The sequence below is a fragment of the Marmota monax genome, unplaced genomic scaffold, assembly GCF_021218885.2.
Source record: "Marmota monax isolate L192 unplaced genomic scaffold, Marmota_monax_Labrador192_F-V1.1 WCK01_AAM20220418_F8-fsc00884, whole genome shotgun sequence".
NCBI lineage: Eukaryota > Metazoa > Chordata > Mammalia > Rodentia > Sciuridae > Marmota > Marmota monax.
The window spans coordinates 1-135,115 of NW_026692961.1; the positions used below are offsets into that span (position 1 = coordinate 1).

At 36.7% G+C, this 135,115-nt stretch overlaps 1 protein-coding gene and 1 non-coding gene across 2 annotated transcripts; both read right to left on the reverse strand.

The window, feature by feature from the left end:
• Positions 1-25,124: 25,124 nt before the first annotated feature.
• Positions 25,125-87,389, reverse strand: LOC124097756 (rho GTPase-activating protein 29-like). The gene is given in 23 exon segments (XM_058581967.1): positions 25,125-25,975; positions 28,169-28,277; positions 28,408-28,723; positions 31,346-31,578; positions 34,992-35,129; positions 35,391-35,579; positions 36,140-36,279; positions 43,756-43,854; positions 46,139-46,197; positions 46,199-46,263; positions 47,442-47,577; positions 48,097-48,254; positions 60,586-60,723; positions 61,475-61,663; positions 61,849-61,929; positions 62,033-62,143; positions 62,554-62,618; positions 64,080-64,217; positions 64,499-64,547; positions 67,262-67,319; positions 67,631-67,727; positions 72,956-73,090; positions 87,206-87,389. Coding segments are annotated over 23 exon segments (3,735 nt in total). The 5' UTR covers positions 87,387-87,389.
• On the reverse strand, positions 73,623-73,749 carry LOC124097757 (small nucleolar RNA SNORA40). The gene has a single exon (XR_006853356.1). It is a non-coding gene; the product is annotated as a small nucleolar RNA SNORA40 (small nucleolar RNA).
• Positions 87,390-135,115: the final 47,726 nt, after the last annotated feature.

Consider the following 135,115-nt stretch of genomic DNA (forward strand, 5'->3'; position numbering starts at 1 on the left):
TGGCTCCAGCACAGGAGCGAGTCTGAGCCACACCAGGTTGTAGAGACGGCTGCATGGCAGCCTGGCAAAACTCAACTGTCCTGACCTCTGAAGGTAAGGAGGAGCCCACATTGCTTTTGGGACCATGCTACATACCACTTTTAAATATGTTTGTAAGGAACTGGCTTCAGTGTTATCACCAGGCACTGCTCACGGAGTTTGGTGAGAGGCCAGCACATGTTTCCAGAAGGTAAGACAGAGATACCCAATGAGATCCGACCCCTCACACAGCATCCTCCTCACCCTCTCTCCTGTACAATAAAAGGTGTGAAGGTCATTACACCTCTCAGCACTGGGCTGGGGACACATGGGTGACTCGGTACCCCGCTTCAATTCTGGCTGGTGGCGTGACTATAACAGTGCATGTCTGGAATGTTAGGGTGGCATTTATGATCATTAGAAATAATCAAGTCCAGACCAAGGAAAAAGGTCTAAGAGAATGTTTGATAATTTATAGCTAAATGACTTTGGGACCTCAAGATAGAATATCCAGGTGGTTCTTAAAGGACTCATAAATACTCAATTTAAAGGGGAAATATTAACATGGAGGTTTATGATCAGAGCATTGAAATTACATTGATCATGTCTACTCTGGCTCTAAAAATAAAAATGGAATAATAATCCAGCTACCTAAGCAAGAAGGCTGCAAGCCATGTCTTGCATGGTAAAGCAACATCTGCCATTGGCACAGATCAGGGACCATGCTCCAGGAGACCTTCCTGGAAACGCCCCCAAGGACTCTCAATCGACCCAGCTTCTAGCCCCAACTCTGCCTGTCAGGGGTGATGTGTGCATCGTTTGCTGTTAGATTTTGTTTCTTTGAGGCAGAGAGGATACATATCAGAGTGAGAGAGGTTGATGGAGGCAGCTTCTCAGGAAAAGATATGCCCATGAGCTGGAATGGGACCTTCCAAAGTTCTGGTTGTCCTGGGGCTGGCATGGAGAATGCAAAACAAGAGGTGATCTGAGGGTCTTTGGTGAGGGTTTACAGGACAGAGGGGTGGACCACGATGAGAAACGGAGAAGTGTGAGGCCTTCCTAGGGAAGCAGAGTGCCCAGGCCTCTCCTTAGATACCTGCAGCTTCTGAGAGGGTCAAGGAATACCAAGCTGGTTCAGACACCTCCTAGAATGGAATTGACAGGAAAACTCACAATTCCTGCCCTACCTACCCTAGGATCTGTTGGGAAAATGCAGTAAGATCATCCTGGAAATAGATGAATTCTAGATAGGGCAGAGGGGTGGGAGGGAAAGGGAAGGGGCAAGGGATTAGCAAGGATGGTGGAATGTGATGGACATCATTATCCAAAGTACATGTATGAAGACATGAATTGGTGTCAACATGCTTTATATACAACCAGAGATATGAAAAATTATACTGTATACGTATAATAAGAATTGTAATGCATTCCGCTGTCATTTATTTTTTTAAAAAGTCAATAAAAATAAATTTTAAAAAATGAGAACTAAAAAAAGAGATTAGTAATAATAAAATAAAATAAAAAAATAATTATAATGATTTCTCTGGGAAAAAAAAAAAAGATCATCCTGGAGACTAAAAAGTACAGTCCAAATGCAAGCCCCACAAAACACACATGAATGTTGATTAATTATTTCCTGAATGGACAAAGCCAACAAATGGGTGGTGGTGCAGAGGAGAGAAAAATCACTTCCCAGCAACTAAAAAGAATGAATCACTGCCTCTCCTAAGACATTCACTGGCCATATTGGGTGGATTTGTACATTAGTTAAGAATACAGACCTGGGGCTCTCACTTGACTTCACACTCAGCTTTCTTACTCTCTGTGCCTCAGTTTCCTCATCTACAAAATAAGGCGATTGTGATATTTCCTATTGAAGATTTTCTGTCTTGATCTGAGGATGTAAAATACTCCATAAAAGAAACACTGAAAGGAAAATCAGGGCTAGAAAAATAACCTGGGGGTGGAGTTATTGTTTTAGACGTGGTATCCAAGGTCAGGAGACTGAACAATGCCTCAGGGAAAGATCTACACAGGGAGCTCAAGAATTGAGCCCCAAGGCAAACTGACTTAGGAGGTTAGAAAAATAGCAAAGAAATTGCCTTTTACCTAAGATTGCGCAGCCATTTGGGTTGGAAAGAAGCAGGACAAGAGTGTCATTCTGAGCTCTTGAATGAGCTGAGAGATCTTAAAACTGCTAATGTTATGCCAGATTCGTGGGACTCCAATAGACCTCCAGGAGCTGAATCCAATGCAATCACACAAGAGTCTTTATTGCAAGCTCAAGCCTGGACTCACAACCATTCCCAATGCAGCGGTCCCAGGGAGTGAGTCCTGGTCCTTTGTTCAGTGAGATTTTACAGGTTTTGGGAGGATACTGTATGCATCACAATATCACACAGCAAATCATTCCATACCTCAGGAAAGTGAAACAACAACTCTTAACATTGATTAGCACATTCAATGGCAGGAACAAGTTGGGTAGGGGTAATTGGCTAGTACAAAAGGGGGATTTGTTTGAACTGATTGGTTTAGGCCATGAGGGATGTACATGTTAAAATACATGGTTTCCCAACATGTTATCAACCACCATAAACTACTTGGGGGTCATCTGGCATTCCAGGTATTTTCCCTGTCTCATGCTGATTGGAGGATGCTAGGGGGGTTGCTATGGGTCCTCATAGCTCAGAGAGACAGTCTAACTGAGTCAGGGACATCTGGCACCACAGACCTCTTCTGTTATTTACAGACAAACGACTCAGCAGGGTGGGTATGTGCTTAGGAGTGCTCTGTGGGTTTTTCCAAGGACAAGGGTTATGCCCTCTTCCTTAGGGCCTTGAAGTAGGAGCTGCTGTTATTTATTTATTTTTAAAAATGGAGTCACATTAGTTTCTCACTAAGAGGGAGTCAGGGGCTTGACCCCTCCTTTGTGGTCTTAACACTATCCAATAAATGCCATTCATGGGTTCGATCACATGAGGCCAAGAATTTCCCATGGATTTCACAGCAATGTGGAGGTCATTGTTGACTTCAGAGGGCACTTTGAAAGGGAGGTGTGTTAAGAGGTTAAGAGGAAACTTATGGAATTTTAATCGAACAGTTTTTTTGAACAAATACTATTCCTGAAGCAGGCAGTTCTCAGAACCAGGAGAAGGCTGGAGAGCTCTGCTCTTTAGATGGTGGGCATTTCCAGATCAGGCTGCGAAGCTGAGTACAGACAGGGCTCCCCTGTTGAGAGCCAGGAGTTTGCCTTCCCTGGTCATGCATGGTCTGGTGCTAGGCAGCTTGTGATTGGCTGAAGCTCAGCTATGTGTGATTGGCTGAGACTTGGCTGCTTCCTTATACTACTGAGTTTAGTTTTCAGATTGTTTTTGAACTACATTGGGTGGCTATTTGTTACACAGGAATTCAAAGCATGACCACAGTCTCTGATCTCTGATCGGGGCTCCTACTCATTTAACATGACAGATAGGGGCAAGAGCTTCACTGAGGAGCATTCCAGATAGAGCTCAGAGAGACCCTCTACAGGCAGAAGAAGAGACTTGGGGAGCTGAGCCTCTGAGCATGGTTGGAGATGGGTGGGGACGTCAAGGGGGAGCTGAGCCACCAGAGGAGGAGCAGCAGATCCCCATGAGTCTGAGGCCCTGGCAGCTTTGAATCCACAGTGTGAGCTTGTTTGGGTCCTTGTTCCCATGTCTGAGGCTGTGTAAGCAGGTCTCCTTCTTGCTCTGACACTGAAATCCTTCAGACAAGAGGCAAAAATACAAATTGACATAAGAAAAGAACCACATACACTTGGGAGTGAGCCCAGGGCTTCACAGAGTAAGAAAAGTGAAAAGACCTGAAAGAACCTGAACCTTGCAGAACTAAACAAACAAGTCTAGTGCTGCCTGAAAGCTTCTGGGGTGACCTTCAGTGTGCGTTGTGACCATGCTGGCTTCATGTTCATGTAGTCTATATACATCAAAATTAGTGGCTTGTTTCTGTCCTTTGATAGAAAGGCTTTTCTATCAAAGGACTTTAATATTTTCACTGAATGTTCACCGTGCACAAAGAACTTTATAGTCAAGAAGATGTTGGATGGCCTAACTGTGCAAATCTCACAATACCTCAGGGTACACAACAGATTTTTATATGCATCACTTTATTTACTATCAAAGCAACCCTAAGAAATAGGTCTTATCATCCCCCTTTTTTATCAAAAGAAATCAGAAACCCAGTCCAGACAATGTACTTCACAAGTGGCCACGTCAGCAATGGCTCCCAGGTTACCTTACCCCAGACCCAGGGCTGTTCCCAAATACAAGTCAGTCATCCCTTAGCAGTAGGGCATGTTCTGAGAGATGCACTGTAAGGTGATTTTATTGTTAGGTGAACATAACAAACTGTGCTTACCCAAACTAAGGTATTTACAACATCAGTAGGAAATATGATTTTGAGATCATTGTCATACACAAAGTCCATCAGATGTGGCACATGATCATTCAGCAGAAGTGGCACCCCTTTGTGATCACCACATTGCACCCCAAAGGCAAGGCCTGAACAGTGTAAGCACACAGGAGGAGGGAATCATGGAGTCACCTTGGAGCTCTGTCCAGGATTTTCTCTGAATCCCGTAGCTGTGTTCTCTTCTCCTCTCACACCAGGCTTACATCACTACAGGGATGGTTTCTGATGCCCCCAGAAGCCTTTGCAATGCCAACCTAGAGCTACTTCAGGTGTGGTTCAATCATACTGACATTTCTGGGCTCTGATTTTCTCACCTGAAAAATTAGAGTGTTGAGCTTCATCAAAGTTGTTCTTGTAGCTCTGAGGCCAGAATCAATTCTTTGAGGGTTTGTGGCTCTGCTCTAGGTAACTGGCTAGCTGAAATTTGGATTGTTGTATAAATAAGACATTACCTTATTTCCTTGTAATGAATGTGTTTATAACTAGCCCTTCTATTAGGATGTAGAAAAACAATTTCATCTTACAAGCACCACTCAACAGACTTTGCCACTACTTGAACACTTTGGTTCTGATCCATCATTGTGGGAAGAGAAGAGATGCAGTCTTTTCAGGGCAGAAATCACTTTAGTTCCCTAACTCTGCCATCTCCATGTTTTCTCAGTTAATAAATTACATCTCATGTTTATTTTTTGAAGACTCTTTTTTCAATACAAAAAAAAAAAAAAAAAGATGTTAGCCAGGCACACTGATATATGCCTGTAATCCCAGCAGCTCAGGAGGCTGAGTCAGGAGGATCAGGAGTTCAAAGCCAGCCTCAACAAAAGTGAAGTGCTAAGCAACTCTGTGAGATCCTGTATCTAAATATAATACAAAATAAGGCTGGGTTTGTGGCTCAGTGGTGGAATGCCCCTGAGTTCAAACCTTGGTACCCCAAAATACAGGTTTTTATCTATTTAGGAAATATACCTACTTTTCATATAAATGAATTCAAGTAAATATGCTTTACACCAGTCAAGTTATCTTCAAAGTAAAAAAAAAAAAGGAAAATTTTCTTTACCTGAGCAGTCTATCTACCATGATATTTCCATGTACTTTATCATAATTCTTTAAAAATATTGGGGAAATAACTGGAAAATCCAAACCATAAATCAATCACTAAACTTTTCTCTTTTTGAAGGCTTGCAAATAGAATTTACATATCACTTTCTGAGAAAAAAACCTAGGTGCATATGATTAAAAAATATAAGCTTTAACAGTATAAAATATCACTTTTCATAGAGAAATTTCAAGACAGTGTCTGATCTCTGTATTTAACAAAAAACTTTTCTTTACTATTATTCAATTTGAAGCAAAAATTCCAGAATTGTTTTATGAAAAAATTTTCTTTCAATCCAGGGCTGTACTTCTGAGAGTTACACTTCATGGCCTTTTCCATTCACATCTGATTGAAAGCAGACTGGCTGCAGCATTTTAAATAAATACAAAGATCTAATGAAGTTAGGCAGAAGAGCATGACATTGCTTCTCTTCTTTTTATATTTATTTATTTAGTTAGTTGTTGGCCTTTTTTATTTATTTGTATGTGGTGCTGAGACTCAAACTCAGTACCTCACGCATGCCAGGCAAGTGCACTACCACTGAGCCACAGCCCCAGCCCCTGCTTCTCTTCTTTTGGCATATTTCTTTCTGGGTCCCCTGAACTTGGAATTTCTCTTTAAAATGTCCCATTAATTCCTATGAGGGAGCTACTAGTAAGGAAAATTGCATGTTAGCTTCTATCAATCTGTATGAATAAGTGTTAACCATTCTCAGTTAAAAGCCGTCCCTTTAGCCCTACTTATGTGCAAACATCATGCACCTCAGCAAATCATTCAGAAAATTAATGCACTCCAGCCTACACAAGCACTTGTTGATGCATATTAGCATTATAGATTTTAATTTGAAATAATGTCAGTCTTTTCTGGCCTGCATTGTAGTGCATGGGCTGCCATCTGCTTATAATAATGAGTCTGACAATCCACGTAAATTGATTTGCTACCTCTCTTGCCAGCATAATGGCTGGGATATTGATCCTAATCATAGAGCAGTTGCAGGTATTTCATTCAATACCAACAGGACAGATTGAGAGCTATGGCTTCTGGGGACATAGTTGGAATGACAGTAGAAACAAAGGTGCATTTTTCTGTCTCCCCCCCACACTCCACCAGGTTCAACTTTCCCCCTCTCAGAGTGGCTGTGGGTTCCATTCTTTCTCAATATTTCAGTACAACTAGAAACACAGTCAACCAATTTAGTGAGCAACAAGACTCAAGTGTAAAACACCTAAGCTATCCCTACCTGTCTCTTCCTGAGAGCTGTCACTCCAGTGACCAGAAGGGCTCTGTGTACCAGCCAAACCCTTGATATCACTGCCCAATATGGTAGCCACCACACATGTTGCCAGTTATATTTAATTAAAAGTAAGTGAACTAAGAAACAAACTCCTTGCCACAAACAGATATCTGTTCAGTTATCTGCACATTCAAAAGACGAAACAATCCCACATTTTCAGTGATGGATGAATGGATAAACAAAATGTGGTTGTATACACAGTGGAATATTATTTGGACTTAATTAACTCTTGTACATTCTGCAAAGTGGATGAACCTTGAGTACAGTACACTAAGTAAAATAATCTAGTCACAAAGGACAAATATTATGTGATTCTCCTTATATGAGGTTCTCAGAATCATTGTTTAGTCCAAACAAAGTTTTACATTTACAAGATGGGAAATTCTGGGGCTGGGGTTGTAGCTCAGTGGTAGAGTGCTAGCCTAGCACATTCAAGGTGCTGGGTTTGATCCTTAGCACCACATAAAACTTGATAAATAAAATAAAGGTATTGTATCCAACAACAACTCTCTCTCTCTCTCTCTCTCTCTCTCTCTCTCTCTATATATATATATATATATATATATATATATATATATATATATATATATATTAAAGATGGAAAATTCTGGCAATGGAGGCACAACAATGTCAATGTGTTTAATGTCACAGATTTAAAATTGCTTACATAACAAATTCTACATTATGCATATTTTACTTCAATTTGAACCATAGCCCCTCATTTTCTCAGTAGCCTCATGTGGTCAGGGGTTACCACACTACAGAGCACAAGGAAGATCACTCTCCTTATCACAGGAAACTCTGCTGATGTCATTGCTTTAGCTTCAGGCTGTTGGGACTCAGGCCGGTGAAGCAAGGAGCTGAGCTATGGTGAGATTTGGTCCCAGTAAGAGGTTGATGCCCTGCACCCTGCACACACCACGAGTGCAGCATAAATGGAAACAGACCACCCTCTTGTGATTGAGACATGACCTGGTTTCTCTACCTTTGACTTAAATTGCTTCTATGTTCTCTGCAATGCATTTTCCATTTTCAGAACAACTAACCATGAACATACATGGGGCTATCACAGTCAGGCACATCGTTTCACTCATCTTTCTAAGTTCATGTATTTTTAAGTCGGAAGGGTTAAACATGGTATCAGTCTAAACTGTAAACTAGAGTATTGCTAATAGAAGCCACCTCTGAATTGCAAATTCACTAACAGAGGAATCAACCAATTGATCATAGGGTATGGATAAACAGGGATGGGCAAGGGATCACTAGACCATCTTATCTACTCCATTCTGTTCCCTTAACTTGTAGTGATGTGTGAATGCTGAGTAGCTTTTAGGGATCGAAATTCAATGTCAGTGTTTGAGAGCCCAAGTCTGACCCCAAATTTAAAGTACTGCACTACAGTCTACAGGTGTTATTTATGGTCCATGTATTTATTTTTCACTGATATCCTTAAGAGTGGAGATGTATTTTTTTTCTTTCCACTGATAGCATCTATCGTGTGGCACTTAATAGTTCTTAAAAAATGTTTTCTGAATAAATGACCAAAGGCACACACTGGGAGTTCCCCCATCCCACTCCTGGCTTTTGTGCATGTTGAGCCTTCAGACAGTGAGCAGGTGAGACGTATCTTCTTCCCTCCTCTCAAAAGCCCCTCATCGTGAAGGAAAAAGTACATCCTCACCCTACCAACTCCATGTTCACTTTCTTTTAGTTTTCAAAGATAGCTTTCTTATTTTTCATACTAAGCGCATTTTTAAATCTTATTCTAATTTAGTAGCAATAATAAAATATATAAAACTGTGTAAACAGAGTGTACCTGAACATGGTCTGTTCCATCATAAGTGGGTTCTGAGACAAGTAGCATTTCATTGCTCCGGGAGATCCACTGGCTTCCTTCTTGTTCAGCTTCTCCTCTCACCCATGGGGTGGCCTCTAGCAACCATTCCACTCACCAGGGGATGGTTTCATTAACTGTTTAGTTAACTTGGTTATGACAAGCATACCTATGAATACTGTTTGCCAATTTCTTTATTTTCAGTAAAATAGAGAGCTTTTCCACTGCACTGAGCCTTTTGAAATTTGAAATTCATCCTTCTTGTAACAAATTAGGTTGAGTCACTGACAAGCCTTGAGTACCTTCTTAATAAAATAATTGAACTGTCTATTTTGCAATTAGACTTCAGGTGTAACCACTTTGTTTTACTTTTTTATAATTTTAAATAGACAAATTATTGTAAATGTTAAATCTGCAGTGTGGTTTGATTCTAGAAAAGGACTATTTCCATTGTTTTATAATAATTTGAAGCTGAGGATATTTTTTAAAATTTATGTTCATCAGTCTAGAAAATTAGTTTTTGGAATATCTTTCCACCTAGTTTCTTGAATTTTAAATATCTGCATCATATATATATATATATATATATATATATATATATATACACATATATATAGTAGATACTATATCTATATATCTATGATATAGACATTGATATATAGACATAGACAGTTTTCTAATTACCACCTCATAATCACATTCGTGTATTCATCTTTACTAATCAGAAGACTGAAAAAAAAAATCTTTTGAAGTGCATTTGCATTTACTTCATTTGCTACTGCATTTATTGCCATTAATAAAAGTCGTGCAACCAGCTTTTATTGATCATCCTTTTGATTCCAGGCTGCTGAGTACTCAGGAAACCAGAATGCTTAGATATACCGGACAACACTCCTTTCAAGGCCGATGTTCCAGTGTTGGAGACAAACATGTCAACTGTGACTCAGTGAGCAGCAGTGCTTCTGAGGAGGAGAATGAGCCAGGAGAGTGGAGGCTTCCTGAGGGCAGGCAGTGCCCTTCCAGCTTGGCAAGATCTGGGGGTCCAGGGGGCCAGCACTGAAGCCACCAAGCATTCTATACACAGGGGCTCGTACAGACTACTGAAGCAGTCGTTAGAAATGCAGTCAGGTTAGAAGTTCACCTGACATGTGTATACTGGGGACAGGTGGGTATGGTTGTGTTCATCTGTATTCTGAGTACAGGAGGCAGAGTGCTCCAGGTGGGCAGGCTATCTGGCATTTCCGTAGTTGTGTCAGGACATCCCCATGACTTGGTCTGGTCCTTGGAGGAACAGCATGAGCAGACATAGTGACTTGCCATCACCAGAATGCTGAGAGGCTTAGGAGATGAGGCCATGGCTAATAGGGAGGACAAGGAGGACGTGGGGACCAGGGCTCAGAAGGAATCAGCAGGAGGCAGAGGGAAGGCAGGTGGAGAGCACAGAGAAGGTGGGGAGACGTTTCAGCCACTACACAGACCAGTCTGAGAAGGTGGGAAGTCAGCAGGAGGTGGGTTAGGATGCAATGGCTGACCCTGAACAAGGACACCTGGGGCCCAGGGCAGTGGGAGTGGCTGGGAGAACTGGAGCAGAAGGCACCATCTCTCTTCTCCACGTGGCAGCTGCATATCAGACCTGGTCCATCTGTGACTTCCAGATCTACTCAGTCCTCCTTCCATGTAAATGCCTTCTTTCACTCTCAAGCAAACAGATTAAATTTGCCACAAAAAAAAGTTCCTCATCTAGAACCAAACCCTCTGCCTTTCAGGCCATGAGGCCATCATGATGTCCCCGCATGTGAGGCCCTAAAGCAAGTGTCCATGCTCTGCACCCACTGAATGGAATCCCCTCCTGGGAGGAACCTGGGAGGAGGCAGAGCTGGGTTGATGCAGGGCTCCCAGCAGCCCCGCCTCCCTGGGACCTGAGGCAAGTGGACCTACATCCAAGTGGCAGCAATGGAGGCTCAGTGGCAAAGTGGCTCTCTGGGTTTGGATGCCAGATGGAGCAACATGATTTCAATTTATTTGGAAATAAACAGGTAGCCAATCTTGATTCTAGATATGACATAGTCATATCTGTGTTTTAAGAAACTGGAGAAAATGAAGTGCCCAGATGTTTACAAGGCAGAGTCCATTGGGAGAGGCTTGAGGCAGGGGATTGTTAGAAGCTAATTTCCTTAAAGGGTCCCCAGGGCTGTGCCAGAAAGGGGCAGAAGAGGTGCAGCAGCAGAGTGGTGTGGGGGACTCTGGAGGAGAAAGAGGGAGGTCACGGATGCCTACTGTTTCCAGCATTTGTAACCAGAAGCATGTCTCATATTTGAAATCGGGAACCCAGAAAAGAAGACGTGGAGGAAAGGAGACTGGAATTAGGTGAAGCTTTAAAGGACCAGCAGCTTGAGAGGCCTGGCAGGCACAGGGAAGAGAAGGTCTCCAGACTCAGATATACCCAGGTTTGGGGAGATGTGTGCAGGGGACCTCTGTGTGATCCAACTGGGGGGGGAAAGCAATTGAGAGAACTAAAAAAAAGAAAAGTCCCAACAAATGCAGGCATCCAAGGCAAGCATGAAAGGAACGTTTAGAAAACAAGCTGCCTGAGAGGATGGAGGCCCGTTGAGAGGATGACTTCCAACCCAGAGAAGCAGCTCTGCCTGGGAGAGGCCCTGGCTGGGAACAGACCCTCCCAGGACCAAGGCCCAGCACCTGCAGGGCTGAGGCCAGACAACAAGTGAAGCCAGAGGTGAGTGCTGCTGGGTCATGTGATCAGGCGGCTTCCTGCCAATCAAGGTGAGGCTGAAGCAAAGGGCTCCATGTGGCAGGACCCAGCTGACTCAGGTACCAGGACCTGGGACTTCGAGGGAGCAGGAAGGGCGTTGTAGGTGCTAAGAGAGGCACCTGGGTAAGAAGACAGAAGGTAGATTTGTGTTGCACTAAAAAGGTGAAAGAAAACCACTGGAGCTTGCAAGCAAGTTCTGAGGTGCACAACTTGGTTTTCTATGTAGATGCTCCTCCCTGTACTCTGGGGTCACTCCTGCCGCCACACCTGGGGGTGTGGGCACTGCTCACTGAGCTGGGACCAACCACAGAAGCCAGGGAGGGAGAAGACCCTTGCCAGGACACAGCATGGTCCCTGCAAGGGTGACTGGAGAGACCTTCCAGCTGTCCTGACCCAGGCCTGGGGAAGTCAGGGAAGGCTTATAAAGGGGAGATTCAAGCACACTCACACAGCTCTCCCCTCAGTCTTGGAGCTTTGCTGGGAGATAATTTGTTTTATATATATTTTTTTTTTTAATTTTTTATTGTGGGTTGTTCAAAACATTACAAATTTCTTGACATATCATATTCCACACTTTGATTCTAGTGGGTTATGAACTCCCACCTTCACCCCATACACAGATTGCAGATTCACATCAGTTACACATCCATTGATTTACAAATTGCCATACTAGTGTCTGTTGTGCTCCGCTGCCTTTCCCATCATCCACCCTCCCCCCTCCCCACCTCTCCCCTCCCCTCCCCTCCTCTCTCTCTACCCCCTCCACTGTATAACCCTGAGGGTCTCCTTCCATTACCGTGCAATTTACCTTCTCTCTCCCTTTCCCTCCCACCTCTCATCCCTGTTAAATGCTAATCTTCTTCTCCTGTTCTTCGTCCCTACTCTGTTCTTAGTTACTTTCCTTATATCAAAGAAGACATTTGGCATTTGTTTTTTAGGGATTGGCTAGCTTCACTTAGCATAATCTGCTCTAAACAGACGTATTTGGTAACATAAGAAGTTCCCAATGTTTATTGGGAATATAATCATATGTCCAAGTCAGGTCAGACTTTAATGACTTCTTTCTCCAAATTCAATGTTGACTGGGCTTTGAAAATCAGTGAAATTTTTATGTTAATTGTGCTGCCCTCTTAACTGGAAGGGAGTTGCCCTTCCCTGAGTCACTCCAACATGTGTCTGTGTTAGCTCCTGCCCAGACCCTGCACACGACCCCATCTGCAGGTGTTTCCAGGACAAAGCATCCCAGCCTCTATGTTAAAAAGGGTTTCCTTGCTGTTGAATTTAACATCAGACCAAAGATAGTGACTATGTCTTTTACCACTCAAAGAGAGCAGGGAAAATCCAAGCTCCTGCTAAATGTAGTCAAAGCCAGTGCAGCATTTTCCAAGGGGAAGAACAAAGGGAGGCCCACCATGTTGGGCTGTCAGACACAGGAGCTCATGTGCTCAGTGCAGGTGGGAAGCAACATTGGTCATCAGGCATCCCCAAAAAGGCTAAGAGAAAGGAGAGCCACAGGAGATCTTTCCTGGCAGATATTAAGCTTCTTCCATCTCATACACCTAGTATTTTAAGGGGTGGAAAGACCATCTTGCCATGATCATGCAAAAGAAATGTAGTTATGCAATAAAGTTGAGCCAACTGTTTGCCTTTTCAAGAAAAAGGAATGACTGGCCTTGGTGGCATTTGGTGTCCATTGCTGGACCAACCTAGGGATGAAAAGTCCTGGAGAACTGAGGAGAGCCGGCCCCTCCTAGTTTCTTTTGCAGTCCCAGTGTCTAACTCTGCAGAGGTTGAATGTACTCCTAGATGTGTGGATAATCATATTGCTCATAACTCAACTCTTCACACCTTAAATTGAGCCATGATTGACTTTGGAGAAAATTTCCTCTCATATTAAATAGCCTTTTGTCTTGGCATCTAGGAACCAGAACTGTGCACTGGGCACTGTGAGTAGGGGCCAGGAGCAAGCAGTCAAGGCCCTGTGCTCCCTGGGGCTGGCTGGGGTGGACAGCAGTGGTCATAGAAGATCCAGAAGTACAGCCAGTGAGCTGGGTGCTCTCAGACAGCTGAGTGTACTGCCACCAAGGGGCAGGATGGCACCCAAGGGTGATGAGGCACAGCGGCCCTTAGGGATCCCTGGTGACCAGAGGGGCCAGGCTGTGCTCTGTGCGGAAGACCCAGCATCAGGCTGCAGATACTGCTTTCCTCTCTGATGTGAAGTGACCAGCTGACAGCAGGGTACATGTCCATGAGATGCCCATGCACACTCAGGAGGCATAAGCGAAACTGTAAACCCATTGCTGGGGACCATCCTCTCTGCGCTCTGCCTAATTGCTGGAAAACTGAGGTTCAGTGGCTCCCCTTTCTGGGCCTCCATTTCTCCAAGTAGAAAATGAGTGACTGCATCTGCTAATGGCTGAGCATTCCTCAGACACCACTCTGCTCTGTCTGAATGACATGTCACTACAGCATCAGGCAACACAGGGCAGTGGTGAGTCTCAGACATGCTTCTTAAAGGGAAAATTTGTTTCTTAATTGTTTGCCTAAAGAGACTAATGTACTTCCAAAAAATAAAAATAAATAAAACCTCAATAAATGTTAAAGCAAAATATCTTTCATTTATGTAGTGAGTCTGAAAAAATTTTACTGTGCAACAGTCATTTTTTTACAAAAGCATTCTCTTTACCTCAATTTTATTGCCAAGAAATGAAAAAAAGGAGGAAATTGTAGATGCATAAGAAAAATCCACTTTTAATAATGCCAAGTCATGTTCCTATATGAAATGTAAGAATTTGTAATCAGATTGTATAATCAGAGGGCCAGATATAATTTCTATAGGCCAAATTATTTCTAATTCCTATTTCAAACACTATGAATATTCTTGGGAATTTTTTCCACCCCCTTGAAGGACTTTTAAGCCATTAGCTCGTGTAGCATTCAACTACCTGCCAAGCATTTTATTAGTCTCTCCAAGCACGCAAAGTAAACCTCAACGTTCCTGTTGAAAAAATTCCAGGTTCTGAATGATAGAAAATAGTCTTAAGTTGCTTTAAGAGAACTTTCAAGGTAAAGCTGTAGAAAGACTGAGAGAAAACAAGAAAAAAGGAAGAAACCAACCGTCACCCAGGTTCGGGGGGAGGGGGAATTTTAAAGTAAGTGAATACTCAGTGCATCCTGGAGCTAGGTAGTGACCAGTGTCCATTTGTCCTATAAGACCACAAAGGCTGGAGGGAATAAGTGAGCTGGGCAGAGCCACCCAACTGGTGAGTAAAGGACCTGGCTTCAGCCTTCCAGGTCTTGCTCCAATGCCTCCACCCACATTCTGTCTGAGACCTGACCTGTCTTCCCTGGGACCATGTCTACAGAGGCTGCTGCAGCAAAGGCCTCAGCATTTGTAGAGCGCACTGTGAGGACTGCAATTCCGCCTTCTCTCTTTGTTCAGATACTTGGCAGTGGATGTATCTGGCTGTTCCCATTATTCTGGAATATACACTCTGAAATTAAGCCCTCCTCGATGGCAATACATTGAGTATTGCTGACCAATTCAAATAAGAGAACTTAATTAATTCAGTCTTCTTGGATGTTGTGTTATCTATGAGGATGGTGAAAGAATGGAACTCTCATTGATTTCAGATTTTCCTCTTCAACCAAGTCATCAAAGCTGACAGCCCAGCCCCCAGTCTCACTTAAAAGTGGCCTCAGTTCTAGCCCAAAGGAAATGCAGCTTTGTGTGTTCCTTTTTTTATCTGAACTAATAAATCTTTGAATAAATACTCAATCTCATTATGGCCTAAATGACACAGGAGACGTCCTTGTTTATGAATCAAGTAATCATTTCTGGCATGGTCTTGTCCTTAAAGGTTTTGATCTTCATCCATGTGGTTTACCTGATGATCACCAATTCTCTCACCATCTCACCATTGAGTTGACCTTATTTGAACAGGTTACATCTAAATAAATTACATTTCATTCCAAACTCCTCTTCCATAAAGGACACAACACATAGTTGACTGTCTTAAGATAGAAGACATTTGAAGCTAAGATGAGTAGCCATTTCTTTGGGGATCTTAAGAAGCAATTCTACTTAAAGAAGTTTGTAAAGTTTCCATATTTTATCAAAATTATTTTGTTTCTTAATACACTGAGTAGAAATGAGGAGAGACAAAAACTCATTCCTCCAAAGAATGAAATTAACAAACCACTGCTTGTTCATACTATCCTTGCTCTCTGCAATTTACTCTTATGTATGGTATTAAAACCTTCAGTGCCCAAGTGCCTGGAACACAGCAAACAGTCAAGGAAAAGCTACTAAGAAGTGCTGTGGAACTAATGAGTAGATACCTGGGAAGCCTTGGAAGAGTGCTACTCCCACTTTCTCCCTATTCTGCAGATAAGAGTGAGCTCAGAGGAGTAACAAACAAAGGCCAGATGCCTACTATAAGTGTCCCACAGCAGATCTTGGCTCTAATTTTGCAATAATTTATTTCAAGAATATTTATATGGACAATATCCACACCTTGATGATATTTGAATTTTTAACCACAGTCATAGTGGGCTATGAACTCACTGGTGAGTGTTTTTGAGACCTGTTGAAATAAAACCTCAGGTGATAACATGTGTCCAGTTGTCCTGACTGCCCTGAATTAAGTCACTTCCAGCACATGACAGATCTAAAGAACTGTTCCAGTGCAGACACTAGTAGAACGCCTCTCTCCATACTCCTCCTTAGGTTCTGCAGACGCTGAGATTTCCACTGGGAGTTCTGAGTGCCTCTGCAGCACTGCTTCTTCAGCAAACAGCGCCCCAGATGCCCATGTGGAAGGCTCTGGGCCAAAGGAACAGTGCTGCTGTTGGTGGCTGGGTTTCCAGAACTGCTTCACCTTGTCCTGTGCTTCCTCTTTCCAGGCATTTGGGTTTCCAACAGCAGTAGTGGGCTTTTGACTCCAGAGCCTTAGGACTCCAGAGCACTTCCTTCTTCTCCCTTTCACAGCTTCAGTGAAACCTGCAATCCATAGGGTAAGCTTTAAATTCTCACTTAAATCACTGGCTCCTTAAGTGACTGCTTCCCTGCATTCAAAGAGGGCCAGACTAATCTCTAGCCTGGATTGGTTCCTAGTGGGTTTTTTAAAAAATCTATTTATTCTTGCATTTTGTTTTGTTTTGTTTTCTTCCCTAAAGCAGCTGTGGACAGTGGTTTAAGAGGTGTGTGTGTGTGTGTGTGTGTGTGTGTGTGTTTGCTTTAATCATAGAAACCTTTGTTGAATTACTACATACAAATAGTTCCAACAACAAAGTAGATTATCAAGAAGATGGAGGAATAAGAAGAAGTAGAGAGAAAAGACAAAGAAGAAGCAGGAGAAACAGGAGGAAGAAGAGGTAGAGGCAGAGGATAGCAGGAGGACTTCTGTGGTGGATCTGGGGACACCTGCACACTGAACCTGCCCATTTAGCTCCACCACTGAAGCCATTCCCCTGTCGTTTAGAGACCCCTGAAGGGCCAGTGCAAAAGCACAGTTGAAAACTTTTCCTTCAGGATTCCAGAATTCAAAAAGAGCCCTTCTGTGTCCCCTCTGTTGGCCTAGATCCCAAGCAACATGTCCAGTTGGTGAGTGACAAGAGAGTGAAGAGTGCCTCTTCCTGCCCTTTCCTTACAGAATCCACAGTAGCTCCAACAAGAGGGCATGGGGGGCTGGGGATGTGGCTCAAGCGGTGACGTGCTCGCCTGGCATGCGTGCGGCCCGGGTTCGATCCTCAGCACCACATACAAACAAAGATGTTGTGTCCACCGAAAACTAAAAAATAAATATTAAAATTCTCTCTCTCTCTCTCTCTCTCTCTCTCTCTCTCTCTCTCTCTTAAAAAAATTCTTTAAAAAATAAAGAGGGCATGGGCACTAGGAGCCAGATTGGTTGCCACATGCTGCAAGACATCTGCTTAAAACCTAAGGACTTGAAGAATTCCATTTTAATACACTAACAGGGAAGTGAGCGCTAATAGCTCTAATTAAACCGTGGCTCCTCTCTCTGTTCGTCCCTGGGGTAATTAACCTTTTGGTTAAAAGACTTTTTTTCCTATTATCCATAAAGTGTTTGTGTTGATGTGCATAAAAAGAGTTAAAAACAGGGCTGGGGTTATGGCTCAGTGGTGGAGCGCTTGCCTAGCACGTACAAGGCACTGAGTTTGATTCTTAGCACCACATAAAAAAAAATAAATGAGATAAAGGTATTGTGTCCATCTACAACAAAAACAACAAATTCTTTAAAAAGAAAAAAGAGTTGAAAACAACCATCATGATGGACATGTGTTGCCAGTATCCCCAGCTGGGCACGGCTGTTGGAATAATGATCTCACTTGAGCCAAGTGTGTGGTGTCACGCAAAGGACGCAAACACTCGGGGAATCACACCTTTATTTAGGTTTTTATTTTTACCTTTTTAATTTTTTTATTTGTTTTAATTAGTTATACATGACAGTAGAATGCACTTATGCCCTTTGATATATCATACCTAGATGGGATATAATTTCTCATTTTTCTGAGTGTACGTGTTGTAGAATCACATTGGTCATGCAGTCACATATATACATACAGTAATAATGTCAGTTTCATTCTACTATCTTTCCTATTCCCACATCTCCTCCCCTGAGCTCCCTTCCTTCCCTCTACCTAATCTAAGGGAACGCTATTCTTCTCTAGTCCCCCAACCCCGCTGCCTTATTGTGAATTAGCATCTGCATATTAGAGAAAATATTCAGCCTTTGGTTTTTTGGGATTAACTCGTTTTGCTTAGCATGATATTCTCCTCCATCCGTTTACTGATAAATACCATAATTTCATTCATCTTTAAAGCTGAATAATGTTCCATTAAATATATATACCACATTTCTTTTGTCCATTCATCTATTGAAGCACACCTAGGTTGGTTCCATAGTTTAGCTACTGTGAATTGAGCTGCTATAAATATTGATGTGGTGGCATTACTGTAGAATGCTGATTTTTAAGTCCTTTGGGTATTAAACTGAAGAGTAGAATAGCTAAGTGGTTCCATTCCAAGTTTTCTGAGGATTATCCATACTGCTTTTCATAGTGATTGCCCCAAGTTGCTGTCCCACCAGCAATGTGTGAGTGTGCCTTTTTCCCCACATCCTTGCCAACATTTATTGTTGCCTCTATTCTTGATGATAGCAATCCTGACAGAAATGAGATGAAATCTTAGTGTAGTTTTGATTTGCATTTCTCTAATTGCTAGAGATGTTGAGCACTTTTTCATATATTAGTTGATCAATTGTATTTCTTCTTCTGTGAAGTGTCTGTCCAGTTCCTTAGCCCATTTATTGTTTGTGTTATTTGTTTTTTTATTTTTGGTGCTAAGTTTTTTGAGTTCTTTATATACCCTACAGATTAATGCTTATCGGAGGTACATGTGGTAAAGATTTTCTCCCAATCTGTAGGCTCTCTCCTCACATTATTGATTGTTTCCTTTGCTGAGAAGGAGCTTTTTAATATGAATCCATCCCATTTATTGATTCTGGATTTTACTTCTTGCACTTTAGAAGTCTTTTTAAGGAAGTCAGATCCTAGGCTGACATGGTGAAGTTTTGGGCCTCCTTTTTCTTCTATTAGGCACAGAATCTCTGTTCTAGTCCAAAAATTGATCCACTTTGAGTTGATTTTTGTGCAAGGTAAGAGATAGAGATTTTATTTCATTTTGCTACGAATGGGTTTCCAGTTTTGCCAGCACTATTTGTTGTATAGGCTATCTTTTCTCCAGTAAACATTTTTGGCACCTTTGTCTAGTATGACATAACCGTATTTATCTGGGTTTGTCTCTGTGTCTTCTATTCTGTACCATTGGTCTACAAGTCTATTTTGATGCCAAAACCATGCCATCTCTGTTACTATATCTCTGTAGTATAGTTTAAGTTCTGGTATTGTGATGCTTCCTGCTTCACTTTTCTTGCTAAGGATTGCTTTAGCTATTCTGGATTATTTATTTTTCCAAATAAATTTTATGATTCTTTTCTATTTCTATGAAGAATGTCATTGGGATTTTAATAGAAATTGCATTAAATCTGTATAACACTTCTGGTAGTCTGGACATTTTGACAATATTAATTCTGCCTATCCAGGAGCATGGAAGATCTTTCCATCTTCTGAGATTTTCTTCAATTTTTTTCTTTAGTGTTCTGTAGTTTTCATTGTAGAGGTCTTTCACCTCTTTTGTTAGATTGATTCCCAGGTTTTTTTGTTTGTTTTTGGTTTGGTTTTTTTTTTTTTTTTTTTTTGAGGCTATTGTAATTGGAGTAGTTTTCCTAATTTCTCCTTCAGTGGACTCATCGCTGATGTATAGGAATGTGTTTGATTTATGGGTGTTGATTTTATATCCTGCTACTTTGCTGAATTCATTTATCAGTTCTAGAAGCTTTATGGTGGAATTTTTTGGATCTTCTAGATATAGGATACCTTTATTTTTATCACTGCTTCCAGTATTGTCTTAAAACCTTGTTTGTGGGTTGGTCAGGATGTCACCAGCCTCTTACGTTCAGGAACTTGGTTATGTCCACCATCTTAAGATAAACTCCTATTTGGCTTTTGGTTCTTACTCTGAAGTTGTACACCTGATGTGCTCTGGCCCCCTGAGAATGTCATTTTCTCTGAGCATTGTTATGGATTCTCCTTCTTCTGCAAACTCTGGTCAACAGGTGAGGACTATGTGCACTTTTTTTTGTCTTTTTAAATTTCTCTCCCTTGTTTTTTTCTTCCCTTTCCCCTCACATCCTATTATATGTAATTTTGTATAATGATGAGGCTCTCCTTCCATTTCCATGAAATTTCCCTTCTCTCTCCCTTTCCCTCCCAGCTCTCGTCCCTGTTTAATGTTAATCTTCTTCTCATGCTCTTCCTCCCTGCTCTGTTCTTAGTTGCTCTCCTTATATCAAAGAAGACATTTGGCATTTGTTTTTTAGGGATTGGCTAGCTTCACTTAGCATAATCTGCTCTAATGCCATCCATTTACCTGCAAATGCCATGATTTTATTCTTTTTTGCTGAGTAATATTCCATTGTGTATATATGCCACATTTTTTTATCCTTTCATCTATTGAAGGCCATCTAGGTTGGTTCCACAATTTAGCTACTGTGAATTGTGCTTCTATAAACATTGATGTGGCTTTATCCTTGCAGTATGCTGTTTTTAAGTCCTTAGGGTATAGATGGAGGAGAGAGATAGCTGGGCGAAATGGTAGTTCCATTCCCAATTTTCCAAGGAATCTCCATGCTGCTTTCCATATTGGCTGCACCAATTTGCAGTCCCACCAGCAGTATATGAGTGTACCTTTTCCCCCATATCCTCACCAACACTTATTGTTGTTTATATTCATAATAGCTGCCATTGTAATGGGAGTGAGATGAAATCTTAGAGTGGTTTTGATTTGCATTTCTCTAATTGCTAGATGATGATGAACATTTTTCATATATTTGTTGATTGATTGTATATTATCTTCTGGGAAGTATTTGTTCAGGTCCTTGGCCCATTTATTGATTGGGTTATTTGGTTTTGGGGTGCTTAACTTTTTGAGTTCATTATATACCCTAGAGATTAGTGCTCTATCTGATGTGTGAGGGGTAAAAATTTGCTTCCAAGATGTGGACTCTCTATTTACCTCACAGATTGCTTCTTTTACTGAGAAGAAACTTTTTAGTTTGAGTCCATCCCATTTATTGATTCTTGATTTTAATTCTGTACCAAAGGAGTCTTATTAAGGAAGTGGGAGCCTAATCCCACGTGATGGAGATTAAGGCCTACTTTTTCTTCTATTAGTCACAAGGTCTCTGGTTTTATTCCTAGGTCCTTTATCCATTTTGAGTTGAGTTTTGTGCATGGTGAGAGATACAGGTTTACTTTCATTTTGTTCCATATGGATTTCCAGTTTTCCAAACACCATTTTTTGAAGAGGTTATCTGATATAAGATAACTGAAATTTTAGACCTTAATCCTTGTTAGGTGCCCATATCCAGGAATACAACAGGTGTCTACAAACTAATTGTGAATGTAACTTTACTAAACTACAGATATTAACTGAATTGTCTACACACATAATCATACCAACACAGTACATTAAAAGTAGTTTAAAATACTCATAAACTCTAATTAATTCTCAGCATGTAAAACAGGCCCATGTAGGGAAAGTATAAGCAGCTCTCCACAAACACTTCTCATAAACTTGAACAATATGCTTTGCACAAAGCTTTCTGGTGGCCTGGCAGCTCTAAAGGGAATCTCCATGATGCCCTTTCCCCCTGCTCACATCTGTTTCCAAGTGTCCTAAGACAACTTTCCAATGAACAATTTCTGCCACATTATTGGTAGCAGGGCACGGTGTATGCTCTGGGTACTCTAGAAACAGCAACCTCTTCTCAGGAGACACTTGCTTCAGTGCCTCCAGGAAGCTGGAACATTCAGACTGAAAGCTCCAAGCTGAACAAAAAGATCCTAGGAGGCCCTAAAGGCAGAAAGGACATGACAGTGCCACTCTCACTTGTGAGGTCTGTATGCTCTGACTGGGTGGTATCCACATATTAAAACTGAAGGAGTTTAAAGTCTGTAAGTTTTATTACAGGATAATGAAGAGGTTCTAGAAATGGACACTTATAGTCACAGAACAATGTGAATATATCAGTGCCACTGATCTGTACACTTAAAAATGGTTCAAATGGCAAATTTATGTGTATTTTACAATAAAAAATATCTAAAGATGCATTTTCTATTTTTCAGTGTTTTCTGCTATTATTTAGTAATCACAGTCATTAGGAGCACTAACCAGCTGGTGCAGTGGCACATGCCTGTAATCCCACTGGGAGGCTGAGGAAGAAGGATCATAAGTTCAAAGCCAGCCTCAGCAAAAGCGAGGCACTAAGCAACTCATTGAGACCCTGTTTCTAAGTAAAATACAAAATAGTGCTGGGGATTTGGCTTAGTGGCCAAGTGCCTCTGAGTTCAATCCCTAGTACAAAAAAAAAAAAAAAAGAAGTACTAACCATCAAAATTTGACAGCCCTGTATTTGAGATTTGGTTGTGCTTGCTGCATCTGTGGAACTTAAAAGCATGTCACTTAATTAAGCCTCAGTTTCCTCATCTGTAACACAGGAATCATAAAATGCTTACTTACCCATTATAGGTTGCTGTGAAATTTCAACTTGGTAGAGTTTTAGTACACAGAAGGGGCTCAATAAATGTTAGTTCTGATTTTCTTTTAGATTTTCATATCAATATGATTGTACTTTGTATAAGGAAGACTTAAAAAACGCTTTAGCATAAAAAGGCTGTTTATTTCTCCTTAGTTCTTAATATTACAGAGAACTATAAGACAACATGCCATAAAACACATTTCATATTATAGTCAAGTGATATAGAGCCCAAGTGTTGACCACTGAGTCAATGGTTAATAATATTAAAAGTATCACTTGTTGGTATTTAAAATTGTTGGTATTCAGATAAGCCACAATAACTTGAAATACTTGAAATAATTTAAATATATATGTGTGTGTATAAACCTATAGATATCATTTTTTAATCAATTATAACATGTCATACAAAAACATTGGGCAGAAAAATACTTCACACATACAAAAACAGGCTATTTTATTTTTGTTCCTTTTACATCCTATTCATAAAATGATGAAACCCAGAAAATAGTTATAAAACTGGGTATTTTATACATGAAACAGATCCAGTCATGTACAACTCTCAAATTCTAAACAACGAGAGTTACTATACTCTCAAAATAAACTTAAGTAAATTTTGCTCAATTCTAATGAAATATACATTTTCACTAGTTGACAGTCCAGGTAGAAAAAGTATGTAAAATGATTTATAAGTCAAAACATTTCATACAAAAGGAATGGTTTTAACAAAACCCACACAATATCAAGAGAAAATGCATTGAATTTAAAAATTTCTAAAGTAGGCATTTTTTTTTTTTTTGCATTTTGTCCTGTCTTTATTAGTATTAGGTATTTAAACTCTGTGTTTTCATTTTCCAGAAGAAATGAGTGGAGGTCGGTGGGCAGATTTTCCATCTCGTGGCAAGAGTCTCCGGGACTGAATCCTCCTTGTCCACGCTTTCCCTGCAGATCCTTTAGAGATTCTTCACTTTGAGTGTGTGCTGCTGCAGGTTTGACAGCCATCCAGGAGGAAAACAAAAAACCAAAAAGTTCCAAATCTCCAATACCATCACCTTTGTCAAAGTTCCACCATCGTTGGGAGAAGGAAATAGATCCCAAAGTCCTGTCTCACAACTGTCTAAACCCAGCTCACGTTCCCTATTGGTAGGTGAACAATCCAACGCTTGGTGAATTCTGCTTCACAATGATAGGAAGAGCCGACATCGAAGGATCAAAAAGAAACATCACTATGAACACTTGGCTGCCACAAGCCAGTTATCCCCGTGGTAACTTTTCTGACAACTTCTGCTACATTGTTCCAACATGCCAAAGGCTGTTCACCTTGGAGACCTGCTGCAGATATAAAGTAGGCATTTGTTTAGACCATTATAGAAAATACCAAAAAGTTTAAAAATGTCATAAAATAAAAATTTATACAGATAAAACTAAGAGGTAAAAAACTATCCAATGTATTAAAACTATCTAAAACCTAATAAGATATAACTATATAATTTAAATTATATTATATGACATTATAATTTATACTATCATGATAATATAAATTATATTAATCTACATTACTTGTGATAATATAATTATTATATTATTGTTATTTATATTACTATAATTTATATTAACATAGTATATAATGTATTATTTGAATTATATAGTAGTATATTAATATAATATGATATTTATATTTAAATAGGCAATAATTTAAATTATATACTTTAGTTATATCTTATTTGGCTTTAGATGGTTTTGATATATTTGATGATGTTTTACCCCTTAACTTCATCTGTATAAACTTTTAGTTTATGACAGTTCCAAACTTTTTGGTATTTAAGTGCATTTTCTTTCTATAATTTAATTGACTACCACATCTAAAAACTGACAATTAGAATGCAATTAGATACAGATTAGCAAGCTTTTGGGCCATTATGTAATTAATATTTGTATGAAGTTAACTGCCAATTGAAAAATAAAAGCTTACATACATACCATATGTATGTGTGTAAGCTGTAACAAAAGTGGTCAAAGATTCACTATAATATTGTATGGGAAAAAATATATTCAAACCCTATAAAGATTTTTCAGGCACTTGCATTCAGAAACATTTTATAAATAAGCACTTAGCTTCACTCCATAATAAAGCTGGTTATCCCCTACCACACCTATTTGTTGAGAACAATATCATATATAAGGGATGCATTTAAGTGGATCATTTTATAGGGAAAATCATTTGAAATTTTAAAATCACAACACTTATTTTATGCAAAACTTCAAAAACACAGAATTTAAAGATAATACCAGTGAGGCACTATCATTCTATATGACTAAAACACTACCATTCTATATGACTAGCGAACACGATACAAGGCCAAAAGGCAAAATACATACTTTGGCAATCCTATACAAAAGGGGTTCTGTCAAAACGTTCTCTCAAAAAATAAACACAATACGTAAAAACGAAACAAGAAAAAGAAAAACTGAATTTTGACAACCTACACAAACTGTGGCATTTCAAATTCAAGGTCTTGTAATTCTTCCATTTGTTTTAGCCTGAGTCCCTGGCACATTGGATTCACGTCAGGCCGGCCGTGCTCTTCAGAGCGCTCTTTAGGCTCAGGAGCTGGCTGCAAAGCATAAGCTGATGTGCTGTCTGCCTCTGGAACATCTTTCTCCACATGACTCAGGGGAGTAAGAGCTGTGCTAGGAGGCACTGCTGCTGAAGGTGAAGCTGGTCTCTCCTCAATCCCCCTGACTTTGCTGGTCAGGGTACGTGGTTTGTAAAATGTTGTCCAGTGATGGGGCTGCAGTGTTCTTGCTGCTCTTGCAGGAGCAAGATGGTAAGAATGAGAGGACCGTCTTTCTGATGCCTCTCTTGCTGATCTGGCTGGCGTGTTGGGCTTTGTGGCACCAATGGAATGGTCACCACTAACTCTGATGCTCACTGTCATTTTTTCCTGGAGTGCACTAGGCACAATCACTGCACTCGTGCCAGTTAAGTTCTTTTGTTCACATTGTTGTCCCTGAGTTTTTTGTAGAAACTGCTGATCAAAGCCATAAAATTTGGAACAAACAGTAGGAGGGGTATCTTTGCTATTAAGTCCTTTAAAAGCAAGATTCTTGCAAAACTTGTCTGAATTTACATTTCCCACATTTCTGCTGTTTCCCTCACTAGGAGAGCTTGCAAGATGGAACCTATCTACAGACAAAATTGCATGTCCAATCTTGGTGGTTGGTGTATGCCTCTGTATGTCGTTCGTTGCCACATCAGATTTCAAACTAAGTGGTTCAGTGGTTTTACACATATCATCCATCTTTCGGGATAATGATTCAAGTTCTTTGTTATCTGAAAAAGAAAGATTTTTTTTTAACTTCATGGAGCTTGGTTAGTAACGAAGTGTGGTTAGTTATAAATGGTCACTCTCTCAAAACAACACAGTCTTATATATTTTCCCCAACATGATATTCTTAGTCATTGATGCAGAGGAATTACAAATTCACACAGCATTAAAGGTACATTTTGAATTAAAGCATTACTTTTTAAAAAATTATCTAAATCAATACAATAAATAATAACCACAAAGCACATCATGTGTTGGTTAAATAAAACAATAACAAAAAAAATTAACTCTTCCTGAAGTAACTTGTTTTAATATATTACCTATGAATGAATATTTTCTGGGTTAAGACTGTGCTGATTTCAACAGGCAGACACTAGTAACCGCAGAACACTAACACTATTCTATAGACCAATCAAAGCCATGTCCTGAATCCCAAGAACTTTGCCTCCTCCCTTCATCTGCTTTCCAGCTACATTCTGTCCATACTGAGGGCAACACACCAGAGAGGACTTGGATGCTCTCCCAGCTGATCCATTAATACATGGCAACATCCATGGGTAAAATTAAGGTTGAAGAGCTGTCAAAATTGCCATTCTGCTACTGGTTCTGGTGACTCCAGATTTACTTCCTTCTCTTTCTCCTCTAGTCTGGTCCCAAGGTCCCTGTTTTCTCACCTAGAACCCTAGCTCTTCACACTCTGTCTTTGCTGCATGTACCCCAGAAGCTCCTGTTGCTAGAAAGGTGCAGCCCTCTGGCCATGATCCTCCTCTCCCTGCTGAGAAACATCAGACAAACTGTGTGCCTTGCCAGTGGTCTGACGGCTTTCCAGTGGCCCTGTCATAGCCCATGGTCCTCATCCCTGCCACCTGCTCCTTCTCCCATATCCTTAGGCAGTGGTTTGCAGACAGGTGCCCACCAGCATCACTTGCAGGTCATCATCTCATCTGACCTCCTTCTTCAACTGAGGCTGCTGGCCTCTCTTCCCTGGTTCCCAGGCACCGCTCATGTGATTTGCTCTCCTGGGCCCTTCTCCAATTGATAGAAGGGAGCTGAGCCATTGTGGTTGGATGGTAACCACCAGAACATATTTACAGTCCTGCAGAACTTCTAGCACCATGAAGAGTACAGACTCTGCAGCCAGCTGCTTGGGTGCTGGCTCAGCTCCTGCTCCAGTTCTGCCCTGGGCAAGTCCATTGCACTAGCCCTTCCTGCCTTCCTCTGTCAAGACTGACTCCTATGTGGAGATATGTTGGCATGTGGTCTTAATGATCTACTAAGGAACAGGCTTAGAATTACCTGGTATGTAAGGAAAACTTGACAATATTTAAACACTATTTATTGTTATTACTATACCTACTTGGGATTCCAATTTCCTTGGACAGTGAAATAAGGTTACATTTAGGAATGAGACAGGATGAGGTTCAAATCCTGAATCAACAATAATTTAGGGACATGACCCTTGGCATTATTTACCTTCCTCAGACTGTTCGCTATGGCTTAAATGAGGCCAAGGTTCATAGCACAGAAGTGCTAATAAGATCAAATCAAGTAAATGGAATCAGTGAGTCCAGTGCTTTTCTTAGCAGATAGATAATTGACTCCCTTTGTTTTCAGACTTTGTCAGGCTATATTCATTGATATTTAATTAATTTTAGACATCAAATTTAACATATATGGCTATATTTTGAAAAAATTGGAATTTAGCTCCAGTAAAACAGTAACAAATGGAAGTTTTTTGATCACCTTAACAGAAACCATTCACTGAAATAAAATTAACAAAAAAACAATGAACAAAAGGACTGAGGCCAAGAAAATGGAAGACATGTGTGCTTAATGTGCTAAAGATAGGCCACAGGTAAAGGGACATCAAAAAATTTTAGGAGTCTATTTTTTTGAGTTTCAGGAGTCCACTTTATTTCTGCCTTGACTTTAATTGATGACAAGAAGTAAAACTAAAAACAAATCTCAGAAGGAGGACAAAAAAACATTTATGAATTCCAAGATATCTCCTTACAAGAAAGAAACAAAAAATGATATTAATTTAAATGACATTCATTAAACTTTCTCAATGGCTATCAAAGTTAACTAATAAAACCTTGAAGTTTGAACTTCCCTCAACTTCATTCACCTTGTTTTTAATCGAGACTTATTTGCAAAGTTTGAAAATATGTAAACATATATAGTACATGACCACTCACCAATCAGATATGCATCACATATTTCCAATGCATTTTGCTTCCATTCTGATTTCTCAAATGATGTAGCTGATTCAAAATTTTCACTTTCACTATCTGCAGTGTGGATACCCTATTAATGCAAAAAAAAAATTAAACTGAAAAAGCAAAATACACCTCAAAATAAACAGTTCAAAGACTGCTAAGTTATTAACATAAACATCACAAAGTTCTGATGTAATTCTATAATAATCAAAACTCACTTCCTTTGAAGAAAAATATTGTGACTTTGTGGAATGTTCTGGTGATATCACGGGTTTGGAAGGACAGCTTTTATCCACCAGAGGTGCAATAACACCTGTACTACATGTAACATTTTGTGACACTAGGAACTCATTGAAGATCATCTGTGAGTTGGTAATGAGGAACTCTACCAACAGGGCCTGATTGGCATATGCAGCAAGGGAGGAGGAGATAGTAACAGGAGCGGTTGCAGGTCTTGGCCTCATGAGACATGGTCCAAATACCACCCCCAAGTTTTTTGAATTCATCAGGTTTTCTTCAGAATGGTCTACTACCCTGAAAAGAAGAACACATAAAGTTTATGAGATTTGCCCATTAGAGGTCCTTAATGGTAGTTTACTATGAATTGAGAAGGGTCAAGAAAACATGGGCTATAGAAGTCTACAAAACATTTGTCAAGGGTCAAGTTTGGTGGGTCTAGGGAAAGAATCATTTGTTTGATCATAATACCACACACCAAACTGAGTTTCAGAGTACTATATTAGGATAAAATTCATGTAAATAGAAGGAACTACTGAACTCTTACCAGCAGAAGGAAAAAAAATACCCCTTAAAAAAATTGCTCCATCTTTGTATATACTCCCAGTTTCTGGAAACTGAAATATCACTGTCAATTTCTCTCACAGCCCACAGTTAGTTTTCTTTTTAAAAAATATTTTTAGTTAGTTACCTTTATTTTATTTATTTTTTATGCAGTGCTGAGTATTAAACCTAGTGTCTCACGTGTGCTAAGCAAGTGTTCTACCACTAGTCACACTCCCAGCCCCTGACAGCTAGTTTTCTAGCCTAGATGATTCTCTCTCCTGAACATCTCTCTGTTCTACTGCCACTATCAATGTTCTGGTTTTACTTCAAGCACTGGCTGCTTTTTAGTTCTATGACTATTCAAGGCGATCTGACGCTATCATGAATGGGGTAGTTTTCCTAATTTCTCTTTCAGAGGATTCATCACTGATGTATAGGAATGCATTGGATTTATGGGTATTGATTTTATATCCTGCTACTTTGCCAAATTGATTTATTAATTCTAGTTTTCTAGTGGAGTTTTTTGGATCCTCTAAGGATAGAATATCATGACGTCAGCAAATAATGATAGCTTGAGTTCTTCGTTCCCTATTCATATCCCTTTAATCTCTTTCATCTGTCTAATTTCTCTGGCTAGAGTCTCAAGGACTATGTTGAATAGAAGTGGTAAAAGAGGGCATCCTTGTCTTGTTCCAATTTCTAGAGGAAATGCTTCCAATTTTTCTCCATTTAGAATAATGTTAGCCTTGGGTTTAGCATAGATAGCTTTTACAATGTTGAGGTATATTCCTACTATCCCTAGTTTTTCTAGTGTTTTGAACATAAAAGGGTGCTATATTTTGTCAAATGCTTTCTCTGCATCAATTGATATAATCGTATGATTCTTTTCTTTAAGTCTATTAGTGTGATTAATTAATTTATTGATTTCTGTATGTTGAATCAATCTTGCATCCCTGGAGTGAACCCCACTTGATCATGGTGCGCTATTTTTTAAATATGTTTTTGTATGGGATTGCCAGAATTTTATTGAAAATTTTTTGCATCTATGTTCATCAGAGATATTGGTCTGAAATTTTGTTTCCTTGATATATCTCTGCCTGGTTTTGGTGTCAGAATGATACTAGCTTCATAAAATGAATTTGGAAGGGTTCCCTCCTTTTCTATTTCATGGAATAATTCAATGCCCTTCAATATATGAATGGATAAATAAAATGTGGTGTATATATACACAATGGAATGTTACTAAGCATTAAAAGAGAATTAAATTATGGCATTTGCAGGTAAGTGGATGAAGTTGGAGAATATCATGCTAAGTAAAGTAAGCCAATCCCAAAACACCAAAGGCCAAATGTTCTCTCTGATAAGTGGATGCTGATCCATAATGGAGATGATGTTGTAGAAAGAAAGGAAAATTTTTGACTGGGTCAAGGGGAAGGAGGTAAGGGAAGAGGGCATGAGGGTAGGAAAGATGGTGGAATGAGATGAACATCACTACCCTAGATGCATGTATGACTGCATATTTGGCGCAATTCCAAATCATGTACAACCAGAGAAATGAAAAGTTGTGCTCCATTTGTGTATAATGGATCAAAAAGCTTTCTACTGTCATGTATAACTGATTAGAACTAATAAAAAAATTTAAAATAAATTTTTAAAAAAGGAGATCTGAATTACAGAAGGCCTCCCCTCCAACGCATTTTTCATATTGCTATCAGAAAGATCTATCAGGCAAATCTGAGCATGTGAAATTCCTGATTACAAGTCTTTAGTGGGTACAGAAATAATATGGTCAACTCATCTGCCAGGTACATAGATTTTCTTATCATGCCTGTAGGTAGCTCAGTTCCTGCTACTTCTTGCTATATTATAGCCTAATGAAATTATATTTTCCAAATGTAAAATGTTTTCTTGTGTCTCCATGTCTGTTACCCTCTGCCTAGTATGCTCTTCTGCACATTCTCTACCAAATCCCACTCAGTTCTTAAAATCTGACTCAAGGGCTTGCCTCCTCTGTTTTACCCCTAATCCCAAACTTCCTCTGCATGCCTTCATGCTGTGCACAGCTACTAGAAAAAGGATGACGCTGTACTGTGGTTATATACAGATCTGTCCCCCAAGATGATAAGCCCACTAACAGAAACCCTGTGTTTCCATGCTGGTTTGCCCAGCCAGAGCCTGGCATACAGGGGGCATCTGAGGGAACAGTGTTGGCTGCATGAACATATATTCAATGTCTCCCTTTCCCAACATAGAATAAAAACATCATAAAAAATGAAACAATCATTTTGAAAACACTACCACAACAGTATAAATGTACTTAATACTGTTGCACTGTACAATTTAAAATGGTTAAGACAGTATAAAAATTCATACCGTTTAAGATGTATGATAAGGTAATGAAGACTGTTAAAATTTGATGTTGGCAATTGTCTTAGAAGGACCTTGCTTTTTAGAAGAATTCGGTTTATTTCTATACACATATTTGGGTATGTTTTGTCCTTAGGGTTATCATTTTTGGTATCTTGCTCTTCATTAATATGTTGGATCTCTTGTGCAAGGTCCATAAATTCCTTGTACCATCGGAATAAAATCAATGGTTCTGGGAGCTAAAGAAATAAAATTACATTAAAAATTACATTACATTACATTAAAAATATCTCTTTTTTGTTAAAAATCAACAATTAGTGAGAGTTACTCAAATGATTTTTTTATCATTTCAGTGTACCTATGGCTACTTGATGTTCTATATTATCTGTAGAAGGTTAGGGTGTTGCCCTATGATCAGTTTGTATCCTCACCACTCTGGGGTTTGAAGCAAGTCACTTAACCTCTTGGAGCTTTAGGTAATAATGAAGGCTACTCTCTAACACTATTGCAAGAATTGAGCAGTTTCCCACATAAAAGTCTTGGACATACAAAATTCCTAAAACAGAATGCAAGTTTATCATATTGGACCCAATTCATCTCCTCTCCCTTACTGGCTAATAAAAGAAATAAAGGATGACACATTATGAGACTTATAGTCATTCAAAGGTATCAACCTCCATTTCTCAGTTGAGGTATCTGTAAAATGTGATTAAAGAGTTATCAATACTTTCCTGAAATAACATTGTAGATCCAGCAATTAATACTTAATTTCTTTCTCTCCTGCAACCCCACTAAAATACAGTAGGCCAATGAGGACTAGGAAAATAGAGAAAACAAAAGCAACAATTCACAAATAGAAGAGCAGATTAACAAGTCCTGATGCAACAGTTCCAAGAAAGCTGACCCCTTATCACTCAGCATGATTTTCAGAATCCTAAAGGGACTTGGACAATAAGTACCAGGTCCTCTGACCTTGGGGTAGGGTGCAAGTGGGCCAGCTGAGACAGCTTAGCTCTCTATAGAATCCTGTCTCTACTCCATGTTCTCGAGCAATCTCCTTCCTAAAAATCTGGAAATGTTTTCTCTGGGCAACATGATACAGAGGCTCTCTGAATGGGGGCAATGCCAAACCTAAGGAGCAGAGAGGTGACTGTCTGAAAATGGGGATTTGTTGGCTGTATGCACACTGAATGCACAGATCTTGCAATCATCATTCCCACCCTGGCTCCCACAGTATTGGTACCATATCTCTAGGCAAGGAAAACCCTTTTCCAGGGGGGATCAAACCAGTCCAAGACAGGGAACTAGAGACATGTAATCAGGCATATATCAAACGGTCCATCTAGATCACTTTATAATAAAGTTCCAAGTTTTTAAAAAGCCTTGATGTGTTCAAGAGCTTCCAAAGAGATTTCAAGTCCAAAATCTAACATAACTAGACATCATTAAAGACAAAAATCAAAATGGGTATAAAAAAAACAAATTGAAGGTCTAAAACTATGCTGTCAATATGCTGACCACTAGTCATATATGGTGAAAAAGTACTGGAAGTACAACTGATCAAAATTAAGATGTGCTCTAAATGAAAAAATAGATACTAGATTTCAAAGACTAAGAGCTCAAATATAAATCAATAAATAAATATCTCATAATTTTAAAATAATATTCAAAATGTTAAATAATATATTAAAATTAACTTTACCTATTTTTAAAATTTTATATGGCTATAGAAAATTTAATGTTATATATGAGGGTCACATTGTATTTATACAGAGGGTTTAGAGGCTAAATAGAGAAAAGAACCCTTACAAAAAAATCTATGACTATCCACAGGAAAATAGCATGATATGGTCATTTTAAAAAATGTTATCAAAGGAATAGAAAATCATAATACTTGAAAATTAAAATATGATCTCAGGAATGAAGTAATTTATATTAGTCAAGAAGATAAAGCTGAGGAAATGTCTTAGAAAGTTATTGAAGAAAGAAAGAAGAAGAATACAGGAAAGGTAAGGGAACTAAAGAACCAGTATGGGTTATTGAGTATGCAAACAAGAGCTTCAACTAGAGAGTACAAAGAAAGAGGGGGAAATGGGCAATAAAAATCAAGAAAAATTCAAAGAACTAAAGCACTGACAACTATCAGAGCTCATGGAGTGTCCAGAATAGTGGATGGAAATATATCCACATCATTATTCATCACTGTAAAATCTTAGAATAATGTGGCATTGGAGAGATTCTATTAGCTATAGAGGGACAAAACAATAGGCACAGAGTTAGGAATGAAATAAGACGGATTCACTGTGTGAACAGAACAATAACAAAAAACCTTGCCTTCAAAATTCAGAGGAAAAAGAATTTCCAGCCTACAATACTAAAAAGTCCCACACTATCTACACTAGTCCATTTCTGTCAAGACAGTAGGAAAACATTTACAGAGAACAGGTTTCAAATATTTTATCCTACTTAAAGGACAAACGTAACCAAAACAGAATACCCCCCAAACAAGGAAAACAGGAGAGGTGTTCCATCACAAAAGAGAGGAGAGGAGAGGAGAATGATCTCAGGATGACAGCTAATAACCCAATTAAAAAGGATCTGCAAGGGAGCAAAAGAACAACAGAGAAGGACAGATTAAGGACTTATCAGCATGACCCTATCATTATCTCTTCATTTTCACCCAGGGATAGATGCCAGCTGGATCTGACCCAAATCATTTTGTACTTGGCTCATGACAAAATGCCAATTAAGTTCCTGTAACCCCTCTGTAAGCCGCTGCCTAAAGCCAGCAACGTCACTTCACTCCACAGATGTGTGTGTGTGTGTGTGTGTGAGTGTGTGTGTTTACCTATTCCTGCAAACTGCAGGTATAACAGTGAACATAGAAAATGACAATATAGGACAGCCCACTCCCTGACCATATTCCTCCTAGACTTCTAGTATCCACCTTATAGGAAGAGTTATGCCTGTTGCCCCAAATATTATGAACTTCATGGCCTTGCCTACTAACCTCTCAAAATAGCTATTTTGAAACATCACTGAAGGCAAAGCTAGACTATGATCTAGATACTGTCCTACTTATTGAATATTCCTAACAGTGTGAACACTGGCCTTTACTTATACAGATACATTTATGCTTTTAGTCAGTGTTCTAAAACTTAAAGATAACAAAAACTTAATGAGTGTTATTTATTCCTGTATGTTTATCCCTTTAACATGGTTAGGAGGGACCTCCAAGATGGAGTTGGGAGGCTGCAACATGGAAGAGGTACATGGAAGTCTTGTACAAGGAATAGTAATATTTTATTTTCTTAAGTGGAATTTGGTTTTATTATTATTGTTCTTTAAATTGTATGTATATTTTATATACATTTTATGATCTGTACATTAATAATGAGAAAAACATCAACATGGGAGGGTCAGTGGAGTGGAGTGGGGAGATAAAGGGAGGAAAAAAGAGAACCGAAGTAGAGTGAGTCAGATCTATGCATGTATGAAATTGTCAGGATGAACCTAGCTACTATGTATAAATATAATGCTCTAATCAAAAAAATAGAAAGACATCGACATAATCTGTGCCAATGAAAATATATGAAATATAAAATATATTTTTGCTCTTTTTATTTGATGTACTTTACAATAAAAACTTTACCTGTCGAAGGTATAATTTTAAGGCTTCACAGATGTCGTGTGAATTAAATTCTGACATGTCTACCAAATGCATTCCATTCTCCAAAGTTTGACACAGTTTTGCAGTTTTTGCTTTGTTTCCACTGACACGATAAATTCCCTTGAATAGAAAAGAAAAAAAAAGATGCAAAATTCTATTTAAGTACAAAGGGCTAAATTTAGACATCTAAACATATTTGATGTATCTCCTTCAATTTGTATTAGTATTTTAGGAAAAAAAAAACAAGTTAAAGTAAAATAAATTAACATTTCCCAAATAAATGTGAATAAATTCAGTTATTAAAAACTGAGAGTATTGATTTTCTTAAAGTCTCTTTTTCATTAAAACAAATCACACAGGCATTATGTTTTAACAACATACCTGTAAACACAAGGCTGTCTTTTCAATCTCTGAAGCACATATTTTGAGTATAAAAGGAATGCCATCTGGCTCCTTTTTTGTAACTCGTGTAAATTCTGCTCCAAATAAGTGTGTTTTCCCCAGAAGTTTCCGGTGACCGCAAAAGATAACTAAGTTTTCCATACATTTATGATGACAAACAAGGAGACACTACAAGAAAATGATATTTTAAAACTGATTAACTCACCCTAAAACTATTCAAAACTAAGCAAACTACAGCCAGACTAATAACAACAAAAATGAGTTAAAAAGTATTACTTGTGGTTTATGAAATATATTTAACAGCAAAACAAAGTAGAAAACTATAGAAGATAAACTGTGGGACTTTATTAAAAATGTACTGGCAGAGCCAGGTGTGATGGCATATGCCTATGATTCCAGCTACTTGAGGGGTTGAAACAGGAAGATCACAAGTTGAAGGCCAGCTCAACATAGAAAGACCACCATTTCAAAACACAATTTAAAAAGGGGTGGGGATATTGCTCAGGGGTAGAGTGCTTGCCTGGCATGCACAAGACCCTGAGTTTAATTCCCAGGAGTATAAACAACAAATTTATATATATATAAATAAATAATATATATATATAAATATATATATATTTAATACATGTGTGAGAATACATACACATCTCCTAATAAGTAAAACCATAACAAAAAAAGTATATAGCAAAAAAAATAAGGGGGCCAATGTGATTCCAAAAATATCTTACCTCCTTACATTTAACACCTTGGAACACTACAATGCCTTCACAATATCTGCATTTTGAGGGGGATTTCAATTTTCGGAACTTGTGAGTAACAGCTGCCTTTGACATCAATGGTTTCTTAAATGCTCCAAGGGAACTGGGTTCTTATGACAGAAATATAAGAAGGGTAAAATGACAAAAAAAATATACTAGATGATATTGTACTTGGAATAATTTTTAGACTTTGAGATTATTCATATATTATAAAAAGCTATTATTTTGAGTTTTTAACATGAAAAAAATCTCCTTTATAGATCTCTTTTACAAAACACAAACTTTTACTCAACATTTTATTCATGAGTAAAAATCACCATCAAACCAATAAAATTTTTAAGATACTATGGCATAATGTTTTTAGAATCAGCACATTTAAGCCAGGCACAATGGTGTATGCCTGTGATCCTAGCAACTCAGGGGGCTAAGGCAGGGGAATCACAATTTTGATGCCCACCTCAGCAACTCAGTGAGACACTGTCTTGAAATGAAAAATGAAAAAGGCTGAGGATGGCAGCTCATTTGATAGAGTATTCTGGGTTCAGTCCCCAGTACCAGGAAAAAAAGAATCAGCATATTTATACTTAATAATATTAACATGCCCTTTACACAGTTGGTAAGTATGTTCATAGGTGGCATATAAATGCTATAAATGTTTGAAAGAAATACAATTACATGAGGCGAGTATGTTAGAATTATTTACATTAAGGATAAAGCTCCTCTTAATTCATTATAAAATTACAGGCAATCTAGCTTATTATATTTTAATATTATATTGGTATTACAGGTATCAAATGTACAAAATTAATTTATGAGAGTCTAATTTGAGTCACTAAGGTAACTGACTTTACTTTTATATCCTTCGACACCCAAAACATTCCTTATTCTCAAGAAGTACACTGAATCTGCTCCTCCTGCTTGGTTTCTTATACACTTTCTTTCTTTCTTTCTTTCTTTCTTTTTTTTATTGTTGGCTGTTCAAAACATTACATAGTTCTTGATATATCATATTTCACAATTTGATTCAAGTGGGTTATGAGCTCCCATTTTTACCCCATATACAGATTGCAGAATCACATCAGTTACACATCCATTGATTTACATATTGCCATACTAGTGTCTGTTGTATTCTGCTGCCTTTCCTATCCTCTACTATCCCCCCTCCCCTCCCCTCCCCTCCCCTCCCCTCTTCTCTCTCTGCTCCCTCTACTGACATTCGTTTGTCCCCCTTATATTATTTTTCCCCTTCCCCTCACTTCCTCTTGTATGTACTTTGGAAAACTCTGAGGGTCTCCTTCCATTTCCATGCATTTTCCCTTCTCTCTCCCTTTCCCTCCCACCTCTCATCCCTGTTTAATGTTAATCTTCTTCTCATGCTCTTCGACCCTACTCTGTTCTTAGTTACTCTCCTTATATCAAAGAAGACACTTGGCATTTGTTTTTTAGGGATTGGCTAGCTTCACTTAGCATAATCTGCTCTAATGCCATCCATTTCCCTGTAAATTCTATGATTTTGTCATTTTTTAATGCAGAGTAATACTCCATTGTGTATAAATGCCACATTTTTTTTATCCATTCATCCATTGAAGGGCATCTAGGTTGGTTCCACAGTCTTGCTATTGTGAATTGTGCTGCTATGAACATCGATGTAGCAGTGTCCCTGTAGCATGCTCTTTTTAGGTCTTTAGGGAATAGACCGAGAAGGGGAATAGCTGGGTCAAATGGTGGCTCCATTCCCAGCTTTCCAAGAAATCTCCATACTGCTTTCCAAATTGGCTGCACCAATTTACAGTCCCACCAGCAATGTACAAGTGTACCCTTTTCCCCACATCCTCGCCAGCACTTGTTGTTTGACTTCATAATGTCTGCCAATCTAACTGGAGTGAGATGGTATCTTAGGGTGGTTTTGATTTGCATTTCTCTGACTGCTAGAGATGGTGAGCATTTTTTCATGTACTTGTTGATTGATTGTATGTCCTCCTCTGAGAAGTGTCTGTTCAGGTCCTTGGCCCATTTGTTGATTGGGTTGTTTGTTCTCTTATTGTCTAATTTTTTGAGTTCTTTGTATACTCTGGATATTAGGGCTCTATCTGAAGTCTGAGGAGTAAAGATTTGTTTCCAGGATGTAGGCTCCCTATTTACCTCTCTTACTGTATCTTTTGCTGAGAAAAAACTTTTTAGTTTGAGTAAGTCCCATTTGTTGATTCTAGTTATTAACTTTTGTGCTATGGGTGTCCTATTGAGGAATTTGGAGCCCGACCCCACAGTATGTAGATCGTAGCCAACATTTTCTTCTATCAGACGGCGTGTCTCTGATTTGATATCAAGCTCCTTGATCCATTTTGAATTCACTTTTGTGCATGGCGAGAGAAAGGGATTCAGTTTCATTTTGTTGCATATGGATTTCCAGTTTTCCCAGCACCATTTGTTGAAGATGCTATCCTTCCTCCATTGCATGCTTTTAGCCCCTTTATCAAATATAAGGTAGTTGTAGTTTTGTGGATTGGTTTCTGTGTCCTCTATTCTGTACCATTGGTCCACCCGCCTGTTTTGGTACCAGTACCATGCTGTTTTTGTTACTATTGCTCTGTAGTATAGTTTGAAGTCTGGTATCGCTATACCGCCTGATTCACACTTCCTGCTTAGCATTGTTTTTGCTATTCTGGGTCTTATGTTTTTCCATATAAATTTCATGATTGCTTTCTCTATTTCTACAAGAAATGACGTTGGGATTTTGATTGGCATTGCATTAAACCTATAGAGAACTTTTGGTAATATCGCCATTTTGATGATGTTAGTTCTGCCTATCCATGAACAGCGTATATTTTTCCATCTTCTAAGATCTTCTTCTATTTCTCTCTTTAGGGTTCTGTAGTTTTCATTGTATAAATCTTTCACCTCTTTTGTTAGGTTGATTCCCAAGTATTTTATTTTTTTTGAAGATATTGTGAATGGAGTGGTTGTCCTCATTTCCATTTCAGAGGATTTGTCGCTGATATACAGGAATGCCTTTGATTTATGCGTGTTGATTTTATATCCTGCCACTTTGCTGAATTCATTTATTAGCTCTAATAGTTTCTTTGTAGACCCTTTTGGGTCTGCTAGGTATAGAATCATGTCATCTGCAAATAGTGATAATTTAAGTTCTTCTTTTCCTATTTTGATGCCTTTAATTTCTTTCGTCTGTCTAATTGCTCTGGCCAGTGTTTCGAGAACTATGTTGTACAGAAGTGGTGAGAGAGGGCATCCCTGTCTTGTTCCAGATTTTAGAGGGAATGCCTTCAATTTTTCTCCATTCAGAATGATGCTAGCCTGAGGCTTAGCATAGATTGCTTTTACAATATTGAGGTATGTTCCTGTTATCCCTAGTTTTTCTAGAGTTTTGAACATAAAGGGATGCTGTACTTTGTCGAATGCTTTTTCCGCATCTATCGAGATGATCATATGATTCTTATTTTTAAGTCTATTGATGTGGTGAATAACATTTATTGATTTCCGTATATTGAACCAGCCTTGCATCCCAGGGATGAATCCTACTTGATCATGGTGCACAATTTTTTTGATAAGTTTTTGTATCCGAGTGGCCAGAATTTTATTGAGGATTTTTGCATCTAGGTTCATTAGAGATATTGGTCTGTAGTTTTCTTTCTTTGAAGTGTCTTTGTCTGCTTTAGGTATCAGGGTGATGTTGGCCTCATAGAATGAATTTGGAAGTTCTCCCTCTTTTTCTATTTCCCGAAGTAGCTTGAAAATTATTGGTATTAGTTCCTCTTTAAAGGTTTTGTAAAACTCTGCTGTATACCCATCCGGTCCTGGGCTTTTCTTAGTTGGTAGTCTTTTGATGGTTTCTTCTATTTCCTCAATTGATATTGGTCTGTTTAGGTTGTCTATATTCTCCTGACTCAATCTGGGCAGATCATATGACTTAAGAAATTTATCTATGCCTTCACTATCTTCTAATTTATTGGAGTATAAGGATTCAAAATAATTTTTGATTATCTTCTGTATTTCTGAAGTGTCTGTTGTGATATTGCCTCTTTCATCCCGTATGTTAGTAATTTGAGTTCTCTCTCTTCTTCTCTTCGCTAGCATGGCTAAGGGTCTGTCGATTTTGTTTATTTTTTCAAAGAACCAACTTTTAGTTTTGTCAATTTTTTCAATTGTTTCTTTTGTTTCGATTTCATTAATTTCAGCTCTGATTTTAATTATTTCTTGCCTTCTACTTCTTTTGCTGTTGTTTTGCTCTTCTTTTTCTAGGATTTTGAGATGAAGTATGAGATCATTTATTTGTTGGTTTTTTCTTTTTTTAAGGAATGAACTCCAAGCAATGAATTTTCCTCTTAGAACTGCTTTCAATGTGTCCCTTAGATTCCGATATGTTGTGTCTGTGTTTTCATTAATCTCTAAGAATTTTTTAATTTCTTCCTTGATGTCTTCTATAACCCATTGATCATTCAGTAACCTATTGTTCATTCTCCAAGTGATGTATTCTTTTCCCTTCCTTCTTTTATCGTTGATTTTCAGTTCCATTCCATTATGATCAGATAGGATGCATGGTATTATCTCTACTCCTTTATATTGTCTAAGAGTTTCCCTGTGACATAATATATGATCTATTTTTGAGAAGGATCCATGTGCTGCTGAGAAAAAAGTGTAACTGCTTGATGTTGGGTGGTATATTCTATATATGTCAATTAAGTCTAGGTTATTAATTGTGTTATTGAGTTCTATAGTTTCCTTATTCAACTTTTGTTTGGAAGATCTGTCCAGTGGTGATAGAGGTGTGTTGAAGTCTCCCATGATTATTGTATGGTGGTCTATTAGACTCTTGAACTTGAGAAGAGTTTGTTTGATGAACATAGCTGCACCATTGTTTGGGGCATATATATTTATGATTGTTATGTCTTGTTGGTGTATGGTTCCCTTGAGCAGTATGTAGTGTCCCTCTTTATCCCTTTTGATTAACTTTGGCTTGAAATCTATTTTATTTGATATGAGTATGGATACTCCTGCTTGTTTCCGAAGTCCATATGAGTGATATGATCTTTCCTAACCTTTCACCTTCAGCCTATGTATGTCTTTTCCTATCAAATGTGTCTCCTGTAGGCAGCATATTATTGGGTCTTGTTTTGTGATCCATTCTACTAGCCTGTGTCTCTTGATTGGTGAGTTTAAGCCATTAACATTTAGGGTTATTATTGAGATATGGGTTGTTGTTCCAGCCATATTTGTTTATTTATGTTACTAAACATGGTCTGTTTTCCTCTTTGATTATTTTCCCCCATTTAGTGTCCTACCTCCCACTGTTGGTTTTCATTGTTATTTTCCATTTCCTCTTCCTGTAATGTTTTTCCAAGGATGTTTTGAAGAGATGGTTTTCTAGCTGCAAATTCTTTTAACTTTTGTTTATCGTGGAAGGTTTTAATTTCATCTTCCATCCTGAAGCTTAATTTCGCTGGAAACACAATTCTTGGTTGGAACCCATTTTCTTTCAGTGTTTGAAATATGTTATTCCAGGATCTTGTAGCTTTCAGAGTCTGTGTTGAAAGATCAGCTGTTATCCTGATTGGCTTACCCCTAAATGTGATCTGCTTCCTTTCCCTTGTAGCTTTTAAAATTCTCTCCTTATTCTGTATGTTGGGCATCTTCATTATAATGTGTCTAGGTGTGGGTCTCTTATGATTTTGCACATTCGGCGTCCTGTAGGCTTCTAGGATTTGGGGTTCTGTCTCATTCTTCAAGTCTGGGAAGTTTTCTCGTATTATTTCATTGAATAGATTGCTCATTCCTTTGGTTTGAAACTCTGTCCCTTCCTGTATCCCAATGACTCTTAAATTTGGTCTCTTGATGTTATCCCATATTTCTTGGATGTTCTGCTCATGGTTTCTTAACAGTCTTGCTGAGCTGTCTATGTTCTTTTCAAGTTGAAATACTTTATCTTCATTGTCTGATGTTCTGTCTTCTAAGTGTTCTACTCTGCTGGTAATATTCTCAATTGAGTTTTTAAGTTGGCTTATTGCTTCCTGCATTTCTAGGATTTCTGTTTGTTTGTTTTTTATAACCTCTATTTCCCTGTATAGTTGATCTTTTGCTTCTTGGATTTGTTTATGTAATTCATTGTTGAAGTGATCTTTCATTGTCTGATTTTGCTGTCTGATGTCTTCCTTGAGACTCCAGATCATCTGAAGCATGTATATCCTGAATTCTTTATCTGACATTCCATCTGCTGCAGCTATTACCTCTTCTAACGTTGAGTTGACCTGCAATGCTTGTGGTCCTTTCTTTCCTTGTCTCTTCATACTGTTCGCGTTCCTTTCTACTTGGTGAAACTGTTGTGCTATTGAATTTTCCCCCTATATATTTATATTGGTCTTGTATAGTTGCAAAGTCTCCCTCGCAGGCGCGGGCGGCGGCTCTGTCCCTCTGCGGGCCGCTAGGCTTGTTCTGTCGGTGGTCACAGTTCTGTCTACTTTGCAGGTGCAGGCAGCGGCACTGCCCCTCTGCAGGCATCTGGGGCTGTGCTGCCAGTGGGTCGCAGGTCCGCCTACCTTGCAGGCGCGGGGGGGGGCGGCTCTACCCTTCCTCAGGCCACTGGGCCTGTTCTGTCTCTCGGTTGCAGGTCTGGCCTGTTCTGATGGTGGTCACAGTTCCGTCTACCTTGCAGGCGCGGGGGGGAGGGGGAGGCTCTGCCTCTCAGCAGGCCGCTGCTCCTCTTCTGCCGGTGGGTCGCAGGCCCGCCTACCTTGCGGGAGTGATTGGAAGCTCTGCCACTCCGCGGGCCACTGGGCCTTTTCTGTCAGTGGTCACAGTTCCGCCTACCTGACAGGCGCGGGGGGTGGGGGGCGGCTCTGCCCCCCAGCAGGCCGCTGGGCCTGTTCTGTGGGTGGTCACAGTTCCCTCTACCTTGCCGGCGCAGGGGGAGGGGGCGGCTCTGCCTCTCAGCAGGCCGCTGCTCCTCTTCTGCCGGTGGGTCGCAGGCCCGCCTACCTTGCAGGAGTGATTGGAAGCTCTGTCCCGCCGCGGGCCACTGGGCCTTTTCTGTCGGTGGTCACAGTTCCACCTACCTGGCAGGCGCGGGGGGTGGGGGGCGTTATACTCTTTCTTTCAAAGGAGATTTCTTAGACTTTCTCAGGCATGCTTCCTTTTAACAGTAAGTCATTGTACTGGGTTTATAAAGAAGACCAGACCTAGCCTGTTATTTTAATACCATGCCAATACATCTTAGATCTACTAATTTTGTTGCTATTTGTGTGTTTGTGTGTGTGTGTGTGTGTGTGTGTGTGTGTGGTGTGCTGGGAATTGAACCTATGACCTTGTGCATGCTAAGCAAGTACTCCACCACTAAGCTGTTATTCCTAACCCTGCCACTTTTTCTTCTATTTGTATTTCAGATAACTGATTAGTACATTATCAACTAATATTTGAACATAATTACTGGGATATATTTAAGTTACTGTGTGATGCTTTTGTTTATTACACAGCAAAGCAATGATTTTTTTAAAATTATACTATCTTTCAGATCTTATGAGATGCTACTACTTCAACTAGTTTAATGGGTTTTCATTCAGGTGAATACAATATAATACCAGCTTCTAAAGGGGAAGGTGGCTCTCTTTCATCTAAATCATCTGCAGAAGGCATGGTTCCACTGAATGGAGTTTGTGGAAGTTTTTGATGAAAGTCTCCTAATAGAAAAATGTTGATACCATTGCCTGGCTATTCATTTTAGGACAGAAATGGGAAATGATAATATTTTTGGAATTATGCAAGTCACACTATTTTATTAGCTTCAATCCAAAAATTTGCTTCCATTCTTATACTCTAGATAACAGGGAATTACGATGCTCATTCCTTCTTGGGAACAAAAGGAATTTAACTAAATTTATCTGACTTTTCCAAATAAATTTAAAACTTAGGATCATATATTCCTATGAGAACTTACTGCCAACTTCTGATAGAAAGTATTAGAGGTTGTAAGCTTCACAAATATAGGTAGTATCTAGGGGCTGGAATTGTGGCTCAGTGGTAGAGCACTTGCCTAGCATGTCCAAGGCTCTGGGTTTGATCCTCAGCACCACATAAAAATAAATTAATAAAATAAAAGTATAAAAAAGGTAGTATCTTATATTCATGTTCTATATCTAATATCTGACAGAGTGGCTAGCAAAATAGTAAAGTTGTCATTAAATGTTTATTAAATTATTAATAAATGTACACAATACAATCTAAGGCCTTCTAAAATATACAAAAATTATCTGAACCCAATAGTAAAATTAAATTATGTTATTAGTAAATCAGGAGATAGGAAACAGGGAGAACCCAGGGATCTCTAGCCAAGAGCTGAAATCACAAGTTCAAACTATGTCACAGGACACTACTATGTATATATCAAAGCATGTTTGGAAGTAGACTGACTAGCAGAGATTTACTCTGCTGAAATTATAAACAGGTCTACAACTGAGTAAAGAATTCACTTTAACTCAAGTTCTTTAAACAATCTTAGCTTCAGTTAGTAACACTTTTCATAAATGATTTTAAGCAACACCCTCTTCTCAAAAGGATTTTTCTGTTCAATATGCTCATAGGTGGGTTCTAGTTTTTACTTTGAATGTGTTCCCAATGACTAAAAAAATCACAAGTTCACATGTTCCATTTTAGAACTATTCTAATTATAAAACAGTTCCCTTATATTATTGAACAAAAATCTGCCTCTGTATGAATCCCAGTCTTTGGACATATTTTTTTTCTCACAGGGGCAAACAAGAACTCTAATTCATTTCATTCCATTTCATTCCATGTCCTTAAGTTTCTTTTCTCAAGTAAGGCATCTCTCAGTCTCACCCATTTATCATGAGATAGAAATTCCAAATTTTTGCCTTCATCACATGACATCTACAAGATTCAAAGTGGGTTAAGGGTTGCTCTAGATTAGGTCTTAATTTCTGGCACTACCTATAATATTCAGTTAAATATTTAGGCTCCAGAATGTCCCTTGAATAGAGGTAGTGGGAAATGAGAAAGTAGCACCTGTTAATCAATCTACAAACCTCAGTGCTGCATGGCAAAAATTCTAACTATAAATACAAGACATTAATCCGAATGTATAAAACTGTGCAATATGTAAAATACTTTAAAAATGGCTTTGGAATTTGATGAGGTCAAACCCTAAAACATCCCCATCATGAGTCTAGGAGGAAGGCAGATAGCCAGAAAGGACTATAGCAATCTTTGGTGGAAGACTGTGGAAGCAAGAATCTCCTGGCTTTAAATGCTACTTCTCCTGCTAGCTATAAAGCCCATGGCGAATTATCCTCTTTGATATTACTAAGAGGGAGTTCAAAACATTTGCTCTATGAGGATTTTGAGACTATTTATATCATAGTACCTTAAAGCACATTTGTAAAAAAAAATAGCAATAATCAATCATAGGCTCAAGGATTGGCATAATGGAATTGTTTATTATAGCAATTACTGCAAAACAATTCAAAAGATCAATCATGATATTCAAGTTCATGGACTAGAATACAGTAGTAAAAATAAGGCCAACTATTCACATTAACATAACATGCATGAATTAAGTCACAAAATAGTATGATTGAATTTGAACAGCATCCAGAAGAGGTCAAAACTCTACTACATATAGGTATTAAAAACATTTGAAATATCTACAGAACGATTTTAAAATAGTCAGGATAATGGTTTATGCTGGTGGGAGCTAAGGCAGTGTAATCAAGAAGGAGTACCCAGGTGCTTCTAATGTCCTAATATTTTTATTGAGGGTCTGTTTCATTCTCTTTCTTTAATCTATATATATATATATATATATATATATATATATATATATATATATATATTCTCATCTATATTTAAGACACTTCATTATAAAAATAAGTTAGTTATAAATATTCCCCAAGTGATTATTTTAATAATTTCATTGAATTTTACTGCTAGACTTAAATATTTATGTACCTGGACTTATAGATTCTGAATCCAAGGATCCAGATTCACTGCTCCCTCCAGTACTATAAGTCACTAAACATCCCAAATGTCCATGATCTTATGAAAGAAGATCTTATGCATGTGAGGCAACCACTCTACCAACTGACCTATATCCCCAGCACCACAGATGCCCTTCAACAGATGAATGGATAAAGAAACTGTGGTATATGTACACAATGGAATATTACTCGGCATTAAAATAGAATAAAATTATGGCATTTGCAGGTATAAATGGATGGAGATGGAGAATATCATGCTAAGCAAAGTAAGCCAATCCCAAAAATCCAAAGGCGAAATATTCTCTCTGATAAGTGGATGCTGATCCATGGAGATGGACAGGGGTGGGGGACAGATGGGAAAAATGGAGGAACTTTCATTGGGCCAAGGGGAGGGTGATGGGGAAGGGGCATGGGGACAGGAAAAATGATGGAACGAGATGGACATCATTACCCTAGGTACATGTATGACTGCACATATGGTGCAACACTACATAGTATACAACCAGAGAAATGAAAAGTTGTGCTGCAATTGTGTACAATGAATCAAAATGCATTCTGCTGTCATATATACTAAAAAGAACCATCTTTGGGCTGGGGTTGGGGCTCAGTGGTAGTGCACTTGCCTGGCATGTGGGAGGCACTGGGTTCAATTCTCAGCACCGCGTATAAATAAAATAAAGATCTATCAACAACTAAAAAAATATTTTTAAAAATGAACCACCTTTAAGAAAAAAATATTTAAAGTCAAAACTTAGCTAAGAGGTAGATTTCATAAGGTAAAATACTGACATTACATAAAATGAGACAATTCAGATTTGTTTAACAATGACCAATTATGGACTTTAAGGCAGGCATGGTGGTTACAATCATGACTAGGTCTCACAGAGTTACATTATAAAGCCTGATTTTCTGGTTCTAGAGCTCCAGTTCATTTAATGACCAATGAACAATTTGCTCTTTCATAAACCTGTATTCTCTTCAGAGTGAAAAACCCCTGTTAGGGGATACGGTTGTAGCTCAGTGTTAGAGCACTCTCCTAGCACGCATGAGAAACTGGGTTTGATCCTCAGCACCACATAAAAATAAATAAAATAAAGCTATTGTGTCCAACTACAAATGAACAATAAATATTTTTTAAAAAAGAGAGAGAGAAAGAAAGAAAGAAAGAAAGAAAGAAAGACACCTGTTAGATCTCCATTGTTAGAGTGATTATAACCAGTGTTTGAAAAAAATTAACCTTCAAGTGAATCACCTGGGAGATCTTATTCAAATACAAAGTCTGGATTGAAACTCAATATGTCCTCTTCAATTTTATTACAACTGTCAGGAAGGCACACAACATCCTTTAAAGAGTGAGAAGGGCCACATCTGGACATCTGGGAACTATTTTTTAATGGTTTATTTACATTCCTAAGAAAAAGCAAAGAAAGCTCAGCACTAACAATAAATCTACTTTGTACTATAGTCAGAAAAATTTGTTGATTTAATATATGTAGAATAATTAACTAAATACAATGAACAAACTGTTACATGGTTCAGCTTTTTTAAGGAGATATGGATAAAAATTTATTTTCACAGTTGAAACATTGATAGAAATAGCAACAGTCAGTAATGCATGTTATGATTAAACTTTTGTAGTATCATCTCAGTGGAAAATATAGGTTAAATTTTGTGGACATTCAAAATGTGTATGATTGTCATTTGCCGTTCCCAAAGGATTTTTAAGTCTCACAGAGTGAGGTCAGTATCAAAATGGAAAGCTTTACTCTCAAGTGAGACTTACTAAGAAACCACAAAATAATACAAATAAAATTTTTCAGAAATTTTTAAAGTTAATTCTATCAATATTAGAAAATATACCTCTTTATACCACATAGGAACTTAGTAAATGTTTTATTTCTAGAAATTCATCTAGATATTAATTCTTACCCATCAACTTTTTCTTCTTCAGTTGACTTTGTAGCCTTCACAAATTCACTGTACTCTTGGCCTGGATCATAAAGTTTGGCGCTATCACAGTGAAAGACTAAACTGTTTGCAAGGGAGGCAGCCTGAAAGTGCTGCATCTGGAACAGATTAACTGTTACCTATCATCACAGACACAAAAGGCAGAAAAGACTTGTGATATACAGAATGCATTATAAATAAATGTACGTTGACTTCAATGAATGAACCAATAAAAACGGGCACACAAGTGAAACAGCTCTGAATACCACTGTACACATGGTATATTGCCCAATATTATGAAAGATAAAGATTGTAAACTAAAAGAGAAGTTTGAATCTAATATCCAGGTGTGCTCATTTGCTACAAAACTGTTTTTAAACTGTAAAGTTTAAAAAATACAAGCCATGTCCCTGATGGTTCACAATTTGAGGATCCATAGCTCTGTACCCTGATGGTCTGACCACACTGCCTAAACTTACTTGCATGACCATGATGATCAAGTTATTTATAACCAGTGATTTGAAAAAAAATTAACTTTCAAGTAAATCACCTGGGAGATCTTGTTCAAATGCGAAGTGTGGATTGAAACCCAAGATTCTACATTCCTTATAGGCTCCCAAAGTAATGGCAATGTGACTAGTTCAAAGACCTTATTTTTAGAGGAAAGACTTTCTAGAATTTTATTTCTGCATCAGTTCAAAGGAGATCAAAGTATTATATTGTTCCAGTATGATTATGTGCAAATAAATAACTTAATGTAGACAAGCAGTTTAATACACTGGTATATAAATACTTAATCTTAAATATCATTAACTATTTATTATTTGAGGTGAAAGGATTTTTGTGAAAGGTAAACAGCCTAAATGACTTACAAAGTAATTTCAAATCTTGGGATGTTATAATCCTATTCAATTATTTTATACTTCTGTAAGCTATAACATTAATTAATCAAAATTTGGTAAATGAGAACTGGGGCTATAGCTCAGTGGCAGAGCGCTTGCCTAGCATGTATGAGGCACTGGGTTCAATCCTTAGCACCACATAAAAAATAAAATAAAGGCACACTGTCCATCTATAACTATAAGGAATTTTTTTTAATTTGGTAAATGAATGAAACACAATTTTAAATACCCAGAACATTTTAACGGTTTCTGATTCAGATGCAGTAATCTCACTATCCCTTGGTCTATACTGAATTTGCTCAAAAACCCTGGTCAGAATGCATAAATCAGCTGTCTAAGAACTCTGAAAAGAAAATGGTAGCAGGTAGAAAGTAGCAAATAAACCACAATTCAATCCTGCCCCCACCCCAATCACATATCCAGCCTAGACTTGGCCCCTACTCAAAAACAGCTTGAGTCCCAAAAGTGTAAACAGGGTATGGACAGAAAGATCTCCAAGAGAGATCTTCTCTTGTCCAAGGAACAAAAAAAGGGCATGGAGTAGGAGATATGACTAAAAGAGTAGGTCATAACCCTGGTTTCTTTGGTGGGTTTATTTCCTCTCCTGCCCCAGTGCCCAAACAAGCATAAACCCCTAAGATGCAATCCTGTCCTGTGGCAGCAGGTGATGTGAGTAGAAGTGGAACAGAAACTTCGGAGGGAATCCTTTATGACAAGATGAATTGTGCTCCAATGAGTGAGTGGATTTGAAATTCTTCTTGTTTTTCTTTATTCTCCCCTTATTTAATGACTGAGAATTGATGCCCCTGGCTTCCTGGAGGATAGCAGAGTAGGCAGGTACATTTTAGTTTCCCAGTTAGAAGATTAAGAGGGAGGCACACAGGAGGTGGAGAGTGAATCTAACTAGATCAAATTCTGTTCAACTTAAAAAAAATGAATTTTCAGTTCAGGCTATAAACAGGATAAAAAGGACACAGAAAGTATTACTGAAAATATGTTGGATATCATTTAATGCTACTCGTCACACAAAGAACCAGGAAAATCTCAACTACTCACAAGGGAAAAGGCAGTGAACCGACATCAACACTGCGGTGACTCAGATGGTGCAATTATCAGATGAAGACTCTAAAGTTGCTATGATAACATGGTCAAGAAGTGAGGATAATCAATCTTGAAACCTGAACAGAAGTCTCAGCAGTGAAACAGAAGATCCAAAAAAGAAACGAAAGGGAATTTTTCTACTAAAATTTTTATTAAAGGATTGTATAGGAAAATGAAGTCAGTGAACCTGAGACAGATACATAGGACAATAAAGATGCCCCTCAACTTATAATTACTTCCTGAAAAATCCAACTTAAGTTGAAAATATACTTAAAACCCACTGTAAAGTTGTAAAATCTTAGGCTGAACCATAGTAAGTTGGGTACTGTTTGTAAAAACAGTTAAAGGGGAAAAGATTGGAGAAAAAAAATAGGATCAGCCAGAACTGTGAGAGCACCTGAGTCACCTGAGTTTTAGAGAAGAGAAAGAAAGTGCTACAAACAAAAATATTTGAAAAAAAACATAGCTGAAACCTTGTCAAAATTTGCAATGATCAAATGTGTAGATTCAAGAAATTCAGTGAATCCAAAACAGGAAAAACTCAGCAAAATCTATGTATACAGATATCTTAGCCAAACTGCTTAAAGGCAAACACAGAGAGAATCAAACCTTGGAAGCAGGGTTGGGGATGTGGCTCAAGTGGTAACGCATTTGCCTGGCATGCACAGGGCGCTGGGTTCGACATTAGTATCACATAAAAATAAAATACCCATGTTGTGTCTACTGAAAACTAAAAAATAAATATTAAAAAAAATTCTCTCTCTAAAAAAAAACCTTGGAAGCAGCCAAAAAAAAGCAACACAAACCATACAAGGAACAATGACACAACTGACTATGGATTTCTTCTGAGAAACCATGGAGGCTAGAAGGCAGTGGAACAACATTTTTAAAGTGGTGGGGGAAAAAAACAACAACTGAATTGTATATTTATAACTCAATATACAGTGAAAATGTTCTTTAGAATTAAGGACAACATGAAGGTATTCTTAAATGAAGGATAATTTAAAACATTGTGACCAGCAGACTTGCTATGAAAGAAATGGTAAGGGAAGTTCTGTTTACAGAAGAAAAACATTACCAGACAGAAGATGGAACTATAGGAATGAAAGGGAAATAAACAGAATGGAAAGTATCTGGACAAATATCATATACTACTTTCCTTCTCTTCTTTATAATACATATGACTTTTAAGCAAAAAAAATTAAGATGGCCTGGTGAGATCTTTAATGTAAAAACACATATCAACCACAATCCTCAATGGTTAAGGGGACTTATATAGTGGAAAGGTTTCTACATTCTACCTGAAGTGGTAAAATATTAGTTCTCAGCGAACTGTGAAAAATTACAGACAGTTATCCCTCAATATCCATCTGGGAGGGTTTAAGGATATCCCTCAGATACCCAAATCTCAGATGCTCAAACCCCTTATATAAAATGGTATAGATTTGTGTATAATCTATGCATACTCTCCAAATACTTTAAAGAAGATTTGTAGATCACTTATACTATATAATACAATGCAAATGCTATGTAAATTGTTCTTATACTATATTGTTTAGAGAATGATATAAAGAAAGTCTTTTTATGTTCTACAGTATAGATGTGATTTTTTTTCTGAATCCATGGATGTGGAATCCATACATACAGAGGACCATATTCACATAAAAATACTGCAATTCTTAAATCAAAACTACTCTAAGATACCATCTCACTCCAGTTATAATGGCAGCTATTATGAAGACAAACAACAATAAGTATTGGAGAGGATGTGGGGGAAAAGGCACACTAATACATTGTTGGTGGGACTGCAAATTGGTGCAGCCAATATGGAAAGCATTCCTTGGAAAACTTGGAATGGAACCACCATTTGACTCAGCTATCCCTCTCCTCAGTCTATACCCAAAGGACTTAAAAAAGCATACTACAGGGACACAGCCACATCAGTGTTTATAGCAGTACAATTCACAATAGCTAAACTGTGGAACCAACCTAAATGCCCTTCAGTAGATGAATGGATTAAAAAATGTGGCATATATACACAATGGAATATTACTCAGCAATAAAAGAGAATAAAATCAAGACATTTTCAGGTAAATTGATGCAGCTGGAGAAGATAATGCTAAATGAGGTTAGCCAATCCCCAAAAAAACAAATGGCAAATGTTTTCTCTGACATAAAGTGACTGACTCATAGTGGGGTAGGAGAGGGAGCATGGGAGGAATAGATGAACTCTAGATAGGGCAGAGTGGTGGGAGGGGAAGGGAGGAAGCATGGGGTTAGCAATGATGGTGGAATGTGATGGACATCATTATCCAAAGTACATATATGAAGACATGAATTGGTGTGAACATACTTTATATACAAACAGAAATATGAAAAATTGTGTTCTGTATGTGTAATAAGAATTGTGATGCATTCCACTGTCATGTATTTAAAAAATAAAAGCAATTAAAAAAACAAATACTGCAATTCCTAGTATAACCAACTAAATATATATGTGTACAATACGATATAATAAAAACCCAACAGATAAATTAAAAGGACAAAATGTAGATGCACATTTTAAGTTAAAATGCAATTCTGATAAATGACTAAATTAAATGTATAATTAAAAAAAATGTAGTTCCAAAAAATTATCAATTCAACCAACAGAAGATAGCAAAAGGGAAATAGATTAAGGAAATACAAGGTATAAACCGGAAAAAAATTAAAAGGACCTACATATGAACATATATTTAAATTAAATATAAATGGACTAAGCACTTAAGAAAGTATACACTAACTATAGTTTATATAACAAACTTACTTTAAATACAATGATAAAGTTAAAATGAAAAAATGGAAAAAGATATATCACTTTCAAAAGAAAATTGAAATAACTCTATCAATATTACATAAATTAATCTAAAAAGCAAGGAAATTTATCAGGACAAGTAGACAATTCATAAAGATAAAAGGATTGATTTATCAAGATCATATAACCATTGTTAATGTGGAAATAACCAACAACATAGCTCAAAATACATAAAAACTGAAGGAATTAAAAATACACAATATGTTCAAGTCTTCAAACTCTTTTCTCAGCAATTGATGGACAGATATATTTAAAATTAATCAAGAATACACAAGAAATAAATTACACTATAAACCAAGAAGAACTGACACTCAGGAAACACTCCAGTCAACAATAGAATGTGCATTCTTTTCAAGTACACATGTGGAATATTTATTATTCATCTTTTAAAAGAAACAGTTTTTAATTTCACTGATTTTTCTTTTCCTTTTTCAGTTCATTGATTTTTCTACTTTTTAATCTTTCTTTGTACTTGACTCAATCCTGAGTCATAAAACAAACCAAAACAAAGTTAAAAGAATTGAAATCATGAAAAGTATTTCTTCCACCATAATGAAATTAAACAGGAAATCGGTATCAGAAAAATACTGATTTTTCTGGAAATCAGTATCCAGAGAAATCCTCAATTACTTGAAAAATTAAACAACAAACTTTACATTATCCTTACACTGAAAATTAAGTCTTAAGGAAAATTAGAAAATATTTTGACCTAAACAAATGGGAAATTACATTTCAAATTTTATGAGATTCAGTTAAACAATTATATAGAAAAAGTTAAAGCATTAAATATTTTTACTAGAAAATCAGGTCTCAGTAAACAACGTAGCTCCTATCTTTAAGAAACTTAAAAAAAAGGTAAAACAAACCCAAAGCAAACAGAAATAAAGAATAAAAATCAGAAATCAATAAAACTTAAAAGAAAAATCAGTGCAAATAAAAATTGTTTTTAAAACAATTTTTTGAAAATATAAATAAAGTTTATAAACGTGGAGCCAGATTAACCAGAGAGAAAAACCTGCCAGTGCATAAGAGGGGAGATAAGAAGAGCAGATACAAATGATCTACATCAGAAACAAAAGAGGAGAGATCACTACAACTTATAGAGACAATAAGAGGATAAGGAAATTTAACAACCTATGCACATAAATTCAGCAATTTAAGATGACAGGCCCAATTCCAGGTAAGTCACAAACTACCAAAATTCACCTAAGAAAAAATAATTAACTTGAATAGTATTTTATCAACAGAAGTTGAATATGTAGTTAAAAAAAAAAAACTTCCTAAAAAACAAATCCCAAGCCCAGATACTTTCACCAGGGAATAGTACCAAACAGGAAATAACACGTATTTAATACAAACTCTTTTAGAAAACATAACAGGAGGGAACAATTCTCAACTCATTTATTTTATGAAACAGGAATTCCCCTACACTAAAACCAAACAAAAATGGAAAGCAACGCATCTCAGAGAGACAATTCATCTCCAGGTATGTAAGAACTCAAAAAACTCAACACCAGGGGCTAGGGTTGTGGCTCACTGGTAGAGTACTTACTTGCCTTAAAGGTGTGAGGCACTGGGTTCAATTCTCAGCACCGCATATAAATAAATAAAATAAAGGCCCATTGACAACTAAAAAAAAAAAATTAAAAAAAAAAGAAACAAAACTTAACACCAAAAAACCAAATAACCCAATCAATAAATGGACTAAGGAACTGAACAGACACCTTACACAAAAATAAATACAATGGATCAACAAATATATGAAAAAATGTTCAATATCTCTAGCAATTAGAGAAATGCAAATCAAAACTACTACATTCTGCTGTCATTTATGTTTTTAAAAAAATCAATAAAAAATTTACTCTTAAGATTTCATCTCATTCTAGTCAGAATGACAATTATCAAGAATACAAGCAACAATATGGGCTGGGGTTATGGTTCAGTGGTGGAGTGTTTGCCTTGCATGCGGAAGGTGGGGGCACTGGGTTCAAGTCTCAGCACCACATAAATAAGTGAATAAAATAAAGGTATTAAGTCTACGTATAACTAAAAAAAAAATACAAGCAACAATAAATGTTGGTGAGAATGTGGGAAAAAGGTATACTCATACATTGCCAGTGGGACTGCAAATTGGCAATCATTCTGGAAAGCAGTATGGAGATTCCTCAGAAAGTGTGCAATGGAACCACCATTTGACCCAGTTATCCCACTCCTCGGTTTATACTCAAAGGACTTAAAATCAGCATACTATAGTGATGCAGCCACATTCATGTTTATAGCAGCTCAACTCACAGTAGCTAAACTATGGAACCAACCTAGGTTGGTTCCACAGATGAATGGATAAAGAAAATGTGGTATATAATATACAATGGACTATTACTCAGACTTAAAGAATAAAATGATGGTATTTCCTTGAAAATGGATGGAACTAGAGAATATCATGCTAAGTGAAATAAGCCAATCCCACAAAGCCAAAGACCAAATATTTTCTCTGATATGTAATGCTAATTCACAATAAGGGGAGGGAGTTAGGGAAGAAGAGAGTTATTACTTTAGGTAAAGTGGAGTGCAAGGAGGGGAGGAGGTATGAGGGTAGGAAGAACCGTAAAATGAATTGGACATTATTACCCTATGTGCATATATGACTACACAACCAGTGTGATTCTACATCATGTACAACCATAAGAATGAGAAGTTATACTCCACTTATATATAATGTGACAAAGTGCATTCTACTGTCATGTCTAATTAATTAGAACAAATTTTTAAAAAGAAAAATGATATAACAATCTATTTTAATATCTTTTAATATAATAAGATATTAGTAAGTGAATCCAGCTATATATAAGAGGAATAATACATCACAAACAAGAGGAGCTAAGGAAAGGCAGCAGAATACAACAGACACTAGTATGGCAATATGTAAATCAATGGATGTGTAACTGATGTGATTCTGCAATCTGTATATGGGGTAAAAATGGGAGTTCATAACCCACTTGAATCAAAGTGTGAAATATGATATATCAAGAACTATGTAATGTTTTGAACAACCAACAATAAAAAATTTAAAAAAAAGATATTAGTAAGTGAATCCAGCTATATATAAGAGGAATAATACATCACAAACAAGAGGAGCTAATCCCAAGGTAAGATCAACACTCAAATAACAATTTAATTTACCACATTAATGGGCGAAAGAAGATACACCACATGATTATATCAAATGATATAGAAAAATATTTTATAAATTCAAACACTTATTAATGATAAAACTCTCAGCAGACTAGCAAACAGAGAAATTTCTTAATCAGATTGAAGGATATCTTCAAGTATCTTACAGGTATCATCATATTTAATGGTGAAAGACTTAATATTTTCCCCCTAATCGAGAATAAGACAAGGATGTCATCTCTTACCTCTCTTATTTGACAGTGGGACCCCATTCAACAGGGAGCCCCATCTAGTGCAATAAGAAAAAAAAATGAGGGCTTGGGTTCTGGCTCAGCATTAGAGTGCTCACCTAGCACATGCAGGGTGCTGGGTTCAATTCTCAGCACCACGCATAAAATAAATAAATAAAATAAAGACATAAAAAATATTTTAAAAAGAAAAATAACAGAAGAAGTACACACTGGAAAGGAAAATATAAAACTGTTCTTATTTGCAGATAATGTGATTTTCTATGTAGAAAACCCCAAGAATCTACACAACTACTAAAACAAGTTTATCAAGGTTGCAAATAATAAGATCAATATAAAAAAATATTAATTGTATTTCCAAATGTTATTAAGCTGGAACTTGCAAGTGTATGTGTACACAATTCATTCACAATAACACATAAACGGATTTAAATTTAACAAAATCTGTAAAAGATTTTTATGTTGAAAACTATAAAATGCTGATTTAAAAAAATCAATAGCCTAAATAAGTGGAAAAATATATAGTGTTCATGGATTTAAAAGGATGCTAAATATACAATCAATTCTCCATAATATCATCTAAGAATTAATAACAACTTCAATAAAAATGTTACCAAGGTTTTTCGGTAGATAAACACAAGTTGATTCTAACATTTTAATAGAAAGTAAAGAATTTTAAACAAAACCAATTCTGAAAAAGAAGGAAAGTGGAAGACTCCAATTACCTGGTTTTAAGATTTGGTATATATGGGGCTGGGGTTGTAGCTCAGTGGTTGAGCACTTGCCCCTCATGCGTGAGGCACTGGGGTTGATCCTCAGCACCACATAAAAAAATAAATAAATAAAATAAAGATATATATAAAAAAAGAAGACTTGGGGCTAGGGTTGTGGCTCAGTGGTAGAGTGCTCATCTAGTATGCATGAGGCACTGGGTTCGATCCTCAGCACCACATAAATATAAAATAAAGATATTATGTCCACCAAAAACTAAAAAATAAATATTAATAAAAAGACTTGGTATAAAGCAACTGAATCAAGATATTGGGGTTTGGGCAAAAGGATAAACAAATACATTAATTGAATAAAGTAGAGAATTCAGAAACAGACACACACAAATGCGGTCGAGTGATCTTTTTAAACAGGTACAAAGGCAATTTAAAGAAAATGGCACAGTGTTTTCAACTAATGGTATCAGAACAAGTAGACATCTATATTAACCATGTTTTATATTTTCTGTATTATATGATATTTTAATGTCTCAGAAAAAGAAAAGAATACTGGCCAGGGAGAAACTGCCCTCCTTGGGCTAGACAACTCTTAAAATAGCCAGGGGCTCAGCTGGGATCACATACTTCACACAAACCAAGAAGTCCCAAATTTGTAGCCCAATCAACTCCCGATCTAACTCTTACCTCAAGCCAACTATTTCCTCTGACCCTGTATCATCCCAAGGCCAGATAACAAGAAACTAGAGACCATTCCTGTGTCCCAAAGCCCACCGGAATTATTCAAACTAGCCAATTCTAAACTGTTACTTTACCCACTTTGCCTCTCCTGAGGAAACCCCAATAAAGATTCTAACTCAGCTTTCCTTTCACTCCTGCATCTGCCTGCCAAACCTGCTATGATAAATCGCCTTCTCAGAAAATGTAAGCAATAAATTCTTATATCAATGGCATTGACCTCTCTGTGTTGGTACTCAATCACTTCCGTAAGTTGAAATTCTACAGGTATAATTTTAATATAACACCTATATGCTAAAAATCAAACCTCAATCTACACGTCTTATGAAAATAGAAAGGAAATCAGTGGAGAAAGGGGGTCAGGGGAAGGGAAGAGAGAAGGGAAAAGGTAATCAGTAGGGAACAACATTGCCAAATTATTTTGTTATACTGTATGCATCTCTGAATATGCAACCACAAATCCCACCATATGTACAGTTATAAAGCTCCAATTTAAAAAATGAAAAAAGTAACTCAATTGGATCATGTATATAAATGAAAAATTACACAACTTTGTCAGGAACCATGGTGTATGTCTGTAATCCCAGCAACTCAGGAGGCTCAGACAGGAGGAGCCTTGCAAGTTTGAGGCTAGCCTCAGTAACTTAGTGAGATCCCTGTTTCAAAATAAAAGGACTGGGAATGTAGCTCAGTGGTAAAGAGCCCCTGGATTTAATCCACAGTTCAAATAAATAAATAATAAAACTTTCAGGAGAAAACTTTGTGACCTTGGGTTAGATGAAGGAAGTATCCTTATCCTTAGATATAACATCAAAAACATGACCCATAAAAGAAGAAAATAATAAGCTAGACTCCATACAAATTAAAACATTTTGCTCATTGAAAGACAATACTAAAATATAAAGAGAAGCTGTAAATGGGAGAAACTGCATGCAAGCTCAACAATAAGAAAACAAACAACTCGACAAAAACCTAAAGATAGGCAAAATACAGATTACAAATAAGCCCTTTAAAAATTTCAGGCTAGGAATAATATAGTTCAGTTGGTAGAGTGTTTGCCTCGCATGCACAAAGCCCTGGGTTCAATCCCCAGAACCACACACACAAAAAAATAATAATAATAATATCACTAGTCATTCTGGAAACAAATTGAAGCCATGATTACATAACACTACCCATCTATTAGAACACTTAAAAAATTTTTTTTAAAGGAACTGACAAATGTCAAGAACACAGAATAACTGAAATTCTCATGTACCACTGGATTACAGCCATTCTGGAAAATAGTTTGGCAGCTCTTATTAAATTAAACATGCATTTAGCATACCAACCATAAACCCACTCCTATGTTATTTAAAATAAAGAAAACATAGTCATCAAAAGCCTGTAAATAAATATTCTTGTAGCTCTATTCATAATTACCCCAAACTAGAAACAACATAAATGTCCAACTGGTAAATGGATAAACACTGTGGTATAGTCATATAATGGACTACCACTCAGCAATACAAAGAAATGGACTATTGATACATGAATAACATTAATGAATCTCAAAGGCATCAGGCCATGTAAAAGCCTATTTCCAAAGATTACCTACTATATGATTACATTTATATGACATTCTGAAAGACATGAAAGTAATGAGATGGAGAACACAGCAGTACTTGCCAGAAGTTAGGGCAAGGTGGAGAGTTTGACTACAAAGGTATAGCATGAAATAACTTTTTTATTTTTGTGGCACTGGGGATTGAACCCACCAGGATCTTTCTTGAACATGCTAGGCACAGATTCTACCACTGAGCTATATACTTTCTAAGCCCATTTATTTTGAGATAGGTTCTCATTAAGTTGCCCAGGCTAGCCTTGAGCTTGGAGATCCTCCTGGCTTGGCCTTCTGAGTTGCTGGTATGGCAGGTGTGTGCCATATGTATATGTGTATGTATGTGTGTGTATGTGTGTGTGTGTGTGTGTGTGTTTAAACTGGGGATTGAAACCAGGAGCACTTTACCACTGAGCTACATCACCAGCCTTTTTATTTTGAGACAGGGTCACATTAAGTTGCTTAGGACCTCGATAAGTTGCCCAGGTTGGCCTTGAACTTGCTATCCTTCTGCCTCAGCCTCCTGAGTCACTAGGATTACAGTTACACATTACAGTGCCCAGCAAAATAATATCTTTGAAGTGATGAAATTGTTTCAAATCTTGACCATGGTGATGATCACACAAATTTATATGTATGTTAAAACTTATAAACTGTACACCAAGAGAGTTTTGGATATGTAAATATTTTACAAAAAAAAAACATTTTAAAGAGGTAATGAAAACAAATGCAGCCTGAATGCTTTGTCTTCAAATATGTCACTGGGTTCAATTTTAATATTTAGTTTACTCAAATTTTGAAGAATAGATCTCTCTTCTGTCACTCAGCTGACAGAAGTTGCAAGGTAAAATCAAATTTATCAACCAAGGCAAAAAGACAATAATATAGAGGCAATTTCAAACTCTCACAGTTCAGTTTTAACCAAGCGAATCATGAATCTAGGGGACATGGAAGGGAGACAGATCAAAAATAAATCAAACTATGTCACTAATGAAAATTGAAAGCCAATCTTCAAATATGTTCTATTCTCAAATCATAAGAATCAATTTTATCAGGCACCCCTCTCCCTTCTGCAGATAAGAAGACTTTTTTCTCCCCTCTTGCCTTCAAAAATACTGAAGAAATCACTTACAGCTTTAAGTATAAGATCACACTGGAAAACAAGTGTCCTGAGTTGTGTTAAAATTTCTCTTTTGGTGTTTTCTAGATCATTTTGTCTTTTTTCAACATTTGTTACACAAACTTTGTAGAGTTCGTTTGCTGCTTTTACCTTCAGGAATATCAGAGAGAGAAAAAAAAGCAAAAAATAACACTGATCACCAGAATTTATATTTTAAAATATATACTTATTGTAGAAAAGTTGAATTTAAATAACTGAGAAGCCTTTTATTCATGAAAATTTTGAAACAGTCTATCTATATTTTAAACGGAATACTTCTAAATATAACAAATAATAATCATTCTAGTGAGTGACTCAAGTGTACTTGGCTTTAATGAATATTTAAGCATAATTTACAATTAGTATATTGTCTGTCTATAAAGTGATCACTTCTATTTAAAATAGTGTTTTCTAAATTTATTTACTGTTTATCTCACATAATTTATCAAACTATATTTCATAAATAAAACAAAATTTTAATTTATACTTGCAAGTAGGTGCTGGAATTAGAACACACACAATATACACACTTGCCTAAAAGGTGAACTTTCTGAAAAATCAAGTAAAATATATTAAACTACTGCTTTAAAATACTTTTTTACAAATAAAACCCCAAATTTTTAAATCTCTTAGCATAGTCATTCTCAAAGTGTGGATCTCCACCAGCATCACCGGGGAACTTGTTAGAAATAGGTTATTTGGGTCTCACCCTTGACCTACTCAATCCTCAACTTTAAGGTGGGCCAAGCAGTCTGCTTGAATAAGCCTCCTAGATAATCCCAACACATATTATAAGTTTAAACTCAAACCCTTTTCATATTATTGCTAATTGAGCTTTCAAATAACAAAAAAAAAATATTACTTTTTGAAGTGCTTCTGCTTCCAACCTGTGATTTTTTTCTAGTTGCTTGTTGGGATTTTTTGCTAATCCACCACATGAGCACTGATGCTCCTTCTCTGCACAAAACACAGAATATTTTGCTTTTTCATATTCATCTTGACGTTGCATGCATAACAATTTTGCCTTTTTGAGAGCAGTTTCTGTTTTGAGCTATGCAGAAAAGAGTATATTAAACATAGAATTTGAAAGAAACCCTACTATACAATTTTCTTTAGCAATTCAGGAAGATAGTTAAGCAATACTTTAGAAAACTAGAGTAAGGTTAATGGTTATATAATATAGATGATTTTTAGACGCTCACAAATAGGTACATGAAACTCCAGTAAAATACTAACCATTTTATTTTGTTCCTGTTTCCAAAGTTCCTTTATTTCTTTCCTTTGCTTTTCTATTTTATTTTTCCTCCCCAGTAGAGGCTGTCAAGGATATTTTTTTAAAAAGACAAAGAAAAAGGTTGTTGTCTAAAAATATGCTACTTTTTAAAAAAAATCATGCATTATATAAGTAAATCAATTTTACCTGTACAAATTCATTGGCTTGGAGAGCTGCAATTCTTTGTTCTAAAAGGAGACTTTTCTTTACATCATTAAGAAGAACACTGGTAAACACAGACTGTAGTGGCATAAACTCCTAGAATTTAAAATTAAGAAGTAAATTATACAATCGAAATGGCACTAGAATTCCAAATGCACACATTATTCTTAAAACAGAGAAACTTAAGTTGAGATTTTTTTCTCCCAGAAAAATGACTATTCATGAATACATTTATAAGAAAAATATAAAGAAACTTAATTTTAAATATAAATTAGAAAATTAGCAGCCATCATGATAATCAATACTTGTATACAATTGTGAATTTCCTAGTTTTTTCATAATTCACAGCCATATAAATTTAAAAGGATTTTATTTGTCTATAAAAAGACTAGCAATTAAGTTCTTTCCTCTAGTAACTGAAATTTTCTGATTTTACAAGGCACTATTTTGGAGTCATCTGACTAGTCACTTGTAAATAGAACCCTAGAAATTCACAGAACACTTACCTCTAGTCCAATGTTAGTTGTAGTTGCTTCTACCAACTTTATAATATTTCTGGTGGATTCCAATTCTGAAAAGATTAAAAAAGGTATCAGAAGGCAAAATTAACTAATTTTTCCATTCCATACTCTATTTGTAATTCCCCAATTGAAAAGATTACAAGCTGGGAATGATGGTATATGCCTGTAATCCCAGCAGCTCAGGAGGCTGAGGCAGGAGGATTTCCAAATTCAAAGCCAACTTCAGCAATTTAGGAAAGTCCTAAGCAACTTAGCAACATCCTGACTCAAAGTATTAAAAAGGGGAGCTGAGGTTGTGGCTCAGTGGTAGAGCACTTGCCTAGCATGTGTGTGCCACTGGGTTCAATACTCAGCACCACATAGAAAAATAAATAAATGAAATAAAGTTATTATGTACAACTAAAATATTTTTAAATAATAAATAAATAAATAAAAAGGGGCTGGGAATGAGGCTCAGTGGTTGAGTATCTCTGGGTTCAATCCCTGGTGCCCCCAAAAAATAAGAGGAGAAAAAATGATGACACATACTAATGAGTGCATCTTGATAAAATGCAGCCATTCTTAACTTTTTTAAAAAAGTTTTGATGGACACAGTATCTTTATTTTATTTGTTTTTATGTTTTTTATGTGGTGCCAGGGATTGCACCCAGTGTCTCACACATACTAGGCAAGTGCTCTACCACTGAGCCATAACCTCAGCCCCTCATTCTTAATTTTAAGTGTTCATCAGAATCAACTGGGAAAGTTTTTCAAAATATACTGGACTGGACTTCAGCTCTCTGAGAAATGGAACCTAGGCCTTTGTACTATCCCTTTTTAAAGCTATTGGAGAGATTCTAATTAGCATTCCCTATTAAAAACAAATTATATAGTGGAAAGGCTTTGCTAGATTCTATTTTCTTCCAGTTATGCTATATGACTGAATCTGCTATACGATCTTAGGAAAATCACTTGTTTATCTTATCTGTAAATGGGGCTAAGAATTCTTGTTTTGCCTACTTCCCACAGTTTTGTAGGACTAAATGAGATAATTCCTATGAAAACATTTTTTCAGCTGTAAAACTCTAGGCTAATATTAGCTTTTAAGGTGTTTCTTTGAGCTGGGAATGTAGCTCAGTTGTGGTAGAGTATAGTGTGCTTACCTAGCCTACCTGATGTGCTGGGCTCAATCCCCAGCATGGGGGGATGGGGGAATATTTCTTTTAAGCTTTCACTGCCTTCTGCTTAAACATCTATTATTGCTTTTATCTCCTTTTACCATATTATCTGTCTGTATTTCTTTTCATCCACTAGAATATGACTTCTAGATCTAGTGGTCAACCCATAGTAAATATTGAACAAGTATATCCAGTGTAAGAAAAGTCTCAGGAAGAGAAAATGAATAATGATTTTATTTATTACAATGAAACAACTAATCTGTAATCATAATACATACAGTCTATAGAAAATGATCATAAACAATTTAGTTCTTACACTCCAAAGTTAATCAGATGCTCCAAAAGAAAACTCACCCAAGTTAAGCTTTTGTTCAATCCATGACACTATGTTTTTTGTATATTTTGACCATGTTTTAGCATATGAGAAAGCCAATTCAATACAGTCAGTGTCTTTTAATAGCACGTTGTCTAATTCTATAGGAGAAAAATTTCCTGAAAATAAAAATATCAGAGTAAGTATTTGTTAAACATGGTCTATAATAATTTTAAAGAAAGCAGCATTCAGACAAATGTATAACTACAGGACACAACGTAAACATAAAATGGCCTCAAATTACAATATATTTTTATCTTTATATGTCATTTTGCACTAAAAATGAGTACCCTAGGTACACTAGGTTACATTAATCAAGAAGATATTAAGTAATCCAAAACACTCATTGAAAGAAACTGCAAAATTTTTTGACAAAAATTATAAGTACATTGAGTATTACCTTGTTCATTGGATGGCTTGACTGAGTCCACAGATGTGTTTTCAAAAGACTTTGCAACATGGAAGAAAACAAATTTAAGATTAGTGCAAAAGACAACAAATCTCTACTTCAGAAAATTTTTATCCTAATTCATTACTTTGACATAATTCCTACTAAAGAATTTCAAGCGTTTAAAACCTTTTAAAGAGCCTGAGAAGTTTGTTTAAATACCAGAACATTTTCTAAGAATTATATGGATTTTTTGCCCAGCAGTTTTTAAGATCCAAGAATAAGCAATCTCATTATTTACTAACAGCATTAGTTAACATAAATGAATCTATGCAAAACTTTAAATTTTGCATATCCCCCAAATATTAGGAAGTCAAAGAAGTCATCTAAGTATATTGCTATCTAAACAGAAGATATAGAAGAAGTGATCTAAATAGATTGCTATCTAAATAGAAGATATAGATCTATCCAGCCATCTTTTACCATTTTATTATATGATAAGCATATTCTTGAAAGTTTATTTGGTAGTTTAGCACAGAACTTTCTGTAAAGATGCAAATGTTTTATATATGTAATATCCTATATGGTAGCTATTAACTACCATATAGTATACCATATACCATTGTAGCTACTTACTTGAACATTTTAAAAGTATCTAATAGACTAAGAAGATGTGACTAGGTGGCTACCATTAGCAAGGCTAGAAAGCAACATCTATCAAAATTGTTAAATCTTGAACACATTTGATCTACTTGGTTGGGCAATACAAGGCATATAGGGATTCAATGCAAAAGGGATCAAAAAGACTTAGGTCTAAAGTCCAGCTCTGTTATTTGCTCTATGACATAGGGTTACACATTTAAACTCACCTAAGGTTAGTTTGCCCTTCTGTAAAAAGAGGATAAGAACACTATATTCATAAGGCTGTTTTAAGAATCAAGATGATGTAATGTTATTAGCACAGTAGAGAGAACATAGTAAGCACTATTAAAATGAATTGCAGCTATTATTTTTTATTTTTTAAAAACCTTCATCAAAAAAAGTAATGTTATTATTAGGATTATATCATGAGTTTTTTAATCTTAATCTCTAGGGAAAATTAAAAATTTAAAAAGGAAATACAAGGAATAACATTTTTTAAAAAGGGGAAAAGTATTTTTCTATTAAAGGTCAGTATAGTATGTGTCTAAAGAAGCAGGAATAGGAAATACGATTCATATCTAAAATTTAAATTGGGCACAGCTCTGCTACACATATAAAATGTTTTATTACCTTCTGAAGAATCAGTTACAATTTTAAAAGGCAAAATTGAGGAAAAAAACTGAAAAACAGTAAAATATTTAACAATTTTAAGACTCTTCCTTATTCTCTGTTTATCAATGAGTGATTGTAGAAATAGTCCTAATTTTTTTGCAATATTATAATGCATGTTCCAAATACCTTAAGTAGTCATGTTCATATTTTGTCTCATTTTAAGAAAGATCTTAAGGTTTTCTTTTGGGGGTGTTGGAGGTACCAGCGATTGAACCTGTGGTACTCAACCACTGAGACAGATCCCCAGCTCTTTTAGTTTTTTATTTAATTTTATTTTTTGGTACTGAGGGTTAAACTCAGGGGGGGCACTTAACCACTGAATCCCAGCCCTTTTTTGTATTTTATTTATGTAAGGGTCTCACTGAGTTGCTTAGGGCCTTGCTAAGTTGCTGCGGCTCGCTTGAACTCACAATCCTCCTGCCTCACAAGCCACTGGGATTACAGGCATGTGCCACTGCACCCAGCAGCCCTTTTTATTTTTTATTTTATTTTGATACATATTCTTGCTAAATTACTGAGGCTGGCTTTGAACTTGTGCTCCTCCTGCCTCAGCCTCCTGAATTGCTGGGATTACAGGCATGTGCCACTACACTAGCTTAAGTTTTTATATTATTCTGATATAATACAAGTACCTGGTACATTTGTTGAAATCCTTTTTGGATCTGATCAAATTTTTTTTTTTTTTTTTTTTTTTTTTGGTAACAGGGTTAGTTAAACCCAAGGGTGCTTAACCACTGAGCCACATCTCCAGTCCTTTTTTAAATTTTGAGACAGGGTCTCACTAATGGATCTGATCATCTTAACAGGAATTATCAACACATGTCTCTGAGGGAGTATGTTTAAATATGATTAAGTGAAAAAAAATCAGTAAACTTAAAATATTCCTACTATTATAAATCTTTAAGGCAACATTCTCCATTCATTCCAGACACTTTATTATTCCAAAGAAATTTTTCTTCCAATTAGAAATCATAACCCTAAACCTAGGGATGCTGGTAGGGAGAATTAAGATATACAGGGTTAACAAGTGTTTCCTAGCCAAAAGAAACAAACAAACAAAAAATTGTATAGTATGTGATATTACCACCCTCCTTACTTTTTCCATTTTTCTTTTTTTTTTTTTTCAAGTTTCACCAGTCTCAAGGTCTATGGCAAAGTCAGTAGGGAAAAAAGGTTAAAAATCCCTTCTAATATTTCAGATCTATACCATATGGATTCATTTTATGTTATAAAATATCAGGCATACTCTTTTAATAGTTCAGTCCACTTAAAAAGTATTATCAAATTACTGCTTCAGAAACTCATCATATTATCATATTTTAAATGAATTGGTCTGGTTTTCATGCCATAATGTGGTAATTTATAAACTTCGCTATGAAAGTAATTCTGAGATTAAGATTAGGAAATAAATTACTTAGTTAAAAACATTAAAGGTTTCACTTTCACATAAACTTAGCCTACCTTATTTTCCAGAGAAACAGGCAGTCTGTGTACATGTCCCATAAGGAAGTTTGCAAAGCTATCCAGGGAGGTTAAAAAAAAAAGCATACCATTATGCTTCTTTGTCACAGGCTTTACAATCATGTATTCTAGGACAATCTGTTTTAAGTAAGAACCTGAGAACTTGCAAATGAACTTGCAAGTGAAGGTTGCTTCTAAATAGCTATAAAGACACCTCCAAATACATCAATATAGTAATATGAAATATGGCTTTTTCAAAGTTGTGATAGTATGTTATAATAGTTAATACTTTACTTTCTATTACTTCTACACCCAATGTACTCAAACACACTTCAGCCAAGTACATTTAAATGACAGTCCTCTACTTACATATCCCCAAAGGTAAATGTCAAAGTTTCAACAGAAGAAAATACTTCTTGGAGTAGATTATTTTTGTTGTCTTCATTAACTTCTGTAAAATTCACAGCTATGAGGAAAGGTTGGTTACAATAAATGATGGATAAAATATTTGAAACTAGATTCATACAAAATCATTTAGTACTTTAAAAATTTACCATTACTACATTAAAAGATTCAGAAATTGAAAGGGTTAATATACAAAACCAATAGGATATTCAGTTTTTTATTAAGAAAATCATAAAATATCAGTTTGCATGAAAGTAGTTGGCATTCCAAATTCCCTACTCCATGATTTACATAATTTTACACATATAAAAAGTAACTTAATGTGAAATCAATCTGTCTTGGAGTTGGAGTCCGTTACACCAGACCTCTTCATGAAGAATGTTCTGCACTATTTTCTCTTGCTTACTGTTCTCTGGTGTTTTAAAAAAACTGTTGAAGACATTGTGGCTCATGGAAATCAATAGGAAGCACATATTTACTATGAACCACCAATAACTAAAATTTTATATGCATATATATATATATATATATATATATAAAACCTATAATACAACATATCATATTTTTTAAAAAATCCAGTTCTTTATAGAGAATTTAAATTCATATTTATTCATAGTATTATTGCTCATAATAGGATCTTGGGACCTGAGATCTATGTTAATTGACATATAGCTGTCTTTTGTTTATAATAGAGACTTTTTTATTTTTTAATGCAAATCATGAAACAACTAAAAGGGTTTCTTTTAACTTTTTTTTTAGAGAGAGAGAGAGAGAGAGAGAGAGAGAGAGAGTTTTATTATTTATTTTTTAGTTTTCAGCGGACACAACCATCTTTGTTTGTATGTGGTGCTGAGGATGGAACCCGGGACACACGCATGCCAGGAGTGCGCGCTACCGCATGAGCCACATCCCCAGCCCCTTCTTTTAACTTCTGTACGCACTCTTGATAAAAGCCCAAATACAATTTACTAAGACAAAATCTGATGATGGAATTGGCTTTTTTCCTTGAAGTAAATAAACCATGCTACTCAGGCTGGTAATAAGGAGCAAATGATTCCTTATTACCCACCTTCTCTAGTATACCACCAATAAGGTGCAGGTAGAGAAACCATGTGGAGAAGAAGCCATCCTCTGCTTTACCAATCATTTTAAATATTGAATGAGGAGTCTTAAAAACAAAATCAGCCCCATCACCAAAGATTCAGATTTGAGAAGTCTGTAGTAGCGGGGCTCAGGGGTGCATGTCTATACTCCCAGTGGCTTCAAAGGCTAAGGTCGGAGGATCCTGAGTTCAAAGCCAGACTCAGAAACTGAGTGAAGTCATAAACAATTTAGTGAGACCCTGTCTCTAACTAAAATATGAAAAAGGGCTGGGGATCTGGCTCAGTGGTTAAGTACCTCTGGGTTCAATCCCTGGTACAAAAAAAAAAAAAAAAAAAAAAAGGTCTGGAGTTAATGCACAGATATTTTTCCAAAAGCTCTCCCAAGTGATTCTAATATGCAAACAGAGTTGGAAAGCAAGTACTACTAGATTTGGATGAATTAAACCTTTAGCCTATAAACTCCATGAGATTACAATCAGATTTTACATGTATAAATCTTCGTAGATTGGGGCGGGGGTGGGGTGTCCACACAGTTCATCATATTCTTCTAAATATCCCTAATATCAACAAAAAGAAAAACTAAGAATCATTGCAAATCATTTTTAAAACACTCTTAAGACTTCTGTTCTGACCAAGAAACAGGTTATAATTATGCCTGAAATAACTGAAAAAAAAAACCTATATAAAATTTAAGAAGCAACATTTTTCAACACCCTGTATAATCAGACAATAAAAGACAGTAATCCCTGATAGACAAGAAACACCATGGTAACTTACAACTGCCTGACTTTACTGTCTAATATTACATAGTATGGATTCACAAGCAAAGGAAATTACAGGGGGCAGTGAGGCGGGGATGTCACAGATGGATACAACCTTGTTTAATAATTATGAAGGAGTCAATTTATCAAGAGGACCTAACAATTCTATACATTTATGCATCCAATAAACAGAGCTTCAAAATGCATGAAGCAAAGATAGCCAGAGATTTTAATAGCCTTCCCTGCAACTGACAGAATACACAGATGGAAAATGAGTAAGGGTAGGAACAGCTGAATGATACTGTCAACCACCTTGGCAAAACGGACATTTATAGAGCACTCCACTTAGTGACAGCAAACACAAGTTCTTTTCAAATAAATATTTACCAACACAGTTCATATTATAGACCATAAAACATGTCTCACACTGAGTTTGAAAGTATTCATATCAGACAAAACACGTTCTGCAACTACCTGGAATTAAAACAAGAATAAATAATAGAAGTGTTCTGTGAAATTCCCAAATACTTGAAAATTAAATCTCAAACTTCTAAATAACCCATGTGTCAAAAAAGAAGACAAATTAGAAAGTATTTTGAACCAAATGAGAATGAAAATAAAAGACCAAAATTTGTGAAAGAGGAGGTAGAGGATTATAATGGGAGTAAGCATTATCATGATTATAATGACGTTTTCACAGGAATGTGCATTTGTCAGAATTTAACAATACATGCATGTATTTGCTTGTATATTTATAATATATCTCTGGAAAGATGCACAAGAAAGCAGTAGTAGTTATTGCTTATCTAGGGAAAAATATGGGTAGGCAAAGAGGTTTAGGTAAAAAAAAAATGTCATTGGTGAATACCCTCTTACACAATTTGCATTTAATTGTGTGTATGAACTGCATATTGAAAAAATCAAGTTTGAAGAATAGAAAGAAAACATGAAACTTCTATAATCTTAGGGGTATAATTAAGGCTTATTTTTCTGCTTGCCAATTTATAAATGTAGGGCAAAATTCAGATCATGAAAAACCTAAATGAAACCTCTTTTTCTATTACATATTAAAATTTTCCTAAATAAATTAAAATACAACTACTAAATGCAGCATAAATTCCTGAGTTCTGAAAATGTCCTTTTCTGCTTCAAAAATAGCCTGTATCTCTCTTACCACATTGAAAATATTTTGTCAGACTGAACTTCCTGCTTGGAAACAGAAGGAGATGAAGGAAATACAAATCATTACTATAATGAATGGGGAAAACTAAGAATTTTTCTTCTAAAGTTATGACAAGGTAAATTTCATATTTACAATAACAAGTAAGAGGAATTAAAGATTTCAATTTCTCATGTCTTATGCATAGGAAATGGATGCACTTCATGCATTCAGAACTGAGGAACACAAACATTATATACACAACAGATTCTGAAGGTATTCTGTATTGTGGGGTGGGTTGTTTGTTTTTGTTTGGGCAGTCTGACAAATTCGAAAAATGCATTTGATGGGTAAGAACTCTAAACAAGTCAACTATTTAGGTCACTGTTGTTTATTTAAAATATAATCAGGGGGTTAAGACTGAATGATCTTCATACATCTACAGCTTTTTTATCCTACCATATAAGAGTTTTTCTTAACAGTTCTCTCTGAAATAAGCATAACAAAAATGTACATTTACAGGTTTTTGCAAAGACTGAAGTATGCAAAGCACTTAGATTACTTGGCACAGAACAGACATTTAAAAATGGCTTCCAACTATATCTTGCCTTTTCAGGTTTTGAAAACTAAATTGTCATTAAATCAAAGAATTAAATAAGCTCTGATCTCCATTTTGCAGACCACTGAACATTTTGCATTTACCAATATCAATATATTTTTACGGGGCTTCAACATTAGGAGCAAGGACAGGGAAGAAGGTTTTATTTAAAAACATGTAAACCTACCTCCAAAGAGAACAGTTTTTAAAGTTTTCTAGTCTCACAAATACTTGCTGAAAGAATAAATTTCACAAGTAATCTTCCTCTTTTAAGTTTCACCCAATGCAAAAGTAAAACAGTAACAATCCCAAGTGTAAAGACAGTCACCGTGGGAAATCATATTCAAAAGATTACTTTACCTCAAAGATAAAAAGGATCTCCAAGGCAACTGAGAGACCATTCTCTTCATCTGTTTCTGGATTGTGGACACCAACCACAAGCACTCCTTCCCCATGATGTCCTGACTGCACACAGTAGCCACTGACAATTATTGAACTAGGCCGCTATTTCCAAGCATGGAAATTTACTCTCTCTAGACACAAATTTCCCTAAGTAGAGTTAAATAGCACTTGTAAACAATCTATTTAAAAACAAATCTGGTTACTTAAGCACATTTTTAAAAGCCACATGAGAAACTACCCATTTTTCCCACTTAAAATATCTACTACCTATACATCAATTCCCAAGTCCACACTTTCCATCTCCAGACTTCTCCATAACCCCTAATATGCTCAACTGGTTTTGTCAGTTCACATCTATCTCCTCTAGATGACAATCAACAACCTACCCACTACCACATCCCAGTTTCTGCCTTAGATCAGACCTTCAATTCTTATCTTGCCCATTACTTCTAACAGTCTCCTAATTGACCTAAATACTCCCTCTTCACTCTCAATTCTTATATGTTGCAGCCCAGAATCATTTTAATGATTTTGAGTGATAAGCCATTTCAGTGGAGAGTCCCAATTCTTGACTGCTTTAGCACATATATGCTATGTGAGAGCTCACACTCATACACATATATCGGTTAAACTTATTTTACAATTTTAATTTCATTTCAAATCATAAAATAAGTCTTGTTCTTGTTCTCCACTTGGTTACTTTTACAAACTGGAATCACTACAATTGAACGTTTTCTAAAACCACTCTTCCTCACATAACAAAGACACCTGTACACTAACAAACTACCTCAATATATTATGAACTCATTCATAAAGTTCGAATTTTAAACATCAGTTGTTTGGTTTAAGTTAGAAGTTTTACAGTGTTCACTGACAAGTTAAATTTTCTTTTTTTTTTTAAAGAGAGAGAGAGAGAGAGAGAGAGGGAGAGAGAATTTTTTAATATTTATTTTTTAGTTTTCAGCGGGCACAACATCTTTGTTTGTATGTGGTGCTGAGGATCGAACCCAGGCCGCACACATGCCAGGCGAGCGCGCTACCTCTTGAGCCACATCCCCAGTCCCCTTAAATTTTCATTTTTAAGAGGAAGAAAGCTGTAGGTGTGAGTTAGTGGAAGTATTTAAATATCCAAGTATATATAACTCTTTACTGATACACCTCATACAAATGCCATCAGAAGAGATGGTTATACAGTCACTATGAACTAAAGTGTCTCACTGGATACTTTTTGTACCAAGCAACCCATTTTTAATATATCATCCTTACCTTTCACTTTTGCAGCAAGCATTTCTGCAGCATGTTGGATATCAACAGAATTGAGGTTCTGATGCTTATTAATTACAGATGTTAAAACATCGAGAAGTTCATCCAGACGTATATCAATGACTTCTTTAAAGCAATCTTAAAAAAGGAAAAAAAGTTGTATCCAAAAAAAAGTTCTGGAAGTCTAAGCTACAAAAGATCACATGAAATACATTTCAAGTGAAAGGCATTAGAAAGCATTCCACAATTGTTGCCTACTACACATTTGCTTCTATTTCTACTACTGCAGTTATGTTGCCTTCAGAAAATTCTTGGTCATTTTAATTCATTAATGATTTCAAAGACAATTATGGTCAATTTAGTGCTACTTTTTTCAGTTTTTCTCCGTCTACATATGCTTTCCAGATTTTCCTTGAAATAACCATATAAAGTATTTCCTGTCTTACAGTTTTTACTATCATATAGCTAATATATGTGGTAACAATGTTAAAAGTTCTCAAAAGTTTGATATAATTGCATAAATAGTTTGCTTTAAAATACATGTTCAGTTTCCACATTAGAAGTAATTCTTTTTTTTTTCCTCATGATCTGTTCTTTTTATTAACTTTTTAGTCTTAGGACCAACCTTTTCATTTATCAATATCCCATCATTTTAAGCTATCTTAGGTACAATATACCTGCTTATATTTATCAAAACTCATACTGAACAATGAGTTCTGGGTTGCAAAAGAGGATTTATTTTTGCACTTGTCTACAAGTCTTTGTCCACAAGTTAAATAAAAACATACACAAATGCTACTAGAATTAATTCTTTACATTAAGGAATTATTAGTTATTGGAAGCAGTAACTCTCAGGCTATATGGAAAGACCATCATTTGTCCTGCATATTTTAAAACTGCAATATAAATTATGTATGATCAAATGCATAGATTTTTAATGAATTTTTTTGCTTTTCAGAAAAATTTTATCAGTTGCTAATGATGAAAAATTGGGTGAATCATTTTAAATTTTCCAGATTTCTGCCTACTCTAAAAAATGCAAGATTGTATTATACCAGGCCTACTATCTTCCTCAGCAGCTGGAGTGAAGCAGTGCTGTCCTCTTAGATGTGCACATTTCCCAGGACCCACTAGTCTAATCCTAGCCTCCTGTGCTCATTTATACCATCCCTGTCAGAGGGATGCAGATAAAAGTTTTATAGCCCCCGAAAATTAAGTGATCATATAATTTGTCCAAACCAAAATACTTTAGTGAGTAAAAAGGAGGATGCTCTTCATAATCATGCTAACATAACAGGCATATTGTGGATTATCATCCCAGGCAAACAAGTATGTATTATCAACCTATCTTTAAGCCTCTGAAGTAATCTTCAGAAGTTTGCAAAGATAATCATCTTAAACATAGTAGTATGCTATGATTCTCCTTTCCTTGACCTTACATCGCATTAGCATTTAATGGTTAATATTTATTTAAGTGCTCAGTATATGATAGACACTCTTAAACATGCTTAAAAGATATATTGTCCCATTTAATGTTTATGATCCTATTAGTTATAAAACCCCAAATTCTCCATTGTGCAGATTTATTAAACTGTAGAGCCATAATTTAAAGTCAGCACACCTAATTCCAGAATCCATGCTCTTAATGTTATACTGCCTCCCTACTGAAACAGTTCAGCTTAAAAACCAAAAATATTTTTAAATGTGGTGTTATAATTAAATGTATATTCGTGTTTTGAAGAAATGTTGAAAGATAATCACTAAACAAATTATTCATTTTTCAGAAATGTTAAGACACCAAAATGAAATGCTATCTATAGCATAAAAAATAAAAAATATTCCAACATAATTCATAATATATTCAATTTATTAACAGCACTATTGAGAGTGAAATAAATGTGTTTATAATGTGGAATAAAGGTGCAAGGGGCAGGGGTGCTGGGCAGACAAGATAAAGAGCTGGGTATATCAGGGCAAAGAGAATTCAGAGAGAAGCAACAAAGAGTGGTCCACGTAGTGCTAGAAGCAAGAGAGAAAACAGTGCCTTCCAGGAAAAAATCTGATTCATTCATCTATCAAATTTTATTGACAGAAGAAACAAACTAGGAGATTAAGTGCTGGTTTAATTAACTCTGGAAAGTAGACTAAATGAGTAAGACTAAAGGCAAAGGAAATACTCTTGAGTTCTGTACTCCAATTGGTTTACAACTGACATCATTATAGATGTACACTGGAACTGAACAAGTGAATAAATGGATAACATTGTGGAAGCCAGGCATCTCATTATTAGAGTGGAATTTAGAAATAAAATAAATAGGAGATTATAATAATCCAAGTAGTGATGGATCAAAGTTGGAAACTTCAGTAAGAACTGATATTCGATTTGATATAAATGGTTACATATAGAAATATTTATGGATATGTGTGTATAAACACATGGATCAGCACAGACATATGTATTTCTTTGCTGTCAGCTAAGAGGGTCTAAAAAAATGACACCCCAGTAGCAACAAGTATACCTAGCACACAGGTCTTGGTATCTGAACCATTCTCCAATAAAAGGCATCAGAACTCCTTGGAGAAATGATTAATTGTAGGGCAGGGGCAGAAAATATACAAGCTGAAGTCAAAAGCATCATGTAGTTCCAGAAAGAAGGAAATAAAGAGGGTACAAGGAGGGAAGGGCATGGAGAAGTATCAGGGGAACAAAATATATCAAATTATGCTATGTCCATGTGTGAATATACCACAATGGATCCTGCTTATAATGTACTAATTGACATAATAATAATAATAATAATAAGATTAGTAGAGTCAGCAGATCAGGAGGAGGAGGGGAAGGAAAAGAGAGATGCAGGAGAATAAGAGTGGTCAATGATGTTATATGCATGTATAAATATGGCATAATGAATCCCCACCATTATGTATAGTTATAATGCATCAATAAAAAAATTTTTTTTAAGTTAGAAGGGTATGTTCAAAGGTGTATAAAATTCATCTGAAAATGTTCCCTCTGTCCAAAGCTGGAATAATTGGAGCAATAAATAGTATTGACTTTATATCTATAGTATAAAATAAACATCCATACATTCATATTGACATAAATGACTGAATAAATTAATAAATTGAGAAGAAACAAACCTCTTGTGTAAAAGAATACTAAATGCTTTATGTAGATAACTTTGCCCTCAGAGAGGTATGCATAGTGATTTCTTCCAAAGAGTACCCTATTCGTGGGAGGATAAAAACAGTAGTTTCACTGTGCAAGAGTTGATGAACACCACATAAGACATTTGATCAAGGTTAACAACAATGACAAATCATGTTAGTAGCAAGTGCCCTTGAGATGATGTGATGAAAAAAACACTTTACATCTGTAATATCTCCCCTACTGTTTTACAACCTCAGTCTAATCATGAGAACATCAGAAAATTCTAACCAAAGGGCATGTGATGTAATATCTAGCCAGTATTCCTTGAAACTTTCCTCACCAAAAATGAGGAAAGTCCAAGAAACTTAAGAGCCAAGGAGAACCTAAAGAGACATGACAATTAAATGTACTGTAATAGGATCCTAAAAGACAAAAAAGGACAGTTGGGGAAATCTATAAAATTTTAATAAACTATGAACTTTGCTCAATAATAAGTTAGCATTACTCTTGTTTACTGTCAAATATTGGTTCATTAATTCTTATAAAAATAAGGCAAACTGGGCATAGGCTTGTATGGGAACTCCATACACTTTCTCAATTTTTCTGTATCTAAAACTGTTCTAAAAAACAAAGTCTGCTTTAAAAGTGAAATACAAGCTGGTCAAATATTTTAGGAATTTTATGTACAGCTGGAATTTTCCCCATAAACCTAATTTTTAAAAATCATTCATAATTTTTAATCCTTAGTGTAAATTTGAATATAAAGTTTAATGAATTATATTAATTAAAAAAACAACTATTTGATAATTGTGGGTGTTAAGTTTACTTAGTTAAGCCAATATAGCACAGTGGTTAAAAAGTACAGCCTTTGGAACCAGACTCCCTGACTTCAAATTCTGCCTCCATGGCTGAGAAACTTGGGCAAGTTACTTAATCTCTCTGTGCCTACTTTCCTCACCTATGAAGAGAAGACAGTGAGGGCATGGAGTTGTGGTTCAGCAGTAGAACACTAGCTTTGCAAGTGTGAGGCACTGGGTTCAAACCTAGCACCACATAAAAACAAATAAAGGAATTGAGTCCATACACAACAGAGAGAGAGAGAGAGAGAGAGAGAGAGAGAGAGAGAGAGAGAGAGAGAAGACAAAAAGGGTTACTTCATAGAGTTGTTAGAGTAAATGAGTTAAAACACATAAAGCACTTAGAACAGTGGCTGGAACATAGTAAGCCCTCTATCAACATTTGCAATTCCTATTATCTTAAGCAACAGAAGATATAGGTTACAAAGTTTGGCTCTGAAACAGAATCCAGCACTGAAATAAAAGAAACTTTTGGGAAAATAATACAACTTGATAGTAAAAAAAAAAAAAAAAAAAACATCTGTAAAACACTCAAGACTTTCAATGTTATCCCAGTTTTGCACCAACAAGTCTCTTCTTTATACTAGGAAGCTAGTCTATGATAATATTTCTGGCTGTTTACCAAAACCAAGGTTGAGTGATGATCATCACAGAGAATTGTACTGGATTCTTTCTGAAACCTAATCTATGGTAGTGCTAAATACTCCCCAAAGGCCCATACTGGTTCTCAGCATGGCACTACTGGAAGGTGGTGGAATCTTTAGAAGGAAGGCCTGCATCAGTGGAGATATGTCCTTAAAGGAGACTGTGGGATCCCAGTCCATTCCCTTTCTCCTTTCCTCTCCTCTCTTCTTTTGTTCTGTAGTTCGACTTGTTCTACCATGCACTCCCACAATCATATGCTGCCTCTCCACAGGCCCCAAACCATGGGGGTGTTAAGTTGATAATAGACTATGAATCAAAATAAACTTTTCTTTATAGATTTCATTTAATGACCCAACGCTGATTAATAGTCTTCAAAGAGAAAATAGTCATTTCTAATATTGACAATAAAATCAACAGATATTAATATACTTGAGGAATACTCAAGAATATATTGTTTTATTTTGAAGTCTCACCAAAAGAGATTGATTTTAAATGATTGTCAATAACCACCACCAATACTCAAAATTAGTATAAGATATTAAGTAAGAACTACAAAATACTAATGACGTAAATGTCTAGATAAACCAGGGTAATAAATTCTAGCCTTCTCAGAGTCAAGGAAATCAAATATATAGACATTAATATATGTTATATATTTTGAAATTATTAAATATTTTTAAATTTTCTCAGATTTAATGTCCAGTATAGTGGCTAATATGTAATAGATACAAAATACACAAATTAAAACTCTTTGGGACTCTCAGTAATTTTTTTAACAAGTGTTATGAGAATCGCTGCTATAAGTTTTCTTAAAAATAATTGCAAAACACTCTAATAACTGTCAGCAAAAAATACTTACTCCCCCTTTTCCTACAAGAAGTCTTCATAAAAAGATATTAAATTTGTTCCAAAACAATTTACTAAAAAACCGTTACTTAGTTTTTTTTAGAAAAATGTTACAGAAAGACTAATAAATTGCATCATAAAATAAATAATTCCAATTCCTATGATTAAAAATATTTCTGAAGCCTATATAAATCAACCACAATGAACAGGTCAACTAAATAAAATGTTAATCACAGATTCATAAACTTTCCTATAAATTTGGGCAGAAGGGTCAATAACTAGAATATCAGTATATTCTGGTAATACTTTACCTGGGACTTCATAAATTAGCAAGCCCTCAACTATCTGTGCCATAAAAAGTAAAAAAATAATTTTTTTTTAAATACAAAGATTCTGTTTTTACCAAATATTCTTTTCCCCATAGAATTAAGTTCTCTTCAATGAAGCAAAATGCCTCTAAATTAAAACTATAACTTAAAAAAAGTTTCAAGGAGTTTAAAAAGCTTGTTCACCAGCACTAAATATTCCCTACCCTGCCCCCATAAAATAAAATAAAACAGTCACACAACTGAGTAAAGCAAGAGGCAGTAACTGTTCTTTCCCAATACTGAATAAAGTGACTGCTTAGAAGACAAAAGACTTAAAAATAACTGCACTAAAAATAACTGACTGACTAATAAATAACTGACTTAAAAATAACTAAGAAATCCTTGATCTACTAGTGCCTTGAAATGACAATATACAAAACTCTTGGCTTCTCTGATCTTAGTCATCATCAGTAAGAGAGAATTGGTAAGAATATTTGTTTTACCTTATGTTGTGAACATCAAATAAATTAATAGAAATGAATTGCTTATAGTCTTAATATACAAATAATGATTATTATTAGTAAATCTGTAAGCCATCCAAACTAAGTATCTTTGAAAACGAATATGCCTCAGGTATATTCAGTAACAAACATATTTATATGCAAATCTCAATGTTTTAGTTAATGAAAAAGATACATTAAAGTTCCAATTTCATTTTATATGTGAAATCTAAATAAATTACTTGGAAATAAAATAGTCATTAAGCATATATTTTATAAAAATACTTCTATATCTGTCAATTTATAGTATTTAATTTTGTTCTATAATTAAGACAGGGTAATTTTTAAAGTCATAGTGGCCACACTGTAAATGTAATAAAGCTTAATTAATACTACAAAGGTATTAAAGATATTAATATAATAAAATTCAAACAAAGTCTTAACACTAATTATCGAGAACAATAAAAAAGTATCCCAATGTTTATCTACTGCCCCTGTAAGATGCTAACCTGACTTTTAATTATTGTTTTGCCTATTTGAGCCATTTATTTTCTGCTTCATTCAGCTTATCAAGTGGAAACAGATTGGCCAACTCTGTTGTCTGGTTCTCATGTATTAACACAATACCACATCGTTTATATTGCAAACATTTCGTGGAAATATTTAAGTAAATAAAATTTAAAAATATGTTTTCCTTTATTAAAAAAATACTGACAATACTTTTAAAATCAGTCTTGTTAATTCTGCTTAATCTAACTGAGGAGAGGAATGAAAAGACCAAGGAGGAAAAAAGCATCAGAACTCATCACTAGGAAACTCCTATTTTTTTTTGCTATAATAATTTTTGAATTTATAGGAAATGAAACCTGAGGAATAGCAGCTTTATCCAGTTACCTAGGGACTGTAAAAACAACAACTGGTGACACTTTAAAACACTTGCTCTAAACTCATTTATTACCACAAAAATCCAGTGATATACGTAACTGTTATCTCCTTTTAACAATGGTAGAAACCCAGGCACAAAGGTTAGAGCTAACTAGCAAGTAGGGAAATGAGGATTCCAACCTCAGGTTTTCTGACTCTAAAGTTTATATTCCTAGTATAATACATTGCCACATGGTTAAAGAAGTTAAAGCTTAATGACATATCCCACAATATTTGATTTAACTTCCACAACTATGCCAGTTGTTACTATATATATTATTAAATTATGAAAACCATTCCAGGCAAGCACAGAAGAGGACTACAATCCCCAAGAACTGGTAGAGGTGTACTAAATGAGCTACCCATATTTCATACTTCATTCCTCAAAGATTCATTTCACTTCTTTTTGTCTCTAAGTCATAACCTATTAACATTCACATTCATTTCTCCTAAGCGATGCCTGTTAGAAATCACTTCTAAAGAGGATGACTTCTAGAAGACAGCACAACACATGAGGCTAGCAACTTAAGTTTTCGAAATTCCCACAAAATTTGTGGCACACTATGAGGCTAAATTAAGATTATCAGTGAGGTAAAATTAACACTGAAATTTTCCTGGGAAAAGAATTTACCTAACTTACTGTATATTCACCCTGGGGGTAATGGGGACGGACTTAGTTAATCTCAAGACAAGTAATTGAAAGTACAAATTTATGCAGAATCTTTCACAACAGAACATTTAATGGCATTAAGCTTTTCATTTCACTCCTACTATTTAATAAAATTTGCCTTAGAAAGTTAACATACTTCTTTCCACTAAAGTTCTATAAAATCTAGGATCTAGAATTTATCAGAAGCTATCACTTATAAGATCAGTTATGGTTTTACAAAATAAGCTTCTTAAAATTATAAAGCACTTTTAAAAATCCAGGAACTTAACTAGTTTATCTGAAACTGATGATGAATTTTTATCTCTTTCTTGCCTATTTACAAGACAAACCAAAAAACAATAAGGCACCATAATTAAAACAGTAAACTTTCACTAAAATCCATTTTACAATAGCATTACATAATCAAAACAAAAAAAACCTATAAGAAATATTAGACTGGTGTTTCTCCTTCTAATATTTTATAATGGCACTTAACACTTCCAAGCACCGAGTAGTAAAAAAAGAGAAAAAAAAAGGAAAAAAGAAATGAGCTATTCTGCACTATTCCTTCAAGCCTAATTTAAAAAGACTTACATCTTTAAAATACACAGATTTTGAACTTCCTTAATTTATACTTTACCTGGAAATGGGAAGATATGTCACAAAGGCATACTTTTAAACTACTGAATAAGCTAGAAGAACATTTATAAATCTATTATTTGAAATTCAGAAGACATTTTTTCCTCAGGGAACAACCATAACCCTGAACTAGTATTTACACTGCACATACATTAATCTACAGTATTACAATTAAAAACAAAGTATATATGCATAAGTGAATACCTCTAGTGATTTAATAATAAGATGTAATTTTATCCCTGTAATTATTCATAATGTACCTTAATGACACTGGATGAGATATAAAACTTCAAATTCTATATCTGCTACATGTTTAAGACTTCAGGGCAATCTCACCCTGCACCTAAGCAGTAGAAAGAGAATCACCAAACTACTTATCCTATTGAAATAAGAATGGAGTGATTTCATAAGTCTTCAAATCTCTCATAGATAGCTATTGTGAAAATTTATCATCACAAAAGTCATGAGAACATTCTAGAGCCTGGGGAGGAGAGGGGATACCCTATGATATGTATTTTATAATTTGAAAATAAGTATTTGGCTGTGTTTTTCAGCTTCAAACTGAAAAGTATTCAAAATGATATATAATCTCCAACTTGAGTCAAATTCTGATTCACAAAATCATAAGACTGACAGAACCTTGTCCAAGTAGCTCATTCTTAAGAAATGATTATATGACTTAAGACATATTCCAAAGCAGTAGCAGAACTAGGTCTAGAACCTGGATGATACGATTCTCTGGGAAAGTTTTTTTCTGCCATCCTTTACTGCCACTAAATCACTACATAACCTAGCTAGAAAATTACCTGATGGTTCAAATCAAGAAGGGAATAAAACTGACACACTCCAGGAACAACTCAAAAAAAGGGAATTTTAAATGGACTTCTGTTTCTATTGGAAAAAAAACTTAAACATTTGCTTATTGTTATCAAACAACTTTTCTAGGTTTTAAAAAATGCTATAGAAATAAAACGAATATTTACAGTACAAGAACTCATCTCAGTATTCTCAATAATTATGAAGACCAAATGTCTCCATCAACACTATCCAACAGAAATTTTGGAAATAATGGAAATTTTCTGTATCTTTACTCTCTAATATGGTAACCACTAGAAACATGTACTACTTAGCATGTAAAAGGTGGCAACTGCAACTGAGGAGTGAAGTTTTTACTTAAAACAGTCATGTATATCTAATGGCTACCATATCGGATGGACAGTGCAAATTTAGACAATCCCCAGAGAGTACAGAATTGGCTAGTGAAAAATGAAAACACAGCAGTGCTTTTATAGAGTGCCTGCCATGCAAGGCAAGTGCAATAGGCTAGAAAGAATATACCATTCTGTATTAATGACTTCTGGGGCTCCAAATAAGGTCATTATTTATCAGCAATAAAAAGCTGACAAAGATCATATAATCTTAGTTATACATACACCTTATTGGTAAAATGTGGCTAAAAGTACTTGCCTTTATAGGTACTAAATGAATAAATTTCTTTGCAAATGCAGGTATTCTGTAAAATGGAAAACACCATGTACAAATGTAGAGCTTGAGTATCCCCAAAATGTTTGGAACCAGAAATATTTTAGATTTTGGAATTTTTCAGGTTTTAGAATACTTGCATAGACTTCACCAGTTCAGCATTACTAATCTGAAAATCCAAATGCTCTAAAATTGGAAACATTTTTTTTCTATTGCCATGGTACTCAAAAACAGCTTTGCATTTTAGAATTTGGGGTCTGGAATGATAATTTTTACAACTCATTTGGGTAAATGAAAATATGACCATATACCAATCACAAAGCTACTTATCTAAGTCTATCCTCAACAGTAGGATTAAACACCTGAGGCAAAGTCAAGTGAATTTGAGTATTACTGCCTCATTACAACTAAAGTATACATTAAAAAGGGGTATTCTGATTAGACCAAAAGGCGATTTGTCTATCCACATTTTTTATTCTGAAAGGTTAACTTTTCAGTTTTTTTAATAGCTAACAAATGTGAATTAAAAGGTAATAAACAATGCCAGAATTTTGAAGGCAGAAGACAAAGTACTGGCAGCATCTCTGGCAAAATACTGACAAGGTTGCTTCACACCAAGAGAACAGTGAAACAGCTCTTTGCTGTCTGGCCACTGTTTATTGCTGTAATGGTAACTACAGAAGTCAAGGAATAGTTCTCATTACACATGGTCCACATCTATAGAAATGTATGTAATTAATACTACCTCAAAGAGTTACAGCATTTTAAACATTTTAACTGTTTGCCTGAAGATTATATTTTATAATAACTCTATTAAGTAAATAAGAAATAATCTGATACTCTAAGAAGCTGAAAATCATGCTCAAACTTAAACACAAGCATATTATTATATAGCAATCTCCTGATCTTTTACAATGGGGTTCATTTATGTTTGTATATACTTCCTCATTTAAGGAAAACAAAAACAAAAAGGTTCTAGCCCAATTAATTAAACAGTAATTTTCAGATTTGGACAACAATTTTCCAAAGACAGAGAAAACAAATTCTTACAAAATTCAAAACTCATTCTGACGTGGTATACATGTATCTTTTAAAACCTGATTGATAAACCAAGCATTAAAATCAATCTCATTAGTATGAGAATTGGTTATATAAAAAAATTGTTTTCCATGGTTTTTAAAAATTAATTTATAAGCTTTTTAATTACTGATGACACATATGTTATTTAAGAACTGGAATGCTTATTATTAAAAGGATAATGTCCATACAAATTTTTAAACTTAAATTACAGGGAATAAATTTTTTCCCCTGTATATCCTTTTATCTGAAGGGTGGTCTCCTTCTGTATCTTGTTACCATTTTTCTCTTTACTCGCTGAGGATCAGCTTCTTATCCTCAGTTCTTTCCTATTCTCTGAACTGTCTACTCAAAAATTAAAACTAAAAATTTTTTTGCCAATAAGGAGTGGTTCAACTTGTTTTAAATTACCACCATTTAAAATCTGTGAAACAAGGGATACCTATGTAAGATGAGGATGTTAAAAGGTATAAAACTCCTAAGGAAAAAAACAACAAACAGAAATTCTAACTAAAAATCCTATTTATATTATTAAAAATGTACTTCCATTAATATATTAAGTAGCATCATGTTTTACCCTAAATTGAGGTAAATTATTTGTCATTGAATACATTATTTTAAATTTCACCTTAAAAATTAACCCAGTAATAAAATGTACATCAAAGAGAACAAAATTTACTATAGGCAAACTTAAAAATAAGTTTTAAATGATTAAGCCAGTTAAGAAGAAATCTTTATTACAAAACTATACTCCTTTGAATAAATGGCAGATGTATCATCATACTAAGGAATTTGTTACCAATATAACACTTAATATATTTAGGATATTTTCCATAACAAGTTATCTTATTTTTATAATAAAGCTTGTGATTTTTTAAACTTTTTTTTAAATTGTAGTTGGACACAACTCCATACATACAATAAAATACCCTTATTTTATTTATTTATTTATTTATTTATTTATTTTTATATGGTGCATAGGATCAAACCCAGGCATTCTACCACTGAGCCAAAACTCCAGCCCCCATAACAAGTTATCTTTACCACAATTTTTTTTAGTTGTAGATGAACATGATACCTTTATTTAATTTATTTATTTTTATGTGGTGCTGAGGATCCAACCAAGTGCTTCACACATGCAAGGAGAGGATTCTACCACTAAGCCACAACCCCAGCCCTCTTTACCACAATTTAATCATACATTTTAGACTTCAAAATCAACCTGTTGAAATTAACAAGAGTGTGAGCAACCTCTTTCTGATAATATTTACAGTCTGGAGCCAGATGTGGTGGCATGCCTGTAATACCCAAGAAGCCCAAGCACCAGGATCTCAAGTTCAAAGCCAGCCTTAGCAACTTAGCAAGGCCCTAAGCAACTTAGTAAGATGCTCTCTCAAAATGAGTAACAAAAGAAAAAAGGGTGGGGGGACTGGGAATGTGGTTCAGTGGTTAAGTGCCTCAGATTCAATCTCTGGAACCCCTCCCAAAAAAACATTTTACACATATGTGAGTGTGTATATGTATGTATGTATGTATGTGTGTGTATATACATATATATACATATATGTATATATATACATATATATACATATATGTATATATACATATATGTATATATATACATATATACATATATTTATACACACACATCACACATAAGTGTGTGTGTGTGTGTATATATATATATATATATATACACACGTTATATAAATTATATACATATTTTTTAATGTACTCTCAAAAGAGTAATGTATGATTGCTGCTGTAAGGAAAATTCAAACACTAAAATTTTGAGGCTTTGGGACTGGGGAGGTTGTTCAGTAGTAGAGTACTCACTCACCTTGCATGCATGATACCCTGGGTTCAAGCCTCAAGGCCAGAAAAAAATAATCATTTTTTCTTTTTTGGAGGCTTCAATTCTAGTTTACTTATTTCAGGAATTGCAACTTAAACATTATAATTAGGTTAGAAATAAACTCTGAAATTTAGTATAAGCATGAAATGTGGTTTTAGATTCTGGTTTTCAAAATGCATACCAGAAAATAACCAAAGAGATAGAGAGAAATAAAGATATATATATATATATATATATATATATATATATATATATATATATATATACACAAACATTAAGAATATATATATATATATATATATATATACATTAAGTATATATATATATATATATATATATATATATATATATATGATTTGTTGAAATCTCACAAATTTCTATGAAGGCCCATGAAGTCTCATATAAATACAATGAAAGTGAAGAGTAATCTTTACTTCATAAAACTTACATTATGAACATGAAAATGAACTGCTACTTATCATAAAAGTTCAGGAGCTCTCTCTTAACTATGTATTATCACTGATATCAAATTGGGACATTAAAGAAACACTAAAAGACTTAGGTACTACGATTAAGTCAGGGAACACATAACTCTTTAGTTCAGGATAACCAAATCCTATTACCTACTTCTAACTAGACAAATTCTGTGATTAGTCCTTAATTTAAGAAGAGGTTACAAATCAGCAAAACAGAATTAAGTTTGAATACTGGGGAATAAAATTCATTCAAGTACAGTCAGTTTAAATTCGACAACGATATGGAAAGCTGAATTAAGGTCAAAGCATCGACAATCTACATTGTAAACATTAGTTTGCTTATTAAAGACCAATCAATGTGCTCTATTGCCTTTAACAAGAAGGTTTAGATTCCAATGGTCTCAAATTATCCTGAACCAAACTGAGAGGAACCAAAGACTTCTTTTTCTTTTTTGGTACTCTTGTTTCCCCAGCCTTACCAATTTTTTATTTTATAGTGCACTATTATTTATTTTTTAATTTTTATTTTGCTTTTATTCATTTTCCCCCATTATTCTCATTGGTGCATTACAGTTGTACATTATGGTGGGCTTTGTTTTTACATATTCATACATACACACAATATAACAATATAGTTTGGTCAATATCATGCCCCAACTGCACAATTACTTAACTATAAAATGGTTTACACTGTAAACATCAAACACATAGGTAAAAAACTAACCATAAAATAACTGAAACAGAACAATTTTATCATTGTATACACACTTATCTGTAGAGAGGCTAGCATTTAAAATTTTACAACCTATCCAGTAAGTATGCTAAGAGAAAACAGTGAACAAACCAGAAAGAACAGCGTCCTTGAAAGATTGTAACATGTGGGTGACCTCCCTGATATCATTCAACACCTCCTTGATGTAGTCCTTCCTTGATGCTAAGTTGGAACTTATGGACTTATCAGCAGAAAGTTGGCCTGATGCTGAAAGAGACTTTTTCTTTGCCTTCTTCTTTCTGTGAGCAATCATCCTCTTATTTAAAAGTCAGAAAAACTGAAATCCTTAATGGGGCAAGAAACAAAAACAAAAAAGAATGAAACACAAATACTACATGAGCTAGGGAAACATATCAGGTTTTCACAAACTGCCCATAGTCTACCTTAGTATTCTATTTTTAATTTTTAAAAACAAATGAATAAAACACTGTACTATGAATTGTGGATTCTTAAAAGTGTCTGTAATCCTGACAATGTCCAATATGCAAACTATCATTCTTTTCATTTCACAAGTGAGGAACCTGGGTTTAGAGGTTTAAAAATATGTCTATGCTCTCTACTGCTAAATGATGAACTTCGAGTTCAATCTAGATCTGCCTTAACTTTCTCTTAATTCCTAAGGTATAGAACATTTTTTAATTGTAAAAGTTGTTTAAAATCCTCCTCCATCATTTACTATATGACCTCAGAAGCTGTTAATCATCTCTTCACTTTAGTATGCTTATTTATAAAATCAGAAAAACATCCTGACAACACCTACCTGAGGAGCATATTTTACAGAATTAAATGAGACAGTAGTATAGAAGTATACATTGAGCACATGAAAGTAGTTGAATTACAGTTATTTTCTCTAGTGAGATACACACACACACACACACACACACACACTCTGACATTCTGGGTTATTAAGTTTCATAAAGAACATTTTTGTTGAAAACAAATTCTAAGGATGCCCCTTAATCTGATGTATCCTGACTAAACAAATAAATGTCATATTATCAGAGTAATACTTCTGGTAATTTAAGGATGTTAAAGACAATGTTTTGGAATTAAAAACAAGTTAGATTTGAATCCTGGCTTTAATATTTTCTAAATGTGTGACTTACACTATTTACTCTCATGTTTGCATGGAGATTAAAAGGGATCACGAAATTTAGAAACTTTTATGTTAAAATGTCTATTCCTGGCCCACTGGGACTCAAAGAGAATCTTAGTTTCTTTTTCATCCTTATTTTAACTTTCCAGAATTAAAAGACCCAATTTTTGAAAATTTCTTAAAATAAAAAAGGAAACAACTTAAGGAATTAGCACAAGCATGATCATTAAAAGATTTTTCAAATATTTTGGCTTAAGTATTTGGATACTTTCAAAATGTAAAATGACAAAGGACTCCTATGAATTAACAGTAGAAAGTTTTATGCAATATTTTAATCATTGTAAGATACATTACTGTATCATGTACTATTACACCATGACCAATTCCACAGATTTGGTTTATCCCTGTGATTACAGTTCTCTAGTCTGTCCACTTCTATTTCTGCCTCTCCCACACTAGTGAATTGTCATTTCTTGCCTGAGCTACTGCACTAATTTCCTAATGATCATTCCACAACCATTCTTGTCCCATTATAAATGTAGTAAGTAAACTTTTCAAACATAAAAGATACCAAACAAAAAGATACAAAGCCAAACAAACATATTACAAGAAAACTGAGCCCAAATTCCTCAATACAGTATTAGCAAATTAAACCCAACAATACCATGGCCAAGAAGGCTTTGTCTCAGGATGCAAACTTAGTTTAACATTTACTAGAGAAAAACTATGTGACCATTTCAAAATGGTGTCATTTCTCTGCTTAAACCCTTCCAAAGGAAAAATGTCATGCTCTGTGAGACTGAGAGACATGGCTTTTGCCTGCCTCTGCAGTACCATCACACTCCTGGGCTCTAAACATTCCTGCCACATACACCTCCTTTTCATTCTTCTAACAGTATTTGTTTACTTTAACCCACAGTATGAAACAGTTTTACATCATGACTATTAATATATATATATATATATATATATATATATATATATATATATATATGTATGTAATGTTGGTGTGTGGTATGTGTAAGAATCTTTCGTAAAACAGATTCTAGCTAAGGATCCATAAGATGTACTCAGAATTTTTTCATTCTATTCAATTTCATTTTTATAAATGCTGATTTCAAGTTACTAAATTGGCTTCATACATGCAATAGGGTCATGACACTATAGCTTGAAAAACACCTATTGTTCAACTGGGGGTCCAGTCTACATGCAGATCAACTTGCCTGCAATATTCCTTCTTCTTCAATCACTGACTCTAATCTCACTCCAAGATCACTTCCTCAGAGAAACACTCCTGCACTACTCCCATGGTCCCATAACCACCATTACCAAACTAGAACAGAACCCCTAGCAATGCTCTAGAGCATCCTACACTGTTCATCGCTCCACAGTCCAAATAGATAATTCAATCTTACCATTTAGACTAGAATCTTAAAGAAATTAAGACCTTGTCTTGGTTGTTAATTATTTGTTCTCTTGCTCACAGCACAGTGCTTTACAAAGAAAGAATGAACTACTCAAAACTATTTGCAGAATGAATCATGACTTTGCAGAAACAGTGAACATAAATTAATATAGTTAGAACTGACTTTTACAGAAACAAAAATAACTCTGGATTTTTGCAATGTTTCAAAGAGAAAATTTTTTAAAAATCTATCTCTAAAATGTTATCTTTTTTTAAAAAAAGTAAATGAAGCCGAGTGAAGGCAAAATTACAAAAAAAACCTGAAATAAAAGTTGTATTTCTATTATGTTCTTTGTAAATATGGTAACCCAATACTTTTTAAAATATTTTTTAGTTATACATGGACACAATATCTTTATTTTGTTTGTTTATTTTTATGTGGTGCTGAGGATCAAACCCAGTGCCTCACATGTGCCAGGCAAGTGCTCTGCCACTGAGCCATAACCCCAGCACCCCACCCCCAATACTTTTTAATAGCTTTTAAAGTTCCTTTATTCAATATTCTTTTGTTAATTCCAAATTATTTAAAAATAGATTTTCTACACTTAAACTAGTTTCAAGCCTATCTAATGTTAATCCTTAAATATGTAATTTCTAAAATGAACCTCGGATCATGTTTTAGCACTCTTATTACACCTAATTTTTGCCATCAACAGAAATAAACAATTCAACAAAAAATTAAAGTGCCTTATTTGGGCAGCTCTTGTGTAAATCACTAACTGAAGAGCGATTAACCTAACAAATCTTATCACTTTTGCAGTTTACTTAATCAAAGTCATTGTTTACCTCTGGCAGCTTTTAAATTTAGTAAAATTAGGCAACTTTTTCACTGTTATTGGTAAAGATGTTACAAAAGTTAAAGACATAAGACAAGTTTGAAATAAAACACTTCACCTATAACCCACTTGAATCAAAGTGTGAAATATGATATATCAAGAACTATGTAATGTTTTGAACAACCAACAATAAAAAATTAAAAAAAAAAAAAAACTTCACCTATCTGAATAAAAAGAATAGACCTGAAGTAACTGTGTCAAATTAGTAACCCAGAGGGCTGGGTATGTGGCTCAAGCGTGCTCCCCTGGCATGCATGCGGCCCGGGTTCGATCCTCAGCACCACATACAAACAAAGATATTGTGTCCGCCAAAAACTGAAAAATAAATATTAAAAATTAAAAAAATAGTAACACAACGTTGTAAAAAAAAAACTTGACAATTTTTAAACAAGACAGCAAAATCTATTCTCTTTCTCTCTCTCTCTCTCTCTCTTACACACACACACACACACACACATAGTACTAAAACAGATTGTATTATACCTCTAATCAATATTATTATTAATGTTTTAATTTTATTATTCTACTTCTTTTCATGTTTAAAACTGAAAAAGATACCAAAGCCAGACAAAGACATTACAAGAAAACTGAGCCCAAATTCCTCAATACAGTATTAGCAAATTAAACCCAACAACACCATGGCCAAGAACGCTTTGTCCCAGGATGCAAACTTAGTTTAACATTCACTAGAGAAAAACTATCTGACCATTTCAAAAGACACAGAAAAAATATCTAACAGGATTCCATGCCCTTTCATGATAAAGTCAGCAAGTCAGAACAGAAGGGAAATTCTTCTACCTCACAAAAGGCATTTATAAATTTTTTTTAAAAAACTAAGACCTATTCATCATAATGGTGACAGATAATGCTTTCCTTTAGGAATCTGGATCAATATTGTTACCAAAGGGCTTAGCCAGTATAGTAGATTGAAAATAAAATGCATTCAGAATGAAAGGGGAGAAAGCATTTTAATGAGATCACATTCTGTGTTCCTAAAAATGTCTTGAGGAACTCATAAATAAGCTACTACATCCAATAAATGAATATAGCAAGGTCACAGAATACAAGTCAATACACTACAATATATTAACAACAAATAATTGAACTACAAAATTTTAAAAACCATTTATAATACCATCAAAAAAACCAAGATATTCTTAGAGATAAGTTGAACAAAGCATGTGTAAGATCCTAAATTAAAAGTTATAAAACACTACTGCAAGAAATGAAAGAACTGAATAAACTGACAGGCATGCCACATTAATAGAATTGCAAAACTCAATACTCTAAAATATTTTTTCTCTCAAAATGATATACAGTTTCAGGCAATTCCAAGATCCCTCCCGGGTTTTATGCAGAAATTAACAATCTGATTCTAAAATTTATATGAAAATGTTAAAGATATGGAATAGCCAAAGAAATTCTGAAAAAGAACAAAGCTGGAGAATCTAGACTGATTGACTTTAAGATTTACTGTAGAGCTACAAGAATCAAGACAGTGCAAGATATTAGCATAGGAATATTCTCTTACAAATCAATAATAAGAAAGCAAATAAATAAATAAAATAATGAATAATAAAGTGAATAGACACATCACAAAAGATGATACACACTGAGAAATACATATGAAACAATGCTTAACATCATTAGTATTAGGGAACTACAAATTTAAACTGAAAGACCACTAAATTTTCACAAGAAATTTTCATTTCAGCTAGACTGAAATACTAAATGTTGATAAAGATGAACAACTATTATAACTGTAATACAACACTGCTCTACAAGGTCCACAGAACCTTTGGAAAACAATTTGACAGTTTCATTTCTTTTCTTTTTTTATACTGGGATCCAATCCTGGTGACCTTGTGCACATTAGGAAAACTCTACTACTGAGCTACATCACCAGGTCCCTGACAGTTTCTTAAACATTTAAATATTCATTTAAAATACAACCCAGCAATCTTGTTCTTTTATATACACAAAAGAAATGAAAACATACACTCCCTCCAAAACTTGTTCAAAATTGTTCACAGGAATATTTTTCATGTCAAAAACTAGAAACAACCCAGCATCCTTGATTGGATAAACAAACTGTGGTATATAGTCTTACTTAACAATAAATATCCATTACATAATAAGAAGTCCATTACATAGTTCACTTTATTACTCATTATTTTATACTTAACAATATATATCCATTACACAGTAAAAAACCATTGGTGAGTCATAAAAGCATTATGCTAAATCAAAGTCATTCCTCTCCACCCCAAAAAAATATTTATATGTAACCGTATTATTGCAAGTACATGAAATATTAGCAAATATGAAAGCTAATCTTTAGTGATAAAAAGTAGGGGCAAGGGCTGTGGCTCAGTGGTAGCGGACTTGCCTGGCCTGTGTGAGGCACAGGGTTCATTTCTCAGCACTGCATAAAAATAAATACATTAAAGGTCTATCAACAACTAAAATAATTAATTAATTAATTATAATAAAGTATATAATTGATTGCTAAGGTACAGGATGGTACATCGGTGTGGGAGGAATTGAAGAGGAGCATTACAGAACTTTTTAAAGTAATGGGGGAGATCCAACATGGCGGCAGGCGCAGAGAGATCAAGTCTCTGACCTCTTCAGCTGCGCGGGCATAGGGAGTCGTAAACCATCTAAATGCTTTTTTGCTCAGGATCACTAGGCAATGCTGAGTTGATGTGGATCTGGGGCGAACAGTCTGGGCCTCTCAGAACACACACCGAGCCCGGATCGGCTGATTTCAAGCTCCTATTCGTCTGCCTCTCACAGACAAACCGCTGTGACTCAGCACTAAACGATCCTGCTGAAACAAATGGTCGGCCCTTTTGAACCTGCAGAGGTTAATACCAACCGAGCCTTCATAGGCAGTGGCCACAGGATTGAGACGGGGCTTGGGAGAGCCAGTCAGGACCCACCCGTTGCATCGGTCACCAGGCAAAGGGAATGAACTGTCGCCATTTGCGTGGGATACCACCATGGCAGAGAACTGACATCACCAGAATGCAGCGGAGAAGATAACTTCATTGAAACCGGCGGCAGCAGGTGTGTAACCCCCTGGCCCTCCCTCTCCACACAGCAGGGAAACCTTAAGGGCCCCTCCCAGCTCTCCCGTGAGTGCGATAGTCAGACCGAGGGAATCAGGAGTGGCGCGGGACCTGCAGCGTGGAACCCCCAGCTACCGCTCCCACCAGTGCTGACAACTGAGGTCTCTTGCACCAGCTACTGGGGGAGTGGCTACCGGAGGGCAAGCAAAATTCACTGAGGGTTCTCAGCCCCAAGCTCCACAAACTTAGGGTCTGAGGGAATGGAAAGCAGGGAGAGTGTGCCCAGTCGTTCAAGAAAATAGGGCTCCTGGGAGCAGCAGAACTGGCGTGTAGCCAGTATTGTGGTGAACGTCACCAGTGAGCGGGGCCTGGCTTGAGGAAAAGTGGGGAAGTGACTAGACACAAGAGAAGGCCCTAGGCACTCAGGATTGGAGATCCGCCCAGTCTGGGAGTATGAGCTGCTGCACAGTGATTGGTTCCTGTGTATTGAGAGGAGAAGCTTGGCATGGTGGGCACAGCTCCACCTACTGGAAGAGATGTTAATCAAACTCTAAGACTGCATTTATTATTATTATTTTTTTTTTATTATTTGGGTTTTTTTTCATTTTCATTTTTTTTTATTTTTTTATTTTTTAAAATATCACATCAAAAAAATTGTGCACCATGATCAAGTAGGATTCATCCCTGGGATGCAAGGATGGTTCAATATACGGAAATCAATAAATGTTATTCACCACATCAATAGACTTAAAGATAAGAACCATATGATCATCTCGATAAATGCAGAAAAAGCATTCAACAAAGTACAGCTTCCCTTTATGTTCAAAGCATTAGAAAAACTAGGGATAAGAGGAACTTACCTCGACATTGTAAAAGCTATCTATGCTAAGCCTCAAGCTAGCATCATTCTGAATGGAGAAAAATTGAAGGCATTCCCTCTAAAATCTGGAACAAGACAGGGATGCCCTCTATCACCACTTCTATTCAATATAGTTCTCGAAACACTGGCCAGAGCAATTAGACAGATGAAAGAAATTAAAGGCATAAAAATAGGAAAAGAAGAACTTAAATTATCACTATTTGCGGATGATATGATCCTATACCTAGAAGACCCAAAAGGGTCTACAAAGAAACTACGAGAGCTAATAAATGAATTCAGCAAAGTGGCAGGACATAAAATCAACATGCATAAATCAAAGGCATTTCTGTATATCAGTGACAAAACTTCTGAAATGGAAATGAGGAAAACCACCCCATTCACAATATCCTCAAAAAAAATAAAATAAAATACTTGGGAATCAACCTAACAAAAGAGGTGAAAGATTTATACAATGAAAACTACAGAACCCTAAAAAGATAAGTAGAAGAAGATCTTAAAAGATGGAAAAATATACCCTATTCATGGATAGGCAGAACTAACATCATCAAAATGGCGATATTACCAAAAGTTCTCTATAGGTTTAATGCAATGCCAATCAAAATCCCAATGGAATTTCTTGTAGAAATAGATAAAGCAATCATGAAATTCATATGGAAAAATAAAACACCCAGAAGAGCAAAAGCAACTCTAAGCAGGAAGTGTGAATCAGGCGGTATAGCGATACCAGATCTCAAACTATATTACACAGCAATAGTAACAAAAACAGCATGGTACTGGTACCAAAACAGGCAGGTGGACCAATGGTACAGAATAGAGGACACAGAGACTAATCCACAAAGTTACAACTATCTTATATTTGATAAAGGGGCTAAAAGCATGCAATGGAGGAAGGATAGCATCTTCAACAAATGGTGCTGGGAAAACTGGAAATCCATATGCAACAAAATGAAACTGAATCCCCTTCTCTCGCCATGCACAAAAGATAACTCAAAATGGATCAAGGAATTTGATATCAAATCAGAGACTCTGCGTCTGATAGAAGAAAAAGTTGGCTCCGATCTACATATTGTGGGGTCAGGCTCCAAATTCCTTAATAGGACACCCATAGCACAAGAGTTAATAACTAGAATCAACAAATGGGACTTACTCAAACTAAAAAGTTTTTTCTCAGCAAGAGAAACAATAAGAGAGGTTAATAGGGAGCCTACATCATGGGAACAAATCTTTACTCCTCACACTTCAGATAGAGCCCTAATATCCAGAGTATACAAAGAACTCAAAAAATTAAACAATAAGATAACAAACAACCCAATCAACAAATGGGCCAAGGACCTGAACAGACACTTCTCAGAGGAGGACATACAATCAATCAACAAGTACATGAAAAAATGCTCACCATTTCTAGCAGTCAGAGAAATGCAAATCAAAACCACCCTAAGATACCATCTCACTCCAGTAAGATTGGCAGCCATTAGGAAGTCAAACAACAACAAGTGCTGGCGAGGATGTGGGGAAAAGGGTACACTTGTACATTGCTGGTGGGACTGCAGATTGGTGCAGCCAATTTGGAAAGCAGTATGGAGATTTCTTGGAAAGCTGGGAATGGAGCCACCATTTGACCCAGCTATTCCCCTTTCTTGGTCTATTCCCTAAAGACCTAAAAAGAGCATGCTACAGGGACACTGCTACATCGATGTTCATAGCAGCACAATTCACAATAGCAAGACTGTGGAACCAACCTAGATGCCCTTCAATAGATGAATGGATAAAAAAAGTGTGGTATTTATACACAATGGAGTATTACTCTGCATTAAAAAATGACAAAATCATAGAATTTACAGGGAAATGGATGGCATTAGAGCAGATTATGCTAAGTGAAGCTAGCCAATCCCTAAAAAACAAATGCCAAATGTCTTCTTTGATATAATGAGAGCAACTAAGAACACAGCAGGGAGGAAGAGCAGGATGAAAAGATTAACATTAAACAGAGACATGAGGTGGGAGGGAAAGGGAGAGAAAAGGGAAATTGCATGGAAATGGAAGGAGACCCTCACTGTTATACAAAATTACATATAATAGGTTGTGAGGGGAATGGGAAAAAAAAAAACAAGGAGAAAAATGAATTACAGTAGATGGGGTAGAGAGAGAAGATGGGAGGGGAGGGGAGGGGGGATAGTAGAGGATAGGAAAGGTAGCAGAATACAACAGTTACTAATATGGCATTATGTAAAAATGTGGATGTGTAACCGATGTGATTCTGCAATCTGTATTTGGGGTAAAAATGGGAGTTCATAACCCACTTGAATCGAATGTATGAAATATGATATGTCAAGAGCTTTGTAATGTATTGAACCACCAATAAAATAAAAAGAAAAGAAAGTAATGAAAATATTCTATATTTTGATTATGATGGTGATTACATTTGTAAAAATGCAAAGTGTATCCTTAGAAAGAGTATATATTATGTAAATTATACATCAATAAATCATGTTTATGTCTACATGTCTATATCATATCAATTATAATATGTGGACCTTATCTGGATCTTGATCCAAACATCCTGTTTATAAAAAAAATGATTTATATTCAATTTGACTGAACAATGACTGAATATTGGATGTTGTTGATATTATATTTAATTAAAAAACTCATTTGGGGAAATACACTCTGAAATTTTTATGGGTAAAATATGATGACGTCTGGGATTTGCTTCAAAATAATGGAGGTTTATCTATAATGGTAGTATAAGTAAAAGACTGTTCATGAGTTGATAATTTTTGAAACTGAGGTTGTATACAGAGTTCATTATACTGTTTAGCCTACTTCATGCATGTTTGAAATTTCCCATAATAAAAAAATTGGTTTTGTTTTTTTAGTCTACCTTCAGATCTACTCTGGGCTATCTCAAGATCATCCCCATAAGCTCCATCACTCTCCTTCCCACTTCTCTCCATTAAAGTACATATGTGACTCAGGGCTCAGTCAATCCTAGAGTCCCCTGAATGTCCTGTTATACATAATTCTAACGCACTAAGCATAAATGTGACATCGTGGTGGTACTCAATGAATATTAGATTTTAAAAATTATAAGTAAAATTATGGGAGGTTCTGTCTGAATACTGCCTGAAGTTGAAACTGAACCTACCCTTCCCTAACACTTCTAAAAAAAATGTTAATTAGCTCCTATCTCTTCCTTTAAGAGGAAGATTGTGGGGAGGCTGGGCTGTGGCTCAGCAGTAGAGTGCTTGTCTAGCATGTGCAAGATCCTGGGTTCAATCCTCAGCACCACATAAAAATGAATAATATAAAGGTACTGTGTCCAACTACAACTAAAAAATAATTCTTTTTTAAAAATTAAAAAAAAAAGGAAGACTGTAGGGCTGAGAGTGTAGTTCAGTGGTAGAGTGCTTGCCTAGCATGCTTGAAGCCCTGGTTCAATCTGCAGCACCACAAAAAATATAAAAAGGAAGACTATGACATTTGAAAACTCTCAGCAACACACCCTGAAACATTCTTCAAGAAAAATAAAATTCTTATCTAGGGAGGCATTATTGCTGAATATCTGCTTTACGAACAAGGTGGCTCATTTACTTATCATCATAATAGTAAAGACAATAAAGCACTTCCACAAAAAGACCAGAATGTGCTCCTAACCTTCTTAAATCCCCTTGTTTCATTACACACATGAATGTGTCTTTACGTGTATGGCTCATCACCATGGTGAAAATGAATGGGAAATTAAAAACAAACAGCAAATAAAATAGCCTTCAAAGCTTCAAAGCAGAAACATCTAAGCTGGATCAGTGACATCCTGGTATACATTAGAGATAACCAGAAATTCTTCACAGGAAGGACCCTTTACCTTCTGTGCTTATTAAACTTGTTCTTTACCTTCAAGTTCACACAAAAATATCACTTCTTCCAAAATGCCCTTTCATTTCCTTCACTGAAAATATTCACCCCTGTATTTTTCCATAGGGCACTGCTCATACTTCTCTCAGGTAACCCATATTATGCCTTGTGCTCTATTTTTTTTTTGTTGTTGTTGTTATTGTATACTGCCACTCAATAAATGGAAAGGTTCTACAGAGGATCTGTCTAGCATAATATGAGATCCTGCTAAATTTTCAGAGTGAATGCTGAATAAATTACCATGGATAGGAATCAAAATCCTTCCAGGATACTTTCTGGGAATCATCTTTGTTCAGTGGTAGTTCTAACCCCCTGGGACCAAGAACACTTTTAAAAGCCCACTTTCCTAGGTCAAGGGGTTTTACAGGTGGGAGGTAAAGGTGATGATAATTGAGAGGTTGTTCTATTTTAGGGAGGTGGAGGGAGCTGGAGTGACCATACCTTCACTGAATAGTGATTTCTTCATCTCAGCCAAAGTTGGATATCCTGCCAACTTGGGGACTGAAACATTTCTACCTGGCCCATCTTATTTTCTTCAAATTCACTCTTAAAAGTCTTATCAAAATCATGATACCGTAGCTACATGTATTGTAAACCTAATGAGGCTTAAGTGTTCCTCACTTATACAGTTCTTAACAGTAAGGAAGCATTTCTAAGTAGGCATTTCTGGGAAACTACCTAAAGAAATCACTGGGGGAAAAGGATCTAAATCTCTGAGACACACATCTATAATGTGTGTCTAAATACTCACCTTCACATCTAATTTTGAATTCTTTTTCATGAAGATGGAGGCATCTACTCCCAACTCAATAAGGAGGTGAAGTTAACCCACCAAGGAAAAGGCAAACATTTAACAAAAAGCTGCCTGCTGTTTTGAAACAGTCTTGGAATGTTCACAAAACACCTAACACTCTTCTTTTCCTCCAGAAGATCCAAAGAACTCAGTGAAAGTCAAAGATCAAACGATTCAGTGTGGAACCCCGTTCTTGGTCTTTGAGAGAGATAATACTGGAAAAGTGAGATAAACCCGGCACCTGAAAGATAAGGACAGTCCTGGTCCACCTGGTTTCCACAGAAGCCAGGCAGCCTCTGGAACACCAGATTTTGATCACTAAGAGGGTCCTGGGGCACTCAGGGCAACCAACTCATAGGGTCATGCTCTCCTTGTAGCAGCTTATCAATTTCAATTCTGCAACCACATGACTTGCCCTAGGGCCATGGTTGGGAAAAGGAGAATGGAAACAGAAGGGACAGTAACAAGGGAAGGACAGAGAAGTGGGGGATACAGATGCAACAGAGGAGGCACTCACAAGAAAGGCAAGGAGGGTGTCCCTGCACCTTTAGGGCCCCCTCCCTGCCCAAAGTAGTAAACAACCAAGGTCTAGATGAGGTGAAGTGTGTTAAGAAAAAGTAAATAGGGAATACAGGGTCTTAGTTTCTTTACTTAGGTACTAATCAGAATGAAATTTCAGGAGATGCCACCAAACTTCCAAAAAATATCCCAGTGGGAAAGACGGATGTGAAGACCTGAAAAACAAGAAGGAAAAGTAAAATCCGTCCTTGAGTATCCCTCGACCGCGGCTGCCACAGCCCACAGCGTTGCCCTGCTCCGACTGCTCACTGCTCACCAAAGTCCACACTTTCCCACAGCGCCCACTCGTGACGTCCACCGCTCGTGGGCGTCTGTCACCCGGGTTCAATTCTTCCTGGAGGACCGTGGCCCGCCCACAGCCTCCTCTGGGGTCGCCACCCCGACCCCAGGCTGCAACTGGCTGGCGACTTTCTGTGCAGTCCCGAACCCAGTCCAGCACCAGAGCGAGCACCACCATCCTACACTTCCTTGGTGCGCAATCCCGCATCCTGGACGGACTCCTGTCCAATGCTCAGGGCAGCGGACTCCACCCGCCCTGCTGCTGGGGAGGGCTGGAGCTGCCTCCCCCATCACCCACGAAAGGGCCCCTTCCCTCCCGCCTGGCTGCAGACGCCCGGCCCCTGCCGCATACCGCCCCGCCCCCAGAGACCAGCCATTGGCCGGCGCTCATAGGGGCGGAGACTGGCAGGCTGGCTGGCTGTCACCTGTGAGGCTGCCTGATCCAGTCCCCACCACGGCTGGATGCGGTGGCAGTGGCCTACAGATGAAAAGACTTAGGGAAAAGTCATCTGATGACTGGATCCAGGTAATGGGTGTTCTCAAATGAGCAATCTATTCTTGTGAGGTGCTTTTTGGACCAACTTTATCCCCCTTCTGCAACCCATGTGAGGGGAAGAACCCGGAAACGGCACTACAGAGGTAACATGCAACATCACATAGCCCAACACCCTTCCAGAGGAATGGGCTAAAATGACAGAAAAGAGACAGACAAGGACAGAGAAAAAAAGGAAGGAGTGCTTAGCCCTCGCCATTTGCAAGTAACATCCTGCCCTCTAAAAGGTAAGAGGCCAAATCTCTCCTGAAGAAGAGTGTCAAAAGAATAAACAGAGACACAAAGTTCATCAGTCATTAGGGCTCAATCTTGAACAATCTCAAACTTGAGGGCAGCCTTCAAAGGAAAAAATAAAAATAAATTGAAACCGGCCCACTACTCTGCCCGCGGTAGACGGTAGCACTTTCCACAAAGGCCTATCTTACTTTCTCCATCTTCGCTCTCAAAATTCACCTCAGAATGAGAGAAAACAACTATGGAATGATTATACAAACTAATCCTCACCACCACCAAGCACAAGAGCTCCTGGATCCAGCTCCTCACTGGAAGAAACAATGCCATTTATCTCAGTGCAGAAACTACTGTCAGAAAAACAGAAATGGATAGTGTGTCCGGGAACAGAACGCTGGGGCAGAGAAAAATGACCTTATAGGGAGAAATTGAAAAGACCCGGGGGAGTGTGAGAAGTGGAAAGAAAATGGGGGTGTACACAAGGGAGAGAGATAAAATGATGGAAGGCAGTAGCAGGTGAAGGCAAAAAGAAATAAAAGGAGGAAGAGACTCCACAGTTAGAAAAAGGAGGCCAGCATGATAAAGCCAACAAGTTGGGGTGGTGAGATAGGAAAAAATCACTCACTGACAAACAGGACACTTCTTAACCACTGGAACCATTTCAGGAAAAACAGTGTTGAGAAAATAAAACAAACTTGGACCCTGGGGTACTACTTGGAAAAGATAGAAATGAGGCTCTTTGGTTTCCACATGAGTTCCAGACTGGATTTTTCAGACTCACAACTTATCCCTTCACACCGCAAATACATTAATACCAAGGTTGAGCCACAAAAACTCAGAAAACCTCCAAAGAGCAAAGCAACAGCAAATGTAGCAGAAGACAAGAAATAATTAAAATCAGAGCGGAAATCAAAGAAATTAAAACAAAAGAAACTATTGAAAAAATTGACAAAACTAAAAGTTGATTCTTTGAAAAATAAATAAGATCAACAGACCTTTAACCATGCTAACAAAGAGAAGAAGAGAGAAAACTCAAATCACTAACATATGGGATGAAAAAGGCAATATCACAGCAGACACTACAGAAATACAGAAGATAATTAGAAAGTATTTTGAAACCCTATATTCTAATAAAATAGAAGACAGTGAAGACATCGATAAATTTCTTAAGTCATATGAGCTGCCCAGATTGAGTCAGGAAGACACACACAATTTAAACAGACCAATAACAAAGGAAGAAATAGAAGAAGCCATCAAAAGACTACCAACCAAAAAAAGCCCTGGACCAGATGGGTATACAGCGGAGTTTTACAAAACCTTCAAAGAAGAATTAATACCAATCCTTTTCAAGCTATTTCAAGAAATAGAAAAAGAAGGAGCTCTTCCAAATTCATTCTATGAGGCCAACATCACCCTGATTCCAAAACCAGACAAAGACACTTCAAAGAAAGAAAACTACAGACCAATATCTCTAATGAACATAGATGCAAAAATTCTCAATGAAATCCTGGCGAATCGAATACAAAAGCATATCAAAAAAATTGTGCACCATGATCAAGTAGGATTCATCCCTGGGATGCAAGGTTGGTTCAATATACAGAAATCAATAAATATTATTCACCACATCAATAGACTTAAAGATAAGAACCATATGATCGTCTCGATAGATGCAGAAAAAGCATTCGACAAAGTACAGCATCCTTTTATGTTCAAAACACTAGAAAAACTGGGGATAACAGGAACTTACCTCAACATTGTAAAAGCTATATATGCTAAGCCTCAGGCTAGCATCATTCTAAATGGAGAAAAACTGAAGGCATTCCCACTAAAATCTGGAACAAGACAGGGATGCCCTCTCTCACCACTTCTATTTAATTTAGTCCTTGAAATACTAGCCAGAGCAATTAGACAGACAAAAGAAATTAAAGGCATAAAAATAGGAAAAGAAGAACTTAAAATATCACTATTTGCGGACGATATGATCCTATACTTAGAAGACCCAAAAGGGTCTACAAAGAAACTACTAGAACTAATAAATGAATTCAGCAAAGTGGCAGGATATAAAATCAACATGCATAAATCAAAGGCATTCCTGTATATCAGTAACAAAACTTCTGAAATGGAAATGAGGAAAACCACCCCATTCACAATATCCTCAAAAAAAATAAAATACTTGGGAATCAACCTAACAAAAGAGGTGAAAGATTTATACAATGAAAACTACAGAACCCTAAAGAGAGAGATAGAAGAAGATCTTAGAAGATGGAAAAATGTACCCTGTTCATGGATAGGCAGAACCAACATCATCAAAATGGCGATATTACCCAAAGTTCTCTACAGGTTCAACGCAATGCCAATCAAAATCCCAATGGCATTTCTGGTAGAAATAGATAAAGCTATCATGAAATTCATATGGAAAAACAAAAGACCCAGAATAGCAAAAACAATTCTAAGCAGGAAGTGTGAATCGGGAGGTATAGCGATACCAGATTTCAAACTATATTACAGAGAAATAGTAACAAAAACAGCATGGTACTGGTACCAAAACAGGCAGGTGGACCAATGGTACAGAATAGAGGACACAGAGACCAATCCACAAAATTACAACTTTCTTATATTTGATAAAGGCGCTAAAAGCATGCAATGGAGAAAGGATAGCATCTTCAACAAATGGTGCTGGGAAAACTGGAAATCCATATGCAACAAAATGAAGATGAACCCCTTTCTCTCGCCATGCACAAAAGTAAATTCAAAATGGATCAAGGAGCTAGATATCAAATCAGAGACTCTGCACCTGATAGAAGAAAAAGTTGGCTCCGATCTACACATTGTGGGGTCAGGCTCCAAATTCCTTAATAGGATGCCCATAGCACAAAAGTTAATAACTAGAATCAACAAATGGGACTTACTCAAACTAAAAAGTTTTTTTCTCAGCAAGAGAAACAATAAGAGAGGTTAATAGGGAGCCTACATCATGGGAACAAATCTTTACTCCTCACACTTCAAATAGAGCCCTAATATCCAGAATATACAAAGAACTCAAAAAATTAAACAACAAGATAACAAACAACCCTATCAACAAATGGGCCAAGGACCTGAACAGACACTTCTCAGAGGAGGACATACAATCTATCAATAAGTACATGAAAAAATGCTCACCATCTCTAGCAGTCAGAGAAATGCAAATCAAAACCACCCTAAGATACCATCTCACTCCAGTAAGATTGGCAGCCAGTATGAAGTCAAACAACAATAAGTGCTGGCGAGGATGTGGGGAAAAGGGTACACTTGTACATTGCTGGTGGAACTGCAAACTGGTGTGGCCAATATGGAAAGCAGTATGGAGATTCCTAGGAAAGCTGGGAATGGAACCACCATTTGACCCAGCTATCGCCCTTCTCGGTCTACTCCCTGAGGACCTTAAAAGAGCATACTATAGGGATACTGCCACATCAATGATCATGGCAGCACAATTCACAATAGCTAGACTTTGGAATCAACCCAGATGCCCTTCAATAGATGAATGGATTAAAAAACTGTGGCATTTATACACAATGGAGTATTACGCAGCACTAAAAAATGACAAAATCATGGATTTTGCAGGGAAATGGATGGCATTAGAGCAGATTATGCTAAGTGAAGCTAGCCAATCCTTAAAAAACAAATGCCAAATGTCTTCTTTGATATAAATAGAGCAACTAAGATCAGAACAGGGAAGAAGAGCATGAGGAAAAGATTAACATTAAACAGAGATGAGTGGGGGGAGAGAAAGAGAGAGAGAAGGGAAACTATGGAAATGGAAGGAGACCCTCATTGTTACACAAAATTACATATAAGAGTTTGTGAGGGGAAAGGGGAAAAAAAACAAGGGAGAGAATTAAACAACAGCAGATGGGGTAGAGAGGGAAGATGAGAGGGAAGGGGAGGGGGGATAGTAGGGGATAGGAAAGGTAGCAGAATACAACAGTCATTAATATGGTATTATGTAAAAATGTGGATGTGTAACCGATGTGATTCTGCAACCTGTATTTGGGGTAAAAAATGGGAGTTCATAACCCACTTGAATCAAATGTATGGAAGATGATATGTCATGAGCTTTGTAATGTTTTGAACAACCAATAAAAAAAAAAAGAACAGTTTCCACTAGGGTCAACAGCAACTGCAAGATTTATAATAAAGCTGGGCACAGTGGTGAACACTTATAATCCCAGCAGCTCAGAAGGTTGAGACAGGAGGATCCTGAGTTCAAAGACAGCCTCAGCAATTGCAAGACACTAAGAAACTCAGTGAGACCCTATCTCTAATAAAATACAAAATTGGGCAGGGATGTGGCTCAGTGGTTGTGTGCCCCCGAGTTCAATCCCTGGTACCCCCCAAAAAAAAATTTTTGTGAGAAATGATGACTAGAAAATCAGCAAAACTAACCTTGCCTGAACAGTTCTCTTTGCTTTGGGGTTTCTGGGGACTGGGGAGACAAAGTCTACCTTGCCAAGTGACCATAAGGCCTCTACTGGTCAAAAGGAAGGGGAATAGTTATCACAAGCCCTGTTTTGGAAAGCAGTATCTCGGTCATTCACTAGATTTGGTTTTTCTTGCAATCAAGAAATTGGTTGAGAGGAATGAGAAATCTATGGAAAATGAGATCTTGCATACTTTTGCATTTTGGAAGAATGCTTTGATTTGATTTGGTTTATTCTTCAGGTAAGTCAGGGGGAAAAGGCTGAGTCAACCCCATCCCTTTAAAACCCCAGGCTTAAGTCAAGTCACCTGAGAACTGGCACCTCCATGCTTTCTCTATTGATCTCTCCTTCTGGGGAACTTGGAGTTGGGGTGTGCTTCTCATATGGGCACTGTGCCAGGGCAGCTACCTGGACATACCCAAGAGTTATTGCAGGGAGCAAGATCCACACCTTCTATTGCTTCTTCATCTTTCATCTTGGTACTTTTATAAAGAACAAAGAGCCGTCTTCCTAAAACAGACATGGCCCTTGATCTAACCAAATGTGCCCCCCATTGAAACAGATGCTGGTTCACTCCCTTCCTTTGAAATTCCAATGCATGACCAGATGCAGATATCAAGTATCCCAACAGCCAAAATGTTTTCATATTCTCTCCTATCTTCCATGCTTCTTACTTCTAAAATCAAAGGTCTTTTTGTTGTAAGCAAAAACACGTGGGAAAGTTATTCTAAAAAAAATGTTCTTCTAGGGCTGAGGATATAGCTGTTAGTAGAGTGCTTGCCTTGCATGCACAAGGCCCTGGATTCAGTCACCAGCACCACACACACAAATATAAAATGCTCTCCCAGTAGGGCATGATGGTGCATGCCTGCAATTCCAGCAGCTGGGAAGGCTGAGGTAGGATGATTGAAGGTTTGAAGCTAGCACTCAGCAATTTAGTGAGGCTTTAAGCAGCGTAGTGAGACCCTGTCTAAAAACAAAGAATAAAAAGAGCTGGGGATGTGGATCAGGCTTTAAGGGTTCAGTCCCTGGTATAATAATAATAATAATAATATAAAAATAAATAAAAATGCTGGGTACAGTGGCACATGCCTGTAATCCCAGCAGCTTGGGAGGCTGAGGAAAGAGAATCACAGGTTCAAAACCAGCCTCAGCAATGGTGAGGCACTTAGAAACTCAGTGAGACCCTGCTCTAAATAAAATACAAAATAGGGCTGAGTATGTGGCTTAGTGATTGAGTGCCCCTGAATTCAATCCCCAGTACCAAAAATAATAGATAGATTTAAAAAATGCTCTTCCATACTATCCAAGTGGTTTCCAGATTATAACAGAAACAACAAGACCTTCAGCACAAAGTGGTGGGGATGTAGCAAGGATGTGGTAGGGGCATGGTATGAGTGGAGCTCTCAGCAGGAGGTGTGTGTGAGCCTTGGGGCACCTCAGGCGCAGTGGGCCAACTGGGCCTGGGAGCACAAGATCTGCCTCAAGCAGTGGACTGAGAAAGGGCAGCAGTAATTTGGCTCACCAAAATGTGCACTTAAAATGTACACTTAAAATTATTGAGCTGGCTCCAGCAGCTCAAGGATGCAAAGGGAGGTCATGAGATTCCTTCTGCTGTTCAGCAAAGTTCACAAACACTTGAAGTCAAAAGAAGAGTGAGAGTAAGTAGATGTCTCCAGAAAAACAGCACCCTACAACAACCTACCCACTTAATTCTGTATTTTCCGATTAACATATAGCCCTATTGGGGTGACTGGTACCCTGACCAGGGGAGGCTGGTACACACACACAAACCCAGCCACTGGTGCCCTAGACAGAGCTTGCATCTTAGATCCCCGAGCCAAGCCAAGGAAGTTCCTGCTAGAAGTTTCAAAGGACTTTGGGTACAGATGTTGGACTAACCAAGGCAAGGCAAATTCTCAGAAAGTACCTTCCTAATCTGCTAAAGAAGGAACTAAGAAAAGGTAGTTGACTCTTTTCTGATATTCATTCAATGTACATTGTGGCCACAACTCCTGCCTAAGGAATCCAGTTTGGCCTTCACCTGCTCAAGGCTGATAAGAAGGTACAAGTGAGCAGGTAAGCCAGTTCCTCTTCAAGGAGTAAAGGGTAACTTGCCTATTTCTACTGTCTTTGTTGAATTATCTTTGAGGGTGTTTAGTAAAGAACAATAACACATTTTTAAAAAATAACACCAGAAAACCCAGATGTCCACTGAGGAATTAATATAAGGATAAGCAAAATGTGGCATCTAAACCCAATGGATTATTATTCAGTCTTAAAAAGGAAGGAAATTCTGACACATGCTACAACGTGGATGGGCCATGAGGACATTATGCTTAATGAAATAGGCCAATCCCAAAAGGACAAATTTTGCATGATTCCACTTCTGTGAGGCACACAGAATAGCCAGTTTCAAAGAAACAGAAAGAAGAATGATATTTGCTAGTGGAAGCAGCAGAGTGGAGGAGGAAATGGAACAGTACAGTTTAATGGACACAGTTACTGTTTTGCAAGATGAAAAGAGCTTTGAAGATGGGTGGTGGTGATGGTAGTTAACACTTCTGAACTTTGCACTTAGAAATGGTTAAGTGGTAAATTGTATATATTTTACACAAACATTTTTTTACCACAATAAAAAGTGTGGTTACATTGTAAAAATACACATGGAACATATTTATCAAAACTCACCAAAATGTGCACTTAAAATAGGTTTGTTTTATTGTATGCAAATTATATACCAATAAAGTTGATTTGAAAAGAAAAAAGGCACCACCAAACACAACAAGAAAAAATAACATGTAAAGGAAAAACAATCTGAAAAACAAAGTCAGTGAAGTTGGATGATGAATAACGTTAGAAAACAATTTCTGATTTATCAAGATTTATCCTAATGGACAGAGACAAGAGTGTGTTAAAATCGGGAATGTCATGCCTGCCTCTTGTGTCAGCTGCAGCCCATGTTGGCATTCTGGCACATTTGTCTCTGCACAGTCTTCTCTCCTGTGCCTGGTACACTGGGGTGGACTTGCCTGATCCACTGTGGTCTGTGTGACTGAGTAATCCTCGATGAACAGGCTGTCCTTGTGGGAGAGGAGCAGCTGGAAGATTCTGGCCAGGGAAGAGGAAGAGACCTGGAACTGGAGCGTGTTGTAATGCCTCTCCCTCTGCACACTGCCAGGGGAGTCCCCTGGAAGAACTGCTCCACCTGATTAAGGTCCGGACACAAGTCATCCTTTGGGGATTTGATTTTCATTGTGATAATGTAGCCATCTCCAAACCTAAGGGATGCACAGTGCAGTTCAGGCCTGTCAGTGGATGGGTCAAAGGCAATCCCAAAATTAGGAATAGACTCATCCTGCACACTGGGGTTAGGCCCACACCATTGACCATCTGTGCATGTTTAAAACTAGGAGAAAAAAATGTAGTAGTCCTTGGAGAAACCTTTTGGTACCAGTTTTTAAAGGTCTGAATGTGTGTGGTAAAGTGGGACAGATGTACTTTCTGAAGTCAAAGGTGGTTATAGCCCTGTGGAGATCCCAGGCCCGACCATAAAGACATGTGACCAGTGCATACTGAATGGGGTGGCAAGGGCTGTCTGGCCTTCAGGACACCAGCCAGGGGGAAGCAAAGGCCTGGGAAGACAGTACTTCCCTGAGGAAGTTTCCAGAAACAGGGCCATTGGTGCTTCCTTCCTCCCTTCACCAGGTTGCTGGTTACCTTCACAGGGAGGATGAAGGATGAAGCAGAGAGTGTGCTTATGGCCATCTGGCATGTACACATGGCTAGGTCAGGGTGTATAATATACATTATCACTGTAAGCTCCCTCCTTGACCTAGGGCCATTCTCTATCCATCTTTCAGCTCCAGAGAATTGATGTCCCTCCACATGGGGACATACCTCCTCATCTCCTCAATCATGGAGATCTTGAGGAATGAGAGGCAAAGGAGTAGGGGGTCGTCCCTCAGCAGTTGGGCACAAGGAATTGCTGACACATGCTGATGTCCCCATAAATATCCAGCTTGGAGACTGTAATTGCTCAAGAAATCAGGCTCAAATATCCATTTGCCAAATGTAGCTCATCTACTAGACCTTTCTGCCTGGATGTTTTCACTGAAATACACTTTCACAGATCCTTAAGATTAAGCACATCAGCATAGGTAAGTTAGATTCTGTGATGTCCCTAGCTCATGGTTTTAGATTCTGGGCTCTTGATAAGTGTGTTAAATAAAATCCACAACTATAAACCCACTCTTTCCCAGGTTAGAAGGCATGTCAGAATGCAAGGGAAGCTGGCAATATTATGATAATCTTGTTTTAACTGGTTGTTAGCTTCAGCACACAAACTGTAAATAAGGAATTATTTACAACAATTTATGAGCACAGGATAATTCTACTCAAGAGTACTGGCATCCTTAGTTTCTTATGTAACGTGTGGTTATTTTTCAAACTTAAATGCATACAATATTCTAGAGAAGAAATTTGGTTTCCAAGTTGTTTGGTCTCCTAATCATTTTTATATTGGTTGTGAACTGTCATGAAATAGGCCAGGGAGGTCTTGGATCTGTCAGGATAAGTGTGGTGACATTGAATCAGTGTTTTATCCACAAGAAATTAGCCCAATACAGAGGAACTTCTTATCAGCACAATGCTTTCTGCTACGACTAGCAGGTGGGATGAGGGGCAGCAGGATCCTCCCAAGCATCCACAGAGAACACAGGGCCTGGTTCAACCCCCCAAAAAGGTAGCAAAAAGGACCTCCCCACATACCAGGCCTGCTTACTTGTACTTGAGGTGCTGAATGGTGCCCAGACACTAAAAGATGCCCTTCATCATGATGCCCAGCCAGGTACACAGCGCCTCACACTCCTCCATGCTGTGGTACAGGAGAGAGGAGGTGAGGCAGTAGGCAGGGACTCCCACCCACCTTCCCCACCCTGGGCATCTCTGGGCTGTGAGAGGTGAGGACCATGGCTCTCCCTTCTCTGAGGATGCTCACGAAGGTGTTCCACAGCATGCGGTGTGCCTGGGGGTCCATTCTGGTGGTGGGTTCATCCTGTGGGGTGGGAGAGAGAGTGGGGCATGTGGACTTGGAGTTGGCCTTTCTGAGTCACTGCAGCCTCTGCCAGCTGACTCCCTTTGAGCAGCCCTGGTGTCTGAGAAGGATGAGCTGACAGATACTTTCTCAGCCGTTCCCAGCTCAGCAAGATGGGGGAGGGGCGCCCGGGTGCAGCACATGGAAGGCTGGAGGTGAATCAGAGTAAAGAAACATGATGTACACCTCTAGATTCCTTCAGCCTGAGAGTGGGTTACAGTTGATATAGGCAATGGTAGAATTATCCTCTAAAAAGGCAACAAAACAAAACAAAACAAAAAAACCCAAAATAAAACAGAAATAACACAAAACTACAAGTGTGTAAGGAGAGGGCGATAACCCAGGTAACTTTTGGCTCCCTCCATGTCCTGTGACCCATGCCCTCATGAACCTTAGACTGCAAGGTCTGGTTTAGTGGGAGGTCAGCACAGACTTTATATGTGAAGGTTTGGCTCTGTGGGAAATCCTAAGGGAGTTTAAATTAAAGACACAGACTCTAATTACCTTTAAACCAGCTCCAGGAGGGCTTCTCATACTTTCAGCCTCCAGCTACCTATTAAAGTAGCAAGGTTTATTGAAGAGGAGAGGGGGGGGAGGGAGAGAGAGGGTGGAGGGGAAAGGAGAGGGAGAGGAGAGGAGAGGGGGAACACCCCAGGGAGTAAACTTTTATTGGGGAACAAAAAATTCTGGGGAAAATCCCATCCAATGAAGATTAAGGGGGGCAGTGTCCCAAGGTCAGGTGAGACGATTGGATCTTCAGGGGCTGTGGCATTTTATCTGGATTGCACCCTGCATGGTTCCTTTTGAGCCATCAGCCCAGTGTTTGGTTTGCAACTTTCAGGCATGGTCTGACTAGGAGTTGCTGGGAAGTCTCTCCCACCATGGACAAGCCCTCGGACCCAAGAAGGGTGGGGAAAGCTCTTAACACAAAGAAGTGTCTGAGCGCCTCTTACCCAGCCAGTGAGGTAACTCAATCACGTGCAAGGATGGCCTCCCACAGTCTGGGGCCCTGGGCCTGGTCCAGCTCTGGGGAGAGTCACAGGAGCCTTGGATCAAGTCAACATACCTGTCCCCTGGATCCCATGCAGACCTCCTCATGCTGAAGTAACTTCCAACCAGACACCAATGTTCCCCAGAGCGGGCTGAACTTCCCCATTGTGAGCTGTGACCCTGGAGAGACTTCCCAACAACTCCTAGTCAGACCATGCCTGAAAGCTGCAAACCAAACACTGGGCTAATGGCTCAAAAGGAACTGTGCAGAGTGCAATCCAGATAAAACACTGCAGGGTAAATTCCATATAAAATTGCTGCAGGACTCAAGGACACATTTTCCTGGCCAGAGAGATGCAGACTTGCTTGTCTCTTAGGGTTGCGCGCCCACTTCCAGTTGCAGTGCCCTCACAAATAGGTTCTTTCCCCTGAAGAACCAACCAGAATGATCCAGATTGGACTAATTTGGTGTCTTAAAACAAGGAACTGTTTTTTCCTGCTCTTGAGCTGTAATATTAACTCAATACTTTTAATAACTATAATGTATATGAACAAAATCTGTGATAAAGCGATTCCTGGAGACCTGAAGCCTAATTCTGTAAGCATTGAATTTTTGTTGTTGTTGTTGTTGTATTTTAACCATTTTGGACAGAAATCCTCTAAAAATGTATATTACCAGGCTGGGATAGTGGCTCAGTGGTAGAGTGCTCGCCTAGTACAGGCGGGACCCGGGTTCGATTCTCAACACCACATAAAAATAAAGGCATTGTGTTGTGTCCATCTACAGCTAAAAATATAATAAATGTTTAAAAAAATGTATATTACCATAGTCCTTTGTTTTCTTTTTTTTCCTTTAGGGTCTTCTAGTAACCTCTGACTTTAAGCCATTGAAGTCCATAAACTCCAGCCTTATCTCTGCCCAAAGATATTGAGACTTTGTGTGCATAATGCTTGCAGTGTCACATGTATTAGATATGATTTGAGCTGGTCCTAGGCAGTATCGAGGCACGGTGGCGCATACCTGTAATTCCAGCGGTACGGGCCTAAGCAACTCAGTGAGACTCTGTCTCTAATTAAATACAAAATAGGGCTGGGGATGTGGCTCAGTGGCCAAGGGCTCCTGAGTTCAATCCCCAGTATACACACACCCCGACTCCTCCCAAAAAGCAAGCTGTGCCCTGATCTGAGTCACATCACAGAGTGACTCAGATCAATGAATAAAAGTTGTTTAGGGTGCAGTTTTCAGGCTGATCCTGACCCCAAGTTACTCCCTTGATAAAGCAGTAGTTTCTCCAATTTGAGTATAAGTGCTGAGATAAAATGATTGCACCTTGTTTGTACAAGTCAGCAACCACCATCTGAACAGTAAAAACTGATAAATAAATTAACCATGCTAATAAAAATAATCACCTGTAAATTTACTGAATTAAATAACTAGTACATGGATGCATGGACATATCAAACTTCTATCAGAAAAACCAGGCCCACTGAAAGAAGCAAACCCTTCACCTGAACCATAAAAGTAGAAGCCTAGGAAAATCACCAGAACAATGAACCTCTGATCCTCTGTTCCTGGACTTTAGCTCAGCAGTTTCTCCTGCCCATAAAGACTACACATGGCTCACTCCAAGCTGGCATTCTGAAACTGCCATCAGTCTGGATCCTAGCCTAGAATAAATTTCTTGTCCTGACAGCTCTGCACCCTAAATCACTTTTATTCATTGGTTCTGGTTCACAATCTTATCTGACCAACTGCAGTGACCATTGCTTTCTGGGCTCTCTGCCTTCCTTCCCAGTTCAGCCTCCTCAACCCTGTGGCTACCTTAATCCTTTTTTTTTTTTTTTAAGGTGGTGCTGGAAATTGAACCCAGGGCCCTTGTGCAAACACTCTACCAACTGAGCTATATCCCTAGCGCTCTGCTTCCTTTTGAAACCAGAGTTTCAGAAGAAACTTAATTCTGCAGGTGGGTGGGGCCTACATAAACTGCAGGCCACTGCAGTTGAGAAAGCCCATTTTTATTGTTGCAGCTAATCACAGCAAGGGATGCCTGAGGTGTTAGCTCCAAGGGTCCCAGCTGGCAAAGCCAGATTCTTCTTCATTCCTATGAAGTGAAGCAAGAGGGGACATGACAGGGGTTGTCACTTAAATGTACTAGTCTAGGATCTTATATATCTTCTGGGCAGGGCACTGATCAACACCTTTGCTAATCAAGTATTAGAAAAGTACTAACTTAGCAAGACCCTGAACTACTTAGCAAGACCCTGTCTCAAAAGAACAAAATAACAAGGTTGGGTATATAACTCAGTTGTAAAGTACCCTGTATGCAATCCCCAGTATCAAAAAACAAACAGCCTGGTGCAGTGACATATGCCTAAAATCCCAGGGGCTGGGAAGGCTGAGTCACTAAGAGAGCGATTCAAAGCCAGCCTCAGCAATTTAGTGAGGTACAAGTTCTCAGGGAGAACTTGTCTCTAAATAAAATATTTTAAAAGGGCTGGGATGTTGCTCAGTGGTTGAATCCCCCTTGGGTTCAATCCCCAGTACCAAAAACAAAACAAAACAAAAAAATAAAAAACCTTGTACTAAATAAGTCAAAGCTATTCTTTGGTCCAGTATCCCAAGTAGTCAACACTGTCCCTCACCTATATTTCTTATGGTTATTGTTACTTTTTTTGGCTTCTGCCAACTTTTCTGAATACTGTACTCATTTCTTGTTTGTCCCCTGTGACAGTGTTTTAAAAATGGGCTTTAAGGGACTGAGGTGTAACTCAGTCAGTGGTAGAGCACTTGCCTACTTTGTACAAAGCCCTCAAATTGATCCCCAGCGTGACAAAGCAAAAAAAAAAAAAAAAAGTATGGACTTTAGACAAGGGTTTGAACCCTAGCTTATCCTTCTGTATTCTGTATTTATGTGTAGTTAAGTAAATTTCTTCATGTTTATAAACCTCAATTTCTTCTGTAAAATACAGGTATTATTGCTTACTTCATACTGCTATTGTGGGAGTTAATAGAAGTGTTATTATCAAAATAGCTTCAGGCCTTGGATACTTTCTTAAGCTATTGCATGTTCAGACTTGCATTTCAGGCTCCCTTAACATTCTTGCCCTAGTGAGCTTTTGTAGTGCCTGGCTTATCTTTGACATCCTTATTAACTAGTTCAGTTCAGTTCAGTTCAGGAAATATGCATAATGAGTTTCTATGTGTTAGACACTGAATGTGAATAATATCCAAAACTTATTAGGATAGTACTGACCACGAGTAAAGTGTTGGTTTAAGAGGACTATAAACAGAATTGTGATTCTGTTACAGTGAAGTAAGTAAAATTATCTAGATATTCACAGGATGCCTCAACTTGCTATGGGACCAAAGAGAAGTGATTTGGACTTCTCTTTGGAGGAAGGGGGCAAGAAAATGTTTCAAACTGGATACAATGGCACATTCCTATAATCCAGTTACTTAAGGGGCCAAGATAGGAAAATCACAAGTTCAAGGCCAGCCTGTGCAACTTAGTGAGACCCTCAAACTGAGTTGGTGTAACTCAGTGGTAGAACACCCCTGGGTTTAGTCTCCAGGACAAAAACAAAACAAAAAGCAAACAAACTAAACACAAGAGAAAGAAGAAAATGCTTCAAGTTTGGGATGATGATACCTGAGCAGAGAATCAACAGTTGAGTGGAACCCATATAAAAACTATGAAATAGCAGAAAAATACTCTACATTTAGTTAAAAGCTTGAGGAAAGGAAAAGGAATAGGTATTATGAATGGTGTATACAGGGAAACATAATAGTTCCACATTATTAGAACACAAATTGTAAACCTAGGGAGTTTATTATGACATGCTTGCTTTTGGTCATCAACTTTAGGACTCATTGTGTGTGTGTCTGTATGTGTGTGATCCTGGCGATTGAACACAGGTCCTTGCTCATGCTAGGCAACTGCTTTACCACCACCCCTCATCCCTCTTTTTTTGAGATGGGGTCTTGCTCTGTTGCCAGGATTTCCTGACTTAGAATTGCTGGGCTCAAGTAATCCTCCTGCCTTAGTCTCTGGAGGAGCTGTGACTATAGGTATGCCTCCTATACCAGACAGGACTCATTTCTTTACTTTCTATTCTATTTTCATTGTTGCTTTTGTCTGTATAGATGTTTTTTATACTGCACTTGATTTATTCATCCATTATTAAAATAATATGCTTTTTCTTGAATATGTTTTGATCACATTTTTTTTGTATTAAGTTACATTCTGCTTCTTAAAAAATAGAAAAGTTAATTGAAAAGGAACACTAATGAGCTATCAGGTACTTGCATTTAAATGCTTTTTCTTCTTCTTCTTAGCTTTATCTAAAATAGGCTCAGTGGGAGCACTGAGGCATTTAGTGTAAGTAGCCTACTAGGCACAGCAGGCCTGAACATCTCTTAGATTTCAAAAGATTAACCATAGGGAAATAGAAATGTATAATAGGCTCTGGCAGTGTTCAACAATCCAGTTAAAAGGATATTCTATATTTGATACCATAGATCACAAGACTTTGGTGAATAAAAATTTGCCCACTTACATTTCATTGTCTGTTAGGAAAATGGGTGATGATGGAAAACATGCCATGCTTATGTTTTACTTTGTTACAAATCATTTTACTGGTTTCAGAACCAAATCAGCCATTTCATTTTCTTTACTTGAAGTCAATTTTTTAAAAATATATTTTTAGTTGTTGACAGACCTTTTATTTTTTTATTTATATGCGGTGCTAAAAATTGAACCTAGTGTCTCACACATGCTGGGCAAGTGCTCTACCACTGAGCCACAACCTAGCCCCTTGAGGTCAATTTTTAAAATTTTGAGATATATTAATTACGTAGAAATGTAGTGCTCAAACAATAATTCATTACATGGTTAGAAACTCAAATTTAAATTTTAAAGCTGCAGGTTATTTTTGGACAATGTCAATTTATTTTTTTATGGGCATGTGGGATTCAGCTTTTATTCAGATGCTATTAATTTTTGAGTTATATTATTTAGATTTTGTATCTTGTTAATTTGGTTTAACTTTTTAATGTGTGAACCAGATTTGTTTATTTACTTATTTATTCTTTGTAGTTACACATGATGATAGTTTATTATGACATATTTATATGAACATGGCATATATCTTATTCTAATTAGGATCCCAGTCTTGTGTTGTCTGTATAGATTTTTCATCATTTTCACTTTCATGCCTATTCAAGTTGGCAAAGTGTATGTTACTATTTCATGATTACAAGTGTTTCCACTTCTCATTTTTATCATGTTAAAGCTTTCTGAACAAACTGGAACAATACTAAAGAATGTATTTACATTATAAAGCATCTTTTTCTTGCAGGTTTATATTTAAAATATTTTAATATTTCTTTCTCCCTACATCCACACATATTTATTGTGTACCTATTATTTTCTGAATGAATATCTGTATATGTGTACAGAGATAGAGATAGAATAGTGCCTAGCTATTATTATATACCAGGCACATCATAGTTTCAAAAAAATCAGTTGGGGGTATAGCTCAGTGGCAGAGTGCCTGTCTAGCATGCAGAAGGCCATAGGTTGGATTCCAAGCACGGCAAAAAAAAAAAAAAAAAAAAAAAGAAAGAAAGAAAAATACACATACACACACACATACTTTTAAAAAAAAATTGTAGCAGGGAATGGTGGCCATGTCTGTAATCCCAAAGGCTGGGAAGGCTGAGGCCTTCCTCAAAAATGTAAGTTTGAGGTAAGCTTGGGTGATTTAGTGAGACCCTGTCTCCAAATAAAAAATTAAAATGGATGTAGTTCAGCAGTAGAGCATTTCTGGGTCCAATCTGTAGTAGCACAAAAAAAAAAAAAAGACAAAAACAGGGATATTCCACCATCTAGAAATTTTCTCAAGAGCCCTTCAATAGATGAATGGATAAAAAAATGTGGCATTTATACACCATGGAGTACTACGCAGCACTAAAAAATGACAAAATCATAGAATTTGCAGGGAAATGGATGGCACTAGAGCAGATCATGCTTAGTGAAGCTAGCCAATCCCTAAAAAACAAATACCAACTGTCTTCTTTGATATAATGAGAGCAACTAAGAACAGAGCAGGGAGGAAGAGCAGGAAGAAAAGATTAACATTAAACAGATACATGAGGTGGGATGGAAAGGGAGAGAAAGGGAAATTGCATGGTAACGGAGGGAGACCCTCATTGTTATACAAAATTACATATAAGAGGTTGTGAGGGGAATGGGAAAATAAACAAGGAGAGAAATGAATTACAGTGGATGGGGTAGTGAGAGAAGATGGGAGGGGAGGGAGGGGAGATAGTAGAGGATAGTAAAGGTAGCAGAATACAACAGTTACTAATAGGGCATTATGTAAAAATGTGGATGTGTAACCGATGTGATTCTGCAATCTGTATTTGGGGTAAAATTGGGAGTTCATAACCAACTTGAATCTATTGTATGAAATATGATATGTCAATAGCTTTATAATGTTTTGAACAACCAATAAAAAATAAATTAAAAAAAAGAAGCATAGCTTAATTTATACCAGCATTGTGTTAACTAGAAAGGCATAATATTAATTTCAGCCTGTCCATCACCAGAATAGGCTGCTGTGGAACTCCGGAAAATGAGGCAGTGGGATCACAAGTTCGAGGCAGCCTGAGGAACTTAGTGAGACACTGTCTCAATAATAAATAGATAAATAAATAAATAAATAAATAAATAGATGGGCTTGGATGTAGCATTCCCTCCACCCCAACCCCAAAGTAATGTGTATGAGATCATTGCAGCCAGGAAGTGGTAAATCCCTCATAACTGAGTTCTTCCAGTCCAAGCTCCCCACTTCCCCGCTTTCCCCCCATCTCCTGGTTAATGTCACTAAGGTTCATTGGTTGCACCGTTTTGGGCTCCTCTCAGCCTTAAGGTCTCAGAGTCGAAGCAGGGGTCATTTCCAACTGAGCAAGTTTTTTTTTTTCCAGAGTACTGGTTGATAAATGGCGCCAGTGCTAATAATATTTTCATGTCATCGACATTTTTAGGAGCGGGTTCGTAGCTTCCGAGATCCTTCTCCCCACTCTCTCTCAAGGTCCTTTGCCCTTCCTCTAGCAGATTGTCACTGTGGCATTCTCTGCAGCTGGTCAGTCCCGCAGAGGTCTACGGGGAGAAATCATCCCGTTTGACTCGAACCCCCAGGAGGTGTCTAAAAAGAGCCAGTGCTCCCAGCAGTCAAGTGACGGGAAACCGGCACCGGCGTTTCCCAGCAGAGGAGCCCAGGCACGATCTCCTTAGGCGCGAAGCTGACAAGTGCAGAGCTGGAACCGCCAAAGCCGAGCCGGGAACGGCGTTTGCCCGGGCCGAGGCGGAAGCCGGAGCATTTGGAGGACTGGACCGCGGGAACCCGGAAACGCCTAGGCTGCACCGAGGTGGCACCGACGAAGGCGGCGGGAGCTGGCGGCGCTGCGGGTCAGCAGTCGCGACGGACCCCTAGAGCTCGGCGGCCTTGGGCTCCCGGCGTTGCTGAGCCGCAGGCCCCAGTGCGTGCCGCTGGCAGAGATGCGCGGGAGGTGGGGCCTGAGCTTTCCTGGGGAGGGGCGGGTCCCGGGAGGACTGCGGCTGCGGGGCGGCTGGGCAGCTCAGAAGCTGTGGGGTCTGTCTGGGTGAAGTGGAAGGTGTCGAGGACCTGAAGTACTAGTTAAGCAGGAGTGGGAGCAGATGAAGTGACACGTTGCAATTCCGACCGTCGACGTGTGGAATGTACTGGGTGGAGGAGGAAAAAGATCCTTAGAAGAGGGGTGTGTCAAGCGAATGAAAACGGCCGTGTGTGCTGTAAGCCTGAGGTGTGCAGAGAAGTGACTAATCGGCCAGGCTGGCGGTCACTCATTCCCTCAGTGAATGTCCCCTGAGCTCCCGCTCAGTGTGTAACCCTGTGATAGGCACGGATGCAGTAGACCAGGATTTTGAGCTCAAGAAGCCACAGGGACTTCAAGAAATGGAAAGGTTACCATTGGTAAGGTTAATGTGTGGACAAGGAGTGTCTGAGGCTGTGTAAAATTACCCTCAGAACAAGGGTGTGTGTGTGTGTGTTCTGAGTATTGAGGAACAGGATTTTCAGTAACATTGTAATTTAACCAACAAAAAGGACTCTCAATTCAGGAAGATCTAGTTCAAATGAATTGAAGAATAATATTAAATGTAGTGATGGGCCTTGCTTTATAGTAAACCATTTAAATGTCACTATTTTATAATAGAAGCCTGAATCTTTTATTATATTCTATTAAATGCAAAAATGGAACCAGAGTTAAGTCTTTATCAGTATTGGGCTTTGGTAGATAAAGATTAAATTTGATACAGTTTCTCACTTGGTAGGCTTATTCACTGTTTCCTTTAAGGGGATAATAACTTCTAAACTTACATTTCTAATTCTGATTTTCCTCCCTAATTCTTCCCTGTTTCATTCCCACTATCGCTGTGCTAAGTGGGCTCCTCTTTGCTCTTTTATTTCCACGCTAAACCAACAGGTTCTAAACTGTACTTGCTGATTTCAGCCTGTTCCCCTTCCAGTCACTTTTCCATCATTGCCCTTTGGTTTGTTGGTGGTGCTGGGAATGGAACCCCAAGGTCTTGCACATGCTAGACAAGTGCTCTACCACTGAATTATACCCCCAACTCTCCTCAATTGCTTTTTAAATCCAAAGGTCTTATGCCATTCTTTGGTCATTCTTCTCTTAGGTACTCAGTGACTCTATGTTGGCTCCAGAATGAAGTTTCTTTCTTTTTTTTTTCTTTTTTCCCCCCTGTGGTGCGGTGGATAGAACCCAGTGTCTTATACATGCTAGGCAAATGCTGTACCACTGACCTACACCCCTATCTCCATTATAAATTGTTTATTTAGGGAGGTTCAAAGTCCTTTAAAATTTAAGTCTTTCTAAGACTCAATATGACCCTTTCATTATTTTTTAAAAATACTTTATCCCATTTAATCTATTTTTTAGTCATACTACAGTTAGTTAATTGAATTGGATTTTCTGAACACACTGTATGCCTACCTGCCTTGGTCTTTGCTTATATAACGTCTTTTCCTACAAGGAAGGTCGTTGTAAAAATTCTATTCTTTAATGCCTTATATGCCACCTCTTCCTTATGAAGCTTTCTGAAATCAACCATGTGTCTGAAATATTCTTTTTCTCTTTGTGCTGGGCTTTATAACTTTTATAATGCTTGCTAAATTTAAGCTGTATTGTGGCTCTTTGAGAATTTTATTATCCCTACTAGAATGTGAGTTCTTTAAGGAAAGTAATTGTACCTTTTAAGTTTTTTAGCACTTTGGTACTTGAGCACAGTATCATGATATTTTATACTCTTAGTAAGGTTTTGTTATGTCTAATGATATATTTAATGAAACAAACTTTTATATTCTGGAGATAAGGATAACTTGTTTTGTGGTATAACCTTATGTCAGAGTTTCATTACTAATCAAATATTCTTATAAGAGATTGCCTTTTTGTTTCACATTTTAGTACCTCATTTGACCCTAGTAGTAAATTGTTGAGGTAGGACAATTTTTATAGTCCCCATTCTTATTTATAAAAAATGAATATTGAAGGTCAGGTCAGATAATTTGCCCCAGGTCTTATATACACTCCTTAGGCTACTTCAGTTATATTTGAAATGAATATAATTTGTATCCTCAAAGGTGTCTTTCACTTAGTAGGAACTTAGTAAGTTGAATGAAGAAATCCATTCCTTCATTCAACATACTAAGTTCCTACTAAGTAGAATCAATAGAAATAATCTCTCAGTTGAAAGCTCAATCTTATCATTCAGTAGCTAAGAAGTATGACTTTTGAGTTTCTTTTCTCTTTCCTGAATTTTTTTTTTTTTTTTTTTTTGTACCAGAGATTGAACTCAGGGGCATTTGACTGCTGAACTACTTCCCCAGACCTATTTTGTATTTTATTTAGAGATAGAGTCTCACTGAGTTGTTTAGGGTTTCCCTAAATTGTTGAGGCTGGCTTTGAACTCAAGGTCCTCCTGCCTCAGTCTCCAGAGCCGCTGGAATATAGGCAGATACAGTGGTACATGGCTTTTTCTGAAATTTTTAGAGAGGAGTTTCTATTTTAATTTTAATCAACTGTGGGATTTTTTTTCATTTGTGTATGTGTGTGTGAAATTATAGAATTGTCTATAATAGAAATAACTTGAACATCAAACTGGTAGTTAATAACATTCTTGGAAATGAGTTTATTATTAAAGTGCAGATCAATATGAATTGGTAGCTTAACAAAAGCAGGTGTATGGTAAGTGTCTTCATCTTAATTCTCCTCATTAATGAAAGAGTGTAGTGCTGTGGTTATTTATTTATTTAGAGATGGGTGGTTTCACTATGTTTCATAGGCTGGTCTCAAACTCATGCCTTAAGTGTTCCTCCTTCCTTAGTCTCCCGAGTAGCTGAAACTACAGATACAGCACCATGCCTCGCTTATTATGTATTTTTAGTTATTTTTTTAAAAAATGTATTTTGGTACTAAATTTGAGAGTATTTGATGTGTAAATGTGAGAATATCTTAGAAGATAGAATGTTACCCAACTTTTCTATGCAGATTATCTGCCCAGAACTCTGTTTACCATCTATATTGGAGATACCTTATCAATCAGTTTAAGAGAAATTGCTGTATATTTAGTTATACAAATTTTGATTGAAAAGGTATGGTATGTCAGGCAACATAGTAGAAGTTAGAATTAAGCTGAAACTTTTAGGTTACTTCAGATAAAGTGCTTAGAAATACTTCATTCCACAAAGAAAGTATCTATTTATGATTTTATACCTACTCTGAGTTGGGTTTTTTTTTCTGTAAAAGTTATATAAGAAATTTTTTCCTAAATTCATATGTGCTATAAAAACCAATTTCAAACATTACTAGTAGCATTCATGAGTAGATCTCATAAAGGTACTGAATGAATATTTGTAAAGCATGATAGTATATAATAACCACTTTATCTAATTTATATTCTTTAATCTTTATAGCTACTCTGTGAGGTACATACTGTTATTTAATGTGCTATAGTTATTAAATGGTGGAGTCAGACTGACCTCAGGCAGTTTGAGTCCAGAGGCATACATTTTCATGTATAGTGGTGAGTTATCTGCCAATCCTTAGACATGATTAAACCACAGGCCTTACTGCACAGACCCTGTGCTTTGTTAATAGAGTCCTAAGCCAGAGGCCTGACTGGGGGGGGGGGGGGTTCCAGCAAATCAGGTCTGGTCACTCACCCCAAAAACCAAATAGAAAATGTTATAGTAAAAAGCAGGAAAAGAACTTAGTCAATATGGTTGTATTAGGAAGGAAAGTGAGATCATATGTCCCAGCCTTGTCTTTGGAGTGCTTACATAAGCTTTTGGTTTAAGTAGAGGAAAAATTGGGGAAGGGTGAGACTGCTGAGTCTTGGTCAAACTGGTATGGTCAATCATTTTTTCATTTCTGGTTCTGTGAAGTGGTTTTGAAGAATTCTTTATCACTTGAGGGGGTAATTTCTGTTTATTGCTCAGGATGCTTATTCAGATCTGTAATCCTGGAAAGGAGCAATTTAGTTCCCGGGAGATATTTGCTTCTGGTTAGGGAGGCAGTTTCATCCTGGGGTGACTCCTCTGGGTAGGGCAATGACTAGTGACTTCTAAGTGTTACTCCAGGGGTCTGAAACAGGATGCTGCAAATCTTGCCTCAGTCTTGAAGGGAGGGCAAGATAGGTTGGATAGATTTAGGGCTAATAAACCTTGTATTACCAGATTTAGATGAACATTCCATAAATGATTAACAAGTTTATGTGCAGAGTTGAACAGGGACCTGACCCAAAGTTTCAGGTAGTAAAGGAGACAGACAAAAGGAAGGCAGAGGGCTGGGGTTGTGGCTCAGTAGTAGAGCGCTTACCCAGCATGTGTGACTGGGTTTGATTCTCAGCACCACATATAAATAAATAAAATAAAGATTCATTGACAACTAAAAAATGTTTTTTTTTTTTTTTTTTAAAGGCACACAGACATGCCAAGCTTTATCCTGCTTTCAGTTACCTATGGGCATCTGCAGGCCTATGCAAAGAGTCTGCTTTTGGCAAAGGCAGCCTTTCTAAGTCCCTATTATACTTTGAGGGAAATCTTGGGTTTGTATTTGAGGTCAGACATGTTATGTTATGCAAGGCAAACGGTAATCTTAATATCTTAGAACCATACTTTCTTAATCTGTAAAAGAAATAATTCATCCTTTAACATATTAAATGTTCTTTAAATGAGATAATGCTTGTAAAGCATCTAGCAAGATATCTGACATATAGTAGATTTTCCCGGCTCTTTTATTAATTTAATTTCTCTTATGAAGTATAGTTATTAGAAAACATTTCATGAGAACCAGTTTCAGCCAGCATCTGAATCTTTTATGTGTAAAAAAAAAAAGATTTAATTCACAAAGAGATAATTCTTTTCTTCTGAAGATTTACATAACAGAGTCAATGCCTAATGTGTGACAGGTGCTGGTAAGGAAATATAGGAAATACAATAATGTCAACAAATTAGTTTGATAAAATTTTGAGTGTTATTATAAAAGATGTACACAATGGCATGGGAATATATTAGGGAAAGGATTCAGTCTGCTTGGGAAGATTTAGGAAACTTCACTCAGAGACCTATATTAGCTCTATAAGATATATAGAAATTCTGCTAGTAGAAAAAACAGAGTCATAGTTTTTGCATTGCTGGGTCTCACAATGATAAGCAGGTATTCTACTATTGACCTACACCTTCAACCCTGGAAAGATTTGTTTTGTCACTTTCCCCCGCCCCCACCCCCAACTACCAGGGATTGAACCCAGGGCCTTGCACATGCTAGGCTATCCTTGCTATCCTTCTACAGCTGAGCTAGTCCCCACTCCTCTGGAAAGAGGGTTTTTTTTTTTTTTTTTTTTTTGAGACAAATATTTGCTCAGAAAATGCATGAAGAATACAGGTAATAGTTTATGGCAGGAAATTTAGGCTGGGACCAGATTACAAGGAGCTATTCTATTTGAAGGAGTTTGGACTGTGTCATCCATTTGGTAAGGAGTTGGTTAAACTTTATACACAGGGAAGGAACATAATCAAGCTTGCATTTCATTAAGATATCTTCTGTATAGAGGATGGATTAGAGTTGAGTCTGAAGCCTGCCCCATCCATTAGCAAGCAGAGTGACGTGAGACTTGAACAGTAAATACTGAATAAGCGTAATTAATGTACTTCATGTTCTATATGATTTAAGTTCATAAGCCTGTAATATAAATAACTATCTAAGAATGTGGATTTACCTGGGAGGGGTTGCAGTTTCATATTTAGAAATAATGGTGGTTGAGAAAAAAAGAAACTACACAGCATTTGAATTCTAGTATTGGAATCTTATTTTTAGGGGAGGTGGTAATCTTCCATTAATTATCCAAATATAATTACCAGTTAGGATAAAATCCAGCTCATTCTATATATTCTATAAGTTTCAGTTAAATTATTTTACCAAGCACATTTTCCTAAAATTTGTTTATTTTAATTTTATTTTTTTATTCTAATTTCTTATATATGGCAGCAGAATGCATTACGATTCATATTACATATGTAGAGCACAATCTTTCATATCTCTGGTTGTATACAAAGTATATTCACACCGTTCGTGTCTTCATACATGTACCTAGGGTTATGATGTCCATTTCATTCCATCCTAAAATTTATTTTTTAAAAAATATTTTTTATTTGTAGATGGACACAGTACCTTTACTTATTTATTTTTATGTGGTGCTAAAGATTGAACCCTGTGCTGAACAAGTGCTCTACCACTGAGCCACAACCCCAGCCCTCCTTTTATTTATTTATTTATTTATTTATTTATGCACGTAGAGATAGTTATGTTTCATATCACATTGTTTTGACATAAGTAACATATTCGAAACTGGACAATAAATTAATATTTAAAGGAGTCAATTTGTATACTGTAGTATAGAGAGAAAACTTACAATTGGCATTTTTTCTATTTTATAAACTTTATATCTGATGATATGCTATTAATATTTCAGGTTATAAAAACAAAGATGGTAATAAAAATAGTGACAACCTGGCTCAGTGAAACAATTTTAAACAGTCTTCCTCCAAAACATTAAATGCTTTCTACCTGAATATACACACAAAATAGAGGACAATTAATTTAAAAAAATACAGACAGGTCCTTGTACTAATTTTTGTGCCTTCTGTAACAAATTTCCACAAATATGGTGGATTAAAACAGCAGCAATTTATTTTCCTTCAGATCTGGAGACCAGAAATGCAAAATCAGTATCACTGGGCTAAAATCAAAATGGCAGCAGGACTTTACTCCTCCAGTGGCTCTAGGGATCCATTTCTTTCCTCTTCTAGCTTCTGAAAACTGCCAATATTCCTTGGCTTGTATCTGCATCATTCCAATTTTCAAGGCCAGCATCTTTAAGTCTCTCTCTGCCCCTTCTTTTTATTGCCTTCTCTTGTGTATCTGTATTCTCTTCTTTAAAAAAACCTTTTTCCTGGTCTGGGAATGTAGCTCAGTGATAGAAGGCTTGGCTGGCATGCTCAAGACCCTGAGTTTAGTCCCTAATATCTGACTCCCCCGGTGCCCCACGGCTCTCTCTTTCACACACACACACACTTCCCAGATTTACTGAGGTATAATTGACAAGTAAATTTTTATATCTATATGAAGTGCACAATGCAGTGATTTGATATACCTATACCTTTTGAAACAGTTACTTCAATCAAAATAATTTATATATGGATCACTGTATACCATTTGTGTGTGGAGGGGTGAGAACACTTAAATATACTTCCTCAAGTAAACCATACAGTATTATTCACTCTACATTAGATTTTCATATATTCTCTCTTGTACATCTCTTAATCATTTTTGATGGTATTTAGTGTCTACCCATTTAATTCCTAGAAAAATCTTCCCATACCAAGGCTCTTTATCTCATTTGCAAAATCCCCTTTTCCAAGGAAGGTAACGTTTTACAGTTTCCAAAGATCAAGACCTGATACTTCTGGGAGCCATTATTGAGCCTACCATAATCCTCAAACATTTCTGTGTGCTAAGATATAGAGATTATAAAAATACATAGAATGTGGGATCATGAGATTCTATCAAATTATAAACTCAAATTGCCTTTTATTTCAGACTACATAAGGATCAGATTTTGGATTTGCTTTTCAGAAATGTCAAGCTTGCTGCTAAATGAGGTGTAATTTTGTTTTAGGGCCATTGTAAGCTTTCTGATTGGTTCTTGGTCTGTGATTTTTAGGGCCTCACATTCATTTTTTTCTTTCTCCAAGAATTCTAGTTAATATAGAAGCCATCAGTAAAAACATTTATTCTTCTATTTCTAATTAAATATCTGTGTCAGCAACTTTTTATTACCCCAAATCTTATTCTGATTGCAGATATTTATGCACAAGTGAAAGTTGAAGTAACTCTTCTACCTGATGAACTACCAGTGTCTCCTTTACCATTAATCTAGTCAGATTTGAAAATTGATTCCAGATTCCTATCACCTTATAGTTCTGTTATCCTGGAACCACATTTGGTACCATAACTATCAGTTAGGGTTCAGTCAGGAAAAAAATCCTTCAGTATTATGGGATTAGGGATTTGTAATAGGAACAAGACTTTTCACAATTGTGGGGGAGGCAGGGGAAGTAAAGTCAAAAAAGAGGGTATTGGAGGATTACTGTAAAGTCACTAAGCAGCCCTCCTAAACACTGGTGTGGGTAGACAAGTCAGAGCTTCCAGAGGAATACAGGAATCCATCTGTGTCTTGCTGACAGAATAGGACCATAAAATGAAACTGGTGGAAGGGTTTATAGAAATCTGTCACTTCTGTGTAGCTGTCTTTCTGTGTTCACAGAGTCTGGTGGAGGGCTGTGGCCTTTTGTTGCTCAGCGGGTCAGCAGTTGGAAGGAAGAGCTAACGTAGGGCAAGGCAGAGAAGGAATAAACTGAAACTTATTAGCATCTGTTTTCTCAAACCACATTTAACCCTGACAGTCTTTAGAGAGTGATGGGTCTTGCTTCATTTCTTCATTCCAACTCTTATGCATATATTGTGTTTAATCAACTAGAATTCAGCACCATGCAGAGAATGGGTTGGGGGCAATGTTGTTGGAGCTTAACCAAGTTGACATAAAACAAGATTATAATTTTCTTGTAATATTTTGTTTTGTGCCTGTCATAGAAATTACACGCATTATTTTTTTAATTGTTTGAATAATGTGCCTTCATGCTAGAGAGTAAGCCTCATGAAGAAAGTTTGTCTTGTTCATGATTGCATGCACAGTGCCTCATCATACTAAGTATGTCTTAAATATTTGATGGCTTATTGCCATCTAGAGAATTGTTTGTTATCTCCTTTTTGTTGTTGTTTTTGTTTTTTACTTCTGCTCCTTCTCTTCTAAGTCTTGAACTTTTAGTAATGAGTGGTCTATTCATCTTTTATATTAGTCTCTGTTATCTGTAGAATATCTTTACCTCCTGCCTTTTGTGGGAAATGACCACAGAAGAGAATGGTATAGCAGGATAGCACATAGGTGGGGAAATGGGAGGGAGGGAAGGAGTACATTGTTACTTGGCACACACATTCTGAAGGGGATCTTAGACCTCTGTTTACTAGGTCATTTTGTTTTCAAATCACTGACTTTATTTAAATAGTACAAGAATACAGAATAATTTTTATCTAAAAATTGGAAGACAGATTTTAAATTTGTATAATTGAAGAAATATTTGTATATTGATTTTAATTATATGTAGGTAATGGAAACTCTGCAGTCAGTGAAATAAGTTAAAAATTGACAGTAATGTAACTTACATACAGGTGATATTTGTCTTATATAAACAGACACATGACACCATGAGGAAGAAAGGAAAGGAGAAACAATGAAACATTGTTTAACTTAGTATGTAATAGGAACCTGTAAATGATAAAGAGTTGGTTAAGCTGGGCTAGGGATGTGGCTCAATTACTTTTCTTCATTTCTTTCATTTACACAAAAAAGAAGGTTTTGGATTTTTCTACAATGGATTTCGAGTACAGAATATTATTGCTTTTTTTTTTTTTTTTTTTTTTTTAGTATTATATCTGTAAGCAAAAATAACCAAAATGGTTTCAGCACCATTATGGAAGCACAGATAACTGAGATGGATGCAGACCTCAAATGGATCATCAGGCTTTCCTTTATTCCACAGTGGAGTCAATCAATCAGGCACTGAAGGGGCTTGTTTTCTGGGTAGGAAAATGGCTACCAGTTACAGAGGGGTTTGAATTTTATAGTTCAACCACAATGAGGGTGGTTTAATTATTGGAGACTGAAGCAGAATGAGTTGGTTTGGACAGTCAGGAAAGAAGTTGTAAAAAGCTCATAACTCATTGTCAGTGGGAAAAGCTCTGAACTCAGTTTTCCTCGCTTATCTTCCTCTTCTGGAATGCATTCTTACCCAGAGCTTCACTGTTTGCTTTTCTCCTTTCAGGACTCATTGGCAATGGGAAAGGGCCAGCATTTCAGTATACACCTTTCCCCTTCAGGACCAATTGTGGTTGGGAAGGGATGCTGGGAATGAAAGTTTGCTTTTTTCCCTCAGGGCCTATCTTTACTGGGAAAGGACTTATGATTGCCTTCTCCCTCCCTCTTCCTCCAGACAATTTGGGGGGGGGGGGGTTGTCATTTTCTATATCCTTCAATATCTACTTCTAAGATAGTTAGAAAAAATATAAATATTAGTATCAGAAATAAAATCAATCATGATGAATTTTGTCATTATTTAGTGTCCAGCTAGTTTTTAGATTTTAAAGTTTTGGCATCATGGAAGATAATGGACCAAAAAAATGCAAAAAAAAAAAAATCTGTATGTGTTTACTTTTCTGTTCATTTACTTGGAAAAATGTTAAAAGGTTTGTTTTTTACACCAGTTGTTGTTTCTGACTAGTGAAGAATGCAGCCATACTTGGATAACACTTATAACATGTATTTTTATAAATACTGTTACGTCCTTAACCTCTGGTAGATTATTGTATTATACTAAGGGAGTATATTTCACAATTAGTATTTAGTAAATGTAGTTCACTCTTACAATCAAAACTTAGAAATTTAACCTTTTATTTTTTACAATAGAAAGAAAATTGATTTATAAACATATCTTATTATATGCAATAGTCTTAAAAATGTATGTTTTATTGCAGTTTTAAAACATTGACTAAACATTTAGGGTTTTTTAATTGTTAATGGCTGGACACAGGTATCAGCAAAATATAGATATTGTCTCAGTAAAATGATAGGCTGCATACACAGACCTAAATATTTTTATTGGCTGTATATTGGTAAGCTACAGGAAGTAAGTTCATAACCATACTGATTTTCAGATTTGTCTAAACAGGATCTATTTTAACTTTGAAAAGATGAAGAGAAAGTCCATTGTGGTAATGCATTCCTATAATCCCAGCTATTTGGGAGGCTGAGGCAGGAGGATCACAAGTTCTAAGGCCAGCCGGTGCAATTTAGCAAAGTTCTATCTCAAAAATAAAATAAAAAGGACTGAGGTTGTGGGCTGGGGACATAGCTTTATTGGTAGAATGCTTGCCTCATATGCACAAAGCCCTAGGTTCAATCCCCAGCACCAAAAAAAAAAAAAAAAAGAAAAAGAAAAAGGACATAAAAAGGGCTGGGGTTGTACCTTAGTGGTAGAGTGTTTGGCATTTGATATGTGTGAAGCCCTATGTTCAATTTCCAGTATTGCCCACCCCCCCCTGAAAAATAGAAATTATTAATTTATATGTTTTGAAAATTTCAGAACTTAATATCTGTAATGCTATTAATGGTATATACAATTGATTTCTCAGTAATCCTGATTAATTAAGGGGGAAGGTGGTAGAAATAGTATACATTAATAATATATATATTATGTAATATAATATGTTGCCATTTGTATATTTGTGGTGCTAGGGATTGAAACTTAGGCCTTAATGTATGTTAGGCAAGCATTCTACTACAGAGCTACACCCAGTCCTGAAGTGTTTGTGTGTGTGTGTGTGTAATATTTAAAGCAACTCAGAATTGGGTGACTGAACTTTATAAAGCAAGGCTCTTTAGGAGCTACTTTAATTCCTTCTAGTAAGTTTGAAAAACCTTTCTTCTCCTCCTTGCCCTCCCCCTCCTATTTTTTTCATTGTTGGGGATGAAACCCAGATTTTCACACATGCTAGGCAGGTGTTCTGCCACTTGGTTATGTTCCAGAAGCCCCCCCCCCCCCACACACACACACACTTTTCAATTAAGACTGTTTAATAATTAGTGAGAATGTCTTTAACCTTGAAATAAGCTTACTAATTTTTTTTGTACAAAATGCAAAAGAACTTTCTAGTGAAGTCATTATCAAACTCAACAAACCCAAATGAATGGAGCTTAGTGAAAGAAATTTTGTACATTTCCTCCCCATGTGTGAATTTTAAAATTACAAGGCTCAGCTTTATGAATAGCAAATTTATCCAATTTCAAATGAAAAGTAGCAATTAGTAAGCAAGTGCAGGATTCATTAGGAAGGACCGGGAGTATAGCTTAGTGGTTTGAGCCCTTTCTTAGTTTGTGTGAGGCCCTGGGTTCCATCCTCAGCACCAGGAAAAAGAAAAAGAAAAATATTTATTAGACTAAGATTTATTAGATTTATTAAACTAAAGATTTATTAGATTAAACAAACCTAGAAATATTCTTGTGAGTAAGGAATGGACTTCAGAAGTACTGGAAGGACTTTTGGGACTACTAGCAGTGTAAATCAAGTGCAGTGATGCATGCAGTACATGCCTGTAATCCCAGTGACTCCGGAGGCAGAGGCAGGAGGATCTCAACTTTGAGGCCAGCCAGGGCAACTTAGCTAGACCCTGCCACAAACAAACAAACAAACAAACAAAACAAACAAAACTGGGAATATAGCTCAGTGGAAGAAGGTTCTGGGTTCAGTCCTCAGTACGGTGGGCAAGGGGAAGTACTAGCAGTATAATTACTATATCAATTATATATCAGATCAGTCTAATTTGGGGTTAAGGGTGTAGTAGTGGTAGATCCTGCCCAGAATCTGCAGTTCCCTAAGTTGTAAATTATATAGTAGTTAATTCAAACAAACAAACCTGGGGATCCAACCAAAGGCCTCATGCATTCTAGAAAAGTGCTATACCACTGAACTGTATCCCATCCTGTTGACTGGTGGGTGTTTTGTTTTGTTGCTTTGTTTGCATATTTGTTTTGTTTTGTTGGTACCAGGGCTTGAACCCAGGGGCACTTTAACTGTTTTTTAACAGCAAATCTTAAAAACATAAAATGGTTGGTCCCCCTCCCCACTTTTGGTACTGCTGAGGATTAAATCCAGGGGCATTGTACCATTGAGCTATACCTTATACCTTCAGCCGTTTTTTTTTTTTTTTTTTTAATTTTTTTTTATTTTGATACATGGTCTTGCCAAATTGCCTAAGTTGGTCTTGAATTTGTAATCCTCCTGCCTCAGCCTCCCAAGTAGCTAGAATCACAGGTGTGTGCCACTGTACCTAACAAAACAAGATTTTTGATAGTAAACATGAAGCTATGTGTATGAAAGAATCTAGTACTGTTTCTTCTTGATTATTGGTAAGTTTCTTATAGGAAATTTTAATGAAAAAATAATATCCAACAAGCAAACAAATCTAAATATCCCCAAACAAACAAATTCTCTGGAAGCAAGAGGATTAAGAACATCTGGAAGGATAAAAGGGGAATTTGGGGTAAGGGAAAAAAATGTAAAAAGGACTAAAATTAAATCCTAAATGTGAAATTGTTTAAAATTTTCAGTTTTGAAGTGTATGTAGTTTAGATATTCAAATGAAAAAATAATATTCATTTTATAAATCATAGAAATCTTTGTTTTGGCCAGTTTATATTAGTGGTTTGTTATGTATTTGCTTAGTTTTACATATATTGTATTCCCAAACCAAACTATGTTATTTGTATAATCCTATAAATATGACTATTTTGATTATTTTCATTTTGAGTTTATTCTTCCCTTTGGTAGAATGGTAAGTTAAATTGTAATTTTTATAGGGATTCTGATACAAATGATTACTTATTTGCATATGTTCTACTTTCAACTTGTTAAAAAAAAAATGCTTTATAGCCTGAGCATGGCAGCACATGCCTGTAATCCCAGCTACTCAGGAGGCTGAAGCAGAAGGATCACAAGTTCAAAGCCAGCCTCTGCAATTCAGCAAGGCCCTAAGCAACATAGTGCGACCCTTTCTCAAAAAATAAAAAGGGATGGGGATGTGGCTCAGTGTTAAGCACTCTTGGGTTCAATTCCTGGTACCAAAACAAAACAAAACAAGTACATCATAAGAGATACTGTATTATGATTATGAATATTTATATTGTGTATGTTTGGAAATGAAAAACAAAATTTAGAAATTATACTCTAGCTTAGAAACTAACCTCTCAAAATTTTATTTGCATAGGAGTTAGGGAATTGCTGTTAAAACCAGTATATAATATTATCTTGGTAGCATAGACTAAATAAAAGACTTCCTTGAACAGATTTGAAATCATTGTTTCCAGGAGAATTAGATGCCTTTGCCAAATATAGGTTGCTGGCAACTTACTCTCTTTCCATTCAGAGATAAAGGAACCAGGATGTCCCTAGAATTTTACAGTTGAATGTAGTGTAAACCAGGGAAGCTAATATTTAACTATATAAGCTGATATTTCTAATCACTTGAACAAGTCTTCTAACTTCACTATTTACTATTTTCTTCCTTTTTAAAATGATGAGATTATATTAAATGATTTCTAAAGCATCTTCCACCTATAAGCTGCTATAATTTTATTTCATATTAGATCCTTTGCTATTGCATGTTTACAAAAAAGTGAGATAAATGTTTGATGAAAAAGTCTATGTATTCTTTCCTCTGAACTTTGTCTTTTGTGTAACAAAAAGGTATATTATATAATTTTTGTCTCTGAAATTAAAATCAATGCTTAATATATTTTTTCCAATAATTATGTATGTATATTTAATGGTGAACATATATTTCACCATTAAAAATTTATCCTTATATTCATGGGTGTGACATTGTGATTGAGGCATATGTAGGAGCTGTAAAATTTAGTAGCTAGACTTTATTCCTTCGACAATAGGTTTCTCAGTAGAACAGAGATAATTAAGTGATATAAAGGAAGGGGATGGTGAGCAAGGGAGGAGGGATAGGAGAAGGAAAGAAGGAAAGATGGTGGAATGAAACTGACCAAATTTGTACATATATAATATGCCATAGTGAACTTTAATCTTTGTTTTGGTTTTAGAGATTGAATCCAAGGTGCTTAACCACTGATTCACATTCCCAGCACTATTTATTTGTTTGTTTATTTATTTAATTATTTATTTTGGTGCTAGGGATTGAACTCAGGGCACTCGATCAACCCCTGAGCCACATCCCCAGCCCTATTTTGTAGATCAACCCCTGAGCCACATCCTCAGCCCTATTTTGTATTTTATTTAGAGACAGGGTCTCACTGAGTTGCTTAGTACCTTGCTGTTGCTGAGGCTGCCTTTGAACCTGCAATCCTCCTATATCAGCCTCCCAAACCGTTGGGATTACAGGTGTGTGCCACCACACCTGGCTTATTTTTTATTTTGAAAGAGGGTCTCACTAAGTTGCTTTGGGGCTCCCTAAGGGCTGAGGCTAATCTTGAACTTGTGATCCTCCTGCCTCAACCTCCCAAGTCCCTGGGATTACAGTCATGCACTACTGCACCTGGTAAATTTTACCTTTATGTATATATATAATGAATTAATTTTTAGAAACTATAAGTAAATAGAACAAAGACCAGTACAGTAGAGGAAAGGGAACAGAGGGAGGGAGAAGGAGAGGGAAAAATGACGTACTAGGGACTAATTTGGAGCAAATTATATTCTAGGCATGTATAATTGTCAGAATTAAGTCCAATATTATATAAAACTATAATGCACTAATACAAAAAAATTTAAGAATATGTTTCTCTGTAATCATAAGTAGCCTAAAATAATATACAAACTAAATGATAATTGTTAAATCTGTTTGAGTATATTATATGCTATTGCAATGATTAGTAGTTAGGGGAAAAAATGATCATATATCTAGAGCCATTAATGTGGCTTGATTCTGAGAACTATAAAGAGATATACACTATAAACAAAGATTGTATTCAAAGAATTAGATGTGGAAGATGGAATCATGGAAAAGATAGTTAGCTGAGGTGAAGAACAGAATGACAGAATGAACCAAAGTTTAGAGGAAAGCATAGTGAGGAATGCTATTATTTAACGTCCTCAATCTTTAGTTTTTTACTCTTTATCATTATTTTTTGACAGTATGGGGAATGAAACCCAGGAGCAGTATACCATTGAGCTTTATCTCCAGCCCTATTATTTTAATTTTGAGACAGGGTTTCGCTAAGTTGGCCAGGCTGACTTTGAACTTTAAGATCATCCTACATCAGCCTCCTAATATAGCTGGAATTTATAGGTCTCCATACCTGGTTCAATCTTTAATTACTAAAATCACCTTTATTGAGTTTCAATTATACAGTCAAATGTACCCACTTAAATGTATAATTCAGTGAGTTCTGATAAATTTTTAAAAAGATTTTTAGTTGTAAA